We start from the raw sequence: 121,896 nt of genomic DNA on the forward strand, positions 1-121,896 counted from the left end.
TGTTCCTATGCAACTTTACATTGCTCTAGTAATATGTGTTTCTTTCCTTTATTCTCTTGTCATCTGTTCTAAAACTGGAAACTTGAGCCCGAGGCTAGGAGTGATGGTGAGAGCATGACTCCTCACTTCTCAGCTGATTTGACATGGAATCATAGATCTAAGACCACATTAGGGATCTCTAGAAAGCAATAAGTCTGCAAACCACATTACCAGCAGCAAAACAAGGCACCTTGGGGAACGAGAGCTCTGCACTCTGTGCCCCACACGCCTCCTGCCAGGCCTCCCGCGTTCTCAGAGCCCAGAGCGCAAGCATAAATCTTCAGGATTTATGAGGAGGAGGCGGGCTCCCTGAGTGTTCCCCCTGCACTCCGTAGACAAGGCTCAGTCCTGTGCACCCCCACCTGGGCTTCCTGCTGACGGACACATCCTAAAACCACCACGAAACTCTAACAAATGTCAGCCGAGATTTTCATTCATGGGGATTTGTCAAACTCCACCTCCACGTGCCATCTGCTTCCCTGGGTCTCGTCGGGGTACCTTCCCCCACCGGGCCAGGAGATCATCTTAAACATGCAGAGTTCAGGTATTTTAAATTAATGAAAAGAACATATCAAAGTTTAATAGGAGAAAATAGGTCAGCTGCTGTGTTTCATTAAGAAAAAGATCTCCCGGGTACAGCACTGGAATGAACGGTGGACGGAAGAAGTATTGCGGGCGGAGGAGCTGAAACTTCTGGCTTTGACTTTGTGTCTCCCTAAGCGACAGGAGACGCGTTTACTTGCAGGATTTCACTGTGAATTGCTTCAGGAAAACTGAGCTGGAAAAAATAACTATTAAAATAAAGACAAATGTTTTGAGGAAGGCAAGCATACAAATGAGGGGAGATGTGTAAGCTCCACAGAAACTGGTGACCATGCAGCAGGCCGGAGTTGGAAATACCGCCAGTTAGCACGACTCAGCCTGGTCAACGTCATGTCCAGCCCGGGGAAGTGAGGGAGCAAGAAAGCAAAGTCACGCCAGTGACTCGTCAGTTCCCAGGAGATTTCTTCCTCTCCGTCTCCCGTGGAGGAGACGGAATCCTCACGGGTCCCCTGCTGGGTGCTGTGGAGTGACTTCCACGAGAGTTTCCACCACGTCCTCCCGCCTTCAGACAAGGAGGCTGATGATCAGAAGCTAGATGCAGCCCCAGTGTCTCTCCAAGGGCGGTTTAAGTGCACAGTGGAGATGATTCAGCCATGAAAAGAGGTGGAGGGCTAGGGTGGCGGTGGGGTGCTGCGGATAAAGCTACCACAGCTGACAGCAGCAGCCCCCATCAGAGCGTGGGTTCCAGTCCTGGCTGCTACTGTGTCTAGGAAGGCAACAGAAGATGGCCCAAGTACTTGGGCCCCTGCCACCAGGTAGGAGACCCAGATGGAGTTCCAGGCTCCTGGTTTCCACTGGGTCCAGCTCTGGCCATTGGGGCCATTTGGGGATTGAGCCAGCAGTTGAAAGCTCTCTTTCTGTCACTCTCTATTGTGACAGGACGTTTTTAAGGTTAAGGTTTTCCCATGGGAAAACAGCTTGCCCGGGTGGTTGTATGCTATCTTGCTTGGTTGCTTCAAAACAGGGACTGTTCCTTTGAGAGAAACAAGTTAGAGCCATCAGTCTGCTCCTCCGGCTGTACCCGGCATATTTCTGGCTTCTGGACCTCTGCTTGCTTGCTTGATAATGGTCAAGGCCACCAGAATGTAGTTTCTGCCTTTAACCCCCCCACACACACACTGCAACTCGGGGCTGTCTTCTCCGGACCTGCTCTGGGAGACGGCAGTCGCCAGCTGGCTAATAAAGACTCCTAATGTGACCTCAAAGTCTCGCTGTGTTTTTAACCCGTGCGCCCCACAACACTATCACTCTGCCTTTCAAAGAAATAAAATCAATCTCAGAAAGAAAGAAAGAGAGAGAGAGAGAGAGAGAAAGAAAGAAAGAAAGAGAGAGAGAAAGAGAAAGGAAGGAAGGAAGGAAGGAAGGAAGGAAGGAAGGAAGGAAGGAAGGAAGGAAGGAAGGAAGGAAGGAAGGAAGGAAGGAAAAGAAAAGGAAGGAGAGGAGAGGAGAGGAGAGGAGAGGAGAGGAGAGGAGAGGAGAGGAGAGGAGAGGAGAGGAGAGGAGAGGAGAGGAGAGGAGAGGAGAGGAGAGGAGAGGAGAGGAGAGGAGAGGAGAGGAGAGGAGAGGAGAGGAGAGGAGAGGAGAGGAGAGGAGAGGAAAGGAAAGAAATGGCAGGGGCCGGTGCTGTGACGCAGCGCCCTGAAGTGCTGACATCCCATATGGGTGCCAGTTCGAGACCTAGCTGCTCCACTTCCCATCCAGCTCTCTGCTGTGGCCTGAGAAAGCAGAGAAGATGGCCCAAGTGCTTGGGCCCCTGCATCCACGTGGGAGACCAGGAAGAAGCTCCTGGCTCCTGGCCTCGGATTGGCCCAGCTCCAGCCACTGCAGCCAAATGGGGAGTGAACCAACGGATGGAAGACCTCTCTCTCTCTCTCTCTCTTTCTCTGTGTAACTCTGACTTTCAAATAAAATAAATAAACCTTTTAAAAAAAAGAAATGGCATACTGGGAGTGCTCAAATGTGGATGACTCTTGAACCTATCAGGCACACCAAGTGAAGTAAACAGACACAAGAGGCCGAGCACGGTAGAACTCCATGTCTCTTTCTCAGTGGTCACTCTTCCTTTTCCAGTTTTACTGAGGTAGCATTGACAAAGAAAATAGTATACGTCCAACGTGTACAACATGACCATCTTTAAAAAGATTTATTTATTGGTTTGAAAGCAGAGTGAGAGAGAGAGAGAGAAAGAGAGAGAAAGTGAGAGTGATCTCTTCCATCCACTGACTCACTGCCCCAAGTGGATACAACAGCCAGGGCTGGGCCAGGCTGAAGCCATGAATTTCATGTGGGTCTCCCACGTGGGTGCAGGAGCCCAAGCACTTGGACCTTTCTCCACTGCTTTCCCAGGTGCATTAGCAGGGAGCTGGATTGGAATTGGAGCAGCCAGGACTCTGACCAGCCATGTGGGATGCCGGCATCACAGAGGCAGCTTTGCCTGCGGTGCACAGCACCAGCCCAACATGATGATTTTATGTCCACACACGTTGCAGAATGATTGCCACAGACTAAGGGACACAACCACCTCTACGTGGTTACCACTGTGCTGGGCGGGGAAGGTGGAAGGGACACTTGAGATCTATTCTCTTAGCAAATTTCAAGTACAGAATGTGTTGTTATTAACGTAGTAATAACTAATGTAGTCACCACACTGTTCACTAAATCCCCAGAACCTACCCATCTTGTAGCCACCAACTTGACCTTTGATCAACATCTCACTCCCAAGCCCCCAACCTCAGACAACTCTCTCCTTCAGAAAGTTCATGGAAAATGGAATTCAATGTTTATTTTGGTGCAAAAAAATTTGAAATTTATACATCTGAGAGGTCTTCAAACAAGTGCTGGAAAATGTGTTTTGAAAAACTACAGGGGTCGGCACCGTGGCTCACTTGGTTAATCCTCCAACCCAAATGCCCATCAACAGTAGACTGGATAAAGAAATTATGGGACATGTACTCTATAGAATACTATACAGCAGTCAAAAACAATGAAACCCGGTCATTTGCAACAAGATGGAGGAATTTGGAAAACATCATGCTGAGTGAATTAAGCCAGTCCCAAAGGGACAAATATCATATGTTCTCCCTGATTGGTGACAACTAACTGAGCACCAAAGGGGAAACTTGTTGAAGTGACATGGACACTATGAGAAACAGTGACTTGATCAGCTCTTGTCCTGACAGTTGATGTACAATGTAATACTTTATCCATTTTAGTATTTTTTTTGTTCTAGTACCATTGGTTGAACTCTGTAATTAACACACAATTATTCTTAGGTGTTTAAATTTTAACTGAAAAGTGATCCCTGTTAGGAATTTGGAAAACATTATGCTGAGTGAAATAAGCCAATCCCAAAGGGACAAATACCACATATTCTCCCTGACAGGTGACAACTAACTGAGCACCAAAAAGGAAACCTGTTAAAGTGAAATGAACACTATGAGAAACGGTGACTTGATCAGCCCTCGCCCTGACTGTTGATGAACAACTTAATATGTTATCCCTCTTAGTATTTTTTGTTTGTTTGTTCTACTTAATACTTTTGGTTGAATACTGTAATCAATACACAATTATTCTTAAGTGCTGAAACTTAACTGAAAAGTGATCGCTGTTAAATATAAGAGTGGGAATAAGAGAGGGAAGAGATGTGCAATTCGGGACATGCTCAAGCTGACTTACCTCAAACGGTAGAGTTAGAAACATACCAGGGGATTCCAATTCAATCCCATCAAGGTGGCATGTACCAATGCCATCTCACTAGTCCCAGTGATCAATTTCTGTTCACAATTGATCATAATGATAGGACTAAGAACCAAAGGGATCACGTAAACAAGAATAGTGTCTGCAAATACTAGCTGATAGAATAAAAAAGGGAGAGAACAATCCAACATGGGAAGTGAGATACACAGCAGACCCATAGAATGGCAGATGTCCTAAACAGCACTCTGGCCTCAGAATCAGCCCTTAAGGCATGCAGATCCAACTGAAAAGCCCATGAGAGTATTTCAGGCATGGAAAGCCAAGACACTCTGGAAAAAAAAAAAAAAAAAAAAAAAAAAAAACAACTAAATGAAAGATCTCCACGAGTGAGATCCCAGTGGAAAGAACAGGTCTTCAAAAAAGGAGGTACCTTTCTCTGAAGGGAGGAGAGAACTTCCACTTTGACCATGGCCTTGTCTAAATATGATCAGAGTCAGTGAACTCAGGGGGCTTCCATAGCCTTGGCAACTCATGACAAGAGCCTAGGGTGATTACTGATGCCATAAACAAGAGTGTCAATTTGTTAAGTCAACAACAGGAGTCACTGTGCACTTACTCCTCATGTAGGATCTCTGTCCTTAGTGTGCTGTACATTGAGATTTAAAGCTATAACTAGTACTCAAACAGTATTTTTCACTTTATGTTTCTGTGTGGGAGCAAACTGTTGAAATCTTTACTTAATGTATGCTAAACTGATCTTCTGTATATAAAGAGAATCGAAAATGAATCTTGATATGAATGGAAGGGGAGAGGGAGTGGGAAAGGGGAGGGTTGTGGGTGGGAGGGACGTTATGGGGGGGAAGCCATTATAATCTATAAGCTGTACTTTGGAAATTTATATTCATTAAATAAAAGTTAAAAAAAAAAAAAAGAAAAACTACAGGGGTCGGCACCATGGCTCACTTGGTTAATCCTCCACCTGTGGCGCCAGCATCCCATATGGGTGCTGGATTCTGTCCCGGTTGCTCCTCTTCCAGTCCAGCTCTCTGCTGTGGCCCGGGAGTGCAGTGGAGGATGGCCCAGGTCCTTGGGCCCTGCACCCCATGAGAGACCAGGAGAAGCACCTGGCTCCTGCTTTCAGATCAGTGCGGTGCGCCGGCCGCAGCGCGCCGGCCGCAGCATGCCAGCCGTGGCGGCCATTGGAGGGTGAACCAACGGAAGGAAGACCTTTCTCTCTCTCTCACACAAATCTGCCTGTCAAATAAAAAAAAAAAAACTACAAGATTTCAATTTTTTCATACCAAAATACCCTTATATTTTAATTCCACTTTCCATGCTTTTTGAAACACCCTTGCATAAATTCAACTTCTTTCATTCCACATGTGAGATCATGCTGTATTTGTCTTTCTGAGCTTGGCTCATCTCCCTTAGCATAATGTTTGTCCATGTTGTCACAAATGGCAGGACTTTCTCCTTTTCATTGCTGAATAGTATTCCACTGTAAGCGAGTGGGCTTCAAGAAGCTCATGGGAAATGTGTATTACGAAAACTGATGTATAAGTTTTAAAAATCTTTTGTACCAAAATAAACTTACTTACTTCCATTTTCCATGAATATTTTGAAATCTTCTCATATATACACTACATTTTCTTTATCCATTCATCTTCAATGGAGGCTTGAGTTGTTTCTCAATCTTAACAGTGTTGGCTAACGCTGATTCACATATCCCTTCTAGGTACTGATTTCATTTCCTCGGGATATACAGCCAACCTTGAAGCCGGACTGCTGGACCACGTGGGTGTTCCTGGAGTGTTGTTCATGGAGCTGACAGCTTCCTGGCTCCAGCCCCAGCCTGGCATTTCTGCCCTCTCCTCCTTATCCAGAATCAGTTCTCCAGAAACTACAGAGACTTTTGTACCACACTAGCTTGTTCAACCACTTTTTTAAAAATTTTATTTATTTATTTATTTATTTATTTGAAATGTAGAGTTACAGAGAGAGAGGGAAGACAGAGAGAGATCTTCCATCCACTGGTTCACTCCCCAGATGCCACAAGACCAGGACTGGGCCAGGTCAAAGCCAGGAGCCAGGAGCTTCTCCCAGGTCTCCCATGTGAGTGACAGGGGCCCAAGGACCTGGGTCATCCTCTACTGCTTTCCCAGCTCATTAGCCGGGAGCTGGATAGGAAGTGGAGCAGCTGGGACTCAAACTGGTGCCCATGTGGGATGCCCACATCACATGCGGCAGCTCCACTGTCTATACCATGACACCAGCCCCCACCACCACCATCACTTTATGTTGTGCCGAGAATCATTGTAAAATTCGAAATCAGTCCTGAGAAAAACGGGGCAAATGTTACTGAAGAGAAGTTACAACAGAAAACCAAATCGGGTGTATTTTACAAAGTTGGCACTTGCTCTAAGTCAGCGACGACCCAAGTTACCTGGCCCCCTGGAGATCTGATCCGTATCTATCTTAGTTGGACAAACTGCTCAACCTTCCTGAAGTCTGCACCCCAAGACACAACATGTGAGATGCTACAATTTAAATTCACATCACTTGCCTGCAGATATTCACAAAACTAAATTAAGCCATTAATATATTGTGTGGTTTCCCAAGACTCCAGCCCTGGATACAATTTCCTTACCAGCTGCTGCTGCTGAGTGATTCCAGGTGGACCCAGTTCTGCTCTCTAGAACCTTCTATGGCAAATTCTAGATTCTGTGTCTCATCCACCCAAACCCTGAAAGCATAAGGTAGATTGACAGGGGCACTTTTTAAAAAGCTGCGTTTCAGCGTGGAGAATGCTGGTCCCTCAGACAACTCCCGCCCTCACCCCCAGTGCAGGAGTATTTGTGTGTTTCTCCCATTCACAAGAGGTTGTCCAGGCTTAGCGATGGTCAAGTTTATACAGACAGAAAGCAGAACTGGACAGGAAGTGAGGCAGGGCTGTGACTGCAAATTCAGATACTCCTTCCCCTATGCCATTCTGGGAAGCTGGCATCCCATTTCACAGACGAGATACCAAAGGCAGGGGCAGACATTGTAGCACAGCGGATTAAGCCCACGTCCCATACTGGAGCGTTTAAGATTGAGTCTCGTCTGTTTTGAACCCAGTTTCATGCTAATACGCATCTTGAGAGGCAGCAGTAGAAGGCTGAGTATTTGAATCTGCCACCCACGTGAGAGACCCGAATGGGGCTCCTTGACCCTGGCTTTCACCTGATGCAGCCAAGTTGGTGCAGGTATTTGGGCAGTAAACCAGTGTGTGGAAGATCTCTTTTCTCTCTCTCCTTCTCCCTCTCTTTCACTCTACCTTTCAAATACAAGAAAGTGAAGGTATATAACTGAGGGTCTTCAAGAAGTTCATGAGAAATGCATATAAGAAAATTATACATGGATTTCCAATTTTTGCTCCAAAATAAGCTTATCTGTGAATTGCATTTTCCATGACTTGAAGTTCCCTCCAAAGTGGTAAGTGTTTTGTGGCCCCTGCCAGGCCAGCCTTCTCTCCATTTCTCCAGGGGCTGGTCACCTGTCTCTGAACTGTTAGACTGCATCAACCCCAAGGCAGAGCATCCAAACAGCCCCAGGCAAGACACCTGTCAGCCCACCCAGACCCTCCCCCTCCCCCTCCCCCTCCTCCCCACCCACACCCCACCTGCTGTGAACCAGCCACCAGGAGCCCACCTGGGAGAACTATCCATCTGCTCATAAAAACTGCCCCAGCCCTGCAGTGCCCCTGCTGTGGCAGCCATGTTCTCTGTCACTTCCATGGGGAGCAGAGATGTTTCCCACAACCGGCCTCTCCCTGCCCTCCTACCTCCACTCCCCCAGCAAAACATGTGCGTCTTGGAGTGACATTTGGAGACCAGCCCTTCCTATTTGTTTCCCGGGGGGCCCAGTGAGGGTCCGTCCTGAACGGGCAGTGCCAACTCTGGCACAGGCTGCAGGGCACAGGCAAATCCTGTAGGTGCATTTAGGCTGGGCTTGGGCTCCTTCTAGTTTGTCTGTCTCAAACCCTTCACACGGGGGACCCAAACTGAGTTCCAGGCTCCTGGCTTCAGCCTGGTCCCACCTTGGCTGTTGCAGGCAGTTGAGGATTGAACCAGCAGGTGGAAGACCTCTCCCTAGCTCTGTCACTCACTCTCCCTCTCCCTTTCAAATAAAATGAAAATTCAATTTAAACAATGTCTCTAGATGAAAGCACCTTGCCTTCAGGCACTTTGTTCTCACTCTTCATCCAGTTCCATCCCAGATTTCTTCACCCAGATTGGAATTTACAAGCCACTACAGTTTGAACAGTTGTATTCTTCCAATAAGGACTAAAGTAGTTTGACTCTGGCACTCGGGAAGCTCATGGATTCATTCAGTTGTGCAATTCTTCTTTAGAAGAAGAAATGCTTTATTCAGTAGATGGCCCAAGTCTTTGGGCACCTGCACCCATGTGGGAGACCTGGAAGAAGTTCCTGGCTTCGGATCAGCTCAGCTACGGCCATTGCGACCAGTTGGGGAGTGAACCAGCAGATGGAAGACCATTCTCTCCCTGTATAACTCTGACTTTCAAATAAATAAATAAATAAATAAATATTTTTTTTTGACAGGCAGAGTGGACAGTGAGAGAGACAGAGAGAAAGGTCTTCCTTTGCCGTTGGTTCACCCTCCAATGGCCGCCACAGCCAGCGCGCTGCGGCCAGCGCACCGCGCTGATCCGATGGCAGGAGCCAGGTGCTTCTCCTGGTCTCCCATGCAGGTGCAGGGCCCAAGCACTTGGGCCATCCTCCACTGCACTCCCTGGCCATAGCAGAGAGCTGGCCTGGAAGAGGGGCAACCGGGACAGAATCCGGCGCCCCGACCGGGACTAGAACCCGGTGTGCCGGCGCCACAAGGTGGAGGATTAGCCTAGTGAGCCGCGGCGCCGGCCAATAAATAAATATTTTTAAAAAAGAAATGCTTTATTAATTACACCAAGGAATACAAAAATTTAAAAGTCAAGTTCCTGTAAAGTGCACATATCCTAATGTCAGCTACCTATCAGATTTAACCTCTTATCTCAACAATAAAATTCAAATCATGCATCAAATATAATGAAGGCTAATTCCAAGGAGCTGGAATTAGGTGTCATTTTAACGTGCTTTTTAGGTGTCATTTTAACGTGCTTTTACAGTGTTTTTAATTGCTGCCATGTGTACATCGAGCGGTCAAAGATGGGAAAGCGTTACTTATCAGAGCCCACAGAAAGTCTTGTCTTCCGGATTCCATTTCAAGGCGGGCTCCACTGCAGTTGGAATCCTAATGAGCGATACACACAGAATCCCTGAGCAAGGAGCTTTCTCCACAACCACATTCGCCTTCAAAATACAGACCTTGCAAGGGTGCAGTAATGCTAAAGGAATTGGCTCACGAATGCGCATTCCAGCAAGTCAGTCCCCAGACAAGCCACCGGGACGTTGCTCGGCACAGTGGGCGCACTGCTCCACGCGCTGCAAGTGCATGAACCCAGTCGATTCCCACGGTACCCCCAAGAGGTAGCTAAATTATCCCCTAGATTTCTCACCCGACCACATGGGTCCCGAGTCCACAATCTTACCTGCCTGGGACGCAAAGGGCTAGGGGAGATCAATCCTTTCCACGCAATGACAGGCTACACTGCTTGATGCATTGATGAAATGGTAAGTGCAGAAATCAGCAAGGGCTGTGACAACCACCATAGCAGTCAGGGAAGTGGTGAAGGAGCTAACAGTCCACCTGGAAGGAAGGTGGGGCTGAGATCCAGTGAGCAGGAGGTGCTCAGAACCCAGAGAGAGAGAGTTGCAGTTTGTCTGTTTCTTCTCTTTTTTTAAAGCTATGTTTATTTGAAAGGCAGAGTGGCTGAGAAAGAGGGAGAGACAGTGAGATCTTCCATCTGCTGGTTCACCCCCCCAAATGCTGACAACAGGTGCAGCGAGGCCAGGCTGAAGCCAGGAACTGCATCTGGGTCTCCCACATGGACGTCAGGAACCCAAGTACCTGAGCCATCCTCCACTGCCTCCCCACGTATGCAAGCAGAAAGCTGGATCAGAAGCCCCAAGTAGCCCGGACTCAAACCAGGCACTCCGGTCCGGAGTGGCAGCTTAACCCCCTGCCGGGCAATGCCCACCGCAGGTTGTGTCTTTTTGCCAGAGAAAAGAGCTTGGCTAGGAACCCACAGGTCAGCTGGAAACACGACAAAACCATCCGGGAGTGGAGCTGCAAAAACGAGGGAGGACGACTCAGCCTGGTCTTTTTGATTTTCCTAGTCTTAGTGCTAAAGTCGTGAGTCCTGGGACCCATGAATCCCAGGCAAACCAGGATGGTTACTCACCCTACTTGTAATGTTCTAAAAAGCAGGAGGAATGCGTGCTTAAAACACACACACACACACACACACAACAAAGTCTTTGCTGTGCGCATGGACACTGGACTGTGTGACCATTTTGATGGTTAACTTGATGTGGGAACATAACGGGGCTAAGGGACGTCCAGACGGCTAGTACTTGTCGGTGTGTCTGGGAGGGCGTTTCCTGAACAGAGGCTCGGATCAACAGACAGGAAAGATGACCACCAGCACCGCAGCAGATGGTCAGCAACTGATCCGCTGCGGGTAGAAGAAGGTGAATCTTCACTCTCCCTAAGCCAAGACACCCGACTTGTGCCCCTGGACATCAGTGCTGTGGGTTCCTGGCCTGCGAGACTCAGACCAGGACTTCCACCCCTGGCTCAGCCTTTGGACTCAGTCTAACTCACACTGCCGGCTTTCCCAGTTCAGCTCACATAGGGCAAACTGCGGGACTTCTCGGCTTCCATACGCACGTGTGCTGATTCTAATAAACACGCGTCTCCTATTTTCTTTCTGGATAAATGGACTCAAACACCCCTCTAAAGGAGACAGTCATCAAAGCCTTTGAACCCAAGCTTTTGCAGACACTGCCACAGAGAGGCTGTGGGATGTTCACGGGATCACCTCTTCCCTCTCAGCCCAGGCTCCCCGCCTGTAAAATAGAGGTTTGAAGATAAGGTCAATTTCAGCACTAACAGTCAACCTGTTATTCTCAAGTTAATATCGGTGGGTGCTAGAGGAAAGTCACTAATCACACACACACCCCTACCAGTACAACCTTTACTTATGTAGGGGGAACACTCACACTGTGCATTATTTTTACTTAAGACATGAATTAACTTCAGGAATACTCTGAGATAAATTTAGTCCTTGAGTTTGTTGTGTTTTTTTTTCTATCATGATTCTTCTAGATTTTCAGCATGCTTCCTAACGGTGCTGTAGCCAATCTTAATCAGTTTGACAAGCTATAGGGGGAAATGCCTTTAAAATCTCTGCATTGATAGAAGTCATGGGAATCTCCTCTCGAGTAGTAGCCCCTACCTCCCAGACGCGCACCCAGGGAAGCCTCGCTGAGCTAGGTCAGAACAGTTAACAACCGGGAGCTCTCTGCTCCAAATAACAAGGGCGCTGTTGCCACGTGAAGACAAGGGTAGGATTTGTGTAGTGAATTGATTATTAAAGGAATGCAGTAGAGAACAATTTAAGTCAACAAAAAATTATTGATACATAGGCCATGGGGCACCATGGCTCAGCAAATCTAACCAAAGTGCAAGCAGCTCAACTTGCATAAGGATAATAATAGTGGGCTCTCCACTTTCCATCCTGATGTCGGGGAAGGGACAGCCTGCGCTCAGAAAACCTGCCAAATACCGTATTATGTGACCCCTTACCTGCCCTCTGTGCCCCACAACCGAGGGCTCTCTTGAGCTGGGTTTCCACAGGAACACGGAGCCAACTTCCTAAATCATGTCTTTGTTTCCTGAAATAGACAACATGCTCTGGGGAATAGATTGAAACTGTGAACAGTGGTGCCCTTCTGACCCAAGTCAGCTTTGTGCTCAGCTCCTGGGTGCCACCTGCTAGACACACAATTATGTTGTCCTGCCCCCGACACCGGGAAGTATCACCAGGTCACACTGTCAATCAAAGAGAAATTGCAACTAGGCAGCTGGTAAACACAGCAACCAATATTTTTACTTTCATACGAGCAAGAAGGGTACAGCATCTTTCTTCACTGGAAAAGAACTTGTTCTGCATAGAGATTGCAACTTAACCCCTAACACTCCATCTCTCTAATTCCTGACACTTTAAAACTTTAGGTTCAGTGCAAGTGTCTAAGGTTTGGTTTATTAAAGACACCCCTAAAAACAGAAGTGTCCCTAGCTTTGGATGTCACAGAACATTCTAGAAGCAATCTTACAGAAACTGAAGGCTTAATTCCAGATTACACTGTGAAGGGAACTGTCATTCTCTCATTAGAGTTGTGTTTCTGGTCCTGAAGAGGTTTCATTCTCTTGCCACGTAATCTTCCCCGACTTTAGTCATTGCACACAACGTAGTACTCATAAAAGGACAAACATAGGAATTGATGAACTAGAATACTGTCCTGCTGGGCATCAACAGAGGTAGGTAACTCAACTGGTAAGAAATTAGTCCTGAAAGGGCAGACATGTGGAGTAGTGGTTAAGATGCCACTTGGGGGCCAGTGCTGTGACCTAGTAGGCTAGACCTCTGCCTGCAGCACCAGCATCCTATATGGTTGCCAGTTCATGTCCCAGCTGTTCTTCTTCCAGTCCAGCTCTCTGCTATGGTCTGGAAAAGCAATGGAAGATGGCCCAAGTGCTTGGGCCGCTGCACCCATAGGGAGACCCAGAAGAAGCTCCTGGCTTCAGATCGGCCCAGCTCTTTCTGTTGCCACCATTTGGGGAGTGAACCAGCTCTCTGTCTACCCCTCTCTCTGTCTCTAACTGTATCTCTCAAATAAGTAAATAAAAAAATTAAAATCTTTAAAGGGGGGGGGGGCAGCACTGTGGCATAGTGGGTAAAGCTGCCATGTGCAGTGCCAGCATCCCATATGGGCACCGGTTCAGGTCTCGGCTGCTCCACTTCTGATCTACCTCTCTGCTGTGGCCTGGGAAAGCAGTAGAAGATGGTCCAAGTTCTTGGACCCCTGCATTGCATGGGGAAACCTGGAGAAGCTCCTGGCTCCTGACTTCAGATCAGCACAGCTCCAGCTATTGTGGCCATCTGGGGAGTGAACCATCAGATGGAAAACCCCTTTCTCTCTCTGCCTCTGCTTCTCTGTAACTCTGCCTTTCAAATAAATAAATAAACAAACAAATAAATAAATAAATAAATAAGCAAGCCATTTGGGTCATCCACATCCCACATCAGAGTACCCGGGTTCCAGTCCAAGCTCTACTGCTGATTCCAGCTTCCTGCAAACATGTACCCTGAAAGACAACAGTGATGGCTCAAGTACTTGGGTCCCTGCCACCCTTATGGGAGACCTGGATTGAGTTTTGGGCTCCTGGCCCAGCCTCAGCTGTTCTGGGCATTTTAGACGTGAACCAGCAGAGAGGAGCTCTCTGTCTTCCTAATTGACTCTCACTCTCTTCCTCTTTTGTTCTCTCTCCGTCCCCCTTCAAATAAAGTAAATATATAGAAGTTAAAAAAATTAGTACTAGAAAAACTGGTCATCCATGTGTTTAAAATAAGTGAACTTTGAATGTCACCTCACGTCATACAGAAAAAATAAGTCAAATGGATCACAATCTAAATAAAACACAAGAGAAAATCTTAGTGACTTTGGGTTAGGCATATATATTTTTTTTCTTTTTTTGAAAGGCAGAGTTAGACAGTGAGAGAGGGAGAGACAGAGAGAAAGGTCTTCCTTTCCATTGGTTCACCCCCGAAATGGCCGCCACAGCCGGAGCTGCGCCAATCCAAAGCCAGGAGCCAGGTGCCTCCTCCCAGTCTCCCATGCAGGTGCAGGGCCCAAGGACTTGGACCATCCCCCACTGCCTTCCCGGGCCACAGCAGAGAGCTGGACTGGAAGATGAGCAACCGGGACAGAATCTGGCGCCCCAACCGGAACTAGAACCCAGGGTGCTGGCGCTGCAGGCAGAGGATTAGCCAAGTGAGCCACAGTGCCAGCCAGTCATATATTTTTAAGACACAAAAAGCAGGAACAGTTTTTGAATGTTGATAAACCGCATCAAATTATAAATCTTTCATTCTTCAACAAACACTGCTTATAGGACAGGCATTTTGCACGGCCATTAAGACAGTATTTGGGGGGCCAGCGCCGTGGCTCACTTGGTTAATCCTCCGCCTGTGGCGCCGGCATCCCATATGGGCGCCGTTCTAGTCCTGGTTGCTCCTCTTCCAGTTCTCTGCTGTGGCCCAGGAGGGCAGTGGAGGATGGCCCAAGTGCTTGGGCCCCTGTACCCTCGTGGGAGACCAGGAAGAAGCACCTGGCTCCTGGCTTCAGATCAGTGCAGCTCCGGCCATTGCGGCCATTTGGAGAGTGAACCAATGGAAGGAAGACCTTTCTCTCTGTCCTCTCTCGCTGTCTGTAACTCTACCTGTCAAATAAATAAATAAAATATTTTTTTAAAAAAGACAACATTTGGGGGCCTGGCACAGTGGCATAGAGGGTAAAGCTACCGCCTGCAGTGCCAGCATCCCATATGGGCGCCGGTTCAAGTCCTGACTGCTCCACTTCCCATCCAGCTCTCTGCTATGGCCTGGGAAAGCATAAGATGGCCCAAGTGCGTGGGCCTCTGCACCCACGTGGGAGACTTGGAAGAAGCTCCTGGCTCCTGACTTCGGATCAGCACAGCTCCAGCCATTGCAGCCAATTAGGGAGTGAACCAGCCGATGGAAGACCTCTCTCTCTCTCTCTCTCTCTCTCTTCCTCTCCTTCTCTCTGTGTAACTCTGACTTTCAAATAAATAAATAAATCTTTAAAAAAAAAAAAAAAACACACCCAGGTGGGAGACCCAGATGGAATTTCAGGCTCCTAGCTTTGGCCTAGCCTACCTCAGGCTGTTGAGGGCATTTGGGGAAAGAACCAGTGAATGGAAGATTTCTCTCTTTTGCTGTGTCTCAAATGAAATGAAAATTTAAACAATTAAAAAAAAAACACTGTAAAGATAAAAAAAGGCAAACTATAACCTAAGATAAAATACTCACAAAGCTTCTGTTGATCCAATATACACAACGAACCCTTAACAACTCAACAATACAACAACTGGGCAGAAGATCCAGGCAGACACTGCCCCAGAGCGTCCGACGGTGGTGAATAGCAGTGAAGTGATGCCCCGCACCGCCGGTCAGCAGGGAACACAAAAGAAATTCTGAGAGACCGTCACATGCCCACTGGGATGGCTAAAATTAAAGGCTGACAATAACCAGTCAGTGTCAGCAAAGAGCTGGAGCAACTGCTGATGCGTGGACAATGATACACTCTGGAAGAACACAGCTCCTACGAAAAACAGCGATTCCACTCCTACTTATTTACCCCAAAGAAGAGAAAGCCTCTGTCCACACAAAACTCACAAATGTTCAAAGTGGTTTTACTCGTAATAGCCAAAACCTGGAAAGAAAAAAAAAATGCTTCTCAGTAGCTGATTGGATAAGCAAATGTTAGCATATCCATGCAAAGGAAAAGTCAGCAAGAAAAATGAGCAAACTGACACAGACAGCACAGGAGAATCTCCAACCCATTATGCAGAGTCAAAGAGGAAAGGCAAAAAGGCCAGACACCAGGCATGATTGCATCTATTTAAAATTCTGGAAAACGCACTCCAATCTGCAGTGAAAGAGGCAGATCAGTGGTTGCCAGGAGCCCAGGGGAGGGAGAGGGACTGAGAGGAAGGTGCAGAACGTAGCGAGGTGGGCGTGGTGACCGTGCGGGTGGTTACATGCACACATCCGCCAGCTTTACCCTCAGCAAAACTGTTGCTGTTTCCCGTAATTCAGATTTGCTTCAGCGAACTTGATTTTGGGGGCCGGCATTGTGGAGCAGCAGGTTAAGCCACCACCTGTGGCGCTGGCATCCCACTTGAGCGCTGGTTCCAGCCCCAGCTGCTCCACTTCTGTTGCAGCTCCCTGCTAATGGTGCTGGGAAAGCAGCAGAGGTCACCATGCGGGAGACACAGAGGGAGTTCCTGGCTCCTGGCCTCAGCCTGGCCCAGCCCCAGCCTTTTGGGGTGCAAACCAGCACATAGAAGATTTCTCTCTCTCTCTCCCTCCCTCTCTCTCTCCCTGTAACTCTGCCTTTCAAATAAATAAATAAATCTTCAAAAATAAATAAACTTGACTTTATTTTAAAGAAGAACTTGCTAAAAAGAAGCCTTGAAATCCATACTGTCAACACAAAAAAAATTTTCTTCCTGAGGGAATCTGGGATTGAAAAAAAATAGCTTTTTGCTGTGTGAATCCATGTTTTCAACATCTAAACTCAACTGTGAGGACACAGTGAGAACTTGCCACTTGTCATCTCCGCTCTCTTTGGAAAGGGCCTCCCCTTTCCATCCCTTAATCCCGTCCACGAGTAAGATGCTAATTGAAGGCTAATGAACCAGCAAGACCTCGTTGACAACCACATGTTGTTACTTGCTTATTTCATTTGAAAGGCAGACAGAGACACATATGGAAAGCTCCCATCTGCTGGTTTACTCCCCAAACGACTGCCACAGCCAGGACTGGGTCAGACCAAAACCAGGAGCCCAGGACTCCATCCAGGGCTTCCACGTGGGTGACAGGGACCCAAGTACCTGACCATCCCTTGCTGCCTCCAGGGGTGCACGTTAGCAGGAGGCTGAAATCAGGAGTGGGACCAGGACTTGAACCCAGGCACCCCAATATGGAATGCAAACATCCCAAGTGGTGCCTTAACTGCAGAGAGAATGCCCACCCCAGGGTTTACTGATAGAAATAGCTTCAGTCATCAAATAACAAGAGTGTGATATTCAAAAAGAAAATGTTGGAATGAAATTTCATCAGATATAAAAATGAACATATTTGACTTTGAAAATTAAAGTTATGCTTATGCTTTCAAATTAGGTTGTCTTCTAAAATATTCCAAAGTGGATATATACACAAAACATAAAATTGTAATCAAGAATTCTTGAAACTGAAATTTTATTTTTTTTTTTTTGAGAATGAAATCAAAGCTTATTAAGTATACTTTATGGAAGGAAAACTATTCCAACCTCTAGCATTCAGTTTCCATCTGGTTGCCTGTCTGAAGAATTGGTGTCACCCTTCAGGCTGACATATCTAGATCTAGATAAATATAAATGTAAGAGGAACATGCACTGTTTTAATATTGCAAATTACTCCTTGGCTGCCTTGTATAAGCACTGCAATACTGTGCTAATTTATGAGGGCCTCTGGAGGCAAGAATTGGAAGACAAAGAAAGGCAGGAAAATGAACACTTGGCACCACTGAGAAACAATAACTCTTTGTGCAAGAATCTATTGCAAGTTAATTAAAGATAAATTAATTAAATCGTCTTTACCTCCATGCTCAGCTGCTCGAGTCATTCTTGTACTTCCAAGCACATCCAACAAGGAAAACAACACAACCCTCAAGTCCATGGCCTTTGGTTCAAGGACTTAGGACAAGAGACTTGGAGCGCATCTCCCTGGGGCCTGAACCGTGTTGGTCACAAAAACAGATGTTCGGGCTGCTGAGCAGCTGTTCCTCAGTGACAGAGCTGCCCATGTGTGCTGTGACTTGTGTGTGTGTGTGCACACATGTGCACTGAAGAACCTTAAAAATCAAACCAAGATGGAGTGAACTAAGCCAATACCATTAAAAACAAGAAGTTACCTTTGCCCCAAATAAAAATTAAGGTTTAAAATTACAGACCTAAACTTTTTCCCCCAAAGCTAAAATTAGGTGCAGCTATAAAATAAGGGACCCTATGCTTAGCTAGCTGCGACACTTGTGCCTGGCTGTGCTAAGACCTAACCCAGTTTGTATACCTCCTAATACTCAAATAACGTTGTGGGAAGCGGGACGCCGCTCTCCCACCAGGGGAACAAAGGGAGCGAGATGTGTGCCCCCCCCCCCCCCCCCCCCGCCGGGTGAACAAGATGGCGCTGGCAGGGAAAGGAACTACTAAAGAAGTAAACAACAAAATGGCGACGAGGTGCATGCCTCTCATGTGATCCCGTAGCTGATTGGATAGAAGACGCATGCCCTTCACATGATCAGCTCACGGATTGGACTGCTGTGTGCATGCCTCCCATGTGATCCCGTAGCTGATTGGACAGAAGACGCATGCCTTTCACATGATCAGCTCACGGATTGGACTGCTGTGTGCATGGACACTATAGTGCTTTTGATTGGTCGCTGCGGGTATATAAACCGTGTGGCTTTGTACTGGGGGCGCTCTCTGGACTCCCGAGTTCAGGAGGCCCATCTGCGCAGACGCTGAATAAATCCTCTTGTTTTTGCATCAGCCGGTCTGGACTCTGAGTCTTTGGGGTGTGCCTCTCGACGTGTTAGCATCCTCACTCCGAGGGTCTAACACACATGCGTGTAAGATCTAGGACTCTCTAAAGCATGGGGCTCAGGACACTGTGCTGCCCAGGTCCAGCCACAGCAATGCTGGTGATCTCTTTCAAACCTTCAGTCTGATGATAGCCATTTGTTGTTGTTGTAGTTAAGATGTTAAATTAATTATATTATATATACTATGTATTATATATTATTATGTATTTATATTACATAATTGTATATTATATATAAATGTATATTTGTATATTATATATAAATATATTGTATATTATTATTTAATTATACAAGCCATTTGTATAAAACTTCTGTTTTTCAAAATTATGTAAGCGTCACAGGCAGGCATTTGGTTTAGCAGTCAAGACTCCCCTTGGGCTGGGGTTCGAGTCCCAGCTCTGCTCCTGATTCCAGCTTTCTGTTAATGAATGCCAGGGTGGCAGCTGGTAATGGCCCAAGCAGCGGGTCCCTGACATCCCTGGGGGAGACCCTCATGGAGTCCCAGGTTCCTAGCTTCAGTCTGGCCAAACCCTGGCTATTGTGGGCTTTTGCAGAATGAACCAGTAGATGGGAGGTATCTCTCTCTCTCAACCTTTCAAATAAATAAATAACATACCATATAAAAAGTAATTAAATGTTAACAATAAGGCTAACTTATCCTTGTACCTGACCCCACTGTTGGGAGTTTGGCTACAGATGTAGTGTGCATCTTTCTAAAGGTATTACGTCATAGTAACAGCCAACACGGCTGTACCCAACACTGTTCTACACGTTTTACATCCAAAGTGTTTCTATCTCTTTTTTTCAATCCTGGTAACAACCCAGACGCATAGTCAGAGATGCACTTGTAGGAGCTACAGCAGTGTGTGCGTGACATGAAATCTGCCGTACTTGAGGCTGCGTCCTGAAGCAGGCCTTGTCCTCTGAGTAGCTCCCTGGGACATTTGAGTCCGAATTCCTCCTTCAGAGCAAGGTGTTTTGCTTTGGGAGGAAAACAGGAGTTTTTGAAAGACCCTCAGGACTTCCCATTTACTGAGATTTCTGATTTCTTGATTTCTAATTAGCTCTAGGATCCGGGCTCCGGAGGCAATTAGCCACCAGGTGAAAGGTCGGCTGCACAGCGGGCTGAGCTCCAGCAGCACACGCTCCCATCTGGGGAGCCACACTTCTCTCCCACAGGAAACACGACAGCTCTCGAAAGGAACGGAAAAGGACCAAAGTCCCACCAGGCTATTTCAGGATGGCTTTGTAAGAAATACATGAGAAAGCTCAGAAACTGTAATGTGCACACAATTGCTCCCTCACTGGGAAGCCCCGCCTCCTCTGCACTAAACCGCTGAGGCACTAAAGTTTGGGTCAGGCCTTTCAGACCACCTCCAGGCACCTGCACCTGCCAGCGCCAGCGAGTGACTCTCTCTTGCACTCTGAACTGGCAAAAGCTTCCCCGTGTTCCACAGCCACTCATTTTCCCCCCATCCCCCCGCTTGCTTCTCTACCTCATCCATTCCCGAATGTAGCTTTCACCCTGCTGTTGGAAGAAAAAGAAAATGTCCTACTAACAAGTGAGTGTGATGGCGCCAGTGCTGCAGCATAGCGGGTAAAGCCACCGCCTGCGGTGCCAGCATCCCATATGAGCGCCGGTTCATGTCTCGGCTGCTCCTCTTCCCATCCAGCTCTCTGCCATGACCTGAGAAAGTAGTAGAAGATGGCCCAAGTCCCTGGGCCCCTGCACCCATGTGGGAGGCCCAAAGGAAGCTCCTGGCTCCTGGCTTCAGATCGGCACAAGTCCAGCTGTTGCAGCCATCTGGGAAATGAACCAGCAGATGGAAGACGTCTCTGTCTCTCCACCTCTCCTTCTCTCTCTGTGTAACTCTGAATTTCAAATAAATAAATAAATTTTAAGAAATAAATAAATAAAAATAAGAAAAAAAAAAAGTGAGTGCCTGATACTTCCCTCAGAATAGTCCAAACAATGGCTTGTTTAAACAGCTCTCTGCTTGGTAAACTGAGGTACTTTGGGGGAGACATCTCAGGACAAGGAGAACACCCAGATATTCCTTTTTATTGTTTCCAGTAGGAAAGACAATGAGCTCATGAGTATGTGTGCTGGATCGAGGTTGACGAGACCAGAGAATGATGCAAAGTAGACCCGAGCAGAAACAAAGAAAGTGAGCCTCATGAAACAGCCGACACCGCTGCGGCCATAAACCCTTCAGCAAAAGGCAAGACAAGAAATGGAACACAACTCAGGGAGATTTAATGAGAACAGTATTTTTCTCCTTTCTTCCTTGCAATAGACAAGAGGAACTCATCTCCTCTGTAAATCAAGACTTTGATTTTTAGCATGCTAGAACCATGCTGTTTTTCATGAGAAGATGCTACCTGAATATTTTTCTTTTTTTAAGACTTATTTATGCCTTCGCCGCGGCTCACTAGGCTAATCCTCCGCCTTGCGGCACAGGCACCCTGGGTTCTAGTCCCAGTCGGGGTGCCGGATTCTGTCCCGGTTGCCCCTCTTCCAGGCCAGCTCTCTGCTGTGGCCAGGGAGTACAGTGGAGGATGGCCCAAGTGCTTGGGCCCTGCACCCCATGGGAGACCAAGATAAGTACTTGGCTGCTGCCATCGGATCAGCGTGGTGCGCCGGCCGCAGCGTGCCGGCCGTGGCGGCCATTGGAGGGTGAACCAACGGCAAAGGAAGACCTTTCTCTCTCTCTCTCACTGTCCACTCTGCCTGTCAAAAAAAAAGACTTATTTATTTATTTATTTGAAAGTCAGAGTTACACAGAGAGGAGGAGAGGCGGAGAGGCAAAGAGAGAGAGAGAGAGAGAGAGAGAGGTCTTCCATCCATTGGTTCACTCCTCTGATGGTCACAACGGCCAGAGCTGCACCAATCTGAAGCCAAAAGCCAGGAGCTTCCTACAGATCTCCCACATGGGTGCAGGGGCTCAAGGACTCAGGCCATCTTCTACTGCTTTCTCAGGCCATGGCAGAGAGCTGGATCAGAAGTGGAGCAGCCGAGACTCTAACCGGCGCCCATATGCGATGCCGGCATGGCAGATGGAGGCTTTACCCATTACACCACAGCACTGGCCTCTGAATACTTTTTCTAACATTTATTATTTGCCCCTAGATTCTCATGGAGGAGTTTTCTACCATCACCCAGTTAGGAAAATGAAAATTCCTGAAAACATAGCCCACCTGAGTCTTTAAGAAACTCTCCACAGGCCGGCGCCGCGGCTCAATAAGCTAATCCTCTGCCTGCAGCACCGGCACACCAGGTTCTAGTCCCGGTCGGGGCACCGGATTCTGTCCCGGTTGCCCCTCTTCCAGGCCAGCCCTCTGCTGTGGCCAGGGAGTGCAGTGGAGGATGGCCCAGGTGCTTGGGCCCTGCACCCCATGGGAGACCAGGAAAAGTACCTGGCTCCTGCCATCGGATCAGCGTGGTGCGCCGGCCGCAGCGGCCATTGGAGGGTGAACCAACGGCAAAGGAAGACCTTTCTCTCTGTCTCTCTCTCTCACTGTCCACTCTGCCTGTAAGAAAGAAAGGAAAGAAAGGAAAGAAAGGCAAGAAAAGAAAGGCAGAAAGGAAGGAAGGAAGGAAGGAAGGAAGGAAGGAAGGAAGGAAGGAAGGAAGGAAGGAAAGAAAGGAAGAAACTCTCCACGGTTTGAGGATTCTCCCCCCTCCCCTTACTTATAAAGCAAACTTGCAACACTCCCCACACACAGATCTGAAACGCTGATCCAGCACTCTTCACGTGGTTGGGCTGGGTGTCATCCAGACCAGGGGACCGCTGAATTGCTGGACAGCTCTGCTGAGGGCACCCTCACCCCTGGGTCCTCCGCTTGCCTCAGTTGGAGGTTGGGGTGTTCACAGGTGGACTCCAAGCTTGGCAGTGGGTGGGAACACCCTCCAACAGGAGGCTGATCTCCCCTGAAAAACCTCCATTTCTTTGACAGTCAACCCCAGCTCATCTCAGCCCTCCCGATTTTTTCTAAAGCTGCTACTGAAGAGCTGGCACAGGTCCCTTGCTGCAGACCCAGCAGCTGCCCTCCCAGACCCTTGACTTTGCTGTAGAACACACAGGTAGCCCAAGGGTAGAGTTTCCCGCTCGCCCTGGGCTCCCTCCTCAAGGTGTGTGCTCAGCAGAGGGCCAAGCTGCTTCCTTCCTGAATAGGGGGAAGACACCTCCTGCATTGACGGTGCCCAGCTTTGAAGGAGAAGTGGGCATGCTGCTTGCCCGGTCCCTACGTAGGGATGCATGAGCTGGCCAGCTAGCCCAGATTAGCAGGTGGGCAGGGGGGAAAGCCTATAAGCAGATGTATCCGAGTTCCATTCCCAGCTCTGCAAGTGCCAAACTTCTCTTAACTCCTTTTCTGCAAAGACCAGTGGGGTAACCGAATCAGCTGTTGATTCATAGACCTGCTGTGAGGCTCCAGTGAAGTGACGCACGTGAAGCCTCCGTGAACGTTCGCTGTTGCCATTATCCAGTCAGCAGAGACTCAGAACAATGGGATCTGCCACGCATCAAAGTAAATGTGCAGAAGACCCTTCGCTGGGACCCAGGACAGGAAGCAAACGGGGCCATGGCCATGGCATCTGTGCTCAGACTGAGAACTCAGGGGAGGGCTATTCCTGAAGTTTGATAGGCCCAAAAGCAACTGGTACAAGAACAACCCATGGGCATGGTCAATGAATCCTGGTAGTTCCAGAGGGAGTGGCTGTTTTATTTTTTAAATAAAGTCTTTTTAAAAATTTATCTGAGAGGCAGAGAGATAAAAGATAGAGAAAGAACTCCCCTCTGCTGGTTCACTCCCCTGTCGCTCCCCCTCTTCGTGGAGGAACGACACAGGACCCTGCGCTGTTCTTTTGTCTGCTCCGCCCTCCCCGGGTTGGCTACCGTCCCTTCCACCTCCGTGGAAGGGTGGTTCCCCCTGCCACTTTCCCCACTTCCGCGGGGGAGCGGCACACTGCCGGCCGGCTCTCTCGGGGGCTGCTCAGGTGTTCCTTCAGATAGATGTTCCTGGTGCATGTTGTCTCTCTCCTCCTTCATAGTCCTCTTGCACCAATCCCAACTCTGCTACCCACACGCCGAGTACACTGCTCTCCTCCAATCAGGAGCAGGTCCTACAGTTTATTGGTTGAACTGGAGGCAGCTGTGTAGAAGCTGTTTCCTCCTCTCCCAGCGCCATATTGTGGGAGAGCAGATGCATAAAATAAGTCTTAATTCCAGTAACTTAGTCTAGTCCGAGTTGCTCCCCACACTCCCCCAAATGACCTCAATGGCCAAGGGACCAAATCCAGAAGCCAGGAACTCAATCCAAGTCTCCCACATGCGTAGCAGAAACCAAGGACTTGAGTAATCATTGCTCCCTTTCAAGATATGCATTAGAAGAAAGCCAGAATCAGGACCCAGAGACAGGAGTCCAACCCAGCCCCTTCCCTGTGGGTTCTGAGTATCCCAACCAGTGCATTAACCACCACCACCACCCCACACACACCTGAATAAAGTCTACTTTAAAGGCTGGGACTCGGCCGGCACCGCAGCTCACTAGGCTAATCCTCCATCTTGCGGCACCGGCACACCAGGTTCTAGTCCCGGTTGCCCTCTTCCAGGCCAGCTCTCTGCTGTGGCCCAGGAGTGCAGTGGAGGATGGCCCAAGTCCTTGGGCCCTGCACCCCATGGGAGACCAGGAGAAGTACCTGGCTCCTGCCTTCGGATCAGCACAGTGCGCTGGCCGCAGCGCGCTGGCCGCGGCAGCCATTGGAGGGTGAACCAACGGCAAAGGAAGACCTTTCTCTCTGTCTCTCTCTCTCACTGTCCACTCTGCCTGTCAAAAACATTTTTAAAAATAAAATAAAAATAAAGGCTGGGACTCTTCCTGTCCCACGTGTCTTATAGGCACTTACCAGTCTCCAGCCTGGCTCCCAGCAACTCCATTCCAAGTAGCCCCTGATGGGATGTGAAAGGGAAACTCCTTGTCCCCTTCCTTCCATTCCTCCTGGAGATGGGTCCGTCCATCTCATATTTAAGATGTTAAAGAATCTACTATAGTCTCAATGTCTGCGTTCCCCCAAAATTTAAACCTTAACCCCCAATGTGATGGGATTAAGATGTGGGGCCCTTGGCAGTGATGAGGGTTTGAGGCCTCTGCCCTCACGAATGGGATTGATGCCCCCACAGATGAGGCTGACGGGAGCTCACCCATCCTTTCTGCCTTGTGAGGACATAAAGAAGGTGCTGTCTGTGAGAACAGGCCCTGACCACACACAGCATCCACTGGAGCCGTGATGTGGCCTTCCCGGCCTTCGGAACGGGGAGAGAGAGTTCTGTCATTTAGAAGGAACTCCATCTAAGATATTCTGATACACCAGCTGAACAGACACAGGCAGAACCCCTCCTGTGTTTGGGATGCAGGACTTTGAGTCATGTGAAAGGCAATGCTATAAAGTACTCTTTTTAAACATCGCTAACACCGCAGTCCTCAGACTTGAGCAAGCCCAAGATTTCAGCCCTGGATCCTGCGACACCTCCAAGATTCTGGAGTTGCATCTACATTGTAATTATTAAATAAATCAGAGACAGATAGAGATCTTCCTTCTGCTGTTCACTCCCCCGGTGCCCACAATAACTGGTGCTGGACCAGGCCAAAGCCAGGAGCCAGGAACTCCTTCGAGGTCTCCCATGTGAGTGGCAGGAACCCGATATTTTGAGCCATCACTGCTGCCTCCCAGACTGCACATCAGCAGGAAGCTGGATTGGAAGCCGAGCTGAGACTCAAACTCAGGCATATGGTGGTGTGGGGTGCAGTGTCTCAAGTGACGTGTTAGCCACTCCACCAAATGCTCACCCCGTGTGTATTTTTAACAGATACTCTAGAAGATTCTCACATAATTAGTCCTTGGACAATAATTTTTAAAAGCATTATCCAGTAAAATATCTTGAAAAGTGCTTTATAATCAAAATGTATATGACTTTATTAAAAGGATTCCCCCAAAGTGGAAATCCTATCAGTGTTTTCTAATTTTCCCTGGACTCCCTATCAGGGTCCCCAGGTGGGGAGGATTGACCCCTGTTGAGCCACCAGATTTTAGCAAGGCCTTTGTGTGCCAGAAATGATATAGAAGGCAATTAGGAGGCAGCTCTCTCCCTCTAAAGGCTTTGGTTCAGGGAAGGAATTAGGTCGGGGACAACACTCACTTATCTGCCCTTGTTCCCCAGCTCAGCACTCACACCAACAACCTGGGCACCCTGGGACAAGCTGGTGACCTCTTCTGGGCTCTGTGTGGGGGAGGGCAGCAGGAAGAAGGGAACTTAACAATACCCCAGGTCCTTGCAACCCGAGGAATTCTGTGACTGGACAGACAGCCCTACCTATCAATAATCAAACTCTTCCAAGTAAGAACATGTCAGTCTCACTGATACCCCACAAGCCTTCCTGAGAGTGACCTTGCTCCCTATGCACAAGTGCGAAAGAGAACAGAGACCAGAAACTCACTTCCAAGGTCTTAACCTAGAGGGGCTCAGAGAGGGCTTCCAGGGGAAACAGATTTGAACTGGATCTGTGACCATCATCCTAAGGCTTCCACATACAGTCGGAAATGTTTACTTTCAAGACTCCCAAGCGAATCAAAGTCATTCTCTGTGTGCCAAGTCACAGCAAAAACCAAGGAGAAGAAATGCCTGAACTTTATGGGACTTAATTATTACTAACAACAGCCTCCCCTTAAACCAATCCATTCAAAAACACATCTTTTTTAATTTCTTTTTTTCAACTTTTATTTAATAAATATAAATTTCCAAAGTACAGCTTTTTAATTATAGCAGCTTTTCCCCCCATAACCTCCCTCCCACCTGCAATCATCCCATCTCCCACTCCCTCTCCCATCCCATTCTTCATCATGATTCATTTTCAATTATCTTTATATACAGGAGATCAACTTAGTTTATACTAAGTAAAGATTTCAACAGACTGCACCCACGAAGACACACAAAGTCTAGAGTACTGTTTGGGAAGTAGTTTTACCATTCATTCTCATAGTACAACACATTAAGGGCAGAGGTCCTACATGGGGAGCAGGTGCACAGTGACTCCCGTTGTTGATTTAACAATTGACACTCTTATTTATGACGTCAGTAATCACCCGAGGCTCTTGTCATGAGGTGCCAAGGCTAAGGAAGCCTCTTGAACTCACCAACTCTGATTTATTTAGACAGGGCCATATTCAAAGTAGAAGTTCTCTCCTCCCTTTGGAGAAAGGTACTGCCTTCTTTGATGGCCTGTTCTTTCCTCTGGGATCTCATTCACAGAGATCTTTCATTTAGGTCATTTTTTTTTTTTTTTTTTGCCACAGTGTCTTGGCTTTCCATGCCTGCGAAACTCTCAAGGGCTTTTTAGCCAGATTCGAATGTCTTAAGGGCTGATTCTGAGGCCAGAGTGCCAAAAACACGTATCTTAAAAAGCAGAACGTTTCATGGTAATTTATTACCGTGGAATAATCCTGTTATTTGCTTCAAAATGAGACTCACCAAGTGTTTCTTCTAAGTAAACTCTTTCATATCAACATAAAGGAAAATTTATGCATAAACCATTGTCTTTCCACTTTTCAGAGACACAAAATAATTGCTTCTATTTATTCAGCACCTCACAAGGTGACAGTTCTAAGTCTTTGATGTTCTTTATCAACCTTAAGAAGAACATCACAAGCTAGCTGCTATTTCTCCCCCATTTTACAGGTGACAAGAGTAAGACTCAAAGGGGCTAAGTGAGCTTGCTGAATTCACAGAGTGATGGAGTCAGGACTCGGGCTGGCAGCTTGACTCCGGAGCCTACACCATTACTCAAGAAGGGAACCTAAGCTACAGCAGAAAACCAAGCCCAGCAGCCAGTTCAGCTTCTCTCCAGGATCTTCACAATGTTCCATAACTGAGATTATCTGTGCTGACCTTTGAGGTCCATCTAATCCTAGTCTGACTGAAATTATTTTATCTGAGAGAGGCAGAGAGAGCTCCTATCCACTGGGTCACTTCACCAAATGGCCAGAGCTGGGCCCAGATGGAAGCCAGGAGCTGAGAATGCAATTCTGGCCTCCCACACGGGTAGCTTAAGCCACCACCTGCTTGACGTCAGCAGGAAGCTGGGACTTGAACCCAGGCACTCCAGTATGGGGTGTGGGCATCCCAACCAGCGTCTTTTAACCAATAGGCCAAACACCCATCCCCAAGTGAAATTTTAAAGTTAAAAAATAGTGTCATCCTGGCAGACTCAAGTGGACTGCATTCCGCTTCCCATGTTTCTGTCATTTCTGTACCACTTGCATTTTTGCCATACTTGTATATCACCCAAACTAGTATGTACTTAATGCTTTAATTTAAGTCACCTACTTTATTTCAAAAGGCTTATATTTGAACTCACTTTGTTGTGCTTGTCTTTTTAATTACCTTTAAAATAGATCTATAGCCACTTAAATTTAAAAAATACTTATGTATCTCCTAAGTCATTTCTTATTATACTAATGGCAATACATACCACAACTGGGACACACTGAAATTGAAAAATTATGGTTTCTAGAACAAAGGTAGAATTAAGAGATGTCAGTCACAAGGTCTTTATTGGAAGCCAATGGCTAGCTGGTATTTATGTAAATATGTTTACCAACACAGACAAATGCAAGAACAAGTTCAACCAAACCATCTGTGACTGTTAAACCCCAATTAGTGCCATAAACAGCTATCAATAAATAAATAAATAGTGTCAAGGAATAGGTTTATGACCTTCTAAAGTTTGGTTTATCTCCTATTAAATGTAATTCAGGATATCATTAGGAATTAGCTCTTGCTAAACTCCAGTTCTCCTAAAATCTGCAGTTCTTTCCAGTCCCAAGTCTGAGCTGACCGGGGGAGGGAATGCTGACACTGCTCCGTGGAGGGGCACATTCAGGTCTCCGCTGGTGCAGGAACTGAGTCACTGACACTGGAACCCTCTGGACTGTGCTGAAAGGAAACCCTCTTCAAAGAAACGGCTTTTATCCCAGTGGGTCACCCCAGCGACTGCAGGATAACGGGTGAAGGCAGCAACCGCGGCTGACCTCCTTTCGCTCGTCGTTCTCTGCATCCGGGCAGAATCAGACTTATCCTGGTTCTTGGAGCCCCAAGAGCTGCTTAATCTTTCCCCAGAAAGCAGTGACTCTCTCGGTGCTGACAGCCATGAGTCCCAGGAAATTTTCTGCTGGCCCTGGAGGTGGTTTCAGAACATACAGGGCAAGCAGGGGAAAGGTGGGTCTTTTTCACATGTGTGTAGGTGGGAGAAGTGTAGACAGAATGTCTGATCTCTTCTCTCTCTAATTGTCATCTTCTATTTGACAAAGGAGGAGCACTGGACTCTAGTGACAGGAAAGGAACCTCACAACTTTCTAGTTGAATAATTTGTGCAACCGTTTTACTCTGTTGGAAGAGATAAATGACGTTATAACATTGCAATCAATGTAGGCTTGAGTTCATGGCAGGAGGATAAACGTGACCACAGATATTTCCATAATAAATTTAATTTCTCTCAGCTTCTCCTTATGAGAACATAGGATTCATTCGTTGAGCCAAAATTCCATTAGCATATGTAAAAATACATCCAGAACACAACGTTTGGCTTCAAAGCCAGCCCACCAGTCCTGTTAGAAGGTGAGCAAAAAGGAGTTTAATATAGGAACTCATCTATCCCATAAATCACTGGACATAGGCTAAATAAGGACTTTGGGATTTCAGAAGGGGACAAGAAGGAATCTATGAAAAGACAATGTAACACGATGTCTTTACCTACAGAGCCACAGACACCAAGTATAGCCCACAAATGTGAGGATTTTCTACCCAAAGAGGTCTTGAAAATTTACTTAATGTTTGCATTTTAAGTTTTTGGCGTTTCCATAAAGTGTATACTTCCAAGAACCTCAAAAATCCAATTTCTGGCCACACTAAGCCCACCCTGCAGCTGTCAGCAATTGGGGAACCACCCCCACTCCTCCCCAGCTCCATTTACCCACTTCACAGCACATCACCAGCCCAGGCCAGCAGGTGTTTCAGTGTGCAGCTCCTGCTGGGGACCCAGGACTTAAAAAGCAGGAGAGAGAGAGGGCAAGCAAGAGAGGACAAGCCCAGCTGGTGACAGAATTAAGAGCACCCCTGGGAAGTCATCCGTTCTCTTAGTGACTGGGCCAGTGTTACTGCTTGCCACCATCCCTCTTAGGAGACAGGGGATGTTTGCAAACAGTCTAGCAATTAGGTTCCCCGACTCTCCCGTGCTTCCAGACGTCAGTAGAAGTCTCCAGACAAATTAGAAGCCAACTCAGATGCTACCTTTTCAGAGTCTCCAAGAGGCTGCTCAAGCTCAAGTTCAAGACAAATCAATGAGCAACCACAAGTGCTCAGCTGCAAGGCATCCCACATCGTCCATTTCTTTAAATAAACCTGAATGTAGGTAGCACCCAGCTAAGCCAGCCGCGGTGCCACACACAGTGACTCTGTGACCAGGTGGGAATTATCGAGTATGGTGACAGCACCTGGGCAGGATACAGACAGCCAACGTTTCTCCCCAGAGTCCTCTTGCCCAGAATAGGGGTGAGGTTCTGCTCCATCTCACGTCCTGGTGACCACCCCATGCCGTCAGGATCTCTGACTCTAAAGGGCATTTATTGATCTCTTTGGCATTGTGGGCTCATTCATTGAGACTGTCAGAGACAAACACAAGAACAGGAAGAGGTATTGGAGATCTATGGCCTCGTGGATGTGCTGCAGAAGGCATGTGTGTGAATAAAGCTGGAAGGTTGCACACCAAAGGTCACCGCTCACTCTCTGCGGAGTGGACAGGAAGCCCGGAGAATGAAAGACCAACAGCCCTCCCAGGCCGCCCTGCTGGAGCTGTCTAAAGCATGGAGGGGGTTTATAGAAACTCTTAGAGTATTTCTAAAATGTATAAACAATGTTAAAAAACATATTATGCCTAAAATATGTTTCTGCATAGAAAAAAGTTTATCTCTGGGTGGTAAAATTGTGAGTTATTTCTTTTTTCTTTATAACTGTCTACATCCTCCAAATTTTCTCCTTCTTGGAAAATAAACAGAAATAGGACTTTTTTTTTTGACAGGCAGAGTGGATAGTGAGAGAGACAGACAGAGAGAAAGGTCTTCCTTTTCCTTTGGTTCACCCTCCAATGGCCACCACGGCCGGCACGCTGCGGCCGGTGCACCGCGCTGATCCGAAGGTAGGAGCCAGGTGCTTCTCCTGGTCTCCCATGGGGTGCAGGGCCCAAGCACCTGGGCCATCCTCCACTGCACTCCTGGGCCACAGCAGAGAGCTGGCCTGGAAGAGGGGCAACCAGGACAGAATCCGGCGCCCTGACTGGGACCAGAACCTGGTGTGCCGGCGCCGCAGGCGGAGGATTAGCCTATTGAGCCGCGGCACAGGCCAGAAATAGGACATTTTAAAACAACGCTGCCGGCGCCGTGGCTCAATAGGCTAATCCTCCACCTTGCGGCGCCGGCACACCGGGTTCTAGTCCCGGTCGGGGCGCCGGATTCTGTCCCGGTTGCCCCTCTTCCAGGCCAGCTCTCTGCTATGGCCAGGGAGTGCAGTGGAGGATGGCCCAGGTGCTTGGGCCCTGCACCCCATGGGAGACCAGGAAAAGCACCTGGATCCTGGCTCCTGCCAACGGATCAGCGCGGTGCGCCGGCTGCAGTGGCGGCCATTGGAGGGTGAACCAACGGCAAAGGAAGACCTTTCTCTCTGTCTCTCTCTCTCACTGTCCACTCTGCCTGTCAAAAAAAAAAAAAAAAAAAAAAAAAAAAACAACGCTTGTGCTCACCCTCGTCCTCTCCCTTCTAAAATTCTAATACATTCAGAAAGCTGCCCCTCCTGGCTCTCCCAGTCCTATGCCCCCTACCCTACAGCATCACACCGTGTGTGCCTGCTGACACGGCCAGTGAGTGACGCCAGTCCAAGACCAGCTCAGCAGTGCAGCTCCGGAGGCAGCTGGTTCTTGAAAGCAGTGATTTTTTTTTAAGATTTATTTTATTTATTTGAGAGGTAGAGTTACAGACAGTGAGAGAGAGAGAGAAAGAGAAAGGTCTCCCTTCCGTTGGTTCTCTCCCCAAATGGCCACACAGCTGGAGCTGCACCGATCAGAAGCCAGGAGCTTCTTCCCAGTCTCCCATGTGGGTACAGGGGCCCAAGGACTTAGGCCATCTTCTACTGCTTTCCCAGGCCACAGCAGAGAGCTGGATTGGAAGAGGAGCAGCTGGGACTAGAACCAGCACCCATATAGGATGCCGGCGCTGTAGGCGGAAGATCAACCTACTGTGCCACGGTGCTGGCCCCCTGAAAGTAGTGGTTATCAAGACCCCTTAAGGTCCCCAATGGGGGGCCACACCCATTATGTACAGAAGACCTGCCATTCAAAGCAAGTGTCCCACTGACAACAATTACAGACCACACAGGTAGCCGGCAAAATCCCCCCAATCAGCCCTGGTTTGTGACGTCCACCCGTCTGGGTTCTTGGAACTGCAATGTCTAAGAATAGTGCATTCTGGGTAAAGTATTTATGGCAAATCTGCTCAACTCTACATGACGAGGCCCAGTGACCCACAGCCTCCATTTGTGAGACCCCTTCCTAGGTTGTAACAGTTGATTTTCTGCCAACAGGGATGGGCCATGGGGTGCCCAGTTTTGGTGAGCCACTCTTCTGGGCATGTGATGAGGGCACTTCGGGAAGGGTTTAGCATCTGACAGTGTCTGAGGGAAGCAGGCAGCCCTCCCAGTGTGGGTTGGCTCTGCTGCATCCTCCAAGGGCCTGTGTGGCAAAGGCAGCGGACAGGACAATGGCTGAGCGGAAACGTGGATCTTCTCCAATCCTGAACCAAGGCAGCTTCAACTTTGTCCCTGGAGACAACAGTGCAGAGATGGCAGCGGGGTTTCTGGGAACCGAGCAGGTGCTCACGGTCACAGTCTTCCTCACCCCCAGCCAACCAGAAAGACAGGAGTAAAGGGACCAAAGTTTGGCAGTCCCCATGCTTTCTGCATGCTGGCGTCCAGGAAGGGAGAAGGCAGGACACTGGCAGGAGCCCGGCACTCGGGGGCCTCAGGAGCAGGGACAGTGCAATGAGGCCAGTGAGGACCAGGGATTCTGCAGCAGGAGGCCAAGGTTACACCAAGACTTGTGGAGATCCTGAAGGTGCCCAGCCTTGTAAATGAATGTGATTGAAAAGCCAGACCAGCACCGTGGCTCACTAGGCTAATCCTCTGCCTTGCGGCGCCGGCACACCAGGTTCTAGTCCCGGTGGGGGCGCCGGATTCTGTCCCGGTTGCCCCTCTTCCAGGCCAGCTCTCTGCTGTGGCCAGGGAGTGCAGTGGAGGATGGCCCAAGTGCTTGGGCCCTGCACCCGCATGGGAGACCAGGAGGAAGCACCTGGCTCCTGGCTTTGGATCGGCGCAGTGCGTCGGCTGTAGCAGCCATTTGGGGGTGAACCAACGGAAAAGGAAAAGGAGACCTTTCTCTCTAACTCTGCCTGTCCAAAAAGAAAGAAAAGAAAGAAAAAAGAAAAGCCATGAGGGGCCAGCGCTGTGGCTCAGTGGGTAAAACCCCTGCCTGTGATGCCGGCATCCCATATGGGCACCAGTTCATGTCCCGGCTGCTCCACTTCTGATCCAGCTCCCTGCTAACGGCCTCAGGAAAGCAGCAGCAGATGGCCCAAGTATTTGTGCCCCCACTACCTTGTGGGAGACCTACATGAAGCTCCTGGCTTTGGCCTGGCCCAGCCCTGGCTGTTGCAGCCATCTGGGGAGTGGACCAATGGATAGCAGAGCTCTCTGCCAAGGATTTTGACCTACTTCAGCTGAGAGTGATCAGACTCCATTTTCCTATCTCTGACAAATAACGACTTGGGATCAGAATTTTGAAAGAACATAAAGACATTTACATTCCTTGTACGCCCAAGTCAATAGAAATTCCTACAACTGAGGTTAGGACCCAGTTTCAAGGAGATGTCTTCCCCCTGTGACTGGAAATATCAAAACCCTCCTGAGGCGAGAACCCCTGAGAGGTGGGTGCTTAGAGTCCCATCTGACCTCTGCTCCATTGGTTCTAAATCCATGGAAGGCAGCCAGTGCGGGCTTGCCGGTGCCACAGCACAGTCTGTGGGGCCCTCCGGCCTTTGCCATCTACCTGAGGTCTGTGGCACCCTCATTTGTATTCTGGCTCTCTGGTGCAGCATTAGTCTTCCATGCCAGTGGCAGAACACACCATGGAAGCCCCGCCTGTCCCTGCTGAGTGGCTGTGACAGCAGGGACTTAGACCCCTGCAGAGGCCACATCCATGCACCCAGCCCCTGCCCCAGGTACTCCTCCTGCAGGTGCTTCCCTCTCGAGGCCCCTCCCTCAGGACAGCAGTGAGAGGCGGGGGCGGGCCCGCTGGAAGCAGCCCCAGTGGGTTAATGCTTCCCCAGGGCTCCTGAAACACATGGGTGACTCACAGGCTTCCCCCTTCCCACGTCAGCACTCCCCCAACATCACAGGCCTGGCTACTTCCCACGCTGGGGGACACCTGAGTCCTCCCACTCCAACTAAAGAAAGAAGGGGTTTGCCTGCTATGGTGGAGAAATGACCCGGGCCTGGAACAGCCAGTGGGATGAGCTCCTGAGGGACCCCCATGGGGACACGGGGTGCTTTTGGTTGGGCACCTTCTTGGCCGAGAGGGCCAGAGACCCCTGGGGGAGATAACACAAGCTTATCCTCCAACATTTCCACTTGGCTCCCGGCCCTGCTGCTGGCACTTAAACCAGAATGGGGTTCCAGAGCAGGTGCACAGTTAGCTCTTGGCCTGCCATAAATGGGCCAGCTGGCTGACCGCAGGACAGTGCAGAACCTTCTCTGAACCTCACCTTCCTTAACTGTCAGAAAGGACACAGGCACCTCCCAGGGCTTTGGCGAGCCGGGCAGAAGGCCTCGGTACGTGGCAGCTCCTCCATTTTCTCTGCACATTTTTGCCTCAGCATCCTTACAAAGGAAGGAGTGCGGCAGAGCATGAAGGCTAAGCGCCTGCTATCTTACACATGCCCACGGATCCTCCCTCCAAGCTGCAAGAATTGAGAAATCCACCATAGGAAAAGGGAGAAGAAATCGTCTGAGAGCCTTCTTCAAACGTTGCAGGGAAACGTGGCCCTGCCACACACCAGGCACCACGCCAGGGCTTCACAGGGCGAAGCTCTGACCCCGAGGGCAGATATTTGTTTACAAACGGGGACAGGGGACAGATGTTACCTCTACTCTACACAAGAGCAAACTGAAGTGCCCGGAAGTTATGTCATTAATAACTATAATAAAAAGCATATTAAATATTTCCCAGATGTCATTCTGTTTACACATACTGAACAAAAATATAAATGCACGTGTGTGCCTGGTATGCACTAAGCATTAAACATGTGATCATGACTTAGGAGGATAAGGCGTTTTCATTTAATCCTCTCAAGAACCCCTAGAAGGAGGTACCTTTCTTATCCCTGCTTTGCACGTGAGGAAATCAGCTCACAGGAGGTTAAATACATCGCCTTGGTCACAGAGATCCTCAGAAGTAGAGCAGAGACTTGAACTTGGGATCCCAGATCACAACTCCCACCAAATTCTGCTCCATTTACAGCGAGGCAGTGCTGGAGCCGAATTCACCACCACGTCTGGCTGACTCCAAGCCCACACTGTTAGACCACATAGGTCATTAGGGAGGGCTGCAGTTCCTTTACCTAGAGAACCATGAGCCTGCTCACCCATTCGCTGTGACAGTGGCTGAGTTCACACTGATGACCCTCCCCAAACCTTCCTGGACTACACCCTGTTTCCAAGCCTGCAGGTAGCAATGCCATGATTGACAGCCAGACAAAATGAGCTGGGCAGTTAGAAGTCCACAAACAGGCATATCCATCTTCAGACTCTTCAGTAATGCTGCTCTCAAAATTCTAAAGCATTGAAATTTGCTCTCCAGACAGACATGAGCTCTCCTTGCTGCAAGCCGGCAGAACACTTATTGGACTCTCAGGGAGAGTTTCGTATTCTGACTCGCTTCACTGGAGGACTGCTCTTCTCGCCCCTTCTAGAACTAAGTGCCTGGAGAACTGTGAGGTTGGAAGATGGGTCTGGCTGCTGTGCAAGAGGAACCGCCAAACAACCACGGCACCACGGCCTTAACATGGAACTGGGCTGCTCTCACACACGGGTGCAGTCGCAGGGTGAGTGCGTGGGGCCAGAGCGAGCTCCGCTCCACGGGGTCATGTGGGGATCCAAGCACCTTCCACCTGCAGCCCCGCCGTCCCTAGAGGTCACGTCCAGCGCCTGCACTGACTCCACAGCTGCCTGTACTCCAGCCAGAAAGGAGGCGGAAAGTCAGCAAGGGAAAAGCAAGCCCTTGCCTTTTAATGGCAGAACCAAGTTTAAAAATTTGCTGCTATTGGCCGGCGCCGCGGCTCAATAAGCTAATCCTCCACCTGTGGCGCCGGCACACCAGGTTCTAGTCCCGGTCAGAGCGCCGGATTCTGTCCCGGTTGCCCCTCTTCCAGGCCAGCTCTCTGCTGTGGCCAGGGAGTGCAGTGGAGGATGCCCCAAGTGCTCGGGCCCTGCACCCCATGGGAGACCAGGAAAAGCACCTGGCTCCTGGCTCCTGCCATCGGATCAGCGCGGTGCGCCGGCCGCAGCGGCCATTGGAGGGTGAACCAACGGCAAAAGGAAGACCTTTCTCTCTGTCTCTCTCTCACTGTCCACTCTGCCTGTCAAAAAAAAAAAAAAAATTGCTGCTACCAAAGAAACAAAGCAGCCAGCATTGTGGTGCAGCGGGCTAAGCCATGCCACCACCTGTGATACTGGCATCGCATATGGTGCTGGTTCGAGTCCCAGCTGCTCTACTTCCAATCCAGCTCCCTGCTAATATGCCTGGGAAATCAGTGGAAGATGTGGCCAAGTGAGTGCACCCCTGAACCCACGTGGGAGACCTGGATGGAGTTCGGGGCTCCTAGTTTCAGCCTGGCCCAGCCCTGGCCATTTGCAGCCATTTGGGGAATGAACCTGCAGCTGGAAGCGCTCTCTCTCCCTCTCTCTGTAACTCTGCCTTTCAAATAAAAAAATAAATCTTTTTAAGAAAAAAGAAAGAAATAGAGACCATACAGTGAAATAAAACGTGCCGTCTCTGGTGGCCATGTCTTGGGAAATATCTTTGCAAGAATGTGCCTACATGCGGATGTTTCTTTAGTCTACAGATACATGTAAAATCCCAGCACAGGTCAGACCCTGAGCCCATCACTGGGGATCCGACGCGAGTGGTTCATAAACAATGAATGAATAAATGAGCAAGCACATTTGATGGAATTGAAACCTGGAGATAAGGCCATGAAAATTTCATGAGAGCAAATAATTCAGAATATGGACACAAGTAATTTCTTCCCATAGAAGGTCATAGATAAAGACAGACATATTTAAAGCTGAATGTTCCTGAAAAATATGGAAAATCAATTATAAAGAGAGTAAACAAACCACCCTGATTTATCAGGCTATCCTGCCACTAGCAAAATGTATTACAAAGCCCCAGTCCTGAATTTTTCCTTTAATGACTTTTTCTGTATTTTACTCTGAAACACATTACTTCTTCCCTGTACAAAACAAAACAAAAAAACCATCACTTGCTGCATTTAGATAAATATGTGAGTCTAAAATTGAATTCTTTCTGTGCCTTCTATAAGATAAACATTCAAGGGATTTAATCTGGGAGAGGAGCCAAAAGTCCAACTCTAATTTATTATTTCTAAATTATATATAAGCCACCCCATAAAGCCTTTAATAATAATGTTGGTTGAGCTGCCACTGGAACACATCACTGTTTTCAGCTGCAGACATTACCAAAGCAGATTTTCTCATTTCCCAAATTCCATTAAGATTTATTTCCACCAACTTCCCACATGGTCACATCACCTCCTCCCTCTTTCCTCACCATGACAAAATCTAACAAACGACTTGCACTTTAAACTAAAATATCGATGATAATATGAAGGGTAATATTAAAGAGTGAAAAATGTAAAAAAAAAAAAAACTGTTAAAAGGTAGTGAAAGCTTTACACCAAATTCAAATGAAGTCATTTTTAACTAGAACAGTTTTTAGGCTCTGGCGCTGTGGCACAGAGGGTTAGTCCTCCGCCTGCAGTGCCGGCATCCCATATGGGCACCGGTTCTAGTCCCGGCTGCTCCTCTTCCTACCCAGCTCTCTGCCATGGCCTGGGAAAGCAGAGGAAGATGGCCCAAGCACTTGGGAAACCCAGAAGAAGCTCCTGGCTCTTGGCTTTGGATTGGCTCAGTTCCAGCTGTTGTAACCATTTAAGGAGTGAACCAGCAGATAGAAGACATTTCTCTCTCTCTCTCTCCCTCTCACTGTCTGTAACTCTGCCTCTCAAATAAATATAGAATCTTTTAAAAGAAAAGTTTTCAAAATTCAGGCTTCACATTTCAAAGAGGCAAGGTGAGTCTTAGGAATTTGCTTTTTTTTTTTTTTTTTTTTTTTTTTTTTTTTTTTTTGACAGGCAGAGTGGACAGTGAGAGAGAGAGACAGAGAGAAAGGTCTTCCTTTTGCCATTGGTTCACCCTCCAATGGCCGCCGCGGCCGGCGCGCTGCGGCTGGCGCACTGCGCTGATCCGATGGCAGGAGCCAGGAGCCAGGTGCTTTTCCTGGTCTCCCATGGGGTGCAGGGCCCAAGCACCTGGGCCATCCTCCACTGCACTCCCTGGCCACAGCAGAGGGCTGGCCTGGAAGAGGAGCAACCGGGACAGAATCCGGCGCCCCAACCGGGACTAGAACCCGGTGTGCCGGCGCCACTAGGCGGAGGATTAGCCTAGTGAGCTGCGGCGCCGGCCCATTTTCTTTATTTTTTTAAGATTTGTTTGAGAGGCAGAGTTACAGACTGAGAGAGGGAGAGAAACAGAAAGAGGTCTTCCATTTGCTGATTCACTCCCCAGATGGCTGCAACAGCTGGAGCTGCACCGATCTGCAGCAGGGAGCCAGATGCCTCTTCCAGGTCTCCCACGTGGGTGCAGGGGTCCAAGCACCTGGGCCATCCTCCACTGTTTTCCCTAGGCCATAGCAGAGAGCTGGATCGGAAGTGGAGCAGCCGGGACTCATATGGGTGCCCAAAAGGGATGCCGGTACAGCAGGCAGAAGCTTAGCCACAGCGCTGGCTCCAACTAATTAGCATTTCTTGCTCCCTGCAGTTATTTGTAATGTTTTTCTCTGCAGATGTTACTCCTGAGAAACCGGACTTAATTCCTCCTTTCTCTCCTTGGCTCGCAGACTCAACTGCACTTTCTAGAACAAGTGCTGTCTCCGGTCTGCTGGCTTTCTTCCTCCAGCTGCCCTGGCCTTAACTAAAAGGGTTCCTTCCCGGACGCCAGGTAAGACTTCCTGGTTGCTGTGCCTTGGAGGCTGATGGTCTACAAAGGCCTGGCCTGCAGGGCGGAGCTGTTGGGAAGCGGGGGACCCTTGAAGAGAGGTAGGGGTCCCTGAGAGGGTAGTTCTTGTGTGACCTCTTGAGTTCTCCCGACAAGTTTGTTGTAAAAATCTGGTTTGGGCCCAGCCACTTTGTGTGTTACTTATTCAACTACTTGCTTCCGCTCAAGATCCTGCCTCTGCAGTCTGTGGCAATGTGACACAGCAGAGGGTTAAGCCAATGTCAGTGCCATGCCTTTGAACCTCTGAAACTGTGAGCTAAACGAGAAAATACAAGTTTGTCTTTATCAAGTTGGCTGCCTCTGACGTTTCACTACAGGGATCAAAGCTCTAAGGGCGTCAAAGCCGCCCCTTGGGAGAATGTTGCAATTCTCAATTTACAAGTATACACTGAGTTAAATGCTGTATTTCTTTAGGTCTTACTATAATTAAGGCGCAATTCTAAGCCCACTAAATACTGTCACTCGCTGGCTCATTGAAACTACTTATGGGGTCTGATAGGACACCGCCATCCCACATGAGGTACTTGGGTTTGATTCCTGGCTCCAGCTCCTAACTCCGGCTTCCTGAGAATGTAGATCCCAGGAAGTGGCTCACGTAAGTGGGTTCCCACCACCCACACGTGAGATCTGGACTGTGTTACTGCATCCAGCTTTGGCTCCGCTGCTATTGCAGGGATTTGGGGAGTGAACCAGTGGATGGGAACACTCTCTCTCCCTGCCTGTCAAGCAAATGTTTTTAAAAAGTTGCAAAATAAACACTGGAGCTGGCATTATGGCACAGTGGGTAAGCCACTGCCTGCAATGCCAGCCTCCCATTTGAGCACTGATTTGAGTCCTGATAGCTCCATTCTCAATCCAGTTCCCTGCTACTGTTCCTGGAAAAGCAGCAGACGATGGCCCAAATGCTTGGGCCTCCGCCATCCACGTGGGAGTCCCAGATGGAATTCCAGCTCCTGGCTTCAGCCTGGCCCAGCCCCAGCCATTGTAGTCATTCAGGGAGTGAGCCAGCAGATAGAACATCTCTCTCTCTCTCTCTCTCTCTCCCTGCCTTTCAAATAAATAAATCTTAAAAAATAAATAAGTGCTTATGGATCATTAACTATACATTTATTCATTCAGCCTATTCATAGAACAACTACTTTGCACCATGCATCTTGCTAAGTTTGCAAAATCATGGTCCTCACCTTCATGGATCTTCCAAGCTAGCAGGGAAGGCAGGCAATCAAATAACTGCACAAATGAATGAAAAACTGATCATCAAGTGGGATCAGTGTGTCCCCACTATAAGCCGAGACCTCTGCGAGTCCATCACCTCTCAGGGTAACAGTCAAAGAATCACAATCCAACAAACAAATATATATTTCTTTTGCTTTTCCCAAAGAAACCTTTTATTTAATGAATACAAATTTCATAATTACAACTTTAGGAATACAGTGGCTCTTCCCACCATACCCATCCTCCAGCCTCCCCTCCCAGCCCACCTCCTCCTCCCTCTCCCATTCCCTGTCCCATTCTCCATTAAGATTCACTTTCGATTAACTTTATACACAGAAGACCCACTCTATACTAAAGATTTCAACAATTTGCACACACCAAAAAAACTGTTTGATGTTTTGCAGTTAATTCTCACAGTATAACTCATTGAGGACAGAGGTCCTCATGGGAAGTAAATGCACAGTGACTCCTGTTGTTAACTTAACAATTAACACTTATATATGACATCAGTGATCACCCGAGGCTCTTGACATGAGCTGCCACAGCTACAGAAGCCTTTTGAATCTACAGACTCCATCAGTATTTAGACAAGGTCATAAGCAAAGTGGAAGTTCTCTCCTCCCTTCAGAAAAAAGTACATCCTTCTTTGATGGCCCCTTCTTTCCACTGGGGTCTCACTCACAGAGATCTAGAAGTAATCTCAGTAGAGCACAGATCTTGGTCAAGGTCATGACAAACAAGCCTAAGAAACTGTCAGATGGACAGGAGACTGGGGAGAAGGAAACCTAAACACAACATGTGCCCCGGATTGAATCCTGGGGCAGAAAGATTTTTTTTTTTTTTTTAATTTCTTCAAAAGGCAGAGTTACAGAGAGAGGGGGAGAAGAGATCGTCCATCCACGGGTTTTCTCCCCAAATAGCCGTAATGGCCAGAGCTGGGCCAGGTCAAAGTCAGGAGCTTGGATCTCCATCCTTGTCTCCCACATGGGTGCAGGGGCCCAAGCACTTGGGCCATCTTCTGGTGCTTTCACAGGTATATTAGACGGGAACTAGGTTGGAACTGGAACAGTCGGGAATTGAACCAGCACTCACATAGGATGCTGGTGTCACAGTCGGCTTCTTAACCCACTTCACCACAATGTTGGCCCCAAGCTCAGCTGTTCCCATGATTCTTAGGTGATTTCCTCTATACTCTAGAAACTTTTTCTTTTTATTATTGTTATTTTTTATTTTTTTGACAGGCAGAGTGGACAGTGAGAGAGAGACAGAGAGAAAGGTCTTCCTTTGCCGTTGGTTCACCCTCCAATGGCCACCACAGCCAGCGCTCTGCGGCCAGCGCACCGCACTGATCCGATGGCAGGAGCCAGGTGCTTCTCCTGGTCTCCCATGGGTGCAGGCCCAAGCACTTGGGCCATCCTCCACTGCACTCCCTGGCCACAGCAGAGAGCTGGCCTGGAAGAGGGGCAACCGGGACAGAATCCAGCGCCCCGACCGGGACTAGAACCCGGTGTGCCGGTGCCGCAAGGCGGAGGATTAGCCTAGTGAGCCGCGGCGCCGGCCGAAACTAACTTTTTCAACTACACAATCTGTAAGGGTACCTTACCAGTCATCACATACTCACATCTCTGACGATAGTGTGTGCCTCCCACAGCAATGTCAAAAAAGTATCTTTAATGCATTCAAAACAATGTTTTCCACTTTTTTTAGGATCTTGTTAACAGTCTTCCCCAGCCCACGATCACAAAAAATAATCTGCCTTTTCTTGGATTAACAACGCGCTTTTGTCTTTAAATCCACTAGGAGTTCACTCCGAGACCTGAGAGGAAGACCCTGCTTCCCGTTCTCCAGAGACTGGCTGTTTCAGGACACTCTGCACCAAATATCCCAGCCTGTCCCCATCTCCGTAAACCACCACCTGCCATGGATGGAGGGTCTGTCCCAGGATGCCCTTCTGTTCCCCTGGGCCTGTTTTATGCCTGGCTTCGTAACAAATGCCTCCTTTCTTTGCTCCTTTTCCCCAAAATTGCCTTAGCCATTCATGAGGCTTTATTCGTCCATATGATTTGTAGAATTTGTTTATGAAGTCCTCTTAGAAATGGCCCTGGAATCCTAACTGAAGTTGCAATGAATTTATAAACTAATTATGGGAGAAACAATGCTGTTGTGTTTTATCCCATCCATAACCCTGCATTTATTTATGTCTTATTTTATATCCCTTAATAGGGTTTCAAATCTTTCTTCATAAAGTTCTCAGGACTTTTTAGTTATGCTAATTCCTTGAAAATTTATAGGTGTGTGAGGTTTGGGATTTTGCCATTTTAATTGGCATCTCACTTTCTTTTTACTTTATAATGAATCATTTCTAGAATAGGGAGTGCTATTAATGTTTCTAGCTCCAAACCTTGCTGAACCTTTCATTCTTACTGGTTCTAGTGCTTTCCTCTCCTGTTTATTATATAAATTCTCATTCCATCTGAAAATAAGGACAATTTGTCTCAGTTATGAATTAGTTATTATTTAGGTTCAGCTGCATGTAAGTGAGAGCCAAGTGGCTTAAGGAAGATGGAAACTGATTTCTCTGATATAGAAGTTGGGGCAGCACTGTGGCACAGCAGGTAAAGCCACCGCCTGCAGTGCTGGCATCCCATATGGGCGCGGCTTCAAGTCCCAGCTGCTCCACTTCCAATCCAGCTTCCTGCAATGGCCTGGGAAAGCCAACTATGGCCCAAGTCCGTGGGCCCCTGCACCCACCTGGGAGACCAGGAAGAAGCTTCTGGCTTCGGATTGGCTCAGCTCTGGCTGTTGTGTCCATTTGGGGAGTAAACCAGCAAATGGTGTTGTGGGGTGCAAGGATTAAATCACAGCGAGACTTTTGAAGTCAAATTAGGAGTCTTTATTAGCCAGCTGGCGACTGCCCTCTCAGAGCAAGTCCAGAGAAGACAGCCCCAAGTTGCAGTGGTGGGACTTTGTAAAGGCAGAACCTGCTTTTTATCAGACATTTGATTATGCGTGTGAGCAGGCATACGGAAGTGAGAAGCAATTAGCTAATTAGCCAGGTTTTTTTGTAACTTTTTTTTTTTACAGGCAGAATGGACAGTGAGAGAGAGAAAGAGAAAGGTCTTCCTTTGCCATTGGTTCACCCTCCAGCAGCTGGTGCACTGCGCTGATCCGAAGCCAGGAACCAGGTGCTTCTCCTGGTCTCCCATGGGGTGCAGGGCCCAAGCACTTGGGCCATCTTCCACTGCACTCCAGGGCCACAGCAGAGAGCTGGCCTGGAAGAGGGGCAACCAGGACAGAATCTGGCGCCCTGACCAGGACTAGAACCCGGTATGCCGGCGCCGCAAGGCGGAGGATTAGCCTATTGAGCCGCGGCACCGACCTTTTTGTAACCTTGACGACACCTGTGCTATCCTGTGTCCGCACCAGGAGGAGAGAGGGAAAACCACAGTCTAGTGGCCTTGGCCAATATCAAGCAAGCAGAGGTACAGAAGCTAGAAATGGGCCAGTTACAAGCTCACATTTAAGTTTATGAAGAACGAGACTTGTTTTAAAACAACCAAGCAAAATAACCTATTGAACATTGAGTCCCTTGACACAATGGAAGACCTCTCCTCTCTCTCTCTCTCTGCCTCTGTAACTCTGCCTTTCAAATAAAATAAATCTTTAAAAAAAATAATTCAGGATGATATCGGAATATGGTTCCCTAAAAGTCCCCCAAAAGTCCCACCTGGGGTACCATGTGATATTGGAATATGGGGCACCATGTGGTATCACCACGTGCTTATTAATAAATTCAGAATATCAATAAGCCTGCGTGGGTTCTTGTCTAACAGTCAGAGAAGAATTCTGAATACCGGCATAAATGAACGAGACAGCATGGTACATTTTAAACTTCTATTCGGTGAGAGAAGTGCATAGGAGAGTGAGGGTCCTATCCAAAAGAGAGGTAAATCTGGATTCATGCCAAGCAGGAGCCAGCCCCGTGGAGGAGCATCCAGGCCAGGACTCGTGAGGCGGTGGCCCGAAGGCCGTGTGCCCTGGAGGCGCAAGAGCAGCAAGCCCTGCACTGGCAAAAGCCCAAAAAGCCAAAAGTAGAGCAGAGCCCACCGTGTCCCAGGCTTTTAATGCACTTCCAAAGGGGAGTGGTTAATGAGCCTGATTGGCCGGTGAGCACACAGGTGCGGCCAGGTAGGGACACTGAGGTCACACAGTGGCGTGGTGAAGGCGTGGTCTCCGGCTCACAGACCTGATCAATTTTATTCTATATGCCTGCCTACAACAAGGATGCAGAGGGTTCAGACCTGGGGACCCAGGCCAGTCCAGCAGCCGCGGGTGTGCCGCGCCTCACTTCCAGGCTGCTGCTCCCGGCATCAGAACAAGACGAACTCTCCAGAAGTCGTGTCCACAGCACCCACTTACCATCCACCTGCCAAAAGCCAGGCTTTGGATTCCCAAAAATCCCCTGGTTCACTTCACTACTTCCTTTTTTTTTTTTTTTTTTTTGGATAGGCAGAGTGGACAGTGAGAGAGAGAGAGACAGAGAGAAAGGTCTTCCATTGCCGTTGGTTCACCCTCCAATGGCCGCCGCGGCTGGCGCACCGCACTGATCCGATGGCAGGAGCCAGGTACTTATCCTGGTCTCCCATGGGGTGCAGGGCCCAAGCACTTGGACCATCCTCCACTGCACTCCCTGGCCACAGCAGAGAGCTGGCCTGGAAGAGGGGCAACCGGGACAGAATCCGGCACCCCGACCGGGACTAGAACCCGGTGTGCCGGCGCCGCAAGGTAGAGGATTAGCTTAGTGAGCCGCGGCGCTGGCCTCCCTGACTTCTGTGTTTACCATTTCTCTTTTCCTTTTTCAAGTTTCTAATTTTTTTTTACTTATTTCCATTTTATCTGAAAAGCAGAGAGACAAGAGATCTCCTGTCTGTTGGCTCACTTCCCAAATGCCCACAATAACCAGGACTGTGCCAGGCCAAAGCCAGGAGCCGGAACTCAGACTGGATCTCCCATGTGGGTGCAAGGACCCAAATGCTTGGGCCATCGCCTGCGGCCTCCCAGCATGGGCGTGAGCAGGAAACCAGAGCTGGGGGCACAGCAGGGACTGGAACCCAGGCACTCTGTGAGGCAGGAGGTCAGAAACTGGGCCTACGTGCGGGTGAGAAGGGCCTGAGGCCCAGCATCCTGCACTCCAAAGTCCTGCCCTGACCCTGACAACCTCCCAAGTGGTCCCAGCCCTTCCCCCTCCCCACAAAGCTCCCAGGAGAATTCTCCTCAGGACCAAAGGGGTTACCTGATAACATGGGGCAATAAAACCTTCTCAGATGCCCCCCTACTCTGCCCAGGGGTAGCAGCAAATCTGGGGAGGAATTTGCTGATTTTCACCCAACAAACCCTTCAGCGGGGACTCCCCATCCTTTGTCCTGGAGGAGAGGGGGAGGTGGGTAAGCAGACTCCCGTAAAAACCTAGAGTCCAACCTGACTGCCCGCTCAGCCCTCTGCCTCCATGCTGAGCTGCCCGCCTGGGCTGCCCAGGTGTACTCTCTCCACTCAACCATGTAACCTCGCTCTCCCCAGTCCCTGCGACTGGGCGCGCTCTCTCTTTGTCCCTTCCGTCCTGATGGATGTCTTGTCCCCAAAAAAGCCTTATCACTCTGCTCTCAGTCTCACGCCTAAATTCTTTCTTGCATGAAGACAAGAACTCCACGGTTTCCACAGCCTTTCCTCTGGTGACAATCCTAGTATGAGATGCAAGTACTCCAGTCGGCAACTTTTGTACCAAACGCCCTCCTTTTTTTTCTAGTTTCTGTAATTCAAACCCAAACTCCTTTATTTTCGATCTTTCCCGTTTCTAGTTATAGTCAGAAGTGTAACTTTTCATGGAGTTCTGGTTCCGTGGTCCAAATATTACCAGTCCTACCTCATCGCCAGTCTAAGAATCCCAGGATCTCTCCTGGGCAGGGAGCTCACCGTTTGGCTCCACTGAGTGAAGAGTTAAAATTGTATATGTAAACCTTCCTGGTGCAGCTGTAAAAATAAAACAGTGAAGTAGCACCTTGACAGTAGGGACTCTATTTTGGAGCACTTGAGACTCCATTCTGGGAAAGCACCCCCCCACCGTGAAACTCTGGTCTGAAACTATGATCTCAAATAGTCGGACAATAGCAATACACTACATCACCCTTGGCAACGCACAAAAACCCCCTAGCATGATTGCTCAAGCTTAAAAGTAGAAAGGTTGCACCTGGGTTACCTGGGCTAATAATGAAGATGTAATTTGTCTATGTCTTAAAATCATAATTGCTGATTGTATGATTTTAGCAACCGCTTAGCAACCGTGTATTCCCTCCCCCCTCCCGATTTTGTGGTTTTTGCCTTTATAAACCCTAACCTTTGGTTATTCGGGGCTGTTCTGCTTCTGTATGATCAGGCAGCCCCAGCATGCTGGATAATCAATAAAGCTTCCCCATGCTGTTTGCATAAGAGACGTGTCTCTTGGTGACGTTTTTCGGGCAGTCGACTCTAACATGAGCTCTGACTCCTGGTGCTTCCACCCCCAACCCCTATGTGATCCCCTCCCCTTGAGTGAGAGCTGGTCCTAGAGACTTACTTCTAGACCACGCCAAGGGTGATGCTATGTCACGTCCAACACCAATGTTCGTCAGCTCGCGCTGTGCGGAGCTGGCCTCCAATGATGGAGACATCCACAGAACAAGGAATTGAGGCAGCGTCTGGCCAACAGCCTGCGAGTACCTGCATCCTGCCTACAAGCAAAGGCGCGGGTGTGGAAAAATACCCATCCTGGGGCCAGCGCTGTGGCATAGCAGGTGGGGCCACTGCCTGCAGTGCCAGCATCCCATCTGGGCGCTGGCTGGTTTGAGACCCAGGTGCTCCACTTCTGATCCACTCTGCTGTGGGCTGGGAGGGAAGTGGAAGATGGCCCAAGTGCTTGGGCCCCTGCACCTGCATAGGAGAAGGGGAGGAGGCTCCTGGCTTCGGTTCAGCCCAGCTCTGGCCATTGCAGCCATTTATTTAGGAGGTGAACCAGCTGATGTAAGATCTCTCTCTCTCTGCCTCTCTGTGATTCTGCCTATCAAATAAATAAATGAACAAAATCTTTAAAAAAGAAAAAGAAAAATACCACCTTCTGCTGAGCCTTGGGTGACTACAGCCTCAGCTGGCTCCTGTGACCCAAGCCGGAGCTCACAGGTGCACCTGAATTCCCGACCCACTGAATGGTGTTTCATTTTATAATACTAACTTCTGAGATAATTTGTTAACAGAGTCGCAGGCCCCCCTGTCTTCTCTAACCTGGGAATTAATCCTGGTGTGTTAAGTTTCCGGTCACACGGTCACACACGGGACTTGTCTCCAGCCTGCTGTAGCGTTCTCTGACTGCTGAAACAAAGTACACAAGCCGGGGCTGTGAAACCACCCGGGTTCGTTTCTGTACTGTGCCCCACGTCCGAAGTCGACGCCCGCCTCCCTGGGCTGCAGTCCGCGGAGCCATGTTCCCTGTGGAGGCTCCCGGGTAGGACCCTTTTCCTCGCTCAGTAGGGGGAATTCTGCCCCCTGCCATCCTAGAACTGAGACTGATCCCTGTTTCCTTGCTATGTGCCAACTAAGGACCACCCCCAGTTTCCAGAGGCCACCGGCAGCCCACAGCTCACGGTCCCGGTCCCCTTCCTCCATCTTCAAGACTCGCTAGCAGGGCTGGGCGTTTGGCCCCGCGCTGAAGTTACCGCTTGAGTCGCCTGCAGACCATGTTGGAGCACCTGGGTTCAAGTAGGGCTCCTCTGCTTCCAATCTGGCTCCCTGCTAACGGGCACCCTGGGGGGGCAGCAAGTGATAGCTTGGGTCCCTGCCACCCACGTGGGAGACCCACATCGTGTTCCTGACTCCTGGTCCAGTTCTGATGGTTGCCGGCATCTGGAGAGTGAATCAATAGATGGGATCCAGCTCTCTGTCCCTTCTAAATAAGATGAAGATAAATGAATTTAAAATAATAATAATAATAATAATAAAAGACGACTCACCAGCATGTCAGCGCTTTCTCGCGTCTCACCTCTCTGACCACCCTCCCACAGCCACATCTTCCGCCTACCGCTGGGCGGGGCTCTGCCCTTTGAAGGACGCACGTGATTAGATCGGGCACACCTGGACGTCTGGGCCACTCTCTCCACACAAGAGTGGGCTCCACTTCCGCCACAGCTGCAGTCACTTTGGCCACACACAGAGGTAAATCTGGATTCACACCAAGTAGGCGCCAGCACAGGCACAGGTGCACAGGTTCTGGGGTGTCAGTAGGGCTGTCTCGCCTTCTGAGGTTGATTTATAGCTGTATTAGGTTTCTATTTCTACACATGGTTTATGTGAAGTCATCTCTTTCAAACCCTCCGAGGCGTCCTTTAAAGCGGTGCCTGGTTTTGTTCTGCGTGTGCCCTGAAGAACCTGTGCTGAGATTTTTTTAAAGAACGTAGCCTATGTTTCTGAAATGAAAAGTTTTCTCTGCTAGTCTAAGTAAGCACATTGTTAAAGTCTTCTCTATCCTTAGTTTTTCTGCTGATTTATTAGCTTCTGAGTATGTGTTAAAATCTCCAACTGCAGTTCTTGGTTTATAGATCTCTGAAGGCCGTTACAAGATACTTGATGTGTATCCAGGGTGTAATGTTGGGGCATATGTCTGTGATTACTGTACGTTCTTCCTATTGTTCCTTTCATCAGCACGAAACACTTTGCCTTGTCTTTGGTTATATGTTGTTGTTTTGCCATAAATATATTTTGTCTGAAACTAAGCTACTTGGGACTGCTGTCACATTTGCCTGGCATAGCTCTTTTTTTTTAATTAGTCTATATAGATATATACATATCATTTCATTAAAAAATAATTATTTTTAAATTAAAAAATTTTTGAAAGAGATTTTCCATCTGCTGGTTCATTCTCCAAGTGCCCGTAACAGCTGGGACTGGGCCAGGCCAAAGCCAGGAGCCAAGAATTCCACCTGAGTCTCCACATGGGTGGCAGGACCCAGCCACTGGAGCTATTACCTGCTGCCCCTAAGAAGCACATTAGCAGGAAGCGGGAGTCAGAAGCCAAGCTGGGACTCAGGCCAAGTGTGATGACGTGGGATGCGGGTGTCCCAAGTGGCACCTTTGCTGCTGCTAGACCAAACACCTGCCCCGTCCTCTGTTTCAAGCGTGACGTGGTGGACAGTATACTCCTGGAGCTCAGGATGCACTCACATGGCCTACCAGAGTCAGGCTTGCTCTGCCAGCTCCCTGTGCCCTGGCGGGTGATGTCTCCCTGGTATGGAGGAGTCTCAGCCGCACCTGCTTCTCCAGGGGAGGTGGGGTGGGGCGACAGAGAACCTCCACCTAGGCCTCCCTTCCGACAAGCAAATCCTGCCTGGGGATCCTCTAGGGAGAGCAGCCATGGGGCTTCTTGCTTATTCATGAGCTGCTGTAGGTTGTAAACATTCAGGCAAGCAAAGGTTGGCTGTTGAGCTGGGGACCACCTCCCAGGGGTGCTGCTGGCAGGGCTATGTAAAGGAGACAGAGCCAGCCCCGAGAAGGCTCACTCCTGGTCCGTCTAGGCTTTGGTTTCCTCCCCTGCCGAGCTCCAAAGAGCTGGGGATCAGTTGCCAGTGACATCTGGAGCACCAACACCTTCCCCTACCTCCTCTCTGCCTTCTGCGAGGTTGGGATCAGAAGTGATTGGCTCCCTTGATCAAAAAAAAAAAAAAAAAAAAAAAAAAAAAGAATCCCTAAGAGGCTGCACCAGAGATTTGTTTTCCTTATAGGAAATTGTGCAACGGTTCGTTGTCTAGACATCAGCTGAATTTAGATTTTGAGCCTCGTCCGTGGTCAAGCTGGTGGGAAAATGTAAGCTCTTCCTGTCTTTCTTCGCAGTAGGTGATAAATTCACATGGCCCAGAAACAAAAAATACACATAAAACGTGATACCGTGAAATCTCCCTCTCACCCTAGCCACAACCACTGATACCAATTTCTTTATTCATCATTCCAGAGTTTACTTACACAAAGACACACATGAGCGGCCGGCGCCGCGGCTCACTAGGCTACTCCTGCGCCTTGTGGCGCCGGCACACCGGGTTCTAGTCCCGGTCAGGGCGCCGGATTCTGTCCCGGTTGCCCCTCTTCCAGGCCAGCTCTCTGCTGTGGCCAGGGAGTGCAGTGGAGGATGCCCCAAGTGCTCGGGCCCTGCACCCCATGGGAGACCAGGAAAAGCACCTGGCTCCTGCCATCGGATCAGCGCGGTGCGCCAGCCACAGCGCGCCGGCCGCGCCGGCCATTGGAGGGTGAACCAACAGCAACGGAAGACCTTTCTCTCTGTGTCTCTCTCTTACTGTCCACTCTGCCTGTCAAAAAAAAAAAAAAAAAAAAAAAAAAAAGACACACATGAGCAGGCTTCAGTGCCTGCACACACACACACACGTTCTTATCCCCACTTTCCACGAAGAACACATCTTATACAATCTACTCAGCATTTTCCCTTTGCTATTTTACTCTACACGTCTCATAGATCTTTCTCAACAGAGCTTGATCATGGTCTCTTCTAGGACCCCACAGCACAAGAGACTGCAATTTATACAACCGTCTCCCTTTGATAGACACAGATATTCTTCTCAATCTTCCGCCAGGATGAGCCAACCTGCCCTGAATAATGTAGCGAGTTTACGCGATGGGGAGAGATGTGAAAACCAGCCCCGGCATTCCATCACGCCAGTGTTTCCCAGCCCATTTCTTTGCCTCTCTCTGCTGCTGTTTCTTCCACTGCGTTTTTTCTTTTCCTGGAAGTCGAATGTTGATGCTTTATTGCAGTGTGCACATTATTCAGGGTCATTTCAGAGTTTGGAATTACACAATAAAATAGAAAAATGTACATTCGTGCAAGTCCTGCAAGTTAACAATAACAAGAAATCTCCCATTCATCCTATGCCTCCTGCAAGCCCGAGTGCTGAGACAGCAGGCCAAGGGGCTTTGCAGGCCCCTCACACAGCTACACAACCAGACACAGACAGCACCTTTGCGTCCCAGCCACCTAGGGGGCAGGGGTGTGCAGTCAGGCCCTCATCCCAGAGCTGCTGAAAACACGGAGAGGACACAGGGACCTTATTCCTCAGTGCTGTACAGCTTTCCAAACCCCGCTGGCGTATGTACCCAAAGAACTGCAAGCAAGGACTGCCGGCGAGACTGTGTCCCCATATTTGTAAGTGGATGACTCAGGGTAGCCGAGGCGCGAAAGCAACCCCGTGTCCACTGACCAATGAATGCATAAGCAAACTGTGGTGTGCACACATGGTGGAAGGTGATTCAGCCTTACCTGCTGCAGCAGGAATCCACCTTGAAGACATGATGCAGGGGCGGAATCGGGGGGAGGACAAGCCCATCACAGGAGGGCGAATGCTGGGCGACCCCCGCTGCAGGCTGATGATAGCAGGCGGAAAGTAGAATGGTGGCTGCCAGTGGCTGGGACAACGGGGAAGGGGGAGCTACTGCCTAGTGTGTATAGGGTTTCGGTTTTGCACAATGAAATGAGTTCTGGAGACGGATGGTGGTGACAACTGTACAATGATTATCAAGTGGTTAATACCATTAAATTGTATACTTGGGCCAGCGCTGTGCCGCAGGTTAATCCTCTGCCTGTGGTGCCAGCATCCTATGTGGGCGCCGGTTCTAGTCCCAGCTGCTCCTCTTTCAAACCAGCTCTCTGCTATGGCCTGGGAAGGCAGTAGAAGATAGCTCAAGTCCTTGGGCCCCTGTACCCACATGGGAGACCCCGAAGAAGCTCCTGGCTCCTGCCTTGGACTGGTGCAGCTCCAGCCGTTGCGGCCATCTGGGGAGTGAACCCGCAGATGGAAGACCTCTCTCTCTCTCTCTCTCACTCTGTCGAATGAATAAGTAACATCTTTTTAAAAAAAATTGTATGTTTAGTTTAAGATGGTAATTTGCATAATTATGGGATTATGGGCATTTTGCCACAAGTTGTTTGTTTGTTTTGTTTTTTTAAGTCTAATGAGCTGAGGGACTGGCATTTGGCCTACTGGTTTAGCCATTGATTGACACCTGCACCCAGTACCTGGGTTCGAGAGTCCCAGCTCCACTCCCAATTCCAGCCTCCTGCTAATACACACCTGGGAGACAGCAGGTGATGGCTCAAACGGTTGGGGCCCTGCACCCCCCAGGAGATCCAGACGGGTTCCTGGCTCCTGACTCCACTGGCAGAGATCTGGGAAGAGAACCGGTAGACGGGAGCCCTGGCTGTCTCTCTGCCTCTCAAAACAAGCATTAGCAGCCCCTTCGCTGTGTCAGTCTTTCTGCACAAGCAGCTGTAAACAAAGCCTTTTCTGATCAAAATCGTTTTTCTCCCTGGGCCATTTTTCAACAGTGAAGACAGCTCTGGGAAAGTCTAGGAAAGAGCGTGTCCTGGGGCTGATATTAGAAAGAATGCAAAGCCAGCACCCCCCAGCGCCTGGCTTCTTACCTAAGCCCACTGGATCCTTACAGCTCCGTGCGTCAACAGGATCTACATCTTACACCTGAAAAAACCAGTGTTCAACAAGGCCAAGAAAAACAGCTGAAATCTCAATTAGCACTAACGATGGAGAGCAGTCAGGTGGATGGGCATGAGGCAAGTGGGAAATAATCCACACTTTCCTGGGACCAAAACTGTCCCCTTGCAAACTGCTTGGGGAAGAGCCCCGTTCACGACAATAAGGCCAACCACACTGGCGAATGGGCTGCCAAAGCCTTCAGAGAAAACTATAACTCTGGGAGGGATTCGGACCACAGAGATCAAGACCGAGAGAGAGAGAGAGAGAAAGGGAGAGAGAAAACTCACTTTTTCCCTGGTGCAACAACAAAACTTCATCTAAAAGTGAGGTTAAGAAAACTGTCCAGGGGTTCTCTGGCAAACCTGAACCACAGGAAGCCAAAGTGGCATCCAAGGAAGACAGGAATTGGCAGTGGCCTTGGCAGTACAGGGCTGGGCCTCCCTCACCCGAGTGCTCAAGGCAGAAGGCCAGTAACAATCAGCCAACACTGTGCGTGCCCACTGTGTGCCCACAGACACACTTGGTTCACATTTTTCTTTCACCCTCACAACTCCTCTAGGAAGTTGAAGAATTTCATGATAGAAGAAATTGGCCAGGGGCCGGCACTGTGGCGCAATGGGTTAATGTCCTGGCCTGAAGTGCCAGCATCCCATATGGGCGCCAGTTCGAGACCCAGCTGCTCCAATTCTGATCCAGCTCTCTGCTATGGCCCAAGTGCTTGGACCCCTGCACCTGCATGGGAGACCCGGAAGAAGCTCCTGGCTCCTGGCTTCAGATCGGCGCAGCTCCACCTGTTGTGGCCAATTGTGGAGTGAACCAGCGGACGGAAGACTCTCTCTCTCTCTGCCTCTCCTTCTCTGTGTAACTCTTTCAAATAAATCTCTTTTTTTATTTATTTATTAAGGCAGAGAGAGAGGGAGAGAGGATGAGAGGGAGAGAGGAAGAAAGGGGTAGAGAGAGGGAGAGATGGGGAGGGGGGAGAGGGAGAGAGGAGAGAGGAGGGGGAGGGGGAGGGAGGAGAAGTGAGGGGGGAGGGGAGAGGAGAGAGGGGGAGAGAGTGAGTGAGGTCTTCCATCTGCTGGTTTATTCCCCCAGAAGGCTGGCCCACGGATCCCTATCGTCTGCGTGGCATCCTTCCCCAGGGATCATGTTCTGGTTGTGAGACGGCATCCTACCTGGCTCCATCTCATCCCGACTGGCAGGCAGGGTCCGCTCCTCGCTAACAGACCAGGCCTGACGCCTCGGCTCCTTGCCTTGTCCTTTCTGTCCCACTCCACACGTGCAACACCTGCGGAATGGCTGGAGGCTCGACCTCCCTCACCTGGCGAGACGAGGGCATGAAACCCGATTAGGGGCTGCGGAGGCTTTCCTGGGAGGTGAGGAGCAGGCCTCGGGGAGAGTCAGGAACCAAGCTTCCCTCCATGCGGGACTCATCCCGTTCACGGAGAGGCACAGCGCATGCTCTCATTTGCAAAGAGGTCCAGATGCTTTGTAAAGCTTGCAAACCACTAAACCGGGTGGTCTCCCAGGGTCTCTGCCAACTACAGTTTTGATTTTTAAATTTCACTTATTCAACACGTACTTGGAAAATGCCTTACTGTGTGGTAAGAGCCTGGCCCAGGCACGGGGTGATAACAGTGAACAATACCGTTCATCAGGACCGACTGTCCTCAGGGGACCTGTGCTGACACTGAAGAGAGATGTAGACCTGTGTCTACGCACAGTCACCCGAAGAATCCAGCTCCTGATTCCACAAGTTCTAAACTGAAGCAGCAAGATTCCAGGCCCAGAACAAGGGTCTGGCCTAGTAATGAAGACGCTAAGATGCCTGCATACAACACAGGACTGCCTGAGTTCAAAGCCCGGCTCCAACTCCTGACTCCAGCTTCCTGCTAAAGCAGACCTGGGGAGTGGCAGGGACGGCTCAGGGCCCCTGCCATCTGTGTGTGAGCCCCGGAATGTGCTCCAGCTCACAGCTTCAGCTCCGGGCCCAGGGGCACTGCAGGCACCGGGGAGTGAACCAGCAGGTGGGTGCTCGATCTCTCTCTCAAGAGAAAAATTAGAAAATAAAAAGATTCCAAGTGTCCCTCTCCTTGCCAACTACTCAGATGACAGATGGAATGACACAAACAAAACCAGCTGTAAGATGAAAAAAATCAAATAGGAGTTTATTAAAATATACACAGATAACCCTCATTTTTTTTCTTATTTCACCAGTTTAGGGAAGTTAGGTAAAAATTAAGTGAAAAGCAGTAGTCCTGGGGTAGAGATATGAAGGCTGGAAAGGAGCAGAGGAAACTATTCCTGTCCAGGCTGGCCACCGAGCCGTCTGGAAGCACTGAATGCTGCATCCTGACGGAGACTGAGGCAGCTGAAAGAGATATCTCACACACACACACACACACACACACACACACACACACACACGTGCTGTCTGGGGTCAACTGCTCCCCTAAAGCTTTCCTGTTCTACTCCTATTACCAGGCACCAATGCTGATGTCACATATTAACTACCTAACTGGTACTCACAACAGAAATGGAATGGACGTTAAAGTCATAGAAATACTTTCAAGGAAGGTAAGAGAAATACAGAAATTTGCTGTTTTAAAAAATGCATTGATGTTACTGCTTTATTCACACTAATTAGAATTTATACACAAAAAATGTGTATTGTGTCACTTTCAAAAAATTCCATGTTCCATGAGAACTATGTAAACAATGTAAAATGTTTCTACTTTATCACAAAAGAAGAAAAATCAGCATTCCCATGTAGTATTAGGAAAACATCTAGATAATCTCAATGTACAGAGAAACAAAAGTGAAACAGTACAGAGCAGTCTTCTCGGGAAGTAGACTTGCAGCCTGGAAGAAATACATTTCATACTTTCCAACACTTTGGTATAACTGGAATCAACACAGAACAAAAAACCCTAAAAGCTCCACTTTGGTTCTCACACCAATTGGAACTTTGGCAACGCAGCGATACCCAGCTGCCTCAGAAGACAACACAGAAAGCTCTCATTTGCTTCCCTCCCTGCTGGAGCAGAGCATGCTGGGAGAGCGAGGCGTACCAGCTCGCTCACAAGGAGGCTCTCAGCAGCGTCCAGCCCACCTGGGCACAAGTGATCTTGGTTACTTCTCTTAACAAGTAAGGCAGCTCAGAGCCACAATTCACACTTCAAGTAGAACATAAATTTCCTAAAAATCATATCACTGTAGTTTCTCAAGAAGTCCATAGTTGAATAAAAAGAAAATACTACATTAATAAAAAGAAAAATGCAAGTTTAATAGCCCACAATGGTTTAAGGGACAGAAGTAACCGTTTGCATGCTACAAGGTTTTCTTCATTGTTATCACACATCTTTCACAACTAAACTGGTCTGAGAAATTCTCACTGAGTCACTGTTATAATTACACTTTCTCATCTACGCTGTCCAAGTGTGGCACTCATTTGCTTCTGTCCGTTGGCTGCATATCTTCTTCCCAATGGATTCTCCCTCCGAACACTTGTTGAAGTCACTTTTCTGGCACCATCGCAGGAGCAGACTGGGAACATCCTCTCAGGGTCTCCCAGCGATGCACCTCACTCCGGACCTTCTGTGAAGACAGTCTTGGAAAGAAAAACAAGACCCCTCAGTGAGCGCTGCACGTCTGCAGTAGTAATAAACTTGCTGTGTTCCTCCCTCCAGTAAGACAACACACCACCAAGCCCCCAAACTGCCGGTGGAGATGTGGGCAGCGGCACCGGTTCCCAGGCAGGCCTGGCACGCGGCGGAAGGGCCCCGGCGGTGCACAGAAAGGTTCACTAGGCGCTCAGAAAGGTTCACTAGCATGACTGTCTTCGGAGCAAAGCAAGGACACAAAATGAACAGCAACTGCAGAGTCAACGCTCCGTCAGGTTACTTTGAGGCACTTAAAGAACAATCTGGGGATGGTACTGTGGCACAGCGAGTTAAGCTGCCGCCTGCAAAGCCAGCATCCCACAGGGGCCCTGTCTGGGTCCAGGACACTCCACTTCCAATCTAGCTTCCGCCTAAGCTGGAAAAGCAACAGAAGACAGCCCCAGTACTTAGACTCCTGTCAGTCATGTGGGAGACCCAGAGAGCATTCCTGGCTCCCGGCTTCAATCTGGCCCAGCCCTGGCTCTTGCAGCCATTTGAGGAGTAAACCAGATGGAAGATTCTCTCTCTCTCTCTCTCTCTCTCTCTCTCTCTCTCTCTCTCTCAGATCTCTTTCTCTCTGTCACTCTGCCTTTCAAAGAAACAAATAAATCTTTTTTAAAAAATATTTATTTATTTGAGCAGCACAATTGCAGGCACAAAGAGAGAGGTCTTCCATCCTCTGGTTCACTCCCCAAATGGCTGCAATGGCTGCAGCTGAGACAGGAGCCAGGAGTTTCTTCCAGGTCTCCCATGTGGCTGCAGGGGCTCAGGGTCTTGGGCCATCCGCAGGGAGCTAGATAGGAAGTAGAGAAGACAAGACTCAAACTGGCTCCTATATGGTATGCCAGCATTGCAGGTGGAGGCTTAACCTACTATGCCACAGAACCAGCCCCACAAATAAATCTTTAAAAAGAATTTTAACTAGGGGCCAGCGCTGTGGCGCAGCAGGTTAAAGCCCTGTCCTGAAGCACCAGCATCCCATATGGGCGCCGATTCGAGTCCCGGCTGCTCCTCTTCTGATCCAGCTCTCTGCTATGGCCTGGGAAAGCAGTAGAAAGAAGATGGCCCGAGTCCTTGGGCCCCTGTATCCACATGGGAGACCCAAAAGAAGCTCCTGGCTCCTGGCTTCAGATCGGGGCAGTTCCAGCCTTGCGGCCATTTAGGAAGCGAACCAGTGGAAGGAAGACCTTTCTCTCTGTCTCTCTGTCTGTAACTCTCTCAAATAAATAAATTAAAAAAGGGGCTGGCCGGCGCCGCGGCTCACTAGGCTAATCCTCCGCCTAGCGGCGCCGGCACACCGGGTTCTAGTCCCGGTTGGGGCGCCGGATTCTGTCCCGGTTGCCCCTCTTCCAGGCCAGCCCTCTGCTGTGGCCAGGGAGTGCAGTGGAGGATGGCCCAGGTGCTTGGGCCCTGCACCCCATGGGAGACCAGGAAAAGCACCTGGCTCCTGGCTCCTGCCATCGGATCAGCGCGGTGCGCCGGCTGCAGCGCGCCAGCCGTGGCGGCCATTGGAAGGTGAACCAACGGCAAAGGAAGACCTTTCTCTCTGTCTCTCTCTCTCACTGTCCACTCTGCCTGTCACAAAAAAAAAAAAAAAAAAAAAAAAAAAAAGGGGCTGGCACCATGGCTCATTTGGTTAATCCTCTGCCTGTGGCGCCAGCATCCCATATGGGCACCAGGTTCTAGTCCCAGTTGCTCCTCTTCCAGTCCAGCTCTCTGCTGAGACCCGGGAAGGCAGTGGAGGATGGCCCAAGTGCTTGGGCCCCTGCAACCCCCATGGGAGACCAGAAAGAAGCACCTGGCTCCTGGCTTCGGATCGGCGTAGTTCCGGCTGTGGCAGCCATTTATGGGGTGAACCAGCGGAAGGAAGACCTTTCTCTCTGTCTCTCTCCCTCACTGTCTAACTCGATCTGCCAAAAAAAAAAAAAAAAAAAAAAAAGGCTGGATCGAATCAGAGGCCAGACTCTTGACTTCAAATCAGTGAAATATACAAAGAAGTAACAGAAGACAGCAAAAAGCCTAGAAAACAGGTATCAGGCATATGATAAAAACATCAAACCAGTGACAAAGCATGCATTATGCACAAGATAGCACAGGTACAAAGATTAAATACTTCAGAAAAAAACCAAATCCTTCTCATACCATATTCTTCTAAACTAAAAATTCAAATAAAAAACATGTACAAACCAAAAGAGAGGCCAGTGTTGTGGTGTAGCAGGTAAAGCCACACCTGAGACACCCATCCCATATGGGCACTAGTTCTTGTCCTGGCTGCTCCACTTCTGATCTTGCTCCCTGCCAATGGCCTGGAGGAGCAGCCGCAAATGACCCAAGTGTTTGGGCTCCTGCCACCCACAAGGGAAACCTGGATGAAGTTCACGGCTTTGGCCTGGCTCAGCCCTGGCTATTGTGGCCACTTTGGGGAATGAACCAGTAGATGGAAGATCTCTGTCTTTCCTTCTAACTTTTTCAAATAAATAAATCTTTAAAAATAAATAAATAAAAATAAAAAGAACTAAAAATAAATAGAAACACTTAAATAAAGACTAGATTAGGGCCGGCGCTGCGGCTCAATAGGCTAATCCTCCACCTAGCAGCGCCGGCACACCGGGTTCTAGTCCCGGTCGGGGCGCCGGATTCTGTACCGGTTGCCCCTCTTCCAGGCCAGCTCTCTGCTGTGGCCCGGGAGGGCAGTGGAGGATGGCCCAAGTGCTTGGGCCCTGCACCCCATGGGAGACCAGGATAAGTACCTGGCTCCTGCCATCAGATCAGTGCGGTGCGCTGGCCACAGCGCGCTTGCCGTGGCGGCCATTGGAGGGTGAACCAACGGCAAAAGGAAGACCTTTCTCTCTGTCTCTCTCACTGTCCACTCTGCCTGTCCAAAAAAAAAAAAAAAAAAAGACTAGATTACATATATTTTAAAAATTTATTTAAGGGAGAGGGACAGAGACAAGGAAAGAGAGACAGTCAGTCAGAGATCTCCCATCCAGAAGTTCACTCCCCCAAACACCTACAATTGCCTGGACTGGACCAGGTCAAGGCAGGGAGCTGAGAACTGAAGCCAGGTCTCTCACATGGGTGGCGGCAGGGACCCAACCACTCGAGCCAGCACCTGGCACCTCCCAGGGCACAGGTTAGCCAGAAGCTGGAATGAGGAGCAGGGTCGGAGCTTGAAGGCACTCCAATATGGGAGGAGGGTATCTTAACCGATGTCTTTTTATTTTTTTTTTTATTTATTTTTTTTTTTTTGACAGGCAGAGTGGACAGTGAGAGAGAGAGAGAGAGAGAGAGACAGAGAGAAAGGTCTTCCTTTTGCCGTTGGTTCACCCTCCGATGGCCGCCACGGCCAGCGCGCTGCAGCCAGCGCATCGCGCTGATCCGATGGCAGGAGCCAGGTGCTTTTCCTGGTCTCCCATGGGGTGCAGGGCCCAAACACTTAGGCCATCCTCCACTGCACTCCCTGGCCACAGCAGAGAGCTGGCCTGGAAGAGGGGCAACCGGGACAGAATCCGGCGCCCCGACCAGGACTAGAACCCAGTGTGCCAGCGCCACAAGGCAGAGGATTAGCCTATTGAGCCACGGTGCTGGCTTAACTGATGTCTTAATCACACAGCCAAATGCCTGACCCTTGTCTTTTTCCAGAGGAAAAACTTACATGTGTGCAAGTGGTGGCAGATGTCTGGATAATTTTTTTTTAAGATTTATTTATTTATTTGAAAGGCGGAGTTACAGAGAGGCAGAGGCAGAGAGAGGTCCTCCATCCACTGGTTCAGCCCCAAACAGCAGCAACAGCTGGAGCTGGGCTGATCTGAAACCAGGAGCTTCTTCCAGGTCTCCCACACAGGTGCAGGAGCCCAAGGACTTTGGCCATCTGGGTTTTTTTTTTTTGGCAGCTGCCACACACAGGTTTATTTGTGAAGCCCCAGGCACAGCCCAGACACACAAAGCACAAAGGGAAAGCACAGGTGGCTAAGGGGTCCCAGGGCGGCTCCTGCCAGCACAGGAGCAAGTGGAGCAGCCAGGCTCATCTGGGATGCTGGCACTGCAGGCAGAGGATCTACCCGCCACGGGACACAGGGCTGGCCCCTCTAGAGGATTTAACAAAGCCTGCAAGGTTGGTTGCTCCTATGCAGGGAAACTGGGGACGCAGTATAGAAAGTTGATCCTTCTCTTTTGTCACTTTTAAAAGCAGTATCAAGTATATATATGATCCACTGAGAAAAACAAACAAAATTTATAAATACACATGGGCTGGCGTTGTGGCACCGTGGGCTAAGCCACTGCCTCAGCACTGGCTTCCCATGTAGAGCATTGGTTGGAGTCCTGGTTGCTCTGCTTCCGATCCAGCTCCCTGCTAACGTGTGCCTGGGAAGACAGCAGGAAATGGCCCAGGTGTCAGGACATCTGCCACACACATGGGAGATGTGGATGGAGTTCCGAGCTCCTAGCTTCAGCCTGGACCAGAACCAGCCGTTGCAACCATCTGAAGAGTGAACCAGGATCTGGAAGATACCTCTCTCTCCCTCTTCTTTCTCACTCACTCTGTAACCATACCTTTCAAATAAATTAGTAATTCACTCAATTTCTTTTTAAAGTATGAACACACACCTCTGCTCACACACATATCAGTTGTAAGCTTATACGGGAAAATAATACAATATATTCTTAAGTGGAAAAAAAAAGGCTGTAAAAGCTTAGAAGGATTAATTTCTAATATTTTTCTTGGTAAGGTTGTAGGTGATCTCTTTGTTTCAGTAACTCTGCCTTTCAAATTTAAAAAAGTAAAAATAGGCAGTTACAGAGAGACAGAGAGAGAGAGATCTTTCATCTGCTGGTTCACTTCCCAAATGGCTGCAACAGCCAGAGTTGGTCCAGGCTGAAGTCAGGATCCTGCAGCTCCATCCAGGTCTCCCATATGGATGGCAGGGGCCGAAGCACTTGGGCCATCTTCCACTGCCTTCCCAGGTGCATCAGCAGGGAGCTGGATCAGAAGAGGAGCAACTAGGATTGGAACCAGCCAGCACCACAACACCAGCCCCCAGTGACCCATTTTTTTTTTTTTTGACAGGCAGAGAGGACAGGAGAGAGAGAGAAACAGAGAGAAAGGTCTTCCTTTGCCGTTGGTTCACCCTCCAATGGCCGCCGCGGCCGGCGCACTGCGGCCAGCGCACCGCACTGATCTGATGGCAGGAGCCAGGTACTTATCCTGGTCTCCCATGGGGTGCAGGGCCCAAGCACTTGGGCCATCCTCCACTGCACTCCCTGACCACAGCAGAGAGCTGGCCTGGAAGAGGGGCAACCGGTACAGAATCCGGCTCCCCAACCGGTACTAGAACCCAGTGTGCTGGCACCGCAAGGCGGAGGATTAGCCTAGTGAGCCGTGGTGCCGTCCTCCCATTCTTAGCCCTCCTCTTCCTGCACCTCCCAGAAGTGTCTGACCTGGTTAAACAGCCTGCAGCAACCTGCCTCCACTCCCCGAGATCAAAGGTCCCTGGACTGCTGTCTACTTCACCGGCTCCTCCTGCCACCCAGTGAGCTCACCAGGTCTGGGGCTTCCAACGTATTCCAAGAATATGCCAGTGATTCTAAGTTATCTTAGTCCTGGGCTTCCCCGAGTTTCCAACAGCGTCATCAACTACTGACTCCCTCTCCCTCACCCCCCCTAAAACAGCTGCTCCGCCATCCACACTGCTGCTCGCGTCCAGGAGCCAAGCCTCACTCTTCACACCTCTCCCTCGCACCCTGCAACGGCTTCGGCAGTAAGTCAGGGACAGCTCTTCCTCCAGAACAGATCCCAGGGACAGCTCTTCCTCCAGAACAGATCCCAGTTTGATCCTTGTCCCTCTACGGTTTACCCTGCACCCAGCACCCAAGCCAGCTAACTAGAAAGCGCCACGTGCCCAACCTCCTCCTCAGTTTCCATGTCTTCCTGACCCCTGGAACCAGGCCCGCCTTCCTCTCCGACCAGCCAGCTCCCGGCTCCCGGCTCCCGGCTCCCTTCACACAGCCCTGCAGCGACACCGCCTGTCTTCCACGCTGCAAGCGCTGCACGTCTGGTCCCGTGGCTCAACCTCTGTAGCCGCTCTCCCTTCTGCTTAGACCATTCCGCCCTCACCTCTGTGCATGTCCGCCTCCTTCCCACCCAACTCAGATTTCAACGGCAGTGTCAGCAGGGCGGCAGGGCCCTCCCTGGAGGCCACGCCAGTCACGTTCAACCACGTCTTGCTGCTTGATCTCCACAGAACCGTTCGATACTGGAAACTGACCGACGTGGTGCATACAGGCCTGCTGCTGCTCTCCTCCCCACAGAAGATGAGCGTGCGGTCTAGCTCACCACTAAGCCCCAGCAAGAACACAGGTGCTTGGCACAGAGCATTTACTGACCAACCGAACGACTATTCTATAACTGAAAATCTGGACTGTGCTATCTTTTGACATTATACTCAAGTTTATCGTAACATAAGCATTCTTCAAAAAGCTCATGAAAAAATGGGATTAAAAATAAGTGTTTTAGTGCAAAAAAATTTGAGATCTAGGCATGGTTTTCTCACAATACCCATTTTCCATGAGCTGTTGGAAGTACCCCCATTTTCTAATATCAGAAATGGAGAGAACTGACAAGACAATAGATTCTGATTACCTGAAAAGGAGCTAAGTGTCCTGCAGGAGGCTGGCTAACAAAGGTGGGACGGGATAGAGCCGGACAATAGGGCAAACATGGCCGTCACAGCATGACAGAGAGCGGCTTGGAACGCTGTGCAAGCTGTCTGGCCGACTGGAAACACCAAGCTGCCCGACAATACACTGAATGAGGCCCCTTTGTTTGGAACACAAGCATGTTTGCTTGGATACGCACAGAAAATTTCTCTCCGGTCGCCCTACTGAAAGGCTGAGGGGATCACCACTTACTGTTTACCACTAGAAGCCAAAATGTGCTAGAACACTCTTACCTCGGCTACGGCGAGCTCAGCACTTCGTTCCACACTCTGTCAAAGGCTTGATGGTTTCTAGTCCTTTAAACACACACTTTCCATTTTTTAAAATAAGGCGTAATCGAGTGAGGAAAACCAGGTACTGGCATCTCGGAGAGCTCAGGTAGGGAACATGGCCAGATGCTACCGCTCCTCTACGCCTTCCCGCCAGAGACCGAGAAAGCTGCCAACGCCGACTCTCGCTCCTTCAGACAGACTGAGGGGGAAGGCATGGAGCACCAGACCTGGCCCAGTTATCGGGCATCAACGAGTGTCTGAACGTGCGTCCGCTGCCCAGTGAAAAGGGATGGACACGACTGACGCCGCCTCCCCTCTCCTTATTCAGCCACGCTGAACCGTGGGAGCAGTCCGGGTGCGGGGTGTCACCCTTCAACAGAGGAGCCAGCCCTTCCCGCTGCTTAAAGAAGAAACGTCAACCTCCCTTCATTTAAGGCACTGTGAACTGGGTTCTGTAACCTATGGCCAAACCTAACTGCACTCCTGGTAATCTTTTTTAAAAAGAAACTAAAAGCAAAACAAGACCTCAAATTCTATGCAGATTTAGAAAGATCAGAACAAGTCAGAAATGTATGCTGCCAACCAATTCCCTTCCTTCATGTCTTGGAAGTTTTAAAATATAAACAAAAAACTCCAAGAAATCAGAAAAGAACAAAAAAAAATCACAATAAACAATAACTTCATACAAAAGACCTCAGAATGGGGCCAGTGACATGGCACGTGGGGTTAAGCCATCACCTGCAACACCAGCAGCCCACATGAGCACTGGTTCGAGTCCCAGTTGCTCCACTTCTGATCCAGCTCCCTGTTAATGCTCCTGGGAAAGCAGTGGAAGAAGCCCAAAGGCTTGGGCCCTGCCTCCCAGGTAGGAGACCCGGAGAGAGTACGCGGCTTCAGGCTTCAGCCTGGCCAGCCTGCACTGTTGCAGCCATTTGGGGAGTGAACCAGCGGATAGAAGATTCTCTCTCCCTACTACCTCTCCCCAACTCTACCTTTCAAATAAATAAATTAAAAAAAAAAAAAAGACTCCAGAATACACACATTAAAAACTTCACACACAATGAACTCACACAGTAAAGCTGAAGGCAGGTCAATGCTGGGGCTGCTCTGGACTAACATTCATTGTTCGGTAAATTTCCTTGAGTAATAACAGCGCAGTATCTTCAGATTCCCTTTAAAACAAAAAGAAAGAAAACAAAACGCATGTGTATTTAACAGACAATCAGCAGAAATCAGCCTCTCCACACGCTGGTGGTGCAGGGGTGTGGGCAGGGAGCAACCACCGTTCTACTCGACTCTGCCTAAGAAGGGCAAACAGCAGTGCCCCAGTGAGATCTCGGAGCTGTCCTCAAAACTGAACGGACGCCAGTCAGCTCTGTTCTAAGTCTCCTTGATGACACCCCATCACCCACTAAAGGACTGGAGTTGTGGCACAGAGGGTTAGGCAGCTCCTTTAGCACCAGCATCCCTCTTGGACACTGGTTCACGTCTGGGCTGCTCCACTTCGGATCCGGCTCCCTGCTAATGCACCTGGGAAAGCAGCGGAGCACGGCCCAAAGGCTCGGGCCTGTGCACCCACGTGGAAGACCCAGAAGAAGCTCCTGCAAGCCTTGGGCCTTGTGGCCATTTAGGGGAATGAACAGGCAGATGGGAGATCTCTGTCTCTCCCTAACTCTGCCTTCCAAATAAATAAAATAAATCTTTAAAAAAGGGGAAAAAATTAAAAAGGAATGGCTTTTTAAAGTCCTATGGCGAAAGGCATCCCTACAAAATCAGTGTCCAAATACCAAGGGTCTTTGGTCAAAGGCAGGTGACATACTGCCATCTTGTGGATGACGAAAGGAGCTCAAATTAATATTCCACAATAAATGCACTATCAGCAAAAGAATCTCAGTTCAACGGCAGTTTGTGCTGGCAGGTAAAGGCCACCACAATGTTATGTAGGTGAGGAACACTTACCAATAGCATAAGTGACTCTGAAGAGCGAAAAGATATTCATTAAAACTCTCTATTGGCTTTTCCTGAAGAACATAATCAATCCGGCGGCCTCCATTTAACATTCCAACTTTTCCTAAGTAGTCTTCATCCTTGGAAAAATCTGGACTTTCAACAATCTTTTCTGCTAGAATTTAAACCATTTCAATATCAAAGTCAATCACTTAATCATTATCCTTTGACTTTAGCTGACTTTCTGGGCTCAGTGTGAACACTGCTTGACACACGTAGTAACTGGGGAGCTACAGGCTCACTCCCCATTCCTCCAAAGAGCCAGGGGAAGAGGGCTGGTTACCCCTGAGAGGAGAAAAAGCCAACAGCTGGCAGAAGTTGTGAAGGGGTGAGAGAGCATTGCAGAAAGAAAGGAAATAGAGTTAGAATCTGAACAAGTCAAAAACATCACGGCACAATGACCAGATACTGCGTATGAAGCGTATAAGGATACAACTAAGCACCAGCACCAGGAAGGGAACTTCTCAGAGGAAGTGTCTGAAAGGCCTAGACACACGTGGCTCAACTCTGGCCTTAACAATCTCAACAAAATTCAAAAAGTACACAATAAAAAGTTCAGTAATTATCAGATAAAAAGATCTATGTAGAAGGATGACATGGATGCTAGAGTAACGCATCTGACAGTACAGTCTCCCATGACAGACTGCCCATCACAGGAGTCTCTACAATTCAAAGGCTGGAACGACAAGTCTCATACAATCAATTCTAAGTGTTACGCTCATAGTCATCTCTGTACTGGAAAACGCCTCAAATGTCAAATTTACCTTCAACCACTTGCTTTTCTTCTTCTTCTTTGATTTGATTGGCTACCTTCTCCAATTCTTCTTGCAACTGAGTTGAAGAGGTATGAGCACGGGCAAACTCATTTAATGTCTGCCACGCGCTTTTCAAAGAGCTAATAAAACCCTGCTTCAAATCAGATCCCATACGAGAGAGACTTTCTTTCAACTCTAAAGAGAGCAAGATGACATGCCAAGTTAGACACTGGGTAAAATTCTGCATTACAAAAAGCAAGTTAACATTTCCCAGATAGCAGAGGACCTCTTCCCCCTTCATTCTCAAACCCCATATTTATGGGATTTCCATGTGACGCTGTGATATAGGTACACATTGTCAAGTCAGGGTGAGCAGATCCACACCCTAAAACATCCATCACTTCTTTGTGGCAAAAACATTCCCGGTCGTTTCTCCTAGCTTTGCTGAAGCACAGAGTACGTCATCACTATCCATCATCACCCTACTTGCGATATGACAACAGAACTTCTCCCCCTAAACTCAGGTCCCCCCCCCCCAACCAACCTTTCCCTGTCCTTCCCACTGCCTCTCCCCCACCGTCTGTAACCACTGTCCTACTCCGAACTCTGTGAGCTCCACATTTTTCAATTTCACACACAGCTGAGATCACGCAGCTGTCAACCTCTTCCTCTCAGAAATGTCGGATATAGGAGGTGTCTCAGCCAAGAAATCTCAACATGCCAAAACACTGTGAGAAATCTTACTCTGCCATATTTTTTAAGATTCATTTATTTACTTGAGAGGCAGAGTTACAGACAGAGAGAGGGAGAGACAGAGAGTGGTCTTCCATCCACTGGTTCACTCCCCAAATGGCCACAATGACCGGAGCTGGGCCAATCCAAAGCAAGGAGCCAGGAGCTTCTTCTGGGTCTCCCACAGGGGTGCAGGGACCCAAGCACTTGGGTCATCTTCCACTGCTTTTCCAGGTGCATTAGCAGGGAGCTGGACTGGAAGTGGAGCAGCCAGGACTCAAACCAGCACCCATATGGGATGCCAGTGCCACAGGAAGAGACTTAACCAACTATGCCACAGAGCCAGCCACAATTTTTTAATTGAAACGTAGAGTGACAGAGACAGAGACAGAGACCTTCCATTGGCTGGTACACTCTCCAAATGCCCACAACAGCTGGAGCTGAGCCTGGCTGAAACCAGGAGACCAGAACTCAATCCAGGTCTCCTACATGGATGTCAGGGACTCAAGTACTTGGCCATCATCTGCTTTTTCCCAGGGTCCACATTAGCAGGAAGCTGGATCAGAAGCAGAGTAGCCAGGACCTGAACCAGGACTGATATGGGATGTGAGCTTCCCAAGCAGCAGCTGAACCATCTGTGCCACAATTCTCACCACCTGTCATTTCTTTATTATGTCTAAACTTCATCCAGTCAAAACTGCTAAATTTCTTCTTTCCAAAACACATTAGGTCAAATACCATCAAAATAAGCACATTCACATGCTTCTTTAAGTTAAAAACTGGCCCACAAGATTAAAACTCACTTTTTCTAAACTGTAACAGGAAAATGGTTTTGAAAATTTAAAATTCTGATATAACCACAATTTAAACTTCTAATTTAGAAATGAGAAATTCCTGCCCCTTCATTTTCTCTGTTCTTATCTAATAATAGTTGATTCAACATCTGAGTTGTGAAATTTCTCAACTTTCAAATAGTTAAACATTTTTATTTTTTTTTCTTTTTTTATTTTATTTTTTGACAGGCAGAGTAGACAGTGAGAGAGAGAGAGAGAGAGGTCTTCCTTTGCCGTTGGTTCACTCTCCAATGGCCGCCGCGGCTGGCGCGCTGCTGCTGGCGCACCGCGCTGATCCGATGGCAGGAGCCAGGTGCTTCTCCTGGTCTCCCATGGGGTGCAGGGCCCAAGCACCTGGGCCATCCTCCACTGCACTCCCTGGCCACAGCAGAGAGCTGGCCTGGAAGAGGGGCAACCGGGACAAAATCCGGTGCCCCGACCGGGACTAGAACCCGGTGTGCCGGCGCCGCAGGCGGAGGATTAGCCTAGTGAGCCGCGGCGCCGGCCAGTTAAACATTTTTAAAAAACATGATGTTGGCGGCCGGCGCCGCGGCTCACTAGGCTAATCCTCCGCCTAGCGGCACCGGCACACCAGGTTCTAGTCCCGGTCGGGGCGCCGGATTCTGTCCCGGTTGCCCCTCTTCCAGGCCAGCTCTCTGCTGTGGCCAGGGAGTGCAGTGGAGGATGGCCCAGGTGCTTGGGCCCTGCACCCCATGGGAGACCAGGAAAAGCACCTGGCTCCTGGCTCCTGCCATCGGATCAGCGCGGTGCGCCGGCCGCAGCGCGCCGGCCACGGCGGCCATTGGAGGGTGAACCAACGGCAAAGGAAGACCTTTCTCGCTGTCTCTCTCTCTCTCACTGTCCACTCTGCCTGTCAAAAAAAAAAAATTAGAAAAAAAAAAAAGAAAAACATGATGTTGGCAAAACACACTTTTAAACAAGAGGACATGACCACTTGTTCTTCTCTACCCTCCCATCCCTTCTACCCCCTCTTTTAAACCAAGGAATAAATAATATACACAGACAACAAGCTAAAGAAAAATCTAGGGGTGGCATAGTGGCACCTTGTGGTAAGCTGCCACCTTTGATGCCAGAGTCCCATATGGCTGCGACTGGTTCGAGTCCCAGCTGCTCTACTTCTAGGCCCTGCCAAAGCACCTGGGAAAGCAGTGGGAGATGGCCCAAGTACTTGGACCCCTGCCACCCAAGTGGGAGACCCAGAGGGAGTTCCAGGCTCTTTCCTGGCCTCAGCCTGGCCCAACACCAGCTGTTGAGCCATTTGTGGAGTGGAGTGAACCAGCAGATGGAAAATCTCACTCTGTCTTTCCTTTCAGATAGATAAATCTCAAAAAAAAAAAAAAAAAAAAAGGAAGGAAGGAAGATCAAAACCTACTTGGAATTATCAATATCAATACATTATATTTAATGAATTTTTATAAGAAAAATTTGGTTGGCAAGGAAATAATAGCTCACTTGACTTAGACAATATCACATCTAGTTCTTGATGGTATGGTCATTAGTTTAATGTTATTCTTCTTCCGAATTCCAAAAATTATAATCAAACTCTATCAAAATCTAACTATGCATCTTATTACCAACTTCTTCCATTCCTAAATACCTCAACAATTAGAATGCCATCAAAGAGAGGGAATGCATTAGTAACTGTTTTACAGCTTTCCAAATCCATAGTTTAAAAGGTTCTGACAGGCGCCAGCATTGTAGCACAGCACGGATTCCATGTAAGAGTGCCAGCTGGGAGTCCCAGCTACTCTGCTTCTGATCCAGCTTCCTGCTAACGCACCTGCAAAGGCAGTGGAAGACGGCCCAAGTATCTAGGTCCCTGACACCCATGTGGGAGGAGCAGGATGGAGCTCCTGGCTCCTGGCTTCTGCCTGCCCCGGCCCTGGCTACTGCAGACATCGGAAAGCAAACCAATGCATGGAAGTTGTCTCTGTGTGTCTGCCTCTCTCTCACTTTACCTTTCAAAAAAATAAATTAAAAAAAAAAAAAAATCCTGAACATAGGCACTTAAATAACATTAGTTCTGATAGGACCTAATGCTAAAATTTTCATAATTCATTACAGATCACAAAATGAAAAAGAAAACAAGTTTTCATAGTATTTGCTTTTTACCTAAATGAAGTCTTTTTCTGCCTTTATGATGTGGAATGAGAACTGCTTTGAGGTCCAAATCTGGAACAATCATAGGTTCTAGCCTATATGCCACTGGATCAAGCTATAATAGAAGAATTGGAAATTTATGAAGAGTTGTTTTAATTTTAGCTATATGCCTTAGTTGGGTAAGAAAATGGGTAACTGGCAAATTGATTTTTTTCCACATCAAATACTGGCCATTTCATATAAGATTTTCAAGTGTGTGGGTAAAATTACAGGCAAAGCAATAGAATTATTTCATTCAACAAAGGCTTTTTGATAGAAAATTTTATTGGAAAGTATTGGATTGTATCACTTAGGACAGAAAACTGAGCCTTACAAAATCAAGATCAATATTAATTCCAACAAAATAAGAATCTGAGAATTTATTAGGATTAAAAAAAGACAAGTTCTTCATCTCCCTCATAATAGAAAGTAAACCCAACACACTCACCGGATGATAAATATTGAAGAATCCTTTACAAGTAGGAAGCCGGTAATTCTCATCTATCCTATCCACTCCTCGAACAGTGAGAAACATACCAATTGGAGATCCCAAGGCAAAGAAAATCTCTGGCTCAAAGTCTAATGAGTTATAAACAACAGAAACCTAGAAAAAAAATCAAACAAGAATAAAAGGCAGCCATTCCAAAGTCACATAATACACAATTTTTTTGAGTTTTTCAGAGTTCTTGGACCCACACTCACTTTTTTTTAAAAAAAAAGATTTATTTATTTGAAAGAGTTACAAAGAGAGAGGAGAGGCAGAAAGAGAGAGAGAGAGAGAGAGGGGTCTTCCATCTGTTGGTTTACTCCCCAACTGGCCACAACAGCTGGAGCTTTGCCGATCCGAAGCCAGGAGCCAGGAGCCTCCTCCAGGTCTCCCACGCGGGTGCAGGGCCCAAGGCCTTGGGCCATGCTCCACCACTTTCCCAGGCCACAGCAGAGGATGCCTCCCATGGACAGCTGTTGCTCAGGGAGACTAAAAGTTTTCTCCTTAAATCTTTGGGCTATTCTTTCACCTGCTGTCAAGCATTAACTACAGGTACACAGTATATAGGAAGCATAATATTTATAAAGTGCTTAGCACAGGGCTTGGCATTTTTTTAAAGATGTATTTATTTATTTGAAAGGCATAGTTACAGAGAGAGGGAAAGTCAGAGAGACGGGGCCGGGTTGGGGAGTTACTTTCCATCTGCTGGCTCATTCCCTAAATGGCCTCAGCAGCCAAAAGTTTTGGGCCAGACCAAAATCAGGAGCCTGGAACTCTATCCAGGTCTCCCACATGGGTGGCAGGGGCCCAAATCTTCCATTGCTTTCCCAGGCACATTAGCAGGAAGCTGGACTGGGAGCAGAGCAGCTGGGACTCAAACCGGTGCTCATATGGGATGCCAATGCCATAATGGTGGCTCAACCTGCTGCACCACAATACCAGCCCTGGCTTGGCACATCTTAAGCATTCAACAAACATCACTACTCTAAAAAAAATTTTTTTAAATCATGTATTTTCACTTTATCTGGAAGACACAGGGACAGAGCTCTTACACCATTGCATTGGTCGACTCCAAATGCCCACCACAGCCAGGGCTAGGCCGGGCAGAAACCACTTGGGGGGCAGAGCCTCAACTACTCGAGTCAAGACCTGCTGTCTCCTAGGGTGCACATCAGCAGGAAGCTGGAGTCAGAAATGGAGTCAGAATTTGAAGGCAGACACTCCAATATGGGATTCAGGTGTTTAACCACCACGGTGAATGTTACTTCTATTATAATTACCATCCTCTCTAGTTATGGCAAGTTTCTTTCCATTAGAAAAAATATTTGTCCCCAAGGAGCCCCTGCTTGGAGTGGCTTGCGCACAGTCTCTCCTAAGCATTGGCATCCGCATAAGCACTCTGTGGTTTACAGAGCTGGCTCATTTGTGTCTCAGTGGCAGGAAGTGCATCCTTGCATTTCAGTATCTTGAGAGTAAAGAACACTACATGGCACAGTGCAACCCACTGAAAGAGGGAGGGAAGGCAAGAACCACCACACCCACCTCTCAGACGCAGCCAGATCGCTCAGATGTGTGACAGACTTAGCCCAGAACACACAGCCAGAGGGTGACAAAAGGAGGGATTACATCCAATCACATCGAGGACTTGGAATTCCAAATCCAACGCTCTTTGTATTACACTGTTGCACTTCTAACAAGGTCTAGAGTTCCCATCCCTAGCTGGCCCTTATATACGCAAATCCAAGAAGTAAAGAAGAGTTATGAGAGAAAGAGGCCGGCACTGCAGCTCACTAGGCTAATCCTTCCTCTGCCTTGCGGCGCCGGCACACCGGGTTCTAGTCCTGGTCGGGGCGCCGGATTCTGTCCCGGTTGCCCCTCTTCCAGGCCAGCTCTCTGCTATGGCCAGGGAGTGCAGTGGAGGATGGCCCAAGTGCTTGGGCCCTGCACCCCATGGGAGACCAGGAGAAGCACCTGGCTCCTGCCATCGGATCAGCGCGGTGCTCCAGCCGCAGCGGCCATTGGAGGGTGAACCAACGGCAAAGGAAGACCTTTCTCTCTGTCTCTCTCTCTCACTGTCCACTCTGCCTGTCCAAAAAAAAAAAAAAAAGTGAGAGAAAAAAAGGGAGGTAAGGAGGGAAGGAGGAAAAAGAAAAACACAAAATGAAAGGAAACTTAAAAGAAAAATAACAAGGGGCTGGTATTGTGGTGTGGCTGGTTAAGTTGCTGCTTCCAAGACCAGCATCCATGTGAGTACCAGTTTGAGTCCTGGTTGCTCCACTTCCGATCCAGCTCCCTACTAATGCATCTGGGAAAGCAGTGTAAATGGCCCAGGTGCTTTGGGCCCCTGTACCCACATGGGAGATCCAGAGATCCAGGTTTCTTGCTTCAGCCTGGATGTTGTGGCCATTTGGAGAATGAACTAGAGGATAGATGAGCTCTCTCTTTGTCCCCTCTCTGTAACTCTGCCTTTCACATAAACAAATTAAAAAAAAATTACTTAAAAAACATATGACAAGGGACCAGCGCTGTGGTGCAGCGGGTTAACACCCTAGCCTACAGTGCCAGCGTCCCATATGGCAGCACCTCTTTCGATCCAACTCTCTGCTATGGCCTGGGAAAGCAGTAGAAGATGGCCCAAGTGCTTGGGCCCCTGCACCCACATGGGAGACCTGGAAGAAGCTCCTGGCTCCTGGCTTCAGATCGGCGCAGCTCCAGCTATTGTGGCCATCTGTGGAGTGAACCAGTGGATGGAAGACCTCTCTCTGTCACTCTGTCTTTCAAATAAATAAAATGAATCTTTAAAAAATATATATATATATATATATATATGACAAGCTGTTAACAGCATTAATATATTGAAAAGCCAAAGTGACTCCATTTTAAAACAATTAAAAAAGCAGCCTCCGTTTCCCATAGCAGACCCGGGTCTTTGTAAAAGCAGGCATTCAGGCATTCCGGAGATATCAAAGCTTACCAGGGACAGCTAGCTTGGTAGACCAAGGACAGCACAGTAGAGATTGCTAAACAAAGTAACTCCCTGTGCCCAGAGCTCCCGAGCTGTAAGACCCGTTTTAACTCCCTGTACCCAAAGCTTCCGTGCTGCATGTAACTTTTTTTTCCTGCTGATGTTGCCCTTTTTTCCTTTAAAAACTCTCCCAAACAAAGACCGGGGCCTCACTCCTTCCTCCGCTGTGCCGGCTGGTTGGACGGCTGGTTGGACGGGGCCCCTGTCGTGGCTTGTACTCCTGAATAAACCTTGCTTTTGCAGTTCGGTGAGATCGACTCTCTGGGGGTCTCTGCGGGGATCTAATGATCTGGGCACAACATATTTTTTGGTGCCCAACAATATAAAGAGTTTTTAATATCAGTAAAGAAAAAAGAAATCTAACAGAAAAATAGGTGAAACTAGCCCATCACAAGGGAACAATACCATATGAGAAAATATCTCATATGGTTAAAGAAATACCAAGTGACACCATTTTCTCTTCGGTAAGCAGTAGTTACCAGATTTTCATGAGTTTATCCTTTGGCCCAGTGATACTACTTCTAGCAATTAACTGATAGAAATAATAAACAATGTACACAGAAAGCTGATTTTCACAATCATCAGGAAAGACAAATGGAAACTGCCTACATGCTCAATGTTATGAGTTGAATGTATCCCGTCAATAATAGCTGAAGGCCTAACCCCCAGCACTTCAGAATGTGACTTTATGTGAAAACAGGGACTTTCAATGGCTAATCAAGCTAAAATGCAGTTATCAGGGACTAGCGTTATCACACAGTGGGTTAAGTCACCTCCTACGATGCCTGTATACCAAACTGAAGCAACATCCCAAATTGGAGCTCTGCTTCCGATCCAGCTCCCTGTTAATGTGCCTGGGAAAGCAGTGGTGATGGCTCAAATGCTTGGGCCCCTGCCACCCATGTGGGAGATCCAGATGGAGTTTCAGGCTCCTGGCTTTGGCCTGGCCCAGACCTGGCCATTGAAGCCATTTGGGACTGAACCAGTGAATGGAAGATCAATCTCTCACTCTCATTCTGCCTTTCAAATAAACAAAATAAGCCTTGAAAAAAAATAATAAAGTCATTAGATGGCTCTCACCTGGTATGAATGGTATTGTTACAAAAAGGAGGAATTTGGACACAGCCAGCCAGGCACAGAGGGAAGCTGACGTGAAGAGACAGGGAGGACGCGACATGAAAACAGAGCAGAGCGCTGCATCTCTAGAAAGGGCTGCAATGCCGGCCAGCAGGACACCCCCACCCCACCCCCGCCAAGCTGGGAAGAACAAGGACAAATCCCCCTACAGGTTTCCAGGGGAGAATGGCCCTATTAACTAACAATACTTTGATCTCAGACTTCCTCCTTCAGAATTGTGAGACAATAAATTCCCATTATTCCAGGCCACCAGGGTTTGGAACTGCTGTCATGGCCACCCTCGGAAACTAGCAGAGCCATTAAGAAGGGAATGACAGAATACAACATTATCTTTCCAAACCGGGAAACAAGCCATCACCAAAAAACGATGCTGCAGACAAACAGTCACTGATGTGGGAATATATCCAAAATACACTGACAGCCTGAAAGCAGAACAGTAGAACGGTATATATATTTCATATTGTTCCTGTTTTTAATAAAATACACGTGTAAACACACCTCACTCAAAGTCCAAGAGGCCCCGCTCAAATAGTTAAAGGCTGCTAGTTCTGGCTAAGGAGATGGCAACAGATGTTTTTTTCTTTAAATCTTCTTTTGCTGATCTCTATTTCTTGGTTTCTCAGTAACACATGATGCACACTGCAGCTACTGCTTGGACTGCTCAATGACCCTCTGCGTAACAGGCCCTGCCTGCCTGGCCCACCCACCTGGAGGTGACAGGCGACCTGGGCTGGAGTCAATCAACCTGTGTGCTCCATTCCCCAGGCCGGAACAACTGGTCCAGAATGGACTCAAACCAGGGCAAGTGAAATTCCTCAGAATATTCCTACCTGGCCCTAACAGGGCACGTTCCTTTTCCTCCGTGGTCATAATGCTATACAGAGATGAGCCTGGAGCCAGCAACAGCCATGACTCTGCTTTAATGGAGAGGCCACCGCCCCGACAGAGGTGTGCACACAGCGTCCTGGGCACAGTCCCTTTCCTGCTCTCACCCTGCCCTCTATCCACCAGAGTCTGCTCATGTTTGCTCATGTTTGAAAAAAGAGACATTTTAAAAATGCCATCACTAAGAATGAATGGGGGCCGGTGCCGCAGCTCACTAGGCTAATCCTCCGCCTTGCGGCGCCGGCACACCGGGTTCTAGTCCCGGTTGGGGCGCCGGATTCTGTCCCGGTTGCCCCTCTTCCAGGCCAGCTCTCTGCTATGGCCAGGGAGTGCAGTGGAGGATGGCCCAAGTGCTTGGGCCCTGCACCCCATGGGAGACCAGGAGAAGCACCTGGCTCCTGCCATCGGATCAGCGCGGTGCGCTGGCCGCGGCAGCAATTGGAGGGTGAACCAACGGCAAAGGAAGACCTTCCTCTCTGTCTCTCTCTCTCACTGTCCACTCTGCCTGTCAAAAAAAAAAAAAAAAAAAAAAGAATGGGCTTCAGCGTTGGCTGTTGCAGCCATCTGGGGAGTGAATTACAGCACACAGAAGATCTCTCTGTCTGTCTCTCCCCTTCTCTCTGTAACTCTTTCAAAATACATAAATCTTTTAAAACATGAACGAATGAATGGGCTTGCAAGTTTGCACAGGCTCTATAAAACATCCAGGCCCCTTCTGTGCCTTTTTAGAAGTCATTAGGAGCTGACACATGGTGATGGTGTTACACACACAAACTGAAAGTATTCTCAACGTGTCACCATCTAAAAACATTTGGATACATCTAAGCACTGAGATACAAGTGTATTAAACATATTAAATGCTGCACTGTCAACTACTTGGAAAGCTTTTCTAAGAACTTTTTCCCAGGGCAAGAACTGTGAGGACTTGAAAACTGAAGTTGAATGAATCCAACATGTTTCTCTCACAGAAATTAAAGTGCAGGGGGCCAGTACTGTGGCACTGCAGTTTAAAGCCCCAACCTGCAGTGCCGGCATCCCATGTGGGCACTGGTTCGAGACCCGGCTGCTCTACTTCCTATCCAGCCTTCTGCTATGGCCTGAGAAAGCAGTAGAAGATGGCTCAAGTCCTTGGTCCCCTGCACCCACACGGGAGACCAGAAGAAGCTCCTGGCTCCTGATCGGCTTAGCTCCAGCCATTGTGGCCATTTGGGGAGTGAACCAGTGGATGGAAAACCTCTCTGCCTCTCTCTGTAACTGTTTCAAATAAATAAAATAAATCTTTAAAAAGAGACAAAGAAGAGAAAGAAATTAAAGCACATACTCAATATAATTTTCTAGCTATATCACTTCTGATTTAGTGGCTGAAACTAAACTCATAAAATTATGAGTGGTGGAAAAACTGAAACAAAAACAAGTTCAAAAGTTAACAGACATAACTCTACACATGTTTAATCCCCCAATGGAACATTATGAAAGAAGCATAAAAGTTTTACTAAAAGAAAATTATTTTTCCCCACACACACCTCTAAATAACTGTTAAGTATCTGAAGAAGTGAAAGCCAACTCAATGACAAAGATGTACAATTCCTAGAGAAAACAGGTACCCTGGCCAACATGGAAACTCACCTGACCTGTGCCAACCTCAAAAGACTCATAGTCAACTCGCACGGAGGAAACGCAAGCTCCAACCGCAAGCTTCCTCTTGGCCTCGTGACATTCCGAGGGGACAGGAGCCGCATCTTTAGTCTTCTGAGCGCTTTCCTCTTGTCCTTTGGCTGAAGCAGCCGCCACCGCCTTCTGTTCTGGTGCTGCGCGTCTCTGTTCCTGTGAACACCACGACACCACCTCAGGGAAAGTTCAGTTCTCACTCGTCACCACACGTGCTCTCCCCACCCTAAGGAATGATGAGTAACTTCTCAGACGTAAGAAAGCATTGTGGTTATCAGGAAATAGTACCTACAAAATCTGTTTTAGAAAGGCATACTAAACATTTAAGGAAGAAATGCCAAGATGTTTGTAATTTACTTTAAAAATCTTTTAAGATTAAGAAACAAAGAATCCAGGAAGAGTGACAATTCAATCTATATATGGCTATCATTACACAAAGTCCAAGAGTATTATTTTAAATACCGGAAAACAGATACAAAAGAGCACATATTGTTGGTTCTACTGATACGGGCTTCCAGAACAGGGAAACCATTCTACAGTTATCACAAATCGGAACACAACAGTTCCTACACAAAACGGCTAGCCAAGCTGGCCTTAGCTGTTCATTAGTTCAAACACCAGGAAACAGGAAGGACCAACTTGCTAACTCAAAGACAAAATGGAAGAAAGGAACCCCTGGCCAGCATTCTGGAGGCTCAGTTACTTCGGCCCTTCTGAGGCAGCACAAGGTTAAACCTAAAACCCAAAACGAAGAACACTTCCAGGGTTCTTCTGTTACATCTGCTTCCTTGCTCAGAAGTACTTCTGGTTATGTTCACAGACCTTAACATCCCATACTGCTTAGCGAGCTGCCTACACAGATGACAAACCATCCTGTTGCTAAGAACTGTTTTGTTCCTCTAACATCAATGCAATGATTTTAAAACTAAGTGAATACACACATACTTGACCATTATTTCCAACACTAAAAACCATTCCTTTTCAAGTGAAAATCACTAAGATAGTTTACAATGAATAATAATAATCAAGAACATGAACCACAAATATTTGGTCTCCTCATGAGAAAATTGGCTCATTTTGGTCCCATTATTTCAGTTACACACAACGTATCAATAGGACACACCATATTATCTTATTGATCTGACAACTCCTTGTTATCTGTGCGAACAGCAATCAATGGCAACTCAGTCAAGAAAGTTTTATGCCTCATCCAAAGGCAATTACTTTTGAATCTGAAACATGAGAACACACTATAGATTTTTACTCATCTCCAAACATTCTTGTAATGCCATAATTTATATATCCATGAAATTGCAGTCTATCAACCAGGCTCTTTCTAGAAAATGTTCAAGAACAGAATAGTGTACTTTTCTACTTTTTTCATTTTATTAGAGTCACACTGAGGACCTGAGGTAGGGTCTGGAAACACCTGTGCTCCACGACATGCGCAGAGCACAGGAGCACCACCAGCGCACAAGGTGTCCGGTCTCGGCCTGAGCGTCGTGCTCATCGCAGATGAATCCCAGGGATCCATCCAGGGTCGCAGTGAGGCTAGAGAGATGAGGAGCTCTTTGTAAACCGAATTACAGAATGAGCAAACGTACAAGGAAAACGCGATGGAAACACCGTGAAACTGCCAAAGCTAACCAACATTTCTCAACACTTCATCGAACACTGTCTGAGCCTGTCGAAAACTCTGAAATGTCTGTGACGCTCACTGGAGACAGCAGGTGATGCTCACGTAGATGGACCCCCGCCACCAACAAGGGAGACCAGGCCTGACTTCCCATCTCCCAGCTTCAGCCTGGCTCTGCCCTAGCGGTTGTGAGCTTCTGAGGAGTGAACCAGCAGACAAAAGGGCTCTGTCTCTATCTCTCATTGTCTATTTCTGTGTGTGTGTGTGTGTGTGTCTGCCTTTCAAATAAATTTTAAAAAATAAAATTTCTGGGCCAGCGCCGCGGCTCACTAGGCTAATCCTCCGCCTTGCGGCGCCGGCACACCGGGTTCTAGTCCCGGTTGGGGCGCCGGATTCTGTCCCGGTTGCCCCTCTTCCAGGCCAGCTCTCTGCTGTGGCCCGGGAGTGCAGTGGAGGATGGCCCAGGTGCTTGGGCCCTGCACCCCATGGGAGACCAGGAAAAGCACCTGGCTCCTGGCTCCTGCCATCGGATCAGCGCGGTGCGCCGGCCGCAGCGCGCCGGCCGCGGCGGCCATTGGAGGGTGAACCAATGGCGAAGGAAGACCTTTCTCTCTGTCTCTCTCTCACTGTCCACTCTGCCTGTCAAAAAATTAAAAAAAAAAATAAAATAAAATAAAATTTCTGGCCAGTGCCACGGCTCAATAAGCTAATCCTCCGCCTGCGGTGCTGGCACACCGGGTTCTAGTCCTAGTTGGGGTGCCAGTTCTGTCCTGGTTGCTCCTCTTCCAGGCCAGCTCTCTGCTGTGGCCAGGGAGATGGCCCAAGTGCTTGGGCCCTGCATCCGCATGGGAGACCAGGAGAAGCACCTGGCTCCTGGCTTCGGATCAGCGCGGTGCGCCGGTCGCAACAAGGGAGACCATAAATAAATAAATAAATAAAAATAAAATAAAATTTCTTCTTCTCAGGGCCAGTGCTGTGGCGTAGTAGGCAAAGCTGCCGCCTGCAGGGTTGGCATCCCATATGGGCACCAGCGCACGCGTGTGCGCACGCGCTCTCTCTCTCCTCCTCTCTCTCCCTCCCTCCCTCTCTTTCTCTGCCTCTCCTCTCTGTGTAACTCTGATTTTCAAATAAATAAATCTTTAAAAAAATTTCTTCTAAGCTATTTCCTCCTTTCCATCTCCTAGTTGGGACCCCTATTATCCTCAGTGATTGTGCCATCCCAATTACCACCCTGAGAGACTCAAGCTTCAACCCCTTCCAACTCCACCTGTGCGCTGTAACCCAGTGAATTTTCCAGAACACACACCTGACCACAATAAGTGTTTCTTAAATAACATCTCCTCAGAAATGAAACCAAGAGGTTCATTGCTGCTAAAATGAAAATGTGGGGCCAGCGCTGTGGTGCAGCAGGTTAAAGCCTTGGCCTGAAGAACCAGCATCTCATATGGGCACCAGTTCTAGTCCCGGCTGCTCCACTTCTGATCCAGCTCTCTGCTATGGCCTGGGAAAGCAGTAGAAGATGGCCCAAGTCCTTGGGCCCCTGCACCCACATGGGAGACCCAGAAGAAGCTCCTGGTCCCTGACTTCAGATCAGCTCAGTTCTGGCTTTTGTGGCTATTTGGGGAGAGAACCAGAGGATGGCAGACCTCTCTCTGTCTCTCTACCTCACTCTAATTCTGTCTTTCAAATGAATAAAAATAAAACTTTTTTTAAAAAAAAGAAACTGTATCCCAATTCATAGGTTTGTCTCAACTTTTAGACTTGTTCAGTTTTTTTTTATTATTTTAAGATTCTGAATCAGTCAGTAGGCTCTAAGCCCAAGAAAGCAAATGTTAATGGAAAAAAAAGGAAAGAATCCATTCAAAAATTAATTTACTACAGACATGTACTCATGGGGGAAATTTTCTAATGTAGCTTATAGCATATAGTTTCCAATTAAAAAAGTTAAAATTTCTACTAACATGATATGGTGCCAAATTATAATTTGTGATCCAATAAGCACATCTGCATTTTAGACTTGCTTTTAAATATTTACTTATTTATTTGAAAGGCAGATACAGAGAAAGAGAGAGGGAGAGACAGAGAGCGCTCTTGCATCAGCTACTTTACCCCCTATTTGGCCACAATGGCAAGCACTGAGCTGGGTTTCCTACATGGGTGCAGGGGCCCAAGCACTTGGGTCATCTTCTGCTGCTTTCCCAGGAGCAGTAGCAGGAGGCTGGATTGGAAGTGGAGCAGCTAGGACATAAGCTGGCGCCCATATGGGATGCCAGCATCTCAGGCAGCGGCTTAACCTGCTACACAGGTGAGCATTTCACGATACTTGTTTAAAAGAAATATGACTGGGGCGGGCCTGGGGCGCAGAAGGTTAAGCTCCCACTTGGGACACTCATATTCCACATTAGAGCGCCTCGTTCATGTCTCAACTACTTCACTTCTAATTCAGCTTCCTGCTGGTTCAGTCCCAGAAGGCAGCTGGAGATGGCGCAAGTGGTTGTGTCTGGTGTCCAGAGTCTCACATGGGAGACATGGATAGAGTTCCAAGCTCCTGGCCTTGGCTTGCCCTACTCTGGTTGCTGTGGACATTTAGGGGGTGAACTGTGCAGATGGAAGATCTATCACTCTGTCTTCCAAATAAATAAAACAAACTTTTACAAAATAAACCAAAGTACCATGACTTTCATGGCCATATGAACACGCTAGAGAACTACTTCCTTGTGAGAAAACTCAAACTTCTGCATCTGCCATTCAGGCCTGTGGAATCCTCCACCCTACCCCACTCCCAGCTCACCTGATGTTTCAGCTACAGGAAGACACACACCTGCTCCTGTAAGGTCACTTCTCCTGATTCTACCCCTTCTCAACAGGCCAGAACTGCTCTGGACAGCAAAGACAGCACTCTGTTAGGGGACTCAAGTACCGTCATTTGTGGTCAGTCCTCTCCCCCTAACTAGACTGCATGTTCTTGGTTCATCTCCAAATCCCAAGAAAAGCACAGTGCCTGACCTAAAAGAAATATCCAATAAAATGTTGGATGATTCAATTCTTTAAGCCAAACATAAAATAATCAGTTCTTTGACTTTATAGTCACATTTCCTAGTTTAAAATAGGAATGTTAAATCCTAGATAAGTAGCAAATAGAACCATCGACGTTTAAGAGACAGGGAAACCATCAAAGATTGTGTTAATACCAATGAAAATAAAAGTCACCGTAAGTGTAAGCTAATTTTTCTAATCAGAAAATCTCTGCAAAATTAAGATGATCAGTAACATTAAAACAAGTTTCCCCAGTTTTTAATTTCTTTCTAAATGCTTTTTTAGTTGATGCTTTGTCTTGCTAAGAATTTAAGCTGTTTGGTTACTATTTAGTGAGACTTTTCAACTCCACAGATGCCAAAAAGAATTGGAAGGAGAGAAAGTGAGCTATTCCTGGGTGCTAAGCTTCCCTTCCTTCACCTCCTGCTCACTGCGACCCTACGAGGATCCAAGAAATTAAGCAAATAATGCAAGAAGATGTAGTTAATAAATAGATGATCTGGGAATTAGGGTGCCCAACTCATCTAACTGACCCAAACTTAATTATTTCTTGCGCCAGGAAATTTTCAATAATACATTTTACAACTGGAAGTCCTTTTGTCCCAAAAATACTCAGTCCTGGAAAAACTGGGAAGTTCACTAGCCTAACGTGGATGGAAAATCCAGTTCTGGTCGACTCTAAAGTCTGGGCTTCCTTGAGCTCCATCCTAGGAGGCGAGCAAACCAGGTTACCCAGTCATAGCAGCATTAAAAATTCCTAAAATACAAACGATCTGGTCACACAATGAATTCTGGGTTTTCTTGAAGGTAGAGGTGAACCTTACCAGTTTGGCTGCTTTATGTTTTACAAAGTTAGCGATCTTCTTTCTGGGCCCAAGGGGTATCCCCATTTCCTTCAGGTCATCAACTGTACACATAAGCTTTGAAAGAAACAAACAGCACATGAATTAATCTACTGACAGATGAGCTGAAACTGGACTTTAAAAATTATAAACCATTAAAGCAATTTAAGAACCAATCAATTTTGTTGGTGCTGTTGTTTATAAATCATAGATTAGTTTAAGCTATAAAACCTTAGGCCTCCACACCTAAATCATTCTATTAATTTTTAACAGAAAACACATGCATGGTATACAGAATTGCAAAGCTATAGTCAAGCATACAGTGAAGTCTCTGACTCGCTCTGTCCCAACCACTCAATTCGCCAACTGCTGGGAATCGGCTGTCGCTGCAGAAACACCCTATGTGTGACACAGCAGCTACCACACACAGTCCTGCACTTGTTCTTAGACACCAGCATCTCTGACACTGCCCCACCTACTCAACAGCTGCAGGGGACAGCACAGAGGAGTAGCCAGTGCTACTGGAGGACACTGCAAGTACTCCTAAGGTTTTTTTTGGTTACAAACAATGCTGCAGTGAAGGATGCCTGCAGATGTTACAGTGTGACTGTTTTCCTACAAGGAGTATGTTCATAGAATCTGTCCCAAATTTACACTGTCACCAATAACAGACAGCAGTACCTACTTATTCTCCTTAGCCACATGGTATATTGCCAAAACTTCTATTTTTGTCAAACTATATTGTTAAAAAAAACCTTAGGTGATTTTTAATTTGTATTTCTCTTCCAAGTTTTCATATGGTAAGAAGCCATTTGTTATTTTCTTTTTTACAAATCATTTTCTAAAATATTCTTTGTTTACCTATACTTTTCTGTAACCTACAGAATCTTTGAATATTAAGGAAATGAGCCATTTATAACATGTGTTCCAAATATTTTTTCTATCTTTCATTGGCCTTTAGAGGTTGTTTAGTGTCTGCTACCTACTTTTCCTCTTCAAGGCCTTCTGGGTTTTGTACCATACTTAGAAAAGCCTTCCAAACTACAAAAAATCTTGTTTTCAATCTTTAAGCATTCATGTCTGTCATATCTGGAATATATTTTGCCTTAAGAGTATTTAAAACATTCTTCATTTTCAAACTTACACACAGGGAAACAATTTTAAACAAAAATTAAACTATCATCAATACCAGAGACTCCATATCAATCTTTTCCTTTTCAAAAGTGCTGACATATTCAGATAGGCTAAGTGCGCCCAGGGTTTCCTGCAAAGTTAGGACTTCTTCATTTTCAACATCAAGGTCACATGACTCATCCAAAGTCAGTTTTGGTTCTTCGGGCATCTTAAAAACAAAACAAAAAACACATGGGAAACATTAAAAATCTCAGAAAAGCTAATATAGAACATCTCTTGATCTATGGAAAGCCGTGAACAATTCCATTCCATAGAAAAATCATACTTTTCGGTAGTTTTCAGCAAGCAAAGACTGAATACTCTGAAGCATACTCAGTCATTCATGCTCCCATTTTCTATAATAATTTATATCTTTAAAAGTCATAAATTTGCACATTTAAATTTATAACCAGTAAGGAAGGGTGAGAAACTCAAACAATGAGTTGTATGTTCCATAACACTTTTTTTTTTAAAAAAAGATTTAGTTATTTATTTGAAAGTCAGAGTTACATAGACAGAGGCAGACACAGAGAGAAATCTTCCATCTGCTGGTTTACTCCCCAAATGGCTGAATGGCTGGTGCTGGGCCAGTCGGAAGCCCAGAGACAGAAGGTTCTTCTGGGCCTCCCATGTGGGCACAGGGCCCAAGGACTTCTGCTTTCCCACATGAATTAGCAAGGAGCTGGATTGGAAGTGGAGTAGCCGGGACTTGAACCAGTACCCATATGGGATGCCAGTGAGCAGGTGGCAGCTTTACCCACTATGCCACGGTGCCGGCCCCTCTATTACACTTCTAAACCTCAGTGTATCTGGAGAGATCTCAACAGTTTCAGGAAACAGTTTAGATTTCGAGAAACTGGTCGACTGCAGCTCTAAATGCGAATGCTAAGGGGCTGCCTGCAGACGTACCTGCTTTTCCTGAAAACGTGGCTGCTTCACAACTCCGTTGGCAACGGCCAGGGGCCCGGGGGACTTGGAAGAATTCAGGTCTTTTTGATTAGACAGGATGTCAAACAATATTAAAGAACCTAAGGAGAAAAGAAGTTTTTTTGCTTTGTAATGTACTAGGTGTTTTTTATAAAATTTTTTTTTCAAAGTCCCTAGCCAGAAGTCCCACAATAACTAGATGTTATTCAAGACCAATATTTGATATAACCATTTTAACAAACAGCAGAATAAATTAAAATACATCAATATTCCAATATAATATCGAGTGTGCAGCAAAGGCAGGATCAAAAAGAATTTACTTCATCCTTTCATAAAAGATCTGTAATTCTAAATTTTATACTAAAAATGTCACCCACTCTGAAAGCAGTGATGACTAAACAAAAATTATGTCTAAAATATGTGTATGACAGTTTTACCTAAACTGTGGCCAGCAACAGAGACCCCTCCTTTGAAGTTTGGGTTCCGACTCATAAAGAGGGCATGTAGACGGTTTATCTCCATTCCGACTTTTTCCACAATTACCTGACAGTAGGTGGGGCTGTTATAAAACAAAATATCTAGCAAGGTTTCATTGGTAAAGTGACGAAACCGACCAATACTTGGTAAAGTGATTTTCTTAATATTCCTGTTAAAAAGAAAAAGAAGCATATTCAGTAAGCATCTCCATTTACATCTATGAATTTGTAAAAGTGTGTATTTTGATTCCTGAAAATACACTGAGTAAAAGAGCCCACAAGCTAATTATGAGTTGATTCTGTTGGGCAGTTATTGTAAAGAAATCTAAAGTAAGCAGACAAGTTATCTGAGCTTATAACTATACCATGAATTTTGGGATTCTCTACAAAGATTTTAACTTTATTTACTTATTTTTTACGATTTATTCATTTGCAAGAAGAGAGAGATAGAGAGACAGAATGACGTATCTTTCATCAGCAGGCTCACTCCCCTAATAGCCACAATGGACAAGGCTGGGTCAGGCTGATCTAGCACTCCTATGGGATGCCAGCACTGCAAGGAGTGGCTTAACAGCTGCACCCCAACACCAGTCCCTTTAACTTTAATTTTAAAGAGGAAAACCTACTCTTCCATTTTTCTTCCGATTAACTGGAAATCTGGATACTCGACACAAACAGGACAAAAGGAAATGCAGCGTGGAGGAGTTACACGAAATGAAAGCCTTTACTGATTTGAAAATGACCAAAGTGAAGTTCATAAACATCACACAGGAGAAAACACCCTCCCAACAGCCCACAACGGACAGAACACTGTTGATAGAACTTTTTATAAATCACGTGCCTGTAACTTTGACATTCACCGAAATCCAGACATGTTATTAGCCCTGTGTGCCAACATAAATATTACCATATCTGTTGTGCTCAGCTGGGAGTATTCCAAGTTGGGTGGGCATTTTTAGTGGTCACCGTGCTCCAGCACTCAGACCTAAGGATGCTAACTGGCCTGCAAGGCAACAACAAAGCAGTGTCCTGCCAAGAACATGGCCGCTGAGAAAGTGGTTCTCAGGCGGGTGCCATTTTTCCCCCCAGGGAACAATTGGCAATTTCCAGAAACAGCCTGGTCGTCACACGGTGAGAGGGAGAGGCATGCTACTGCTATCTGACAGATGCGGCAGCCACAAATGCTGCTAAGTATCCTGCAACGTACAGACAGCCCTGTCTACACCATGCCAGATTAGGCTTAGACATTTAGTACTAAAAACGAAAACTCAGTACTTACAACTAGCTAGCATTTCTTAGATTCTCCTCAATATTTACAACAAGAATACATACATATATACACACACAGAAAAGTTGCATGCACATATTAGCATGTGACCACATGTCAAAGCAAGGATAAAATGCAGAAACGAAACGTATTGTTGAAGTCATTACAAACTATCCCACATTACAGTTTAAGTTCTGAATCTAAATGTGACTATCTGAAAAACAAGTTATCAAAACCCACAGACCTGTCAACACCTGTGGCGTCCCCGCCCAAGGAGCTGTGCCAATGAACCGGGAGGAACTCCACTCTGCTCACCTTCCCATCATCTAAAGATTTCTTGAAATGTGTCTGCAGCAACTTGAGAGAAACCACTCTAAAATCATCCACTTCAAAGAAAAAAATCAGGGGAGAGAAATTAAGCTGATTAAACTGTCCTACTTTGACATCTGTTAGTAACTACCTCAAATAGATCAATCATTTTAATAATATGAAGATATAATTTTTAAGGAAAAAAAACGAGGAAGAAAAAATTAGCTTTAAGAAAGTAAAAAACAACCTTCAGGAGGTACTTATAACTCATTATTTTGAAGGAATGTATAAATGCCTAGACAACGTTGGTTTAACTATCACCACTGGGAGGCAGCACGGCATGCTGGGTAAAGACTACCATCCCATACAGGTGCCAGTTCGTATCCTGGCTGCTCCACTTCCGATCCAGCTCTCTGCTATGGCCTGGGAAAGCAGTGGAAGATGGCCCAAGTCCTTGAACCCCTGTACCCACGTGGGAGACCTGGAAGAAGCTCCTGGCTCCAGTCTTCAGATCGGCACAGCTCAGGCCATTGCAGCCATCATGGGAGTGAACCAGCAGATGGAAGCCCTTTCTCTCTCTCCCCCTCTCCTCCTCTCTCTGTGTAACTCTGACTTTCAAATAAGTAAGTAAATCTTACAAAAAAAAAAAAAAAAAAAGTCTGGAATCAAACTGCCTGCAGCTGGATCCAGACTCGGGAACCCACTGACTGTGATCCAGAGAGTGGGACTTCCCCTGAGGCCTCAGTTCCTCACCTGATGGTAAGGGTGACAGCACCTGTATACCCAAAGGTCTGCTGGGGAGGGTTAACTGATACAACTCATGCCAGGTACTTGGTGTTTTCCACATATTTATTAAACATGAATTCTTATCATACAGACATCAAAATAAAACTTCAGGGGCCAGGACTGTGGCACAGTAGGTTAAGCTGCCACGTGGGATGTTGGCATCCCATATGGGCGCTGGTTTGTGTTCGGCCGCTCCACTTCCAACTTAGCTACTTGATAATGTGTCTGGGAAGGCAGTGGATGACGACCCAAGTGCTTGGGCCCGGCCACCTCTGTGGAGACCTGGATGGAGTTCCAGGTTCCTGGCTTCGGCTTGGCCCACTGCAGCCATTTTGGGAGTGAACCAGCTATTGGATAGAAGGTCTCTCTCTCCTCTCTCTGTAACTTTGACTTTCAAATAAATAAATGATTTTTTTTTAAAAAGAGGCAATTGGCATAAAAAAAAAGATAAAACTTCAAAAATTTAAGTCAACCAGGCAGTTCAGAGCTTCACAGAACCGCTTGTCACAACTCACTCACTTCACCAATGCACGCGCACCTCGCTGCTGGAAGGGCTCAGGCAGAGGCCGTCTGTCAGAAAGGCTAAGCTATTTCCAAGGTCCCTTCTAATTCTTCAGGGTGTAGGATTTTATGAGCGAACAAGTCAATTTCAAATTACTATTTCCCACTCAGCATTTAAATCTCTATTTATTCCTAAAGATTTATTTATTTGAAAGGCAGATTTAGAGAGAGGCAGAGGCAGAGAGAGAGAGAGAGGTCTTCTACCCGATGGTTCACTCCCCAAACAGCTGCAAGAGCTAGAGCTGTGCCAATCTGAAGCCAGGAGCCAGGAGCTTCTTCTGGGTCTCCCACACGGGTGCCGGGGCCCAAGGACTTGGGACATCTTCCTCTGCTTTCCCAGGCCATAGCAGAGAGCTGGATCGGAAGTGGAGCAGCCAGGACTCGAACTGGTGCCCATATGGGATGCCGGCACTGCAGGTGGCAGCCTTACCTGGTACACCACAGCGCCACCCCTAAATCTCCTCTTACAGCTCCTTGGCAAGCAGTACAGAGTGCAGCTGGAACTACCCTAGAAATGACTACTGCACAGCTCTTCCATTAATTCTCAAATCATTCCATGAAACAAAATATGACTATCACTTACCACATTCAATAATACTTCTAAAGCGCAAGTCACACACAGGCCCGATGCCATGCACCATGAACACCAAATGGTCAACCTGAGGCATCTCCCCTAGGTACCAAAAACAAAAACACACACACACAAATATAAAAACTGGGCATTTGAGTTTTCTTAATTAAATAGCAATATTCTAGGTACCCCTTTTATCATCACAAACTGGCCAAAGAAATTTAGGACCCTTCCAAGCAAATAAGCCTCATGACCCTCTACCAGATTAAAAACCATTTGCCCATCTCGGTGACCAACACTGAACTAGACCAGGAAGTGGGAAAGCAGGCTCTCCTTGCTCTCAGCAGCCAGCCAGCCGCTCTGTGTCTACAGAGGCGCCACAACGTGTAGTTGCTTCACAACTCCCAGGGTGTAGACCCACACTCAGAGAAGCAATCTGCCAATATAAAACTTTTTTTTTTTTTTTTTTGACAGGCAGAGTGGATAGTGAGAGAGAGAGAGACAGAGAGAAAGGTCTTCCTTTGCCGTTGGTTCACCCTCCAATGGCCGCCACGGCTGGCGCGCTGCAGCCGGCACACCGCGCTGATCCGAAGGCAGGAGCCAGGTGCTTCTCCTGGTCTCCCATGCGGGTGCAGGGCCCAAGCACTTGGGCCATCCTCCACTGCCTTCCCGGGCCACAGGAAGAGGGGCAACCAGGAAAGAATCCGGCGCCCTGACCGGGACTAGAACCCGGTGTGCCGGCGCCGCTAGGCGGAGGATTAGCCTAGTGAGCCACGGCACCGGCTGCCAATATAAAACTTTAAAACCATTTCGCCAAATACCATAAGGCCATTTTTCTACTTCAATCAGATTTTGAGTACTTATTTTATAATCTTATAAATAAGACAATGAAACAAACATGAAGAGTATGTAATTATCAAAATAAAAATCCACCTTAAATGCTGTAGTGAGGAAAAGCAAAGCAGACACTAGAACAGGGGTTGGCAAACTGTGGCCCAGGGACCAAATCCTGCCCACTACCTGTCTTTATAAAGAGCTTTACTGGAACACAGCTATCTACATACAGTCTCTATCGCTGTTCTCCTGCTACAGTGGCAAAAGTGTAGCTGCAACAGAGTCCATATGCCTGCAAAGCCTAAAATACTTGTATTCTGGCTCTTCACAGAAAAAGTGTGCCAACCCTGCACTAGAGTAAGACAAACCAGCGAGGCATAACACCAGCACAGAAGTACTGCCAAAGCTTAGTTCCAACCAGCAAAGTGCTTTGCCACAATAACACATATGTTAGAATCTACACTTTGTGGTTTGTGTATCTTCAACAGAATTCTAAATTTAAAAATAGAGAAGCAGTAAATTTAAAAGAAAGACAGAGGCCAAACTGGCTGATTTATGCATATGGTGGCAGGTGATCATAACTGTTTCTTTCTTCAATATTCTAAAGTATGACATGCAAATACAGAAGACTGAAAAAGACTCAGGTCCTAAGCAAACATACACACCATCAGGGATTTCATCAAGGTTATCATCAATTCCACGTTTGACAACCCTGGGCCTTGTCTGCCCATCTTGTGTGGTCCCCCATTCATCAGGCACTGAGGATGGCTGGAACTGAACAATAACCTTCAAGATACAAAGGATGAAGACAGAGCTCATTACCAAATCTTTCCCACTACAGGCTAAATAATTTATTTCATTATATAATATACTATACTACACACGGATAGATTACAAATCAAGTATTACTGCTATTCCCCGAGGCCAATTTTCTAAGAGTCCTAGCTAATGTTCACTAACAATCAAAAGTAAGTAAATCAACACCATTATTTCCAATTCTTATGCTGGAAAATCATACCTCTGTAGTACACCTTGATTTAAGTCTACCTGGGGGTCAGTATTTGGCCTAGTGGTTAAGATATAAGATACCCACATCCCATATCAGAGTGCCTGAACTCAAGTCCCAACTTCCCTCCCACTTGTACTTTCCTGTGAATTTGCACCCTGCAAGGCAGCAGGTAGTGATGGTTCAAGTCCTTGCATTCCTGCAACCCACAGGGAGACCTGGATGGAGTTCCAGGTTCCTGGCTTCCACTTAGCCCCCAGGCATTCCGAGAGTGAACAGCAAATAGGAACTCTCTCTTTGCTTCTCAAGTAAGTATTTAAACTTTAAATTTTTGAAAAATTCCATAATGAGGCCAGCACTGTGGCAGAGCAGGTAAGGCCACCACCTGCAGTGCCAGCATCCTATATAGGCACTGGTTCAAGTCCCGGCTGCTCCACTTCCAATCCAACTCTCTGCTATGGCCTGGGAAAGCAGTAGAAGATGGCCCAAGTCCTTGAGCACCTGCACCTGCATGGGAGACCCAGAAGAAGCTCCTGGCTCCTAGCTCTGGATTGGCACAGCTCCGGAGAGAGACCTCTCTCTCTGCCTCTCTCATTCTCTTTCTGTTTAACTCTGACTTTGAAATAAATAACTCTTTAAAAAAAAAAAAAAAAAAAAAAACATAAAACTCCATGTTTACACATAAGAAATCAAAGACAAGTTACCTGCAATTGAGAAATATTTGTCTTACAAACACACCTAAGACAAAATCCTTTAGATCTGGGGGGAGGCACTGTGGCGCAGTAGTTTCAGCATTACTGGCATCCCACGTGAGCACCAGTGTCCTGGCTGCTCCACTTCTGTCCAGCTCTCTACAACGTGGCTGGGAAGGCAGCAGAAGATGACCCAAGTGTTTGGGCCCCTGCCAGCTCCAGAGTTCCTGACTTCAGCCTGTGCCCACCCAGGCCGTACTGGCCATTTGGGGAGTGAACTAGCAGATACAAGATCTCTCTTTCTCTGTCTCTTCATCTCTAACTCTGCCTTTCAAATCAATCAATCAATCAATCTTTTTAAAAAATACTTTACATTAAGCCCTGTGCCACAGAATAATTTTTCAATTAAAAGAATGAACATATATATAACAATATGCAAAATGTTTGTATAAGAAATAAAAGGCTAAGGTTGCTACCATCAAGAAGTGAAACAGGAAGTACAGAGGTGGGAGGCTTTCTTCACTTGATACCTTTGATGTTGTTGAAATTTTGATGTATGAACCTGTTTTTATTTTTATTTACTTCATTATTAAAAAGGACAAGTGGTTAAACTTGCTTTGTTTTCTTCCACACTTTTCTGTAAAACCACATTAATAAAAAGCCTATGTACTGTGTGTCAAGCCTATGCCAGAAGCTTCTAAGTTACCTCACTTCATCTAAAACATATCACAGAGAGGTCAGTGCTGCAGGTGAGGAGCCTGGAGCCCAGAGAAATTAAGTAAATGAAAGGATCAGAACACTGCTAGTCATTAGCTTTCAAAAAAACAAGTAAAGTTCATGGAGACTGCAATTACTTTAAAAAGGACACATTTTTATTTAAAAGCTTAAAACAAATCACCATCACAGACAGGTAGGCAAACCATGGCCCTATAATCAATATGACAAATCCGTATCACATTCAGATGTGGAGGAAAATGATCGCTATGACAAAGGTGGCCTACCACCTGTTTTAGAAATAAAGTTTTACTGAAGACATCCACACCCACTGCTTTACGTGTCTCCAGCTGCTTTCACACTACAGTGGTAGATCTGGTAGCTCCAACAGAGATTATACGGGCGGCAAATCCTTAAATATTCACTCCTCAGCCTCTTTAAAAAAAACTTGGCTGGGGCTGGCACTGTGGCACAGCAGGTAAAGCCGCCACCTGCAGTGCTGGCATCCCATATGGTTCTAGTCCCGGCTGTTCCACTTCTGATCCAGCTATATGCTATGGCCTGGGTAAGCAGCAGCAGATGGCTCAAGTCCTTGGGCCCCTGCACCCATGATAGGAGACCCAGAGGAAGCTCCTTGCTTCTGGCTTCGGTTACGGCCAACTGGGGAGTGAACCACTAGATGGACGACCTCTCCCTCTCTCTCTCTCTCTCTCTCGCTCTCGCTCTCTCTCTGCCTCTCCTTCTCTCTCTGTGTAACTCTTTCAAATAAATAAATAAATCTTAAAAAAAAAAAACTTGGCCGGCTGGCGCCGTGGCTCAATAGGCTAATCCTCTGCCTTGCGGCGCTGGCACACTGGGTTCTAGTCCCGGTCGGGGCGCCGGATTCTTTCCCGGTTGCCCCTCTTCCAGGCCAGCTCTCTGCTGTGGCCCGGGAAGGCAGTGGAGGATGGCCCAAGTACTTGGGCCCTGCACCCGCATGGGAGACCAGGAGAAGCACCTGGCTCCTGCCATCGGATCAGCACGGTGTGCCGGCCGCAGCGCATCAGCCGCGGCGGCCATTGGAGGGTGAACCAACGGCAAAAAGGAAGACCTTTCTCTTTGTGTCTCTCTCTCACTGTCCACTCTGCCTGTCAAAAAAAAAAAAAAAACCTTGGCCAATATCTGACCAAGTGAAACAATTTATCAAGCATCTTCTATGGTATATGAAGCTTCAGCTAAACAGAAACAGAAATAGGAACAGAAATTTTTAAATCATGCTTTTGTTTCCATAACTATTTTAAACTTTTTTAATTTTAATAATTTAAAGAAAACAGACTGCACATATTTTATACACACAATTCACACTATTTTAAAGGCAAGACACTTACTATATCCTCACTATAGAAGTTACTGAAAATGAACATTTATCAACACATAGAGCAAAATATTATTGCAATATACCTAACACTTTAAACAGCAAAATTACCTTGGGATTGTGCATAACAATGGTCTCTCCACTTGGAAACTCTAATCTGCGGTGCCACTGATTCGTTGTTACAGCTTTTTTATATTCAGCCTACAGTAATGGGAACATATAATCCAGTGTGACAAATCTCTATCACATCAAAAGTGTGCAAGAAAATGACAGTTATGACACTGACAAAAACAACACTCAGAGAAGCTCCCATTTATTGGCTGGTTATCACAGGTTTTTTAAATCACTTTATATACATTATCTCATTTAAGTAATTACTCTCAATTAAATAAAATTATTCTCAATTAAATATTATCTCCTAAATAATATTATCCCCATTCTATAGAGAAGAAAACCAAGCCCCTTAAGTTTCTCAGGACTACCATAACAGAGTAGCACAAGCCAGGGGCTTACACAAATTTATTGACTCATGCTGAAATCCAGGTCAGCATGGCCATGGCCTCTCTGAAACATGTAAGGAAGTCCTCCCAGCCTTGCCCTAGCTCCTGATGCTGCCATTGTTCTCTGGCACTCCTGGACTTGAAGCATAACCCCTTCCTCTGCCTTCATCATCACACAGCATTGTTCCTGCGTGTCTCTGTCTCTCTTCTCTTCTCCTTAAAAAGACACCAACCATATTGCATAAAGGTCTAAACCTACTCCAGTATGACCTCATGGTAACTAATTATATCTGCAGTGACCCTATTTCCAAACTAAGGTACTAGGAGTTAGTACTTCAGTGTACCAATTTTGAGTGCAGGCGTGAGCAGGACACAATTTAACCCATAACAGATATTTTGAGTGCTGTACACAGTTAGTTACACAATTACACAACTGAGAGTAGCAATGGCAGAAGTGTGGTTCACTTTCACCCAGGACTTTCTGACTCCAAAGCCTTGACTGTCCAATCATTTTCTTACTCTTCCTCCAGATACACAATTCTGCTTTCTATGAAGCGCAAGGCTGAGGGCCTGCTGGGAAGGGATACAGCACGCAGTAAAGGGGAAATCTGGCACGCCTACTGTACAGTCTTTTACATACTTATTTTTTTAAATGACAAGTATAAATTGTTAGTTGTACTTAAGCAATTATCCAACAGTCATGTTAAAATGCAAGTCTTTCTTTTTGTGTCCTCCACAATCACTCAGTGACAGCTTTCAAGAGCTGATCAAGGAGCCAGCATTGTGGAGCACCAGGTTAAGTCACCACCTGCCAATACCAGTATCCCATAAGGGCACTGGTTCCAGTCCCAGCTGTTCCACTTCTGATCCAGCTCCTTGCTAATCCACTTGGGAAAGCAGAGAAGATGGCCCATATGCTTGGGTCATTTCCACCCACAAGGGAGACTGGGATAGAGTTCCGGGTTTGCTCTGGCCCAGCCCCACCCCATCCCACCCGTTATGGCCATTTGGCAGTAAAAAAGTAGAGGAGAGATTTTCTGTCTCTCCTGCTGTTATTCTGTCTTTCAAATAAATAAATTAATCTTAAAAAAATATTTCTGGGGCCGGCATTGTGGCATAGAGGGTAAGGCCACCACCTGCGACACTGGCATCCCATGTGGACACTGGTTGGAGCTCTGGCTGTTTTACTTCTGATCCAGCTCTCTGCTAATGTGCCTGGGAAAGTACCCTCCTGGGAGACCCAGAAGAAGCTCTTGGCTTGGTCTGGTTCATCTAGCTGTTTCAGTCATTTGGGGAGTGAACCAGCAGATGGAAGATCTCTCTCTCTGTCTTCCTCCCTTTCTAACAGTGCCTTTCAAATAAATGAAAATAAATTTTTTAAAAAATATTTATTATGAGGTGAAATTTTTAAAATGTCTGAAGCCTCTGCTCTTAATAAACATTTTTTTCCAATTTACTTAATCCCAACTAACCCTTTCTCACTAGGCCAACATTTATGTTTTGCTACTGATTTGGTTAAACCGTACTTCACAGTCACTACTATTGAACTTAATATTTAGCAGGCATGTTTGATTTAATCATGTGTAGGAATTATATTTAGGGGCCGGCGCTGTGGCGCAGGAGGTTTACCCTCCACCTGCAGCGCCAGCATCCCATGTGGGTGTCAGTCCTAGTCTTGGCTGCTCCTCTCCTGATCCAGCTCTCTGCTATGTCCTGGGAAAGCAGCTGAAGATGGCCCAAGTGCTTGGGCCCCTGCGCCCACATGGGAGACCCAGAAGAAGCTCCTGGCTCCTCAATTCAGATCAGCTCAGGCTCCGGCCATTGTGGCCATTTGGGGAGTGAACCAGTGGATGGAAGACCTTTCTCTCTGTCTCTCCCTCTCTCTGTAACTCTACCTATCAAATAAATAATAAATATTTAAAAAAAAAAAAGAACTGCATTTATCAAAACCAAAAAGAAAAATACAAAAAAAGCTTGCTAGAAAAAATATTCGTAGATAAAGACTAGTCTAAGAAAATGGTTTCAGAAGGCAAAATTTGATTTAAAAAGGAAGTAAGATTGTGACTGAGGGGACGGCATTGTAGTGCAGTGGATTAAGCTGCAGCTTGCAGTAGCATCGTCCCACATCAGAGCACCAGTTCAAGTCCCAGCTACTCTGCTTCCAATCTGGCTTCCTGTTAATGTGCCTGGGAAGGCAGCAGAAGATGATCCATGTATGTGGGCCCCTACCAGCCATGTGGGAAACCTGGATGCAGTTCCAGACTCTTGGCTTAGACCTGTCCCAGTCCTGACAGCTGTAGCCAGTTTAGGAGTGAACCAGTGTCATCTTCTCTCTGTCACTCTTTCAAACAAATAAATATACCTTTTTTTTAATTTGTGACTGTATTTTTATTTCTATTAGTTGTTTCTCAAGAAAAATAAAATTAGTACTTAACAGTGGTACTTATACCATCAGCTCCTAAAAAAACACAAAGCCAAGTCCTTGTTTAAAGTCACTCTCAAAATATAAATCCAAGGATAACTAACATTTTGGAGAGCACTTGGCACAGTGGGAACACACTGACTGCAATGCCCGTATCCCATACTGGAGTCCCCGGGTCTGAGTCCTGACTCTGCCTGTTTCCAGTTTCCTGCTTATGTGCACCCGAGGCAGCAGGTGATGGGTCAAGTACGTGGATCCCTGCTACCCAGAGAAACCTGGACTGAGTTCTGGGATCCTAGTTCCAGCCTGGCCCAGTCCAGTAGTGTGGGCATTTGGGAAATAAATCAGCAGATGGAAGATCTGTCTGTCTCTCTGCCTTTCAAATAAATAAAAATAAATGAAGTTGACAAGTCAATGTTAAAAAACAATTTTACAGGCCCCTTTTGATGTTAATGTTAGGATTTATTCACACAAACTTTACGAACTACTACGGGGCTGGAACTGTGGTACAATAGGTTAATCTTCCACCTGCAGCACCAGCATCCCAAATGGGTGCCGGTTCCAGTCCTGGCTGCTCCTCTTCAGATCCAGCTCTCTGCTATGGCCTGGGAAAGCAGTAGAAGATGGCCCAACCGCTTGGGTAACTGCCCCCCCGTGGGAGACTGGGAAAAAGCTCCTGGCTCCCAGCTTTGGATTAGCCCAGCTCTGGCCGTTGCAGCCATTTAGGGAGTGAACCAGGGGATGGAAAACCTCTTTCTATCTCTCCCCCTCTCACTGTCTGTAACTTTACCTCTCAAATAAATAAATAAAATCTTTAAAAAAAAAAAAAAAGCATTAAAAAAAAAACTAACCAAAATGTTCTACATCTCATCTTCCATGTGGGCAACTGAATTCATTTAGCTTATTTCAAATTTAATATTCAACTATTAAGTGGAATTAGCACAAGAAATTAACACAATTATATAAAAGAACATTAACCATCCTGCTAGTAAGTTCCATGACAATTCTTCCTAACCTAAAGTGTTAATTTTCACAAGTCAGAGACTGATTTCAAGCCTTTTACTAAACATTGATTCAGACAGGTCTACATGCGGGGCCTCTGTTGCCAACACCAATCCCAGCAGCCCAGGTCCTTCTGAAGGTCTGGTGCAGGCGGCTCCCTAGACCTGAGGAGCCCGGAAAGCACCCTGTCTTCCAGCAGAGCAGCAGCCCACGTCACGAACACTGGGGTCTAGAGAACGCAGCCTCCGCTGCAAACAGCCAGCTCCAGCGCGAGTGGCACCACACGAGGCGCCAGGGTCCACAAGGCCTAGGTTTTGCAAAGGAAAGCACACAGGAATCAAGCGCTCGTACCTCTAGTTTCTCACTGAACTCCTCCGTATAGGGAATGAATCGGCTGTCGGTGTCCCCCTTGTAAAACCAGGTGCAGCGTCTCACTTCAGTGGGCTCCTCTTCCCAGTACACTGCTCTCCTCACGCGGTCATAGAGGTAAACGTCGTAGCGCCCGCCGTCTGTGCCCAGAACCACGCTCTCAGGGTCTGGCTGAACTGGAGGAACAATGCCCACGTTTTACCCGACTGTTGTAAGGCATACTTACAAATAAACAACAACGAACATGGCGACTAGTCAATCCTGAGAGAAAAAGAACTAAGCTCATTCTTACTGACAAACACAAGATTACAATTAATCTATGCTGCTCAAAATCACGACCCTTCTTGACTGGAAAAGAAACAGCCAGGGCACACTTAGAAACATGATCATAAAGTAGTTCATATAACTGATAAAGTAATTCAAACAATTGGCAGGTTTTTTTTTTTTGTTTTTTTTTTTTTAAAGTCCAGGCTGAAACATTTACCTACAGCAAGGCTCTATTACGTAAGCTGCTAAAGGACATTGATATCAGGGACTTATTCTCCCAGGAGCAAAGAGCACCAGGATAAGGAAGTAACTCTCGATGCTGCATGACTTCTCAGAGCCTGAGCACACCCTTCAAGAGAGAGCATTTGCAGAACTCCTCTCACTGTGGGACACTGTGCATACAGAGCGTCTCTGGGAATGAGGCCCACAGAAAATGTGCTGTAAGTGCCCCCATAACTACAAATGAATGAGGGAACTAGGGAAACTGAAACCTACATTAAATGAACTACTATACTTCTCTGATTCAAAACACTTCTAAACAAAGGATGAAAGTACACAAAGCTTTCTTCGAATACCCTGCTCTAATAACTCTGGACTTGTATCACCGACTTAAGACACAGTCTGGGGACTGGCGCTGTGGGGAAGCAGGTAAAAGCTGCTGCCGGCAGTGCTGGCATCCCATATGGGCGCCAGTTTGGGTCTCAGCTGTTCCAATTCCGATCCAGCTCTCTGATAATGGCCTTGGAAAGCAGTAGAAGATGGCCCAAACCCTTAGGCCCCTGAACCTACTTGGGAGACCTAGAAGAAGTTCTTGGATCATGGCTTTGGATAGGCCCAGCTCCAGCCAATGCGGCCATTTGGGGAATAAACCAGCGGATGGAAGTCCTCACTCTCTGCCTTTGCCTTTCAAATAAATTAATTTAAAAAAAAAAAAAAAAAAAAAGGTACGGAGTCTGGTGAAGTCCAGAGTAGATTAAGGAATCTGACATTAACAAAAACAGGCCCTGGACAAACAGCCTCATAAACACCCCTCACTTCTCTTCCTACACCAGACACCACTGATGCCTGCTCAGTACCCACCTGAGTTATAGATTTCTTCAAGATTCATGGAGTCCAGCACACTGAAAGGCATCCACAGTTGTTTGTGTTCCACCTCCTTGCAGTAGAACCAGTGGGGCTGAACAGGCTCGTACTGGTTCTGAAGGAGAAAGGGAGCCGGCCCCTGCACAGAGGGACCTGCAGGCCTGGCGAGCGCCTGCTGCTGCGCTGGTGACTGCACCGGAGGCGGGGCCTGGGGAAGACAACAAACGTCACGTCTGCCCGTGCTGTACCGCCAGAGACACAAATTTCAACATCAGCGATACTTACCCTACATGTTTTTCTCAACAAATATTTACTTCTAAATATTTATTTACTTATTTATTTGAAAGGCAGAGTTGGAGCCAGAGCTGAGGCGTAGCAGGTAAAGCTACTGCCTGCAATGCCAGCATCCCATATGGGCACCAGTTCAAGCCCTGGCTGCTCTGCTTCCAATCCAGCTCCCTGCTGATGCGCCCGAGAAGTCAGTGGAGGATGGCCCGAGTGCTTGGGCCCCTGCACTCACAGGGGAGACCTGGAAGACACTCCTGGTGCCTGGCCCAGCCACGGCTGACACGGCCATTTAGGAAGTGAACCAACGGATGGAAGATCTGTCTCTCCTCTCTTTTTCTCCGTAACTTTGCCTTTCAAATAAATAAATGAATCTTTGAAAAAAGAAAGAAAGGTAGAGTTAGAGAGAGAGTGTGTGTGTGAGAGAGTTCTATTTGCTGGTTCGCTTCCCAAATGGCTACAAAAGCCAAGAGCCAGGAGCCCATAAATCCATCCAGGTGGCAGGGTCCTAAGCATCTGGGCCATCATCCACTGCTTTTCCAGATACAGTACATTGGAGCTGGGTGAGAAATGGAGCGGTCAGGACTGGAACAAGTGTTCACATGGGATGCCAATGTCATGGGCAGCTTAACCCACTATGCCAATGCCAGCCTCTGGACAAATATTTAGTGAAATACTTAGATGCATACACCCCTTTATTTTTTTTTTTTTTTTTTAAAAAAAGAAAGAAAGAAAGAAATCCAAAATCAGTGACAAAGTGAACCACTGTCTCACAAGGATGCAAAGTAAACATATCTTCAGAGGAGTCAACTTAGCAGGCTGTCTCCCTGATTTATTTACCTTTGAAATGTGCATGGGGCAGGCACTTGGCTTTTGGTACAGATGCATGTGGAGACACCCATGCCTCCTACTGGGGTACCTGGATGTGACACTCAACTCCCGACGTAAGCTTCCTACTAACGCACACCACTGGAGGCAATGATTATGGCTGAAGTTGAGTGAGCTGGTTCACTCCCCAGCTGTCTACAACAACCAGAGCTACGCCGATCAGGAGCCAGGAGCCTCCTCTGGGTCTCCCACATGGGTGCAGGGGCCCAAGGACTTGGGCCGTCTTCCACTGCTTTCCCAGGCCAAAGCAGAGAGCTGGATCAGAAGTAGAGCAGCTGGGACTCAAACCCATATGGATGCCGGCACTGCAGGCAGCAGCTTCACCCACTACACCACAGCGCCACCCCTTCAAATAACTAAATGTTTATAAATAAATAAATAAATAAAGATGAGAAGCTGCCAGTCTGTTCAGACAATAATTGTTTTGACTATCCCGTGTCCCTAGATGACATTTATTATCAATATCTTACACGAAAATCTGGAAATACTGAAAGGTAGCTAACTCATTAAAAAAAACTTTTTACTTCAGTAAACAAGTAAATAAAAACTAAAATATGAGCCATCCAATTAGCTTCCTTGAGAACAATGCTGACTTCAAGCATGCAGCTTACAAAGAATGCCCTCTGAAAATGATTTGTCATGTTTCTTAAACTACAGGTTAAGGTTGGGGCCAGCGCTGTGGTGTAGCATGTAAAGCCGCCACCTGCAGTGCCAGCATCCCATATGGGCACTGGTTTGAGTCCCAGCTGCTCCACTTCCAATCCAGCTCTCTGCTATGGCCTGGGAAAGCAGTAGAAGATGGCCCAAGTCCTTGGGCCCCTGCACCTGCGTGGGAGACTGGGAAGAAGTTCTGGGCTTCTGGCTTCAGATCCACCCAGCTCCAGCCATTGTGGCCAACTGGGGAGTGAACCAGCAGATAGAAGCCCTCTCTCTCTGTCTCTCTCCCTCTCCTTCTCTCTGTATGTAACTCTGACTTTCAAATAATTAAATCTTTAAAAAAAAATACAGGTTAAGGTGAAACAGAGAAAAAAACTTAGAGGGAACAGTTTGCATACAAGAGCACGGCCCCTACCGGCGGCAAGGATCCGGGAAGCATCTGGTACATCTGCACAGGGGGCACGGAGGGCACGGGGGGCGCGGGAGGCGCGGCGTGGGCTGGCATCTGGCACTGCTGCAGCTGTGGTGGTGCAATGTAAGGGTTAGCCCGGCTGCTGACCGGGGTGTGGCGGTACGGGTTGTATCCTTGTTGAGGGGTTCCTTGGGGCGGGCTCCCAAAGGTGGAAGGAGGGAGACTGCTCGGCTGAGAAGGCAGGAAAGTATTCACTCCCATCTGTGAGGAAGGTGGAGCACCATACTGAGCCTTGGGAACGGATGGCGGATACGCGTTCAGGACGTCTTGGGATCCAGGTGTGAAAGGGAGAGCGGCCGACTGTCCCGCCGGCGCCACTGCCGTCGTTAACGGTGACTGTCCGATGTTCCCGAAAGGGTCGCTGCTGCTCGAGACCTGAGAGAAGTAGCTGAACGTCTGCGGGGTGGACGCGTGAACAGAGGTCTGCCCGAGGAAGCTGTCCTCCTCACCTACCTCCGAGGAGTCCTCTGAAACACAGCAGAGGGCGAGCGATTACAGGTACTCCCCGTGGACAGGGACCCTCTTAGAGGGGGAGCTGGCTGAGGGGAAGCAGGAAGTTCACACACCATAAATAAAAGGTTTCTGGGGAAAAAGAGCTAACAATTGTATCTCTGCATTTGCAGCCCAACTTACATGTCTCCATTAGAGGGAAAAAATTTTCTTTGAAATTAAAAACTAGAAAATATGAATAAGGAAAAATAAAAGGAGAGAACAAGTATAATTTGCTTGTAAGTCTGCCTCCCAGAGACAACCACCGTCAACACTGCATTTTGGTACCTACACTTCTTTTTTATACTTTTTAAATAAATATGAATAGTTGTAAATATAGATTTTTTTAGAACTTCATGTATTTGAAAGGCAGAGTTAGAGAGACAAGGAGAAAGAGAGGTCTTCCATCTGCTGGTTCATTGCCTGAATGGCTGCAATGGCCAGGGCAGGGCCAGGATGAACCAAGGAGCCTAGAACTCCATCCAAGTCTCCCACACAGGGCGGCAGGGACCCAAGCCCTTGGGCCATCCTCTGCTGCCTTCCCAGGAGCATTCAGGAAGCTGGATCAGAAGTGGAGCAGCTGGGGCTGGAACCAGTATTCAGATGGGATGCCAGTGTCACAGGCAGCAGCTTAACTGGCTGCATTATGCTGGCCCCATAAATGTATAGTTTTCTAAAAATAAAAACAAAATTTGTACTGCTATTTGTATACATTATTTTGGTCCTTTCATTTTTCCTAAGAAATAATTAAAATGTGACTCTAGGGCAGGTGTTTGGTCTAGTGACCTGTGATCTACATTGGAGTGTCTGGGTTCAATTCCCAGCTCCAGCTCTTCAATCCAATTTCTGCTGATGCAGATCCTGAGAGGCCATGGTGATGGCTCAAGTGATTGGGCTCCTACAACCCACTTGGGAAACCTGGAATTAGTTCCTGGGTCCCAGGTGGGAGGCTTTGTATTTGGGTAGTGAACCAGTAGATGGAAGGTGTCTCTTTCACTCCCCCCTCTAATTTCCTCCTCTACACCCTGTACTGTCTCCCAGATAAATTAAATATTTTAAAGTAGTGTTTTTAAAAAGTTGTTCCATTACCTAACCACAAATAATTTCATTTCTACAGTCATGACAAGGAAGTACAAATATTAACTCTGCTGACAAGAAAGGGTGTGTCACAGCACTCACCTACAAGTGAACGTGTGGTGTTTGCACTCCCAAGGAAAGCAGGTCAGCCATTAATAGCCATGCCAAAAACCACACAGCTTCACAACCAGATCGTCAGTCACTACAGAGCACCATCTTCCATACAAGGTCAGTTCCTCCCTTTGCCCAACTTAATCCTCGCCTCGGGTATTACAAACTCCAAACAATCTCTCTTCTGCTCTGTTAGCAAAGCATTTTACTTTTCTATGACCTTAAAGGTCCACCCCATGCTTCCTAACTAACTTCTATGAGGGGCTGGTGCTGTGGCATAGCAGGCAGAGTGGTCACTTGGGCATCCCATATGAGTGCCAGTTCCAGTCCTGGCTGCTCCAGTTCTGATCCAGCTCTCGTCTATGGCCTAGGAAAGCAGCAAAAGATGGCCCAAGTGCTTGGACCCCTGCACCCACGTGGGAGACCCAGAAGAAGCTCCTGGCTCTTGGCTTGGGACTGGCCCAGCTCCAGCCCTTGTGGCCATCTGGAGAGAAAAGCAGTGGATGAAAGATCTCTCTCTCTCTCTGCCTTTCAAATAAATTAATTAATCTTTAAAAACAGTAATAATAAAAATTGTGTAAGCCCTTAGCTTGCGGATTTCCTCCTCCTCTTAATCTTCCTCTCTCCTCACTCCCTCTTATCTCCAACTGCGGAAGACACGAGTCCACCAGGGGATGAACCCACTCCCAGCACACAGGCACACTACGCCCCTGCCCAGGGAGTCCTGCCAGAGGGTGGTTCCTTTCATACTCCAGGCTTCCTCTTGACCTCTGCTGAAGGAGTTCATAAAGCTCAGAGACACTCTGGCTTAAACTCTTTTTTTTTTTTTTAAGATTTTTAGTTGCTTGAAAGACAAAGTTACAGAGAGAGGGAAAGAGAGAGGTCTTCCATCCACTGGTTTACTCCCCAAATGGCCGCAACGGCCAGAGCTGAGCTGATCCAAAGTGAGGAGTCAGGAGCTTCTTCTGGGTCTCCCATGTGGGTGCAGGGGCCCAAGGACTTGGGCCATCTTCTACTGCTTTCCCAGGCCACAGCAGAGAGCTGGATGCGAAGTGGAGCAGCCCGGACTTGAATCGGTGCCCATGTGGGATGCCGGCACTGCAGGCCAGGGCTTTAACCTACTGCGCCACAGAGACAGCCCCTGTGGCTTAAACTTCTATGTGGCTCCTACGTTTCGCATCCATCAATTTAAATAAGCTATTCCACTATGCAAATTTGGGCCACAATCCTAGAAGACACAATCTCAAATTTTCAAATCTCTAGAGAACAAAATTTCTAAAGTCTAAAAGCCCCAAACTCTAAAATCCCAAAGGACCAAACTCCTGAAAATACAATTCTGGGGAAAATAATTGTTGCGGCCAACTGGGGAGTGAACCAGAGGATGGAAGACCTCTCTCTCTCTGCATAACTCTGCCTTTCAGATAAATTTAAAAATAAATAAATGGCAGTTGGGCCGTCTTGTGCTGCTTTCCCAGGAGCAGTCACAGGGAGCCAATCAGTAGTGGAGCAGCCAGGCCTTGAACTGATGCTCTGACGTGGGATACCGTTGCAAGCCAAGGTTTAACCCATTGTGCCCACCACGCAGGCTCAGAACACTTCCACATTCATTTCTACCTGGGGGTCCTCTTTATCTAGTTTTCTTGGACTCACATCCTATTGTCTTCTGAAAACCCTCTCCAGGCCCCACCCAAAATTACACTTTGCCTATGATCTCGCATACAACCAAAACCACTAACGCCTTCCCCAGAATTCAGCTTTCTACCCTCATCACGCCTTTCCCCCACATTGGAATTGCTATTTTCGGCATTTTGGCTTTCAGAATCTCAATCTTTTAGCATCTTAAACTTTTGGGATTGTGATTTTCCATCTTTCGGGACCTCGTCTTTCATGATTACGACTGCACACACTAATTACTGTTCACGATGCATTCCTCTCACTTGTTTCTTTCCAACTAAAGACACCACCTCCTGGACAAGGCCCTCTGCACCCTTCTACTTTTCTGGTACACTCGTATTTCCAGTTCCCACGAACTTCCCTGGGATTCATCTGCACCCAGTTCATCCCCCAACAACTAAGAGCAGGCGAAAAGCCTCTGGGCTGTCTTTCATCCTTTAAGAGAACTTGAGATCAACCGGTCCAAGAAACTGCTTTCTAATTAACATCAATCACAAAGGAACTCCCACCTCAGCGTGCTGCTCGCCTCCCCTCGGGTGCTTTCTGATTTCACAGACACCTACGGGATCCAGCCCACAACCCTAATGAGCACCTGCACACCGTGAGACCCCCAGCTCCACCTCAAACCCAGAGCGTCCGCACGCGCCCCATCCTCCGGCAGACCCAGTCACTCACACCTCAGACTCCGTTCATCACCCTAACCGCCCTTTGCTCCTTTTACCACACCTGGGTAACAGCCACCCAAACTTTCCAACCAGAAACCTCAAGTCTCTCAGACTCCTTCCTCCCTCTCACGCCTTCATTTAATCAGACACTCATCAGAGAAGCGGGAACACGGCACCTATGAAGTGCCAGGCACAGGGCTCAGCCTGGGAACCAAAACGGAATGGAAACTGCCCTGGCGGCTGACACAGCTGACCAGCTGGCCTCCGGTGAGTCTCTACAATTTCATAGCCTAAAATTCTCTCACATCTGCACCCTGCTCTTCATACGCAGCATGGCTGGCTTAGACTGCAGTGCCCAGCCCTCACGATGGTCTCCAGACTGCCCACTCTCGCCACAGTCAGCCTGTTCCAGCGTAATCTATGCAAACTCTAGTCTTGGGGTGGGTACTGCGGCACAGCAAGTTAAGTCAGAGCTTGGGATGCCCGTATCCCATTTGGAAGCACCTCTGCTTCCAAGGCAACTTCCTGCTTGTGCACCTGGGACCCAGTAAATGACAACCCAAGTCTCTGGATGCCTGCCACCCACATAGAGACCCAGATGGAGTTCCTGGCTCCTGGCTTCAGCCTGGCCCAACCCCGGATGCTGTGGGCATTTGGGGAGAGAACAAATGGATAGGAGTTTTCTGTGTGTGTGTGAATCTCCCTCTCTGTCACTCTACCTTTCAAATAAATAAATCTTTTTTTTAAAGATTTTATTTATTTATTTGAGAGGTAGAGTGACAGAGAGACAGAGAGACAGACAGAAAGGTCTTCTATCTGCTAGTTCATTTCCCAAATGGTTGCAACGGCCAGAGCTGGGCCAATCCTAAGCCAGCAGCTTCTCCCGGGTCTCCAACACAGTGAAGGGGCCCAAGCACTTGGGCCATCTTCTACTGCTTTCCCAGGCCATAGCAGAGAGCTGGATCACAAGAGGAGCAGCTGGGATACAAACCAGCACCCATATGGCATGCCAGCGCCATAGGCAGAGGCTTAGCCCACTATACCACAGTGCCGGCCCCCTCAAATACATAAAGCTTTACACACACACACTTTTTTGAAAACTCTGGTCTTTCTGAAACACCTGATTTCACTATCCCACGCCCCACAGGATGCACTACAAAGTCCCTGGAATGGTGTATGAGGGCCACAGATTACCGCGGCCTCTCCTCCACACACTGTCACAGTGGGCAGGGACACACAACAGGACAGAGGGGAGAGGCCCATCCTGCCTCACACCTCCCACCACCAACTCTTGCCAAGTCTGCGGGTTTTCTCACACCTCCAGCCTCACTCACATCTACGTATCATTTTTGTTGTTCTTAAAGATGTATTCGTTAATTTTGAAAATCAGAGTTACAGAGATGGAGAGCCGGAAAGAGATCGTCCACCCACTGGTTCACTCCCCAGATGGCCCCAGCAGCCAGCGCTGGGCAAGGCCGGTGCCAGGAGCTTCATCTCAGTCACGTAAGTGCCTGGCAGAGCCCAAGCACTTGAGTCGTCTCCCTCCGCTTTCCCAGGCCTTAGCAGGGAGCTGGACGGGAAGCGGAGCAGCCCATACTGGATGCCAGGGCTGCAGCGGCAGCTTTACCCACTGTGCCACAATGCCAGCCCTCGATGTCTCTTTCAACTCAAGCATCGCCTCCTCTCCAAGGCCCTGAGGGCCTAAAGGACATCCTCTCCCTGACCAGCAGCCTGAGCCACGTCGCAAGCACAGCAGTGTACTATTCCTCTCCCTCGCTGTGCTAACAGGGAGGCTGACACGGTGGGCATCCGTGTACCAGCCACACTGTGCGGCTGCTGCAGGCAGGCCTCGGTGCGTCCTGACATGCGGGAGAGTGCCTGGCAAGCAGAAGCTGCTAAATCCACGTTTCCTGAATGTATGAAACCACTTCCTGTGCATCTCCCACTGGCATGATCAATGGGCGCTACCAAAAATCTGGCTCTTTTTGTCTCTGGAGATTCGCTGAATGGATTTCGAACTATGAGACGTTTTCACAGATGGAAAAAACACTTGCTACAGAATTTTACTTCTAAAACTATTAATGTGTGTTCTCGCAAAAATAAATAAACTCTAACAATTGCAAAGACAAGTCTATTTTCTGATGCCTAATGAAAATGTTTAGTATTGGGCTGGCGCCGCGGCTGACTTGGTTAAGCCTCCACCTGTGGGGCCGGCAAGGTTCCAGTCCTGGCCGCTCCTCTTCCAGGCCAGCTCTCTGCTGTGGCCCGGGAGGGCAGTGGAGGATGGCTCAGGTGCTTGGGCCCTACACCTGCATGGGAGGCCAGGAAGAAGCACCTGGCTCCTGGCTTCAGATCGGCGCAGCGCCGGCCATAACGGCCATTTGGGGAGGGAACCAATGGAAGGAAGACCCCCCCCAACTGTCTAACTCTGCCTGTCAAAAAAAAAAAAAAGAAAGAAAAAGAAAAAGTTTAGTATTAATTGATAGTGACTCACACAAACCAAATATTCTATAGCAAGGAAGACAGACAAGAGCCAAACCCCGTTTGTGAAGCAGAAGCTAACATAACACCCCAGGAGTGGCCTTGTTCATTCCTGCTCCTCCCAGAGTGCCCTGCTCCAGCCACGCCGTTCCTTCACCAAAGACGCGATCGAGCTGCCTAAATAAGACGAAGACGAGCATTCCTGCTGCCCGCTCTCCTCCTCACTCAACAAATACCTACTAAATATCAATCGGTCTACTGCATCCCAGCCCCTGGGGACAGACCAGTGACCAACACTCCTGGCTTTCACCCAGCTCAGATTCCAATAGCGAAGCATCACCAACTGTGTACAGCACCAGAGAGAAACAGGACACGAGCGAAGGGGAACCTTCACGGGCAGCTCTTCGCAGGAAGCCTTTCTGCACTTCTCTGTGAAAACTCTTCTTAGTCCTCCAAGCAAGAACAAATTATTCAACAGGAAAAAAGTCAGCATAGGGCTGGCACTGTGGCGCAGCGGGTTAGGCTGCCACCCACCACGCCAGCATGCCTTATGGGTGCTAGTTCAAGTCCTGGCTGCTGCACTTCCAATCCAGGTCCCTGCTAATGTGCCTGGGAGGCAGCAGACCATGGCCCAAGTACCTGGGTCCCTGCCAACAATGTGGGAGACCTGAAGAAGCTCCTGGCTCCCACCTCGCCTCAGCCATCGTGGCCACTTGGGGAGTGAACCAGCAGATGGAAGATCCATCTCCCCCGCCCCTCTGTGTGTGTGTGTGTGTGTGTGTGTGTGTCTATCTGTCTCTTCCTCTGACTTTTAAATAGATAAATAAACTCTATAAAAGCCAGCATATAATGAGGATCTACATGCAAGGCACTCAACAAGATCCTGAAAATAAAACTGTTAACGGCCATAGCTGCAAGCTTCAACCTCATAGTCCCACTGGACAGGCAGACATGTTCATTCCACGAACACTGAACACTTTGTGCCAGGCGCTATACTGGGTGCACTAACTTCTCAGGACAATCCCCTGAGACTGCTCATGGCCGGAAACTGAGGCACCCAGAGGAGAAGCAGCAAGGCCTGGGGACACACAGCACGTCACTGGCAGGGCCATACAGTCCGTGCCCCTAAGCACCTCGGTCCGGGTTATGCCACCGAATCCTCAGAAAGCAATCTCCCTGGTCAATACACAGGCTCGAACCAGGAGCTAGGGAGCTAGGGCGCACACAGGAGTGGGGGCCGCACTGTCGTGAAGAATAAAGACTGCACTCTTACCTGCACTTTACAGGTACTACATGGCTACCCTGTCCGCCCCGGGAGATGCCCTGCCCTGCCGTATCCCAGGGGTCTCCTAGTGGGACTCAGGGACACAGCGTTCCCTCGACGAAGAGCAAGCCCCGGGACCCGGCGCGCGCCCCCCAGACCCCCTAAGCTCCGGGTCCGCTCGAACGTGCCCCCTGCGGGCCCTGGCAAGCCGCCAGAAGGCGCACCTCCCGAGGGAGCCTCGTCGCCCCACGACCCCCGCCCGCCTCCCTGCACACTCTCGCGGCGCGGGACCGCCCGCCCCTGACTACCTCCCGGCAGGAGCAGCGAGGCCGGGGTAGCGGCGGCCTGGGTGACCGGGATGAAGGGCACGTTGAAGCTGAACTCTGTGGCCGAGGACGAGAAGAGTAAGTTAGTGCCCGACGAGGAGGCAGACGCGCCCCCGCCGCCACCGTTAGGCTTCCTCTCGGCCATGGCTGCGGCCCACCGTCCGTTACACGTCTCCCGGTAGCCGGGGCAGCGCCACCGGCCGGAAACCAGTCACCCTCGGGCCAGCGCACTTCCGCACTTGCGCCCAGGGACCGGAAGTAGCGGCTCCCTCCCTTCCCCTAGCTCGCGTCGCCAGGAAATAACAAGGCGGCGCCGGCGTCACGCCAGGGCTTAGCACGTGACCCCTGTCGCGGCTGCGCGAGCGAGGCTGGAGGCGGAGGGACTGGGAGAGGGGACGGTGGCCGCTGCCCGTCCTGGGTGTGTGCGCGAATGGACGCTGAAAGCCGCCGATTGCGAGGGGCGCTCCGGGCTTCCTAAAACTGTCGGAGAGATGGCTGAATGGACAGATTTGGGGAGGCCAGGGGAAGCGAGGACGAGCGGCCGCTCTCGCAGATTCGTGCCTTTCGGGACTGACCCTTGCCCCGTGGCCCAGGAGCAGAGCTGGCAAAACTTGAGACATGCTTAAGCCGTCGTTCAAAAGGGAAGCCAGGGGCTTGAGGTTGCAGGCGTGTGCCTTTAAAACAGGAGCTTTTTCTGTCCACAGTAGCCTAGTCCGAGCCGTAGTTGTCCGCTTTCACAGCTAGAGATTACAGAGGGGAAAATACAGAAATGGCCAAGCAGCGTCCTGGAGACTCCCAGAGAGGCCTCAAAGTAGCGAGCCAGGCCGCGGGTGCTGACACCCATGTGGGGTGTCAGCTTATTAAATCAGTTGACGACCCGATTTGCCTGCTGTCAAAGAGTTTTTTAAAAGCCAGAGTCTAGTTACAATGGTAAGACATTATATTAAGTAATTACCTTTTTTTTTTTTTTTTTGGACAGGCAGAGTGGATAGAGTCAGAGACAGAGAGAAAGCTGTTCCTTTGCCGTTGGTTCACCCTCCAATGGCCGCCACGGCTGGCGCGCTGCGGCCGGCGCACCACGCTGATCCGAAGCCAGGAGCCAGGTGCTTCTCCTGGTCTCCCATGGGGTGCAGGGCCCAAGCACTTGGGCCATCCTCCACTGCCCTCCCTGGCCACAGCTGAGAGCTGGCCTGGAAGAGGGGCAACCGGGACAGAATCTGGCGCCCCAACCGGGACTGGAACCCAGTGTGCCGGCGCTGCTAGGTGGAGGATTAGCCTAGTGAGCCACAGCGCCGGCCCAGTAATTACCTATTGCAATAGGAAGGTGGCCCGACAAGAACTGGACTCAGCTTTGCTCAAACAAAAAGATTTATTTACTTTTTTATTTATTTGAAAGGCAGAATGACAGACCATCCTCAAAGGGCAGCAACGGTCGGGGCTGGGCCCATCTGAGGCCAAGAATTCCACCCTGGTCTCCGACCTGGGTGGCAGGAACAACCCAAGAGGAGGGGTCATTTGTAGCCTCCCGGGCACATTAGCTGAGAGCTGGGTGGGAAGCAGAACAGCCAGTGTTGTGTCCGGTTTGAGACCCTCCCCAAAACAACTCACAAAAGGCAGACGTAGGCCAGTGCTGAGGCAAGAAGCCTGGTCCCTCACCTTCCCAGCATTTTTACCCACTCAAGTAAACAAGTACATATGTCACTACACACCTAGGCGAGTTCCTTATTCCTTATATGGCAGTTACCTAAATTTATGCATTTTATTGGTGCATTTGAGCAACTTAAGGGCTAGGCGGAAGAATCTAAATTCCAGGAATAGCTTCATTCCCGTACCCTTAGGCCTGTCTTTTCTGGCTTAAAATAAAGCCTGTCATGGAGGAATGGCGGGTCTTGCGACAGGAAGGTCCTGAAAGCTCTTAAGACCAAGATTTTAATATGTTGCCCCATATTTTATATCATTTAATCTTAACATACTACATATTATTAAGTCTTAATTTCAAATGTATTTAAACTAACTTACGGTTTGAATTAATTACTCATAACTGAACTCTACACCAGGATTCAAACAGGCTTGTTCTGAGTTGGAGACTTTTCCAAGGCTGAGTTGTGCTGAGAGCAAGGGGTGTGTGTGGCGCTTGGGCCCCACGTTACCATCTGTGTGTTAACTGGTACTTAACCCAGAGGAGACCTGCAATTCCCAGTTCCTGAAGACAGGCGGTGGTGTAAGTTGGAGCAAGGCACACCCAGGGACTGGGAATGAGAGAGAGGATTGTTGGCCGGCGCTGCGGCTCACTAGGCTAATCCTCCGCCTAGCGGCGCCGGCACACCGGGTTCTAGTCCCTGTTGGGGCGCCGGATTCTGTCCCGGTTGCCCCTCTTCCAGGCCAGCTCTCTGCTGTGGCCAGGGAGTGCAGTGGAGGATGGCCCAGGTGCTTGGGCCCTGCACCCCAGGGGAGACCAGGAAAAGCACCTGGCTCCTGGCTCCTGCCATCGGATCAGCGCGGTGTGCCGGCTGCAGCGGCGGCCATTGGAGGGTGAACCAACGGCAAAGGAAGACCTTTCTCTCTCTCTCACAAAAAAAAAAAAAAAAAAAAAAAAAAAAAGAGAGAGAGAGGATTGTGCCCTGGAGTGTCTGAATTTTCAAAAAGGCAGCTCCGGGTGGCAGAAGATTCGCACAGCAAAGGGGCGGAGGAAGAAATTACAACTGCAAGGTTGAAGTCTTTGCTGTAAGCAAGGCTCAGGGGCCTAACTGCCTATCACCAGGCTGTGGCTGGACAGACAGGAAATTCTAGCAGTGCTGAGCTTTCTCGGGCAGGCACTTTTAAATTATCTGAAAGGATCTGAAAGGCAGAGAGGAGATCACTCTCCAGAATGCCCACGACAACGAGGACTAGGTGAGGCAAAGCCAGGCACCCAGAATGCCACTGTGTCTTCCACTAAGGTAGAAATCAGGCCCAGGGTGCTGCCTGCTGGACACCGATTCAGCACAGACCAGCACTGATGCTAGGGAACAGGTTTCTTGGGCATAGAGTGCACTTCTCTAGTCCCAAATATGCTCTTCCCCAATTGTAACCTACGAGGACTTTCTCTTTTTTTCTCTCTTTTTTTTTTTTTTTTTTAGGAAAAGAGTTTATTGCGGGAAACCCAACAGGCTGTAGGGAAGGGGTAAAGAAGGAAAAAGAGAGAGAAGGAAAGCATAAGAGAGAGAGAGAGCAATCAAGAGACATAAAGAGAGACAAATCAGGGGATGGAGAGAAAGAGCCACGTGTTCAGGAACAGGACCTTCTAAAACTTTGCGGGGGGGGGGGGGGCAAGGGGATAGGAGCAGCAAATCCCATTAGGATGGGGGTGGGGCTGACACCGGTGGTTGGGCCACATGGCTGGCTGGCTTCCAGCAATGGCAGCAGGGACTAGAGCCTAGGATGGTGTCCACGGTGTAGATTGAGCCATAGATAAGACTGTACAATTTTACTAACATTCCCCCCTTTTGTTTTTTATACAGCAGGAGTTGTATGGGATTACATTAGCCCCAAAAGTCTAGGAGGGGTAGAGGGACAATGATCTGTCCGTAGAGCTACTTCCTGCTGACTTGGCGCGACGAGGTACTCTCTGCTGGCGTGGGGCGATGTCTCAAGCTGCTATCTCCTGGGTGGGGAGCTGAGTACATCCCTGTAGCAGCATTTGGTTGACTGCCTGGTTGCTGAAGGCCTTGGTTCCTTCCATTATCAACTCCTGTGAACACTTAAGCAGACGCTGTAGTATAAAAGACAGGGTAAGAAAAGCAACCAATGATCCTAAGAATGACATTAACCAGGTAATGAGAGGATTTCATGAGGAGAGGAAATGGGGGGGGGGCCCTCTGGACCCTTGTGAAGACTGTTTGATGGACATGGTTTAAAGCTGATCCCACGGCCGGCGCCGCGGCTCACTAGGCTAATCCTCCGCCTAGCGGCGCCGGCACACCAGGTTCTAGTACCGGTCGGGGCACCGGATTCTGTCCCGGTTGCCCCTCTTCCAGGCCAGCCCTCTGCTGTGGCCAGGGAGTGCAGTGGAGGACGGCCCAGGTGCTTGGGCCCTGCACCCCATGGGAGACCAGGAAAAGCACCTGGCTCCTGGCTCCTGCCATCGGATCAGCGCGGTGCGCCGGCCGCAGCGCGCCGGCCGCGGCGGCCATTGGAGGGTGAACCAACGGCAAAGGAAGACCTTTCTCTCTGTCTCTCTCTCTCTCTCACTGTCCACTCTGCCTGTCAAAAAAAAAAAAGCTGATCCCAACCCAGACCAGGAGAAAAGCCACTCATCTTTTGCAGGTAGAGGGGTTTGTCTGTAGAGAAATTCTGAACAATCATACAACACTAAGTGGGGGAGAGGACCATCAATACACTCAAGTCAGGAGTAGAGCCATCAATGTTAGTAGAGGCTATGGTTACAAGGGAATGAGGCTGGGGCCGCCGCTGTGGCACAGCAGATTAACGTCCTCGCCGGAAGCACCGCAATCCCATATGGATGCCAGTTAGAGTCCCAGCCGCTCTACTTCCAATCCAGCTCTCTGTTATGGTCTGGGAAAGTGGTAGAAGATGGCCCAAGTCCTTGGGCTGCTGCACCCATGTGGGAGACCCGGAAGAAGCTCTGGCTTCTGGCTTCGGATCAGCACAGCTCCGGCCATTGCAGCCGATTGGGGAGTGAACCAAGATATCTCTCTCTCTCTCTCTCTCTCTCTCTCTCTCTCTCTGCCTCTCCTCTCTCTGTATAACTCTGACTTTCAAATAAATAAATCTTTAAAAAAAAAGAAAAGAAAAAGGAATGAGGCCCCAAGTGGGCTAGACAGGGTCTAGAACAAAGGACAGAGTCGTTATTAGAGGACCTAAGAAAGATGTTGTCTAAGCCATGAATAAGTTCTCCAATTGAGAGGCAAATAGAAACTGACAGAAGGGGCCTGATAATAATCTGGTGGACTTTAAGGCCTTGTCAGTTATGAGGCCCAGACCTACCTATCCCTTCACATGAGTATATCCTAAGGGAGGTGTGAACCTCCTTGGGAAGGCACCCTGTTGACTTCCATTACCCAACTGGCCTGGGAGGAGAACTGGCCAGGTAACAACAGGTGGCATCTCCAACAGGAAATTTACAGTTCTGCCTGCAGTGTTACTGACCCTAGTTGGCCGTCCCCTCAGCAGCATTGGTTACGTTGGAAGCTGGGCCGAGTGAAGGGCTCTCCAGCTTGGAGCCAGAAAGATCTGCGGCTCTGACCTGGGTGTCCTTCGACTCCAGGGCAGCTCCATTTCCAGTGATCCAACTCTTGGCTGGCAGAGCTGCAGGGCTCTTCACAAGCTGACTTTGGCTGAAGCCCTGGCTTTCCACATTGAAAGCCACTGCAGTGGACTGGCCTGTTGGGTCTCCTTGAGGGCAGGTCACTGTGCAAAGAAGCCTTTAATAGGCCTACACCTATCTTTACAATTCTAATGCCTAGCTTTCTTTTCCTCCTGATTTTTGTTAAAGCAGACCAGAGGATGCAAGTCAAGGGGGTGCTCAAGTTCCATCTCTAATCTTCGGTGGCCAAAATTAGAAGTCTGTAGTCACAGGCATGTTCTGATAGTGGTTTATTTTGAGGTAGACAAAGTCCATGAGGAAAGCTATGTCCTTACTTTAAAACTTTCTTGCTAGGAGGACTTTCATTCCAAACATTGGCTGTTTGGTTGGTTGGCTGGTTGATTTGAAAGGCAGAGCAGGTGTTGGCACTGTGGTGTAGCGAGTAAAGCTGCCACCTGCAGTGCCAACATCTCATATGGGCACCAGTTCCAGTCCCGGCTGCTCTACTTCCAATCAAGCTTGCTGCTATGGCCTGGGAAAGCAGTAGAGGATGGCCCAAATGCTTAGGCCCCTGCACCCGTGTGGAAGACCTGGAAGAAGCTCCTGGCTCCTGGCTTCTGATAGGTGTAGTTCCAGCCATTGTGGTCAATTGGGGAGTAAACCATCAGATGGAAGACACTCCTCTCTCTCTCTCTCTCTCTGCCTCTCCTCTCTCTGTGTAACTCTGGCTCTCAAGTAAAAAATAAATAAATCTTAAAAAAAAAAGAAGAAGAAGAAGAAGCAAGCAAAACAACCAGGACTCAAGTCAGCACTCCAATATGGGATCCTGGCATTGCAGGCAGTGGCTTAAGCTACTGCACTACAACACAGGCCTATATTGTTAAGTCCATACTGCCTTCTGTATTGACCATGCCATTCTTTTTTTTTTTTTTTTTTAAGGCAGAGTTAGACAGTGAGAGACAGAGAGAAAGGTCTTCCTTTGCCGTTGGTTCACCCTCCAATGGCCGCCGTGGCTGGCACGCTGCGGCCGGCACACTGCGCTGATCCGAAGGCAGGAGCCAGGTACTTCTCCTGGTCTCCCATGGGGTGCAGGGCCCAAGCACTTGGACCATCCTCCACTGCACTCCCTGGCTACAGCAGAGAGCTGGCCTGGAAGAGGGGCAACCGGGACAGAATCCGTTGCCCCGACGGGGACTAGAACCCTGTGTGCCGGCGCTGCAAGGCGGAGGATTAGCCTAGTGAGCCGCAGCGCCAGCTCTTTTTTTTTTTTTTTTTTTAAGAGTTACAGAGAGGCAGATGAAGAGAGAGAGAGAGAGAGAGAGAGAGGTCTTCCATCTGCTGGTTCACTCCCCAAATGGCTACAACAGCTAGAGCTGTGTTGATCCAAAGCCAGGAGCCAGAAGCTTGTTCCAGGAGCTTGTCTCCCACACGGGTGCAGGGGCCCAAGGACTTGGGCCATCTTCTACTGCTTTCCCAGGACATAGCAGAGAGCCAAATCAGAAGTAGTGCAGGCAGGACTAGAACCGGTGGCCATATGGATGCTGGCACTGTAAGTGGCAGCTTTACCTGCTACACTACAGCACCGGCCCCTTTCTTACCAATAGTGTACAACTGTTTGAATTTATTCAACTTCTTAACAAACACTTGTTCCCTTTCGGTTTTTTTTTTTTCTTTTTTGAGGAGGAAAACTTTGTAAAGAGCAGGAAGAGGAGATGAAGGGGAGTTAGGAACACGGGGAACAAAGGTTGGGGCAGCTGCATGTTGGCCTCCAGCCAGGCAATAAAGAGCTTGATGAGGGCACAGTGGTTCCTTTCATCCAACCCTCTGGGCACTCTGGCCATCTCACTCTGCAACCTCAGCTGCCTTTCTCAAGGCCATTTTCTGGAATTCCCAAGCCAGCATTATTCATCTGTAGAATTGAACAGACGCTGTGGTCAGTCACAAGCTCAGCAATTAGCTTTGGTCAATCATAGTGTGAAAGTGGAAAGGAGCGTGTATCCGTCACAGTGATGGCAGGGACCTCGTCTGCTGCCCCCACGGGTGTGCACCAGCAGGTAGCTAAATCAGAAGCAGAACCCTAACCGGGCACTTCAACGTGAGCGCCCGTGTTCCCGAGCTGCGACGTCACGTGCTGCTCCAGACACCCACTCTGCTAGGCAGGCATCTCAGGGCAGTTGTCCTGGACGCCTGGCCTTACACTGCTGGAAGCTGTGTGGAGAACTGTCAAGGACAGTCTCTGTCGTTATCACAAGTGAACAGAGCAGTGTGCTAAACACGAGGGTGCAGGGTGGTGAGGCAGATGTGGAACCCGTCCTTTCCTACAGTTGACTGTGTCAGCTAAGCACATGATAATAAACTGAGGAATGATGAATGTTCCAATGCAGCATGTCCCAGATCATCACACGGGAACACTGGCGGCTTCAGGGGAGGGTGGGTGACTGTTTCCTGGGAAGAGACAGCAACTATTTCAAATAACCAGACCATCAACAGAGGCCCTGCTTAGTCTAAAGTGACATGAAAGTCTTCTCTGAAGATGGCAAGCAAAGTGAAGACCTAAAAGGCAGCGAGTACAAGTGAACTGGAAGGACTTGGGGAAGGGAAGGCCAGAGGAAGCAGTGGGTGGGAACCCCTGAGCTGCCATATGTGAGCGTTAAGAGAGACACACGTTACCTTGTGGCTGGAGTCCAGGGAGCAACCAGGAGGAAGCTGGGAATGAGGATAAAGAGCAGGCACCAGTCAGGTGGTGTAGCGTCTTACGGTGAGGGCAAAGGTGAGTCAAAGAAGCCTTTAAAGACACGTGGAGAAGTAACATTCTGCTGTGAACTCAGGAAGGAGCGAGCCTCGAAGGAAGAGCCATTGGCTGGCTGGGCCAGGTAGGTGACGATGGTGACCTAGCCTCGGGTGACCAGCAGGATGAGCAACGCCTGGGGGAGGCAGTCGGCCTGAACACATGTGTCGTCATTTGCTCCTTTGGAAACTTGGGGCAAACACAAATGGTTTTTGTTTTGGAAGCATAAACCCATAAGAAGGAGGAGACTGAAACAGAGATTTTGGAAGCAGCAAAAAGATGGACAAGTTGTCCGTGATGTAGCAGACCCGCAGTAGGAAAAGCCCAACGACGACCGGAGTGCAGCACAGAATCACCAGAAGATTTATGACTAGCTGGGCTTTGGGCAGCCCTGGAAGTGCTGGGGGACAGGAAAGTGAGGTCCTCGAATGAGGGGGACTGGTTGGCACTGAGCAGTCAGGTCCCCTCCCCCACTCTGAGAACGGGACCCGCTGACAGCCCCCTCTGGAGGGGGTGAAACAAGACAAAGCACATGTATAATAATACATAATACATAAATACTGAATAATACAATCTCTCCCTCAACCCGCATAGTTTTTCCACCGAGCTGCAGGAACACTAGCAGCCAGTTTCCGACTTGTAGGCAAGAGTTTGCAAGCATCCTCTCTGGGGCATGGGAACTAAAGATACAGAGCTACTGTCTTAGATTCTAACAGATGAATTTTAGAGGAATATAAACAGACTATCAGAGATACTGAGATCAGGGTTTCCCAGGACAACAGCCCAGCCACACAATCCCATATTTAACCTCAGAATCAATAAACCCCGTTCATACCCCAATTCACCTTTTTTTTTTTAAACAGGCAGAGTTAGTGAGAGAGAGAGAGAGACAAAAAGAGAGTTATAGCCAGTGAGAGAGAGACAGAGAGAAAGGTCTTCCTTCCGTTGGTTCACTCCCCCAATGGCCACCACGGCCGGCACTGTGCCAATCCAAAGCCAGGAGCCGGGTGCTTCCCCTGGTCTCCCATGCAGGTACAGGGACCCAAGCACTTGGGCCATCCTCCACTGCCCTCCCGGGCCACAGCTGAAAGCTGGACTGGAAGAGGAGCAGCTGGGACTAGTACCCGGAGCCCCAACCGGGACTGGAACCTGGGGTGCCAGAGCCACAGGTGGAGGATTAGCCTAGTGAGCCATGGCACTGGCCCCCAATTCACCTTTTAAATCCCCACACTTTATTGGTGGGGTAGAAAGATACATAACAAAGGGGAAACGGGGCTCCCACTCACTGGTTCACTTCTCCACATGCGTGCAATGTCCAAGACTGGGCTAGGCAGAAGCCAATAAGCAGAAACTCAATCCAGGTCTCTCATGTGGGCAGCGGTGACACAACCACTGGAGGCCTTATCTGCTGCCTTCCAGGGTCTGCATTACCAGCAAGCAGGAATCAGGAGCCAGAGCCGGAACTCAGACACAGGCACTCAACGTGGTACAGGGATGTCTTCATTGCCAAATTTCCACACCCAACTTCCCTCCCCTGGCCCCATCCATTCTCAACACACACACACACACACACACACACTCTCAACACACACACACACTCAACACACACACACACACACACACACACACACACGGAGAGTTAGAAGTCTCCCCACCCTTTTGTGCTATGCTAACTGCAAGGCATCACCTTACTCTTTTCTTTTCCAATGTTTTTCCCCTTCCTCAATGGATTCTTTGTTGTTTTTTAAATATTTATTTATTTATTTAAAAGTCAGGTTACCCAGAGAGAAGGAGAGGCAGAGAGAGAGAGAGAGAGAGAGAGAGAGAGAGAGAGAGGTCTTCCATCTGCTGGTTCACTCCTCAGTTGGCTGCAACGTCCAGAGCTGCACTGACCCAAAGCCAGCAGCTTCCTCCCGGTCTCCCACATGGTGCAGGGGCCCAAGGACTTGGGCCGTCTTCTACTGCTTTCCCAGGCCATAGCAGAGAGCTGGGTCAGAAGTGAAGCAGCTGAGTCTCAAACTGGCACCCATATGGGATGCTGGTGCTTCAGGCCAGGGCGTTAACCCACTGCGTGCCAGGGCGTTAACCCACTGCGCCACAGGGCCAGCCCCTGGATTCTTTGTTTTATAAAATCTCAAATATTAACCCTCCTCTTTGAGATGCTCATGAAACAATGTTCCCCTGATTGCAACAGGCTGAATAAAATAATATCCTTAATTGCCTGGGGTCTTGTGCTCCTCTCATTTTTTCGCCACTACCCCACTACTGAACTGAAGTCACATTACTCTCTGCGATGGTAGCACCACACTTCTGATATCAACTTCTAAAATATTTAGAGTAATGCCAGCAGCTGTATAAACAGCACACAGAATGCATGTTCATATAAAAATACAGGGGCCAGCACTGTGGTGCAGTGGGTTAAAGCCTCAGCCTGCAGCACCAGCATCCCATATGGGTGCCAGTTTGCATCCCGGCTGCTTCTCTTCCGATCCAGCTCTCTACTATGGCCTGGGAAAGCAGTGGAAGATGGGCCAAGTCCTTGGGCCTCTGTACCCTTGTGGGAGACCCAGAGGAGACTCCTGGCTCCTGGTTTCAGATCTGCCCAGCTCTGGCCATCAGCCATTTGGGAGTGAGCCACCAGAATGGAAGACCTCTCTCTCTCTCTCTCTCTCTGGTTCTGCCTCTTTCTGTAACTCTTTCAAATAAATAAAATAATTCCTTATGGAGCCGGCACCATGGCTCACTTGGTTAATCCTCCGCCTGCAGCACTGGCATCCCATGTGGGTGCCAGGTTCTAGTCCTGGTTGCTCCTCTTCCAGTCCAGCTCTCTGCTGTGGCCCAGGAGAGCAGTGGAGGATGGCCCAAGTGCTGGGGCCCCTGAACCCGCATGGGAGACCAGCAAGACGCACCTGGCTCTTGGTTTCGGATCGGGGCAATGCCAGCCGTAGCAGCCATTTGGGGAGTGAACCAATGGAAGGAAGACCTTTCTCTCTATCTCTCTCATTGTCTATAACTCTGTCAAATAAATTTTAAAAAATAATAATTCTTTAAAAAATATGGGGCTGGCTCTGTGGCACAGTAGGGTAATCCTCCGCCTGCAGTGCCAGCATCCCATATGGGCACCGGTTATAGTCCCAGCTGCTCCTCTTCCAATCCAGTTCTCCGCTATGGCCTGGGAAGGCGGTGGAAAATGGCCCAAGTCCTTGGGCCCCTGCACCCGCGTGGGAAGACCCAGAGGAAGGTCCTGACTCCTGGCTTTAATCGGCGCAGCCGCGGCTGTTGTAGCCATTTGCGGAGTGAACCAACGGAAGGAAGACCTTTCTCTCTGTCCCTCTCTCTCTTATTGTCTGTAACTGTACATTTCAAATAAATATTTTAAATATATAAAAACATATAAAAATACAAAGTGTGTTTAACAAAGGTCATGCTAGTCAGCACCATCATCTGGAAGGAGGCAAGAGTAGCTAGGGCCAAACCTTTGCCGCTAAGAAATTGAGTGGAAGTCCCAGAGATCTCACTCACTCACAGTTCACTGGTAAAACACAAGCCCACCTAGCTCTAGGGAAGGCTGGGAAGTGTAGTTCCCCACAAGCGAGCAGTCTCAGCTACCTCTGTACCCTGTAGCTGGGAAATACAGGTCTTCACTGGGCAACCTGTCTACACCTAGGAAAGGAGGGAAGCCTGCATAGGAAGAAGAGGGGGTGGGCGTGTGGCACAGGAGGCTCGCGTCCCAGCTCCTCTGCTCCCGATCCAGCTTCCTGCTACTGTATCCTGGGAGGCAGTCCAGGTGCTTGGGTCCTCAGACATCCACATGGAAGCCCTGATTGAGTGTCGGGCTCCTGGCTTTGGCCTGACCCAGCCCTGGCTTTTGTGGCCATTTGAGGAGTGAACCAGTGGATGGAAGATCTCTCTCACTCTCCTTTGCACATGAATGGAAATTAACAATTAAAAAAAAAGAAAAAAAGATAATTTATTTGATACACTGATGGCAGGGGCAGGATTTCACACAGTGGTTAGGATGCTGTTTGGGGTGCCTGCATCCCGTGTCAGAGTGCCTGGAGTCCTGGCTCCTCTGCTTCCTGCTGCTGTGTACCCAGGAAAGGCAACAAATGATGGCTCAAGTTCTTGGGTCCCTGGCATCCTTGTGAGAGAACCGGAGTGAGTTCTGGGCTCCTGGCTTCAGCCTGTCCTAGCCCCGGCTGTTGGGGACATTTGGGGA

General features: G+C 48.3%; 1 protein-coding gene across 2 annotated transcripts; it reads right to left on the bottom strand.

Moving 5' to 3' along the window:
* Positions 1 to 55,170: 55,170 nt before the first annotated feature.
* On the bottom strand, positions 55,171 to 109,813 carry SEC23IP (SEC23 interacting protein). Of its 2 annotated transcripts, none has more exons than XM_008270608.4 (19): positions 109,567 to 109,813; positions 101,441 to 101,964; positions 99,193 to 99,403; positions 97,828 to 98,021; positions 93,664 to 93,753; positions 90,452 to 90,572; positions 88,965 to 89,054; positions 86,970 to 87,111; positions 85,420 to 85,628; positions 84,965 to 85,083; positions 84,072 to 84,224; positions 82,865 to 82,960; positions 77,327 to 77,524; positions 70,615 to 70,770; positions 70,140 to 70,242; positions 66,451 to 66,636; positions 65,639 to 65,798; positions 64,750 to 64,851; positions 55,171 to 56,638 (listed from the first exon to the last, which is right to left on the bottom strand). In XM_008270608.4, exons 1-18 carry the CDS (start codon positions 109,727 to 109,729, stop codon positions 64,770 to 64,772), a joined length of 2,997 nt encoding a protein of 998 aa, XP_008268830.3. In that variant the 5' UTR covers positions 109,730 to 109,813; the 3' UTR covers positions 55,171 to 56,638; positions 64,750 to 64,769. The 2 variants fall into 2 exon arrangements, with proteins under 2 accessions (XP_008268830.3, XP_069913225.1); XM_070057124.1 differs by having other exon boundaries at positions 64,752 to 64,851; positions 65,639 to 65,801; positions 109,567 to 109,812.
* Positions 109,814 to 121,896: the final 12,083 nt, after the last annotated feature.

The sequence above is a fragment of the Oryctolagus cuniculus genome, chromosome 15 (assembly GCF_964237555.1).
Source record: "Oryctolagus cuniculus chromosome 15, mOryCun1.1, whole genome shotgun sequence".
Taxonomy (NCBI): Eukaryota; Metazoa; Chordata; class Mammalia; order Lagomorpha; family Leporidae; genus Oryctolagus; species Oryctolagus cuniculus.

Excerpts from the sequence above, each read along its gene's own strand:
- SEC23IP (XM_070057124.1), bottom strand. The coding sequence starts at position 109,729 with ATGGCCGAGAGGAAGCCTAACGGTGGCGGCGGGGGCGCGTCTGCCTCC. Across the intron at positions 77,525-82,864 it reads AACATAAAGCAGCCAAACTG|GAACAGAGACGCGCAGCACC; the intron begins GTAAGGTTCACC and ends TGGTGTTCACAG. Across the intron at positions 70,771-77,326 it reads TTGAGGTTGGCACAGGTCAG|GTTTCTGTTGTTTATAACTC; the intron begins GTGAGTTTCCAT and ends TTTTTTTTCTAG.